We start from the raw sequence: 125,089 nt of genomic DNA on the forward strand, positions 1-125,089 counted from the left end.
AGCACTTAAGCATTAAATGACCAATTTCTGTCAAACTAACTTCCAAAGCCTCTTTTTCTTCCCCTGCTTCTCTTTCTTTCCTCTCTCTCTCTCTCTCTCTCTCTCTCTAGTTCACTCACATAGAAGGCTTTGCTCCCTGCACTAGGAGTTTTTCAACAACTGATGGCCCCTAGTTCATTTCTGTGGAATTAATTGGTCCCTGAATGAATACTGTTGACAGGGCAATTTATCATGTGTTTGGCTTGACAGTGCTGGATGTCTGAAGGGGGTGGGAGAAGGGAGATGGACAGAAAGGGAGGAGGCACTGTTTCGAGGATTAGCAAAGAACCAGGAGGTATATTAGGTGTTCAGAAAAGATTTGAAACCATTAGGAACTATGAGACAATTAATAAATCTAGTTATAATTCCCAAGTAAATTAACAGTCAAGGGTGATTGCAGAGATGTTATTGGGGAATAGAAAGATTTGGATTTCATATTAATCTGATAGACAAAAAAATAAACAAAAAAAGACTCTTCTCAAAACATGTGCACCTATGGAGCAACACTAAAAATGATTATGTCCATTGGACTATATCAGAGAGTATCTACAATAAAAAAAAGATTTGTTCTGGGAGAAGATAAAGTTAAATATTAATGCATAGCTCTCTTAAAATCTGAGTTTTTAACTGTATTCAAATATTCGTGTCTGATAGTTGAACGTTAAAAAAGATAGAAATAAAAATAAGAAAATAAAGAAGCTGATCTCCAACTGCAAGTTGTTAAATAAATCTGCCACTATATTTCAATGTACATAGACTTTCAAACCTGTCTGTTTGAGCAAGATGCAAGGGCAGATATAAGGGTATAAAACAGAATGCCCAAATATGAATTATTAAATGGAATCATAAGCTATTAAAAGGCACATGCCTAAATAAATAATATATTGTAAACTAATAAAAAAAATATAGGTTCCTTGGATACCTTTATAGGCTTGTGCAAGCAATGGTAAGTGTCCTGTTCTTCTATGAATCCATATTCAGGTAGTGAGGGGTTAACAAAAGGGGCACGGTGTACTCCAGTTTATGACCAAATCATGATTCTCTTTTCCTCCCCATCTACAGTAAGGGGCATGGGTTAGGACAAACTAATCTAGAAGAAGTCTCATGACCTTCTACTAAGTAGGATTTGGCTAGAGGGAATAAGAGACAGCTGCAGGACTCATTTCTATCAGTTAACCACTTCCCATAGCTAAGGAGATGAATGGGGAGCAGCTCATCTTATTAAAGGACCACTATAGGCACCCAGACCACTTCAGCTTGATGAAGTGGTCTGGGTGCCAGGTCCATATAGGATTAACCCTGCCGCTGTAAACATAGCAGTTTCAGAGCAGCTATGGTTATAAAAACAGGAATATTATTGTAGCTGCAAATGTATTTAAAAGGAAGCAGATGTCACAATAGTGAGAAGGGAGGTCCTGAGATATGACATGTAAGACATTAACTTTATGTGTCTTTCAGCCACACATTTCTGGGGTTGGTTGGCAAACAATGTAACAAAAAGCAAAAAACAAAAATCTATTTTTTTTAAAACCACCATTTTCAAACCAGAACTACCCTGGGTAATTGCATTCCAAATTCCATTGACAGTCCTTTCCTTCTCGGCTTTTCTTTTGAAAATCAATAATAGGGATGCGCACGTGCACATTTGTTTTCTCATTGTGCGGAACCAAGGTTAGGTTGTCATCAAGTAGGCTGTACTATTATTAAATGTCATAGGAGGTCGATAAGTCCAAAACACTGTATTGAGTGAATATTAAAGGAACACTATAGGGTCAGGAACACAAACGTAGCCCTGACCCTATAGTGTTAAAACCACCACTTAGGTGGCTTGCCCCTGCTTAACCCCCTTAAAAGGTAATAAAACGTACCTTATTTCCGGTGCCGTGTTGATCTGCAAGACTGGCCCTGCCCCAGATCCACATCCTTGACTGACATCATCAGCATTGATGATCACAGCCAATCCAGTGCTTTCCCATAGGAAAAGCATTGGATTGGCTGAAATCTTCAAGGAAGCGGGACAGTCGAACGGGGTTTGGTCAATCAACATCTTCTCATAGAGATGCATTGAATGTGGAAAGTTCAGCGTGTCCATGCAGAGGTGTTCCTGGGGAGCAATATTACCACTGCCTTTTCTCTGAAAATGCAGTGTTTACAGCAAAAAGACTGCAGGGACTAACTATACTCACCAGAACAACTACATTAAGCTGTAGTTGTTCTGGTGAGTATAGTGTCCCTTTAAGTAAGCATTTTAACTATTTAATATATATGTATATATATATATATATATATATATATATATATATATATATATATATATATATATATACTTGAAAGGATATGGTTATGCAAAAACGACCAGCACAAGGCAAAATGCATGAGATTGAGAAATAGTGTCCCGTTATGTGTCTATCCCATGCCTATGATGGATTTATCGTTTAACTTTTTACACAGAGTCATCTAGTATCCTAAGGTGCAGCCGTGAGCTTGCTTTGTATGCATTATCACAACGTGATTAGTTATGCAGGAAATGTGATTATTGCATGTACAGGATTTTACATGTAAACCAGACAACAGTAAAACTAAATGTGATGTGTAAACCCCTGGCGAGGATATATCAAAGGGAAAGAGACGTGTTCTACTTCGCAGAATGCTGGATTTCCACTGGTTTGGATAACTGTTTGATCAGAGATTTCACAGGGGGAATACAGAAGGGAGTTTAGAAGCTTTCTGATTAGCCGAGACAATTGAAAATGTTGCAACATGGATAAAAAAAATAATCTCAAAGGGCAACTCATAGAATATATTTGTAGTCATCAGCATTCAAGTGAATTCAGGCTTCGTCACAGTAAAAAAATTGTGTTTCTACTGGGAAACATGCAAAATAGGGTCGAAATTTGGCTGGGCCGAGCAAATCAGTAACACTGATCCTACAAATGCGAGTGGATTCCCAAGTGCCCAGTAAATTACATTTAGTTCATATATTTATTTTATTTCATGTGTGTGTTCTTTATTCAATGGTGTTTTCCCTCTAAGAGAGATGTTTACATAGTTAAAATTACTATAGGTATCGTGTGGATCCTCTCAATATACTCAAAAATGTACTGTACAACTCTGAACACAATAATACAAAACATTATTTTCTATTTTATTTAAGTTCTGATTTTCTTTTTACACGTGCTTTAAAATATCACGTGCATCTGTTTATTATTACGTGCACCTGCTTTTTAAAGCTTAAACCTTCAGTCACCAATATTTAAGGTAAGAATGAATTGCTGCCATTGTGATGAGAAGGGAGGATATAGATAAAGGGATTACTGACATTGCTGCCCAGGTCTGTGCTTCATGTTCAGGTAGCGCTACCCGCAGTTCCCTTGTAACGCTCTGGGAAGTGTACTGTTGTGGGTTCAAAAGATCTGAGGGAAAGCTGCACTCATAATCAACCATATCAACCAGGATTTCCCTGTCAGAGAACCATGAGATGGGGGTTTCTAAACAGTAAAGCATGCGCTGAATTAACCATCTCAATCCCACCAACACAAATACAATATCTCGTTGTGAAATGTAGTCTTCACACATGTTGTTAACCCTTTTAGGTTCACAATCTTCTTGGTTCCCATCAGTCATAACCCTTTAGGTGACAGTAAGCAAACAAAACTGTACTCCTAACGCTATAGTGTCCCTCTGCCTCTGTGACACCCCCTCCCCAACCAGTAATGAAAGGGTGAAAAAACTTTTTTTCACTTGTCTTTTCCAGTGTGAATCTAACACGTATGCACAGCAAGTTCTGCATGAACATTGAAGGCCACCATAAACATTGAAGGCCACTCAGCAATTAATTCCCTTACAGCACCAAAGCAATGTGGTATATAGATCCCATAACTGATAAGAAGGGGACAGCAGAAGCATGTTCCAGGTAAGTATTCATATAGGCATAGCCGATTTAATGATTTTGCTGCTTCAGAACAAGAACTTTTTCTTTTTTTTCTCTTCATGTATGTCTCCTTTATGCCCACTTGAATTTTTCATGCTTATACCATTATTATTTTTTTATGTACACTCTGTATGCCCAATTTCCAATTCTCCCCATTTTTCCTATCATTAAGCCTTTTTTTTTTACATCTTAACAGCATGAGTTTTTCTACACCAATACTTGTCCCCCACTCTCCAACTCTTTTCCCATGTTCGCCTCAGTGTCCTATCCCAAACCATATCTATGCTTTGTGAACCTCTCTTACAGAATTTTTTTACTTTTTATCCACTATATTTTACAGTTCGAATTAACAGTTTCTAATTTTCCCTCGTTCTGAAGTTTTCAGCTGTTCTCATTTTCCTAGTCAATTTCTCTTATCCCATCTGCTTTCTGTTCCATGGTTTCCTCATAGCCTCTCATTTTCCTCCTCCTGCCATGTTTACTCCATTCTCTGTATTCTAGCTTCTAGCACTCGCACCAACACCCCTGCCCCATTGGTTCTGGCCTCCTTCACAACTTTTGTGCCTCTTCTCTACCTTCTGGCTTTAGACTGTAAGCTCATTTGATCAGGGTGCTCTTGACCTACTGTTTCCATATGTCAAACATATTTTGTTACAATTCTTATAGTTTTGTTTTAACTGTTGTACCGTTCTGTGAAATATGTTGGCGGTGTATAATTGTAATTGCTAATGTCTCTCCTAGTTTATGCCTGTTCCCTAAACTCTACCTTTTTCTGTTTCCTAGTGTATACATCCACCCTCTACTCGTGACTGACAACAACCCATCGATTTATTATTATGTCCCAATATCTATGCTCTGGTTGTTGTCCACCTTCTTAATCTCTGTCCCATGTTCTTTTAATCATCTATCATCTGATCTCTCTTTACTCCACCATTGTTTCCAGATATTTCACCCTTTTTTTCTCTCCATATTTCTTCCCTCGTCTGCTGTCTAAATTGAACCTCCCATAAATGTCACCTGGCTTTCCACTCCTTTGTCTCTCACTTTTCAAGATACTAAAAATCCCTTGTCTCCCTCTAACTTTCCATAAACAAATGTAAGTGCTTAATAGATCAGCTCCTAGTAAAAGAAAGTCAAGCTTGTCCCAAATTAATTCAGTGATGAAGTAAAATCTAAAATTAAAAACAGTAGCAAATAATGAAATTATAGAGTCCTGAGGTCCTAGTGTATTTTGAGTCCTAAGGTATTCTGTTAGGAGGGTGGTTGGCAAAATTGTACAGTCCAAATCCAGTGTAGCAAAGTACCCCTTTTGTTCAGTAGGTGAATGTACTTCTATTTACCATAAAAGATACAAAAAGTTCCAACATAGTGTAACACTGTTATTTATGAAGCCGAAGTTTGCTGATCCCCTCCCAGAAGAACGCCAAGATCAGATGCCGCTACACAGTCCTTGAATACCTGGATCCCGAGCCGATAAAGCTTTAACGCGTTTCGCCCGGGGCTTTTTCAAGATAGTGCAACAGCCGTTCATAACATCCTTACATACAGTCTGCTTTACTTACAAATTTGGCACAAGATTTAGAGTTGATAGTAAAGTCCTCACATATTTTGCTTTGTGATGCGAGTTAGGTCTTATTTTCTTAAGCAGCACATTTTCCACACAATGTTAATGATTTGTCCATGAGAAATCTGTGGAGATATTCGTTAATGGCTTCTGTGTCAAAAATGTGTGGATTATTTTTACTGTGACCACGTTGCACAAGTTAATCAGTCAAGAGCTAGTCTACATAGTGTAGGAGGCAGAGAGAAAAAAAACTTGTGGCTATAAATTGTATGTAGTGATGTCCCGAACTGTTCGCTGGCGAATAGTTCCCGCAAACATCGCTTGTTCGCGTTCGCCACGGACGGCGAACACATGCGCTGTTCGGTCCGCCCCCTAGTCGTCATCATTGAGTAAACTTTGACCCTGGCCTGTACCTCACAGTCAGCAGACACATTCCAGCCATTCAGCAGCAGACCCTCCCTCCCAGACCCTCCCACCTCCTGGACAGCATCCATTTTACATTCATTGTGAAGCTGCATTCTTAGTGAGAGTAGGAACAGTGTAGCTGCTGCTGATTTGATAGGGAAATTGATAGCTAGGCTAGTGTATTCAGTGTCCACTACAGTCCTGAAGGACTCATCTGATCTCTGCTGTAAGGCCAGCACCCCAAAAAGCCCTTTTTAGGGCTAGAACATCAGTCTGCTTTTTTTTTTTGTGTAATGTAATTGCAGTTGCCTGCCTGCCAGTCAGCCTGTGTGTCAGGCTCACAGCGTATACTGTGCCTACTTGCCCAGTGCCACCACTCACTCACTGGTGTCCCAATAGCTTGCATTTAACAAAAACAAAACTTTTTTGACTGTAATATAATAGCAGTCAGTTTCCTTCACTAGTGTGCGTTTCAGGGCCTGCCCAGTGCCACCACTCACTCACTGGTGTCACAATAGCTTGCATTTAACAAAAACAAAACTTTTTGGACTGTAATATAATAGCAGTCAGTTTCCTTCACGGGTGTGCGTTTCAGGGCCTGACAGGGCACAGTGTCACACCAGTGCAACTCATATCTGGTGTAACAGTAGTGTACATTTTAAAAAAAAAATACTATTTTGACTGTAATAGATTGAATAGCAGTTAGTTGTCTGCCAGCGTGTGTGTCAGGCTCGCAGCGTATACTGTGCCCACTTGCCCAGCTCCACCACTCATATCTGGTGTCACAATAGCTTGCATTTAACAAAAAAAAAACTTTTTGGACTGTAATATAATAGAAGTCAGTTTCCTTCACGAGTGTGCATTTCAGGGCCTGCCCAGTGCCACCACTCACTCATATCTGGTGTCCCAATAGCTTGCATTTAAAAAAACTAAACTTTTTGGACTGTAATATAATAGCAGTCAGTTTCCTTCACGAGTGTACGTTTCAGGGCCTGCCAGGGCACAGTGTCACACCAGTGCAACTCATATCTGGTGTAACAGTAGTGTACATTTAAAAAAAAATAATGTTTTTTGACTGTAATAGATTGAATAGCAGTTGGAAGAAATGAGTGATGCGCAACCATTATTGCCAGAGGATGTAGATAACAGGGATATGTCTCAGTTAGGCAGCATTACACATGTACGGTGTGATGATGATGATGTTGTACCCACTGCTGCTTCCTTTGCTGAGTTGTCAGATACAAGTGAAGCGGTTGATGATGACGATGCGTCCGTGGATGTCACGTGGGTGCCCGCTAGAAGAGAAGAAGAACAGGGGGAAAGTTCAGATGGGGAGACAGGAGGAGGAGACGAGTTGGAAGCAAGGGGAGGTCGTCGCAAGGAGCTAGTGGCATAGTCAGACAGCATGCATCGGCACCCGGGGTCAGCCCGACAGCACGCCAATCAACGCATGCTGTTGCCACCACCAGAATGCCGTCATTGCAGAGCTCAGCAGTGTGGCATTTTTTTGTGTGTCTGCCTCTGACAACAGTGATGCCATTTGCAACCTGTGCCAAAAGAAACTGAGTCGTGAGAAGTCCAACACCCACCTAGGTACAACTGCTTTGCGAAGGCACATGATCACACATCACAAACGCCTATGGGATCAACACATGAGTACAAGCAGCACACAAACTCAAAGCCGCCATCCTCCTCCTGGTCCAGCATCTTCAGCCACGTTAACCACTGCTGTCCTCCTTGCCCCCTCTAAACCATCTGCCCCTCCGTCTCTCGCCTTGAGCAGTTCCTGCTCATCTGCCCACAGTCAGGTGTCTGTCAAGGACATGTTTGAGCGTGAGAAGCCAATGTCACAAAGTCACCCCCTTGCCCGGCGTCTGACAGCTGGCTTGACTGAACTCTTAGCCCGCCAGCTTTTACCATACAAGCTGGTGGAGTCTGAGGCGTTCAAAAAATTTGTAGCTATTGGGACACCGCAGTGGAAGGTACCCGGCCGAAATTTCTTTGCACAAAAGGCAATCCCCAACCTGTACTCGATTGTGCAAAAAGAAAGTAATGGCATGTCTGGCACACAGTGTTGGGGCAAGGGTCCATCTGACCACTGATACCTGGTCTGCAAAGCATGGTCAGGGCAGGTATATCACCTACACTGCGCATTTGGTTAAACCTGCTGACGGCTGCCAAGCATGGAATGCGTGGCTCTTCAGAGGAGTTGGTGACACCGCCACGACTTGCAGGCAGGCCTGCTGCCTCCTCCTCTACTCCTCCTACTCCATCCTCTTCCATAACCTCCTCGGCTGAGTCCTCTTCTGCTGCTGCGTCTTGCTCCACATCAACGGCACCCCCCAGCTCCCCAGGTACTGTTCCACATCCCGGATACGGCAGTGTCACACCATCTTGGGGTTGACTTGCCTGAAAGCAGAGAGTCACACTGGACCAGCACTCCTGTCCGCCCTGAACGAACAACTGGAGATCGGCAAAGTGGTTTGTGACAACGTAAGAAATTTGTTGGCGGCATTGCATTTGGGCAAGTTGACACATGTGCCGTGCATGGCACATGTGTGTAATCTGATCGTACAACGCTTTGTACATAAGTACCCAGGCTTACAGGACGTCCTTAAGCAGGCCAGGAAGGTGTGTGGCCATTTCAGGCGTTCCTACACAGCCATGGCGCACTTTTCCGATATCCAGCGGCGAAACAACATGCCAGTGAGGCGCTTGATTTGCGACAGCCCCACACGTTGGAATTCAACACTCCTAATGTTCGACCGCCTGCTACAACAAGAAAAAGCCGTTAACGAGTATTTGTATGACCGGGGGGCTAGGACAGCCTCTGCGGAGCTGGGAATTTTTTTGCCACGTTACTGGACGCTCATGCGCAATGCCTGTAGGCTCATGCGCCCTTTTGAGGAGGTGACAAACCTAGTCAGTCGCACCGAAGGCACCATCAGCGACATCATACCATTTGTTTTCTTCCTGGAGCGTGCCCTGCGAAGAGTGCTGGATCAGGCCGTAGATGAGCGTGAAGAGGAAGAGTTATGGTCACCATCACCACCAGAAACAGCCTTATCAGCATCGCTTGCTGGACCTGCGGCAACGCTGGAAAAGGATTTTGAGGAAGAGGAGTCAGAGGAGGAATGTGACTTTGAGGAGGAGGAGGAAGACCAACCACAACAGGCATCCCAGGGTGCTCGTTGTCACCTATCTGGTACCCGTGGTGTTGTACGTGGCTGGGGGGAAGAACATACCTTCATTGACATCACTGAGGAGGAGGAATGGGAAATGAGTAGCTCGGCATCCAACCTTGTGCAAATGGTGTCTTTCATGCTGTCGTGCTTGTTGAGGGACCCTCATATAAAAAGGCTGAAGGAGAACGACCTGTACTGGGTGTCCACGCTACTAGACCCCCGGTATAAGCAGAAAGTGCCTGAAATGTTACCAAATTACGGCAAGTCGGAAAGGATGCAGCAGTTCCAAATTCAATTAAAAAGTATGCTTTACACAGCGTATAAGGGTGATGTCACAGCACAACGGTAATCTAACAGGGAAAGACGTGAAAGTAATCCTCCTCCTCCCACGACCACGCCGGCAAGGACAGGACGCTTTACAGACGTGTTGTTGATGGAGGACATGCGGAGCTTTTTAAGTCCTATGCATCGCCACAGCCCTTCGGGGTCCACCCTCAGAGAACGACTTGACCGACAGGTAGCAGACTACCTCGCCTTAACTGCAGATATCGACACTCTGAGGAGCGATGAACCCCTTGACTACTGGGTGTGCAGGCTTGACCTGTGGCCTGAGCTATCCCAATTTGCGATAGAACTTCTGGCCTGCCCCGCTTCAAGTGTCCTGTCAGAAAGGACCTTCAGTGCAGCAGGAGGTATTGTCACTGAGAAGAGAAGTCGCCTAGGTCAAAAAAGTCTAGATTACCTCACCTTTATTAAGATGAATGAGGGATGGATCCCGAAGGCACTGACAGTGGGCGATGCATTCATCTAAAAAAGGCCTGATGAGGGGGACTACTTAACACACCACTCCTATCTGGTGGCACATTAGATTGCACGCGCAGTGCCCCAAATTTGAAGTAGGAGGACCGACCAAGCATCTTTTTCCATCTCCCGCTTCCTAAAATTGATGCCTTATATACACGTCCCCTGATAGGGGACGTAACAGGGATTAAACTGATAAGAATAGTACTACTTAACACACCACTCCTATCTGGTGGCACATTAGATTGCATGCGCAGTGCCCCAAATTTAAAGTAGGAGGACCAACCAAGCATCTTTTTCCATTTCCTGCTTCCTAAAATCGATGCCTTATATACACGTCCCCTGATAGGGGACGTAACAGGGATTAAACTGATAAGAATAGTACTACTTAACACACCACTCCTATCTGGTGGCACATTAGATTGCATGCGCAGTGCCCCAAATTTAAAGTAGGAGGACCAACCAAGCATCTTTTTCCATCTCCCGCTTCCTAAAATCGATGCCTTATATACACGTCCCCTGATAGGGGACGTAACAGGGATTAAACTGATAAGAATAGTACTACTTAACACACCACTCCTATCTGGTGGCACATTAGATTGCATGCGCAGTGCCCCAAATTTAAAGTAGGAGGACCAACCAAGCATCTTTTTCCATCTCCCGCTTCCTAAAATCGATGCCTTATATACACGTCCCCTGATAGGGGACGTAACAGGGATTAAACTGATAGGAATAGTACTACTTAACACACCTTATAATAACGCAGAGAGAGGCAACACAGAGAGAGGAGTCTGAAGAAGAGGAGTCAGAGGAGGAAGGTGGCTTTGAGGAGGTGGAAGACCAAACACAGCAGGTGTCCCAGGGGGCTTGTTGTCACCTTTCGGGGACCCTTGGTGTTGTACGTGGCTGGGTGGAGGAAGAGACCTTCAATGACATCAGTGAGGACAAGGAACGGGACATGGCTAGCTTGGTATCCAACCTTGTGCAAATGGGGAGTTTGCGGTTGTGCAAATGGACTGTTTGCGGTTGTTTGAGGTGCGTTAAACGGGGAGTTTGGTCTGTCACTGTGAAGCGGGCGTAACCCTTACACTACCTGATTGATACAACATCATACCTGATGTTTTAAAGCAGGTTATTCCAAACAATTTAGGAATGTTAGGTGATTTATGCCCTTTATGGATTAAAACCAGACTCTGCATCAACTATGTAATTTTCCATGGGAGTTTTGCCATGGATCCCCCTCCGGCATGCCACACTCCAGGTGTTAGTCCCCTTGAAACAACTTTTCCATCACTATTGTGGCCAGAAAGAGTCCCTATGGTTTTTAAAATTCGCCTTCCCATTGAAGTCTATGGCGGTTCGCCCGGTTCGCCCGTTTGCGAACATTTGCGGAAGTTCGCGTTTGCGAACCGAAAATTTTATGTTCGCGACATCACTAATTGTATGCTTTGGCACACTTGGTTAGTGCAGTGGATTAGCTGGCAAGCAAGTCATCAACAACAAAGCTTCATAGCTAATAAATATATTGCTATGATTTGTAAAATGTGGAACACTTACCGGGCACAATGGTATGAGATATCTAGAAAATGGTTCATGTGTTTTCATACAGCTCTGAGCTGTAGGAGGTTGTGGTAGGCTTTACTCTAATGCATGCTTTTTGCTAGGTATGTGCATGGGGAAAATTTTCGGTTCGGCATTCCGAAATTCAGGATTTTCGCAATTCGGGACTTCGACAATTCGGCACTTCAAGACTTCGGAACTTCGGCAACTTCGGAACTTCGGCACTTCAGCACTTCGGAACTTTGGCACTATGACACTTCGGAAATTCGGCAACTTCGGAACTTCGGCACTTCGGAACTTCGGGGAGGACATTAGGTCCCCCCCTTATTAGTATTTAGGGCCCCAACCCGCCGCTCGGGTGTGGGGGCCAGGGGGGAGGACAATAGGTCCCCCCATCATTTTACTTTAGGTCCCCCACCCAGCGCTCACGGGTGGGGGCCGGGGGGGGCAATTCGGACATTCGGAAGTACCCGAATGTCCGAATTGCCCGAAATTCGTCCAAATTCATATTCGGACCGAAATGAATTGCACATGCCTACTTTTTGCTACTGGGTTATTTTCATGAATGGCATCTGTGTTTTTTGTAAATAATCCACATGCTTTGAAATACATGGAAAAAGCAAGTTAAAAATTAATTTCTGAACACATAGGAACATATTCTGCTTTTGCATGCTCCATGCATGATCCTTAAGTTTTGCTACAAATTCTAAATTGGGCATTAAGAGATTTAATCCAGCTTTGTCACCCCCTCACCAAAACAGATATTTCATAAAGATAAAATATTTTCACTAAAATACCAACCCAGTCAAAAGATATTCTGAGACAAACTAAGGAATATTATGTTGTACTGATACTTCTAGACATGTCAAGCCCCCAACTGTCACTAGTGATGGCTGAAGGAAATAAGACTCTGTGTATGGAGAATTGCCGGAGCTCCATATACCTCAGTGTTGTAATAAAAAGGACGGCAGGATGAGGATGGCGGTGGCCACGAGGATCAGGACCAGGAAAGTATAACTCACCTGCACCCTGCAGAAACTGGAAACCCAGCAGCAAAGCTACTGTTGGGGGTCTTTGCAAATTGAGTGACAGAGCAACTTTAACACAGCTTAAGATGGCAAAAAGACTGATCTCACTACAGGAGAAATGCACGTAACCTCCCAAAAACCTAGTCCAAGACAATTCGGCACTTCAAGACTTCGGAACTTCGGCAACTTCGGAACTTCGGCACTTCAGCACTTCGGAACTTTGGCACTATGACACTTCGGAAATTCGGCAACTTCGGAACTTCGGCACTTCGGAACTTCGGCACTTTGACACTTTGACACTTCGGAATATCGGAACTTCGGCATTTCGGAATTTCGGGACTTCGGCACCTCAGGACTTCTCTTGCAGCTGCTTGGTAGATAACTCCCTAATTTCCACGGTATTAGGGAGTAATCTACCAAAAGGCTGAAAGACCTAAATTGGTCTTTCAGCCAAATTTACTAATACTAAGTAAAAGTATTAGTAAATTTTGCCCCTACTCGCTATACCGTGAGTAGGGGCATGTCTAGTAAACAGTGAGCAGCCTGTGACTGCTCACTGTTTTAAAAAAAAAATAGTGCCCCCCCCGGCCCCCACCCGTGAGCGCTGGGTGGGGGACCTAAAGTAAAATGATGGGGGGACCTATTGTCCTCCCCCCTGGCCCCCACACCCGAGCGGCGGGTTGGGGCCCTAAATACTAATAAGGGGGGGACCTAATGTCCTCCCCCATGGCCCCCACCCCTGAGCGGTGGATGGGGGCCCTAAACAAGATTAAGGGGGGGCCCAGTGTCCTCCCCCCTGACCCCCACCCCTGAGCAGCTGGTTGGGGCCCTAAATACTTATAAGGCGGGGGACCTAATGTCCTCCCCCTGGCCCCCACCCCTGAGCTGCGGTTGGTGGCCCTAAATTGGAATAAGGGGGGGGCCTAGTGTCCTCCCCCTGGCCCCCACCCCTCAGTGGTGGGTGGGGGCCCTAAATACTAATAAGGGGGGGGACCTAAGGTCCTCCCCCTTGGCCCCCACCCCTGAGCAGCGGGTGGGGACCCTAAAAAAATTGTCCCCCCAGGTGACTAGGGATTCCCAAACTCCTAGTCACCCTCTCCCCCCCCAATAAAATTATCCCCCTACGTACCCCCTTCACCCTAAAAACTAATGAGAGGGGGACCTTTAACTAATTACCTGTAAAAAAATGTTAAAAACTTACCATTCGATGTTTTCTTTCTTCTAAAATCTTATTTTTTTCAGCCCCAAAAAAGGGCAAATAAAAAACCATAATAACCGACGCAATTATAAAAAAAAAAAAAAAAAAAAATGAGCGCAAAAAAAAATTATCCATCTTCACCCATGGAGGGCTCCGTGCAGACTGAGCTCTGCAGGGCGGGGGAAGGCTTATAAAGCCTTGCCCCACCCTGCAATTAGGCTCAGAGCACTCTGATTTAGTCGATAGCTCCCTAATACCATGGGAATTAGGGAGTTATCTTCTTATTCATTCCTGTCATTACACTGACTGGCCAAGTAAATTACATTTTATATGAATGTATGTTACTTGATTGTTGTAAGTGTTGAAATGCTTACAGCTGAATCCTGGCTATGTTTGTATACTTTTTATTTAGAATTGTTTACAATGTAACATTCTTCTTCTTTCACTGGGTAAGTGTATTAGTACTTAGGCAATACTGTGCTTCGGAACTTCGGCACTTCGACACTTCGGCAATTCGGACATTCGGAAGTACCCGAATGTCCGAATTGCCCGAAATTCGTCCAAATTCATATTCGGACCGAAATGAATTGCACATGCCTACTTTTTGCTACTGGGTTATTTTCATGAATGGCATCTGTGTTTTTTGTAAATAATCCACATGCTTTGAAATACATGGAAAAAGCAAGTTAAAAATTAATTTCTGAACACATAGGAACATATTCTGCTTTTGCATGCTCCATGCATGATCCTTAAGTTTTGCTACAAATTCTAAATTGGGCATTAAGAGATTTAATCCAGCTTTGTCACCCCCTCACCAAAACAGATATTTCATAAAGATAAAATATTTTCACTAAAATACCAACCCAGTCAAAAGATATTCTGAGACAAACTAAGGAATATTATGTTGTACTGATACTTCTAGACATGTCAAGCCCCCAACTGTCACTAGTGATGGCTGAAGGAAATAAGACTCTGTGTATGGAGAATTGCCGGAGCTCCATATACCTCAGTGTTGTAATAAAAAGGACGGCAGGATGAGGATGGCGGTGGCCACGAGGATCAGGACCAGGAAAGTATAACTCACCTGCACCCTGCAGAAACTGGAAACCCAGCAGCAAAGCTACTGTTGGGGGTCTTTGCAAATTGAGTGACAGAGCAACTTTAACACAGCTTAAGATGGCAAAAAGACTGATCTCACTACAGGAGAAATGCACGTAACCTCCCAAAAACCTAGTCCACTGATGGTTTCCCTTGTCAGTCAGATAATGATCATAGCAACTACCATGATTATGTGGGCATGCATTTGACAGACACCATTATTACCCCACACTTTCATGGCCATTTGATCTATTGCACTAGTCTATCTATTGGACTACCGGTCAAAAGGAAATTTCAATGACAAAAGAGCAGTGAATAGACATTTTAAAAATAAAAACATAAATCTCCTTAAATGTGATTCTCTTTAACAGAACTAAGTTCCTTATCACATTCTGTGCTATCTTCTTTTAATCAATACTACTGGAAAAACAGAATTACTAAAAATGATGTCCATAAAACTGCAAAACAACCAGTGGCTGTTTTTTATGACACTTCTTATATGATCCTGGCTTTGGTCATAAAAATCCCTATGTACTTAATACTAACTATATATCATATCTTCCAAGAAATATAATATAAATTCCAAGTATAATATCTAAAAAAAAAAAGCAAAATAGAAATGCTTAGAAGGAAATTATGGAAACGCGAGTTACATTTTTGCTCTCTTGTATTCACACACTATGTAGATGTAGTTTAGAAATATTATACCGGAGATATGTTTACTACCTACTCTCTAATAAGTACAGAATACTACAAGCCACCGCCAGGTCCTAAAATGTATATAAATTGGTTTGTAAAAGCCGACTATGGGAAATCGCCACCCAGTTTAATGTAGGTATTTGCCATGGGTCATATGAATATGAAAGCTCTGTTCTAACGAAGAAGGATCATGCCCAAGAACGGATCCGTTACGAATGAGGTGACTTTGCCAAAAACTCTATGGAGCTGCACTAAAGGCCAGGAGAAAAAAACATGATTTTCTGAAATTCCACAACTATAGGGAAAGGATGTTCTAAAGTTTAGATATCAACAACAGGTTCACTTAAACACTATCCAAGTAACAATCATCATTTGCCTTGTGTTTGTTCCCCCACCCCTCCCCCCATGTCTCTAACTTAGTCTCTCTCCTTCTCCACTCTCAATGGATTTATCTCTTGCTAATAATTTTAATTTTTTTATGAGCTCCCTTCCTTTTTTCATACTAGGAAAATAGCCTAATTTGAGATTCTGCATCATGGAATGCTACAATCAGTATCTCATCATGGTCATTTAATTCCCTCAAGGCTCGCACTGTAGTACATTATATGTCCAGCACAAGCTGCTGGAAGCTGTATTGTTTAAAGACGAGGCACGGCTATCTGTAACTGTGTTCTGGTTTCTCTACACCTTTCATATTTCTCAGGATGCAGTTCTCCGCGGAAATAAAGTGAAATTCAGCCAAAAAATATGTGTACATGTCTGGTGTCTCTGAGGGGGTACTTACCCTGATGCTCTCCTCTGGATTTGTGCGATATATGTTAGGACCAGGGTATCCTTGATTATCATATTATTGAGATAGGAATACTCTAGTTCAATAATTAATGATCATCATTTTGCTGATCAGAGGATAAAGGAAGTTGCAAAATCCATTTGGCAGTATATTATTCTCCCAGGTGGAAGAGGAATAGGGGAAATAAGACAGGCCCCTAGATGTGTTGAGAGAGCTGATTGGGTCTCTTGGACTGGGATCTCACAAACTCACACATCATATTTATTTAACAAACTGCATTTTTTTATTTTGTCAATCCTATTTTTATTGAGGCATAAGCACAACAGAAAAATGTTAATTGACAGTGACATTTGCAGAAAAATAGTATGGTACAGCATGGATATGTTCGGTAGACAATTGCAATTGGTAAAACAGCTGCTACATCACTTAGTAGCTGTGTAATGCAAAGCAGCAATAGTCACAAGAAGGTTTGAAGCCTTGTTTTATGTTAAATAATAAGATAACATGCATAGAACATCTGCACAGTTTCATCAGCAATTAACCAATAGTATCATAATAGCCACAAAGTAGCCACCAATCCCATGGTAAGTGAGTTAGGAGTATACATATACTCAGTGTGGTGTTAAACAAGATAGGCATAGTGCCAGCATGATGGGCTGTGAATGAATGCCCCATCATTCATACTATTCCCTTTTCAAACGCTGTCATTCCCTTGATATGCTCACTGTTTCGGTAACTGAACGAGGATCACCTCCATAGCTTATTAGAACGTTAGAACCCTTCATTAACAAGTGAGAAACCACAAGGGAAACAACTAATGAATGCTCTTCTGGGTGGCCGCCATTTCGTACAGCTGAACGCACGTGGTCGACAGAATGGATGGCGGCTATCTTGTCTCCCGAACGCAGGCAGCGGTACCTGGTCATCAATTGCCTGGAACTGATTTCAGATAGGCACTCTCGCGAACACCGGTGAAGATGGAACTGCTGCCCGTTCAAGTTCCCGACCACCCATACGAATGGCGTTCGGGAGATACAAACTACCAAATGGAGGAGCATTTGACACTTGAAATCTATTGTGTGTGGTTTTCGTATGGAAGTTCGCTTACGGAGACCGGCTATTGCCACGATTCCTCTGGAACTATTTTGGGCTTCTACCTCGTGGACCACCGGGGAAATGTTTACCTCGATGACAATCCCAAACCAACAAACTGATCTGAGTGATTTTTGGATATGATAGTCACTCAGATCAGGTTTATCCGGGGATGTGACTCTTGAGGAGTTCCATGTATTTTGGGGTGTTTAAAAATTGTTATACTTTTCTGTACCTGGGAGATAGTTGAGTTTGTATAGTTCCTGACTCAATTATCTCTCAGCACAGGGTTAGGAGTTTACTGTGTGTATAAATTGAGAGTGCTTGCCTACATTAAACAGACCTACTCCCAGGATTCAGCCTCCACTAATGCTATACTGGCTATAATTATTTACACAACTGGTTGTAGCTATTTTACTCTGGGAAAGAGAATCCGTGGCGGCGATATACTGGCAGTCCGTCACATGGCCAATAACGGAGTACAAGTATGTCCCGTCTAGGCCCTTACGATCTGCTGAAGACTTACGTCTATCTTCTGTCCGTACTCCCACCTCTGATGCTCGCCTTCAAGATTTCTCGAGGGCTGCACTGTTCCTGTGGAATAACGGAGAAAGATTTACAGGTGAGGGGAACTGTGCAAGCAGATAGTAACAAGTGAACCACTGAGCCACAAGAAAATAAGCAAAAGGAACAAAATCTGAGTAAAACATAAATGCCAGGAGTCACCCAATATCATAGGCAGGCCAATGCAGCTCTCCAATTAAAATAAATGCAACAGAATAAGACAAGTGGTATAGCAGGTAACCTATGAAACTCAGCTGTTCAGGCTAATATATGGCTGCACTGATCAATAACACTAGTCCGTTCAGCATACTTCCACATTGGGGATGTCATTCCTATGGAGGGATCGGGTGATGTTGATGTGCTGGAACCAATGCGGAGCATCCCTCCTACCCCAGGCCAGGTCATAGGCCTGTATCTGTGTGCCACAAACTCGGGAGTAATAGTCCAAATCTATCTCTATTGGGGAGAGACTGAAGACCTGGATGGTGTGCCGCTGATGGCCATGTATGGTCTTCTGTCCCCGTGGACGATGCTTGGGGGCTATGCCCTTCATGGCCCTCGGCCCAGGTATGTAGGTGAGGATAGGGAGGATGATTACCCAGAGGAGGCCCACTCATCGGCCGGCCCTCACTCCCATGATTCTCCTCCTGACTCAGAGGTGTTGCAGCCGATATGCGTACCTCCAAGGCATCCAAAAAGTGGTCAAAAAGGTTGTTAAGTTATTTCAAATATTGGTTCGCTGGGTGCAGGTATGTCAGAGCAGGCTTAAGATGAGTTCTCAGCTGCCATTTTGTAGGGTTTTACGACAGAGCAGTGTAGCAGGTATTGGTACAAGCTGTGTGCCTGTGGGAGCCGGGATAACCCCCCTGTCCAGTGGGGTGGAAACAGGGCTGGAGGACAACTAAGGTAAAGCACAGCGATCTGCATGACGAGAGATCCTTCTGTGGTGATGTTAATGCTGGATCGGTCGGTTCAGGACACTCCTGTCGGCTCCTGAGTCTTGATATCTGTCTTTGTGACAGGTAAGTAATCAGTGTAACCGCTTCACAGTGAGTGTCGAGCTTGGAGCTCCTGCAAAACGTGACCGGCCGCCATGAGGCTCAAGTCCCGCGCCCCCACCAGACTGCATTTTTGCATTATATGCTTGAATAATTCTATTTAAAAAAGGAGAAAGGAGGGAACCCTAGGACAAAAAGTCCAGGATACCCAAGTAGGATATCTCAGTGTGAACTGATACTGTTAAAAAGCCATAATTTTATTTATACATACTAGACATCAACAAAGAAAGAAAGAGTATAACTCCAAACCATGGGGACAGGAAAGTAGGTATTATACTAGGAAGGGACCCCAAACACAAAAGGGAGACAACCAAGGTATGTTGCTCATAACCAGCAATGCTGCTAAAGGTAATACACCCTAGAGTAGAAATGTCCTATATAAAGTTATAGAACATAGAATCAAAACCCCCAGGGGTTAACTGCCTTTAGGAAATATATAAGCAACTTAGAGTCCCATAGGTCACCCAGTTCAAAGAGTAGCAGGATATAGGTATATAGGTATATGCCAGTAGATCAAAAGTCTCTCTGCTGCACTTCTCTATATAAGACAGCTATGCTTTTAGACTGCATACCCCAGAATCACCTCCTAGTAATCCTTACTCATACTAAGGTACCTAAGTACAGGTCAATGTCCTTCCTAGCTTATATCGAACAAAATACCATTAAAACTGAAAATTCCCCATAGATAAACACACCCCAATTAAAGTGTAGACAAATAAAGTGAAGTGAGTTAAAAACCCATCCTATGCCTAACGCGTTTCGGCGCTTAAACTAGCGCCTTTCTCAAAGGCTATCAATGAGGACGCTTACCTGAGCGTGTCTTTATACCTCATGTCCAGTTCTAAAACCAATCCGATCGTGGATAGGGGGCGTATCCGTTTGCACGTCCCCCATCGATGCGATTGGATGTTGTCTCTGTCCATCATACTACCGGAAGCCAATCAGAGAGTGCGCGGGGCTTAGTGACGAAATTTCAGAGAGAGCGTTTTTTTCCCTTCTCGGTTGCCCTTGGTACAGCCCCCATCGATGCGATTTGAGGTTGTCTCTGTCCATCATATTGTCAGAAGCCTATCAGAGAGTGGGCGGGGCTTAGTGCCGAGACCTCAGAGAGTGCATTTTTTCGTTGCCATTGGCAACTTTAAAGTTATGGGTTGCGTTTAGATCCCTATTAAGCTCTCCAGACTCTCAGAGGATTCAGAATTACAGAGTTTTATAACGAGTAGCAAATACATTTATGCTTGTACGAAGTTATTAGTATTGTGTATAGCTTCAAAGACATTCATATCTAGCATCTTTGCCCAATGTAGGTTCATTTCTTCCAGTGTCTTCACAATTAAGTATTAAAATTCATAGAAGAGCTATACATTGGGTGCTAGAATATAGAGTTAGATGTATACACCAATCATTTTTTCGTTGCCATTGGCAACTTTAAAGCTCTTAGGTTGCATACCTGTTAAGCCAATGCTCTCCAAACTCTCAGAGGATTCAGAATTAAAGAGCTTATAACGAGTAGCAAATACAATTCTGCTTATATGAAGTTATTAATATTGTGTATAGCTTCAAGGACACTCATATCTAGCATATTTGCCCAATGTAGGTCCATTTCTTCCAGTGTCTTCACAATTAAGTATTGAAATTCATAAAAGGACTGTACATTGCTAGAATAAAGAGTTAGATGTATACACCAATCTGGCTCCAGTAGTTCATAGGTGGACAGATACCAATAAATGAACTGGTTAGTGGGTATATATATAAAAGACTTGTCAGGTCTCATCATAGATGGCTGTCCTCATGCGTTCACGCCTAGGATGTAATATGTAAAGGTATATAATGGAAACAGCATATATCTCACAAATACATACTCATAAGGTTAGATTGTAATCTAGGATTTAATAAAGGGGGTGAAGGTAAAGCCTTCATTTAGGCCATTTGGAAAAAGAGTGTCCAGTTTATGAATCCATAGACATTCTCTTCTTTTTAAAATAAGATCCAAGTCACCTCCCTTTTTCCCAACTGTACTTTTTCAACAACGACAAACTTAAAGCATCTTGGTGTATCGCTATGATGTAACCTAGCGTGCCTCGCAACTGGAGTGTCTCTTTCAGAGGTGACCGAGTGGATGTGCTCCATTATGCGTCTTTTTAGGGGGCGTATTGTCTTACCGACATATTTTAGTCCGCATTTGCAGGTAAGGAGGTACACGACACCTGTAGAATTGCAGTTAAAAAACTGTTTAATAGGGAACTTCAGTGTACCAGAGGAGTCGGTTACAACTTTCGAATCTCTGTCTATGTAGCGACATGCTACGCAACGTCCGCATTGATAAGTCCCTTGCACATTAATCCAGCTCTTTTTGTTGCTACTCGGTTTGGAAAAGTGACTCGGCACCAGCAGGTCTTTTAGGTTTTTTCCTCTTTTAGCAGTTATAGAGACACGTGAGGGGACTACATCTCTTAGATGGCGATCTTGGGTAAGAAGTGGCCAGAATCTGGCCAACACCCTTTTTGCAGTATCCCATCCTGCATCATAGTTTGCCACACATCTGATTATTTTTTGGGGGCAAGATTTTGGTTTGTCCTCTAGGAGGATTTCACGTTCACTCAGAAGTGCTCTTTGGTACGCCAGTTTGAGGCACCTATTGGGGTAACCTCTGGCTTTAAACCTGGCTCTCAGTAGGGCAGCTTTCTGTATGAAGTCCTCAGGAGAGGAACAGTTTCTTTTCAATCTGAGATACTGTCCCACTGGAATGCCTCTCTTGAGTGAAGTGGGGTGGTAGCTTTTCCAACTCAGCATATTATTAGTGGATGTGGGCTTGCGGTATAGGGTAGTATGGATCTGTCGTCCCTCCGTAATGGTGAATGTGCGGTCCAAGAAATTTAATGAGGGTGTACCTATCTCCATAGTCAGACGTAAGTTCAGGTCATTTATATTCAAAATTTTCACAAACTCAATAAAGAGCTCTTTTGTGCCTGTCCATATTATAAGGATATCGTCAATAAAACGCTTCCATAAAAAGACATTCTCCATAAAGTGTACCAGGTGTTCAGCATGTACAATATGGTTCTCCCACCACCCAAGGTGCAGGTTAGCGTAGGATGGGGCACAAGGCGTACCCATCATTGTCCCCCGCACCTGGTGGTAGAACTGATTGTTAAAGAGGAAAAAGTTGTGGGTCAGTATAAATTGTAACAGGTCCAAAACAAATGTAGTGTGCCTTGAGTGTTGTGGACCTCTTGTTTCAAGAAAATGGCCCACATGTGCAATTCCATCCTGGTGGGGTATTGAAGAATATAACGCCTCGACGTCCAAACTACAGAGAATTGCTCCCTGTGGGACTTCTAAGGACCTTAGGCACTTAAGTGTGTCCTTAGTGTCTCTTAAATAGGATGGTAGCTTTTCTACACAAGGTCGTAGAATTTTATCTATATACCTGCTCCCTTTACATATAAAATTGTTTGAACCTGATACAATTGGTCTGGCTGTTAATGTCTCGTATTGTTTGTGGACTTTCGGAAGACAGTAAAACGTTGAGACCACTGGGTTTTTAACGAAAATACTGTTGTATTCGTCTTTTGTGAGAACCCCGTGATCAAACGCCCTGTCCAATAGATTTTTATATTCCGACATAAACTTAGGTGCAGGATTGGACGCAAGTACTACATATGTGTTTACATCATTCAGTATATTTTCAGCGATTTGGACATAATGGGGTCTGTTCAGAATGACAATGTTACCCCCCTTGTCTGCCGGTTTGATAATAATCTGCTCGTTTTCTCTCAATTCGCATAGTGCTTTCCATTCTTTTTTCGTAAGATTTTCCCTAGGTTTAACCATAAGGGTATCAACATTGAGGTTCTTAATCATGTTTGTGGTGGATTCAACAAACATGTCAATGTTTTTAAAGTCACGAAAGTTGGGAGTGAACTTACTCTTTGGGTGCAGATCTGTATATGGAAGGGGGGTAGCATTGTCATTAGATTCGAGAAGTGATACCAGATCCAGCAGGCACTGATATTCTTTTGTATCGAAGCCCAAATCTTTGGCCTTTTTCTCATCTCTCACTTTAAAAAACTTATGAAGGGCAAGTTTCCTCCCAAACAGATTTATATCTTTAACCCATTCAAATTTACAGAATGGGGGAGTTGGGACGAAGGACAAACCCTTCATAATTACTTGACTTTGTGTCATAGTGAGAGGAGTATCCGAGATATTGATTATGCGGGTATCTTTCTCTAGTATCGTCTGCGAGTCCTTCCCCTGTTGCGAGTTTGTCTGAACGGGCCCTGTGGTTCCCCCTCTCGGGGGAGCTGTCCTAAAAAAGTCACCCCTTTATTTTTTAGGATACTTTTATTTGTCTGTATAGTTTGAGGTACTGAGGTTTGTTCATTCTCAGTGTCAGAGGTGTCATATTCAGACGTAGTGCAGTAGTCGGAGTCTACCCTTGTGGTCTTTTTAAAATGTCTGTAGATTCTCCCTGATCTATAGTCGCCATTGTCCCTAACAAACTTTTTATGTTTGCGGACCTTGATGATACTCTGATACTTATTCAAGTTTTCTTGTAGTCGCTGTTCCTGAGTTTGGAATGAGGGATCTACTGTACATTTCTGAATGTCCTCTACCGCCACATTAACCTTCTCATCAGTTTGCTTTAGTCTTTCTGATTCAAACTTCACCAAAATCTCCATGTATTTTTTGGAGCATGCATTGGATGCCTCATCCCATTCTTTTAACAGGGTGGGATCTTCCATATGCGTATTTGGTGTGGTTTGAATCCTTAGGCCTCTCGGAATCATTGATTTGCTTAAATAATTTTTTAATGATGTAACCTCCCATCCAATCCTGATTTGTTGTTTACACAGGTTGGTCAGTGTCCTAAATTTGTAGTTAATATTGTCTTGTTCTGGTAATTGGATGTTATCTTTATCTGAAAAAACAGAATCTGCATCTGCACACCATGTATTTGATTCTTTTAGCTGCGATAGAAAGTTTGCCATAGTTGGAGCAGTACGTTTATTACAATGAGTATATATTGACACACTAATAGGTATTAAAACCTCTATAAAATAGATAACTAAAACAGAAAAAAGGAACCTGTAGAACAGGAACAGTGTAGTGTGTCCTGAGAATATCCTATAGTAGGGGTTAACCCTAAATATATGGACTGACAAAAAAGGAGAAAGGAGGGAACCCTAGGACAAAAAGTCCAGGATACCCAAGTAGGATATCTCAGTGTGAACTGATACTGTTAAAAAGCCATAATTTTATTTATGCATACTAGACATCAACAAAGAAAGAAAGAGTATAACTCCAAACCATGGGGACAGGAAAGTAGGTATTATACTAGGAAGGGACCCCAAACACAAAAGGGAGACAACCAAGGTATGTTGCTCATAACCAGCAATGCTGCTAAAGGTAATACACCCTAGAGTAGAAATGTCCTATATAAAGTTATAGAACATAGAATCAAAACCCCCAGGGGTTAACTGCCTTTAGGAAACATATAAGCAACTTAGAGTCCCATAGGTCACCCAGTTCAAAGAGTAGCAGGATATAGGTATATAGGTATATGCCAGTAGATCAAAAGTCTCTCTGCTGCACTTCTCTATATAAGACAGCTATGCTTTTAGACTGCATATCCCAGAATCACCTCCTAGTAATCCTTACTCATACTAAGGTACCTAAGTACAGGTCAATGTCCTTCCTAGCTTACATCGAACAAAATACCATTAAAACTGAAAATTCCCCATAGATAAACACACCCCAATTAAAGTGTAGACAAATAAAGTGAAGTGAGTTAAAAACCCATCCTATGCCTAACGCGTTTTATTTATTCTATTTATGCAAAAAAAAATCAAACATCCCAAAACATTAAAACCTTTTTTAAATGTATCTATAGAATCTTTAAAAAAACAACCTCTAATTAGTGATATTAAGCTTGGTCCTACTAGTCATGGACTTTACATGTTTTTTAATGTTTAGTAGAAGAGCAACACCATCTAACAATATCTCATGGTGTATCAGTTTTTATGGATTTCTATGGTGAGTTTTGAATCTGGTTAGAAAGTTTTTTATTAATGTAGCAGCATATTTTTGTCATCTAGTAAATAGCAATTTGTCCTGAATTTGCCCCAATATCAAGAAAAACCCAATATGATACTTGTAAATGAAACATTAATATTTACCTTAAAAGAAAAAAAAAGTAAATATTAATTTACTATTTTTATCCAAGCTAGGTAATGTAATAATACTATAAAATAATTTAATAAAGAATACTATATAATTTTGCTACTTTTCTATAGTATATTTTGTTTTGGTTGCTTTCATATATGACCTCTAGTGATAATGTTATTTTTACCAAAATTAATAATACTACTTTTTGATTTCAGCAGGATGAAACGTCTAGAAATTAACCTGCCACTCATACAGGTATGTACTATGGTGCTAAACTTCTACAGATAATGTACAGCACAACAATTCAACTAGGCAAAGCAGGATACTTTCATTGTAAAAAGAAATAATATTATCCCTTTGGGATACTTTGGGATACTTGGTACGTATGGTATGATAGAGATTGCTTATATTGCCGATATTGCCAAGGTGGGATGGGAGGTAAGGAGGTAGGGCTTTGATAGGGAGAGGAGTAGGGAATCTTTTTGTCCCTGAGATAAAGGCAGGGTTATGGTAGGGAGAGCTTTTAGGGTAAGGTGAGGGATAGACTCAGGGTGAGTTAGAGCCAGATAGAGATTGTTTCTATAAAAAAATTAGATCCCCTCTTGTACTTCCTGCCTACTATACGATCTCTATACATCATTTAAATTCAGTTATCTGCTCCCCCCCTTTTTATTTATTAATTAATTAATATATTTTAATTTATTTACCAATTTATATGTGTTATTTATTAAGTGATACAAAATTGAAAATAATTGTCTTCTACAAAATGTAAAAATGTGTAATATGTAAAGCTTTGTTAATGTAATTTCTACTCAGAAATAATTTAATAATGTTCTTTTAATAAAGAAAGTGTAAAAAAAAATGCTTTTATTGTCTTCCTGTAGTGACTAGTATAGGAAAACTCCACAAACTATAACTATGACTCCACAAACTATAACTACTACAGTGATCTGTAGTGGTTGTGGAACTGGGAGTGCCCTGGTTTTAGAATGGTTTGACTTCTTACCTGGGGATTAGCAGGTGCTGTTTCCTGACTTCTCTACAGCTACAGGATAGCCAGAAGGGTCTGTTGAAGTGCAGGGCTAGCTCATTGTTTGAGAGCATCAACTGATAACTCTCAGCCAAAGAGCTAAGCCCCGTGCCACCAAACTCAGATAGAAAGCTTCTCACTCTTCTATAGGTGTAGTGGAGGAAGGGAATGGATCTTGGCTGACCACACGTTCAAAGACAAACTATTCTAAAATGGTGTGACCATTTACAATTAGTGACACCAGGACACTCTTGGCACCACAACCACTAATGCATGCTGTAGTGGTTATGGTGCTTGGAATTTTTCTTTAACTATATGTGTAATATTAATACACCACTTTCATTGACCTAGATCTCTGCAACAAAGCAATGCCATGATTGTTAATGTGTAGGCAACCTTCGGCACTCCAGATGTTGTGGACTGCATCTCCTATAATGCTCTTACAGCCATAATTCTGGCAAAGCATCATGGGATGTGTAGTCTAAAACATCTGGAGTGCTGAAGGTTGCCTACCCCTGCTCTAAACCTACACAACAAAGACAGCATGCCACCCACTACCCAACTTTCACAGTGACAATAATGTAAATATATTAAATTAATGCAAATAACTTTCCTTTGCTGAAAACTCAATGCCCATAATGAGTCCCTGCAAGAGATAGAACATTACCAAGCATAGCAGGTGCAAACTGACATGCCTAGCTAGCAAGATCCAATCAGAAACATCTCCACTATTTTTTATCATCTGGCTTCGCTCACGAAAGATGAGTTTGATTGGCAGATGCATCAAGGTTCACAGTTTATTGGTTTTTGCAAAAAAAGCCAGATCTGCCAATTTAGACAGGGGAGTGACACAGAAGTTTCCATCTAAATGGACTAATTTTACTATGGGGAATTCTCCGGCAGAGAGCATGGATGCAGGCGAGATTCTGTTATAGTTTTTTTAACAAGGACTGAATGACAAACATAAACGACAATTCCGAGCTGACGGAACATCAGAATTTGACGCTTCACAGGGGAGCTGTGAAGTAAACAATAGCAGAGGAATTGAATTAGAATCAGTTTCAAAGCTAGGGCACTGGAGAGAGGAAAAACTGTAACTCTTTAACATGGCTATTTTATATGTACATTCTCAGGTATGCTCTGTTAACCTCTTTCTTGTGTTACGAATTGGGCCAATGCAGCTAACTGTAGGCCATTTTATACAGCTGTATGATTTAGGGGGGATGCACTTATTCCCCAAAACTAAGATAGAAAATAATGTATATGTAAAATAAATGAAACTTTTGTGCTTTAAATTTAGAATAGCTTGCAGAACTGTAGTTATATGAAAATTGGCGTTTTTTTTCTTACGAAAAAACAAAGTTGTCCTAAAAATAAACCATTTATCATGTGAGATACTTCCCTTTTTATATTTGTTGGGGCCAAGTAACTCTGAATTGAAGTCATTTGACACAAGGAGTATGTGTCCACTGGTTGACAGGCTTTGACGCGATCGCAACACAAAAAGTTTCCTAAATATTTCTGTATTGCTTTTTTATGTCTTTGTAAATATTAAGGAAATAACCAATTCACAGAGATGCTTAGCAATTTTTAAATGGTAACACATTTAGTTTATGGGATATTTTTCTTGGTGGAACTGAACAATTAGTAACTAATTGTAGATGACTTATTATAGACTCACAAAACTCCATGATTTTCAAGAGCAGTACTAATTTACCAGTCTCTGTAATATCCTGAATTTCTATACAATTTTACTGATCCCAGTACTACAAAAATCTTTTCACGGTTAATGAACAAATATTGCCCAAAATAAAACTGTTACTTACTTCTCTCATCATAAAAATTGTCTGGGTGACAGTTTATCTTTAGTGCAGTATACTCTGTATTGTATATGGTCCAAGTATTTTCTGACTCCAAATTTATACATAGGTCCAGGAGCTTTGACAACCTTAGATCTTATATATTATTGTATGTGACACCCTTAGTACTTCTATTGCACTATAACTCTGTAGATGAGGAGAGTCAACATATACTAGGGGTAGGCAACCTTTGAGTAGTACTGTGCCAGAAACAAGATTTTGAAGTCCCTCAGTGTGCCGATCCTATTTTTTTAAATTGATGTGTGTATGTTGCTGTATTCTATTTGTGCTATTTATGGGTGCTGTAGTTGCTTTGTAGATCTATATTTGTGTGTATGTTGCTGTATTCTGTTTGTGTTATTTATGGGTGCTGCATGTGAGAGGTTGCTTGTTAAGTTGTGTGCGTGTATGTGTATTTTGTGGTTGTGGAGAATGTGTGTGTTTGTTTTTAAGCAGTTTGTATGAGTGGAAGGCATCTTCAGCAGTTCTGTGTATCCCAAGCAGAGTGTGTGCTTTCCTGGGGGTCAGTGGAGACTGGGATGGCCAGGTCGGGGTCAAGAGCAGGAGCTGCGATAGCTGCTGCAGGCTTCTCTATGCCACTGCAGATTCCCATTAACAAGTGCTGGGCGGAAGAGATCTGAGATCGCTTCGTCCAAGTGCTGCAATGTGTAAATTGATAATTGTCCCTCACCACCTGTAATCACGGGTCGGTTTGCTCTAGCAAATATTTGAAGCTCCACTGGAACTCCTGATAGGCCAGAGCCTGTTTGTCTTTGGCAGCCTTGAGTGTCATGCAACGGCACCTCAGGTGCCATTGCCATAGGTTGCTGAACCATGGCATATACCCATCTCTGATTTGGATGGCACACACTAATAATAAAATAAGGGGTTATAAAATCCTTTGCTTCTATCACTCTGACCTAACTTTTATATCATACATACTATTTACTCTACTAAAGCTAGGGGTGTTCTGGCCTTTTGACATCGTAGTTGTATTTTAAAGGGAAATGTATGTAGTCTCATATAGGAGCATTGGGGACTGTAGGCACATACGCGGTGCATGAAATGACAATCCATGACAGCATTGTGTATGCGCACATTATGTCACAGTATGCCTGGGTATGAGAGATGGAAAGTAACACCTATCTAGCTCTTATGCCGGGTGCTTGGTGGCGTGGCTTGAATCCATGCTTTCAAGCCTCCTAAGAACTAAAATAAAATAACTGGGAGCACTAAGGATGGGGTGACTACTGCAGACACTATAACTTCAAGTAGAAGAAGTTGTTATAGTGAGTACAGTGTTCCTTTAAATACTGTCTGAGGTTTGGTCTTTTCCACTGACATCCACATTCTTTAATTAATTTCATGGCAACATGCAAGGACCAAAGTCTTCCCTTCCCCTTTTTCCCTTTTTCCCTTTTTGCTCTTCTGCTAATGTTTGACAAAACACTATGATTAACAATCAGAGGATATTTATTTTCATTTGGATTCTCTCCTACAATGAATGGTAGAGCCTTCTTGGGTTTTTTTTTTTTTTTGGTAATTTGCAAATGGACTAAAATAGTTCTCCTAAAAAAAGATTGTATTATGGATTACAGCATAGTCCAATTCAGCATCAAGAGCAGACCTGCATTGCTACTGCTACTGACCTTTCTAGTTAAAACTTTGTATCACGGGGGGCGTTGCCTAGGTTCTGAGGAAGATGACAGCTTAACTGGGGAGCTCCGTCCCACACAGCTTCTGTAAGCACGCCGAACCTTCAGCAAGGACCACAAATGGGTTGCACAAAACGCCCTGATGGCTCTCAGACCCCAAGGAGCAACTCCAGCAGCTCCAAGGCCGGGCCCATGGATGGGTTTCTGCACTCATCGGCAGGCATCTCTGGCGAGGTCGCTGGCCCAAATATGGCCGAACACCCGGTCTACTCACACGCCTCATAACCCGGCGGACTTAAACTGTCGGATATCAGCGCAGATATATGAGCACTGTCTAGTTCAATGGTCACTAAAAAAGACCTCCATGCACTCTCCGACACCATACACGATCCGCTCAAAGGGTTCCAACACTAAGGACCGAAATCACAGCACATGGTGGCTGACTCCAGGAATTGGAGATTGCCACGCACACTATGGCAGAACAGGCACAGACATTGCACCTCGCCGCCTCCAGGCAGGGAAACATGCTGCTTGCTCTAAGACGCCAGAAGGAAGATTTGGATAATAGAGGCCGCAGATCCAACATCCACCACTTACCTGAACCCACTGTGGAGGAAGATGTAGATGCCACACTGAAGGCCCTCTTCCGCGAAATTCTCGGGGCGGATGCACCGGAGTCCATGGAATTTGACAGAGCACACAGAGCGAACAGGCCGCACATAGCAGACAACACGCCACGTGACATAATCTGTTACTTGCACAACTACAAACTCAAAAAATAATAATTGCTAAAGCATGCTCGAGACCACTGTTTGTTCCCCGCACTGGCGATCTTAATTGTTGCAAGTTCCCAGAAGCCGGTGAGGAGAAAGAGCTCTATGGCCAAGTGACTGTCCGACTAGGCTAAGTTGTCTTAAACTTAGTCAGTTGGGATAGGGGGGGTGGGGGAGGGATGGCAGTTGGGGATGTTTGCATTGGATTTGCTTAATAGTGCGATGTTGGTGGTGGCGGGTGGAGATGGAGGGGTAGCTTAACGGGATGGTTCGAAGTACCGTATGGGAATGTGGTTACGCATGGATGGGCTGAGTTGAGGTGAGACCTGTAGCGCAGCAGCTACCTAGGGAGGGAGGAGGAGATCGAGAATAGTAGTGAAAAAGGTAAGGGGAACAGATAAGGGAAACAATAAAGGGATAAAGGGATCATACATGATGCAAAGCTAATTGATCACAGGTGATGACTGTCTACCTCATGTTTTTTTTCTTTTGGACACCTTGTTGCTTACCCCCACACTCTGGTAACTGTTACACATTACACAAATACCATGTGTGAACACTCCCTAGCAATACAGGTGACCTCTTGACGGGAAAGTACCTGTATCACGCAACCTAACTGAGACCCCTGTGACAAACCTGCAAAACTCACAACATGAAGCTTTTGGGACCTCATGGACCCGCTAACCCGTTTTGACATCCCACCCAGTTACACAGGTACCCCTCATATTGAGTGAATTCTTATTTGTTGTGTTTCTTGGTGGGGACTTGGACTGTCTGTGTGCTCTCGGCTCCATTTGGCTGCAGTCTTGCAGGTTCACTCCCACAGCTAGGTGACCCCACAGACTCCTCTGATTCTCCCCCTCCTTCTCTCTTTCCCACTCTTTCCTTTCTCGGCTCCACCGATGGTTGCTTGCGGAAGCTCTGCGGGCCACGGTTGGGTGACCCTGCACCTGACCCCTCTTTTCGCTCTCCCTTTGTCTCCTCCCCGGGGCACACGTGGGCCTCCTGATTGGACATTCACGCAACTCTGAACACGCTTTAACACCGCACTAACACCTGCACTCACATCATGGCATATGCTGCCATACCCTTTCATATCATAACACAAAATTGCAGGGGCCTAAACACACCAGAAAAGCGCTCGCAAATGTTAAACGCCACCGCATTTCCATAGTCCTGCTACAAGAAACACACCTCAGAGCAACAGAAAACCAAAGGTTGAAAGACAAATACTATCTGATCAACTACTACATTACCTACCCTACTGCTCACAAAGCTGGTGTGGCGATCCTCTTAGATGCCAATCTCCAGTTCTCTCTGCCCTTTAGACCCGCTCTCAGACTCATCAACCGGACATAGCAGTATACCACAAATGTCGATCAGGACTATCCGCAGAACCCTTCCGAGACCTGAGGCTAGTTGATACCTGGAGGGCACTCCACCCAGATAGACGAGATTACACATACTACTCAGCTCTACATCAATGATACTCGCGCATCGACTATCTTCTCATTCAACAGGAAGGTCTCACTCACCTGAGGAAGGCAGAGATACTCCGTACACCATGGTCCAATCTCTGCGAGGTTTCCATACTCCTGGATTCGCCCCTTTTCAGACCCACTCGGATGACGTGGAGGTTGAATGAGTCGCTCCTCTTAGATATTGCAGTCCAGACGCAGTTGACGGAACACTTGCTTTGAAGAGAACAACACAGAGGGAATGTCGAGAGTCACGATGTGAGAAGCCCACAAGAGTGTCCTTAGGGGACATTTTATCAGGTTAGCGTCACGCAAAAAGAAGGAGGCCTGACAATGAATAGATGAACTTAACGACCAGATAGCAAGACTGGAATCCCTCCATAAACGTACTGAACAAGAAGCTCACTACCGTAAATTACACGCGGCCCGCCGCCAGCTAACGGAGCTCATAGACTGTAAACACGACCGAGTGCTCCAGCGCTCTAAAGCCTTTTACTACCTTCACTCTAATAAAGGCGGAGACTTTAGCTCTTATCTAAGATTCTAGTGACCAGAATACAACTGTACATGCCCCAACTGGTCCATCCGGATTAGACAGGCTTTATACCGGGACGAGAAGCTAGGGACTGCACTCTGCAGGTGTTCTCTATTCAGTGCCTAGTGAAGAGGGAGAGAAATAACCTACTCCTGCTTTCCACAGAAGCAGACGTTCGACTGAGTGGAATGGCGCTTTATGATGGCGACGTTATCTAGAGTGGGATTAGGTAGAGGAATGCTCACGTGCATTGCAGCACTCTATAACAATCCAAGTGCTAGGGTCTGAATGAATGGGGCACTTATGCACCCAGGCACGGCTGCCCATTGTCACCTCTCCTCTTTGCCTTAACCCTGGAACTGTTTCTAGCCAGCATCCAGCAATCACCAACAGCTCAGGGGTTCATATATAAAGAACAGGAACACAAGGTGTCCGACAATATGCTCTTCTTCATGGACAGCCCCCTACACACCCTACCAGCATTACTGGCAGAGTTCAAGGCGTATGGACAACTCTCGGGGCTCAACTTAAACCTGACGAAGTGCGAGATTATGAACATCACAACCCTGATGTCCGAACGGGACCAAATCAAACATCGCTTTCCTTTCTTTGGTGCAATGACCAAATGCGATACTTTGGAATTTGGATCCCTCATGACCCGTAAGACCTCTACGTCAGGAACTACACCAATCTCATCAACAACATTCTAACTGACCTTAAGACATGGAACTATGACCACATATATTGGCAGGGCCACATAGCAGTAGTCAAACTGAATATCCTACCAAGAATTTTATATTTATTCAACACCATCCCCTTGCACATACCGCAAGACTTATTTACAAGACTAAGAACAGCAGTCATTAGATATGCCTGGAAAGGAGACCAAGCGCGACTTAGCCATGATAAGATATGCCTTCCCAAAGCATGGGGTGGACTGGCACTACCAGACTTACTGTCGCAGTCGCCGGCCTGCCGCGACCGGCACAGCCTCGCCAACAGCACGAGCTTACCTGCTCATCGGCGAGCCGACAACCGCTCCCCCAGGTCTTCCGGGCGTCGCGCCCAAATCCAAAATGGCGCTGACCGCGTGGTCGCATCCAGTCCTAGTTCCGCCCCCGAAGTTTATACTAACGTGTGCGTGACATCACAACGTCAAAGCGCACGCACGTTTTGGGGCCAGAGGTCGCCCTCTGACCAATCAGAGCACAGAGAGGGATATTTAAATCCCTGACTCACCCCAGTACCTTGCCCTGTCGTGGTTTCCTGTTCCTGGTTTCCTGAGAGTGCTTTATCTTTGTGAATCTGATTTCCTAGTATCCTGATCTTGGCTTTTCCCTGGTTATTCTGAATTCTGGTTTCCCTGACTTGGCTTGTGTAAACGGTATTGTGTATTTTCTGGCTTCCTTGACCTCGGCTTTCCCTTTGACCATTCTCTGTCTCTAGCGTATTAGTCCGGCCATTCTATGGTCTGGTTTACGCTCTGTCCTTTTATTTTCCTTTTATTTCCTATGTATATGTTTACATAGTTTCTGCGTGCTGGACCACACTAGTAGTTGTGACACTTCCACAAACATTTCCACGCGGCAGTACTCCAACGGATCCGGGAATGGCATACAGCCCTGATGCATAAATTATGGGTGTCACTAAACAAAGCAGGCTCAAATAAAGCCTTCCACACTTACGTGTGGCATAGACCATCAGAAGCTGCACAAGTCCTGGGTAGAGACTCTCTCATCACACAGACGTTGAAAACCTGGGTTACCTGTAGAAAGGACTCATACATATCTCTGCAACTGAGCCCCCTGATTCCACTGACACATAACACTGCCTTAGGTGGCGGACTACCACCAAATGTTTGGTCCTTTGCAGACAGAGGTGAGTATGTCTCCCAGAGTGTAGATTTAGGCAATTCCGGGCTGAAAAACCTGCGAGAGTGGACTACATAAGACACCCCCACACTGTTGCACAGGTTCCATTATGCGCAACTAAGACACTTCTATCATAATTTACCAAACAGGGCTGGGGTACACCGGGAAGCGACATGGTTTGAAAACTTATGTGCAACCGACACTGAAGCAGACAGCAGAGTATCCACTCTATACCAGCGACTGATTATAGGGGACCGCATTAAAAAAGATGCCTTTAAGAGACAATGGAAAGACTTGACAGACCGGACCTTCACCGATGCTCAATCATCCTGCAACATAACAGCTCGGTAAGCTCCAGGTATCAGGAAGTTAACTTTAAGTTGATCTCTCACTGGTACCCCACACATTTGCTATTACACAGAATATTCTCAGAGGTCCCTAACATACGTTGGAGATGCGAATCACAAGTAGGCACCCTACGACACATCTGGTGGGACTGCAAGATTTGATCATACTGGGATGGGATCAAATTGGAATTAGCGAACATCTTGGGCGAACCACCAGATCTCAGCATTGAAACCGTGCTCCTCCATTTTACAGATCGATCAATTGCTCAATACAAAAAGTCAATCATGAGACACCTTCTCAACGCAGCTAAGTCACTGATCCCCGCCATGTGGAAGCAAACTCAACCCCCCACCACAGCATAATGGTTACTGAGAATAGAAGAGATTCATAATGCAGAAGCAAAATATGCAGACTTGTTGGGATGGGGCACCAAACATGCTGAACAATGGAGACCATGGTATGTTTACCTGGTTCACAAAGGGGCAACATGAGGAGTGCGGTGATTTACTTGGAGGAGAGGGGGGCACACATGCTCTCCAGTTCCCTCTACGATGTACCCTTACTTTCCTTTTCATTTCCTTACATTTCTACTTGAAATACCCAGGCTATATACTCCAGGTATCTTTCTCAAAACTTTCAGCAGCTGGTGAATCCGGGAGAGGCAGAGGGACAGGCGCTTCCGTCAGGACATATTTAACATTAATCCCACCTGCCTGACACTTGATCAAATTGAGAGTGTTGGGCAGCAAAACTCGCTTGCAAGATAGCAATTTTGAAGTGGTTCTCACGTCTAGCACTACAACTACCCGTAAAAGGACCTAGTCTTGCAGACATGAGGATCATAAGATTAGGTGACTCACACATCTTGACAGACTTACCTGTTCCAGGTGCCAGCCAAGGAGGCATGAATCGCTTCGATTGGCATTCAGCTTCATTAACGGCATTTCCAGCGAGGCCCTGCAGATCCAGCAGGCGGATGAGGCAGCCCCTTTCTTGTCCTGTACAACCTAATTGCAAGAAACTTTAGGTGGCTTGATGTAATCTTTGACCATTTATTGGCCTCTCTAGCACAATGGCAAGCAACCTTACCACCTCAGGAAGGGGAATATGAGAGCAGGAGCCAGGCGGTGACTAAGCCCATGCTGGGCACTTACCTTGACCAAACACTGACGTCCACCACTACTAACCTGCCTGGGTCGAGGGCCACCTGGGGCAAGACCCCATTACATCAACCACATGGACGGAAGACCACCCACTGCTAGCAGAGATGCACCATCAAGGCCTTCTGTTCTCCCATCATGGGAAGGGACATGGTCTCCAGGAACAGGGGCGGACTGACCGGTCGGGCACTTCGGACATGGTCCGAGGGCCCGGCCGGGAGGGGGGCCCGCCATCAGGGGGCCCGGCCGCCCCTTTAAATGCTGCAGCCGCCTGAGCGCTCTCTTAAGAGCCTCAGGCGGCTGCAGCTTCTAACCTCCCCTCCCTGGAGCTCTGCGGTCCGCGGCGCCCGGCCGGAGTGATAGGAAAGTGCTCAGTGTGCACCTTCCTGTCAGTCCGTCCGGGTACAGGAAACAGAAACTCCTGTTCCGCGCGGAACAGGAGTTTCTGTTTCCTGTACCCGGCCGGACTGACAGGAAGGTGCACACACAGTGTGCACCTTCCTATCACTCCGGCCGGGCGCGTGGACCGCACAGCAGCTCAGCCACGCTACAGGTGGGGGGGGGGGGCAAAAAAGAGGAGGGGAGGGGTGGGCAGAAAGGGAGGGGAGGGGGCAAAAAGAGAAAGGGAGGGGAGGGGGGCAAAAAGAGAAAGGGAGGGGAGGGGGGCAAAAAGAGAAAAGGAGGGGAGGGGGAGCAAAAAGAGAAAGGGAGGGGAGGGGGGCAAAAAGGGAGGGGAGGGGTTGGGTGGGCAAAAAGAGAAAGGGAGGGGAGGGGGGGCAAAAAGAGAAAGGGAGGGGAGGGGGGGGGCAAAAAGAGAAGGGGAGGGGGGCAAAAAGAGAAAGGGGGGGCAAAAAGAGAAAGGGAGGGGGGGGCAAAAAGAGAAGGGGAGGGAGGCAAAAAGAGAAGGGGAGGGGACGGGGGCAAAAAGAGAAAGGGAGGGGGGCAAAAAGAGAAAGGGAGGGGAGGGGGGCAAAAAGAGAAAAGGAGGGGAGGGGGGGCAAAAAGAGAAAGGGAGGGGAGGGGGGCAAAAAGAGAAAAGGAGGGGAGGGGATGGGGGGGCAAAAAGAGAAAGGGAGGGGAGGGAGCAAGAAGGGGGGAAGAGTAAGAAGGGGGAGGGAAGAGTAAGAAGGGGGAGGGAAGAGTTAGAAGGGGGAGGGAAGAGTAAGAAGAGGGGAGGGGGGTAAGAAGAGGGGGGAGGGGGGTAAGAAGAGGGGAGGGGGTAAGAAGAGGGGGAGGGGGTAAGAAGAGGGGGGGCGGGAGTAAGAAGGGGGTTAGAAGAGGGAGGAGGGGGTAAGAAGAGGGGAGGGGGTAAGAAGAGGGCGGGGCGGGAGTAAGAAGGGGGTAAGAAGAGGGGTAGGGGAGTAAGAAGAGGGGGAGGGGGTAAGAAGAGGGGGGAGGGGGGTAAGAAGAGGGAGGAGTAAGAAGAGGGGTAGGGGGGAGTAAGAGGAGGGCAATTGCCCCCTCCCCTGTCCGCAGGCACCGTGCGGGCAGCCGGCAGGGGAGGGAGGAAGAGAGGACCCGGGAGCTCAGCCTGCAGCTCCTCTGTGTCCTTCTTGCGCGCGCACAGATCGTTGCCGCGGTTTCCACGGCAACGTTACGGCTCTGGCGAAAGTAAACTCTAGCCCTGGAGCTACGGGCTAGAGTTCACTCTCAACACTGTGACCACCAGGGATTCCTGGTGGTTGCAGTGGTGAGAGTGAACTCTAGCCCCATAAACACACTACCCCCACACACCATACACATTTACACACATTGCCTCACACACACACACATACACTGCCCACCCATACACATACAGCCCCCCATACTAACATTGCCACACACATACACAGCCCCCTCATACTGGTGGTTGCAGTGGTGAGAATGAACTCTAGCCCCATAAACACACTACCCCCACACACCATACACATTTACACACATTGCCTCACACACACACACATACACTGCCCACCCATACACATACAGCCCCCCATACTAACATTGCCACACACATACACAGCCCCCTCATACACACATTGCCCCACACACTACACCCCCTCACACACACTGAACCGTTCACACACACTGCACCCCTTACACATTGCACCACTGCTCCTATACCCTACAACAGCCTCATATCCCAGCAGACCCCAGGTAAGTTGTCAAACTGTTCTTAAACGGTTTGACTACTTACTCTGGGAGGGGGCCCCGGCCCTCCTTGCACCATAACGACTACACAGAGCAGTAGTGGTTATTGTGCATGGATTATTTCTTTAAATAATCTCCAAGTGCTCCTGTAGCCAGCAAGCCAGCCAGCCCACAGGCCAGCCAGCCCACAGGCTGGCCGCTGGCCAGTAGCCAGCCAGCCAGCCCACAGGCCACCAGTTAGGCTTACAGCCAGCAAGCCCACAGCCTGCCAACCGCAGCCAGCAAGCCACAGCCAGCAAGCCAACAGCCTGCTAGCCGCAGCCAGCAAGCCCACAGCCTGCCGGCAGTAGCCAGCAAGCCCACAGCCTGCCAGCAAGCCCACAGCCTGCCAGCCGCAGCCAGTAAGCCCACAGCCTTCCAGCAAGCCCACAGACTGCCAGCCAACAACAGTAATTAAGGTAAGAGGAGCCAACTTGGCCTAGGTATCAGCGAGCTATGTTGTGTTGCTATATTGTGAATAGGAACCAGAGTGTTGGAGAGACCCCCCTCCAGGCCCCATTAGACTCCATTGTAGTCTCTAATGGGACATGGAGGAAATTCTTTCTAACACACTCTCTAAAGGACACTGAGATAGCCTCTGCTAGAATACTCCCCCCCTCCATGGCCCATTAACCCTCAATTGTAGTCTCTACTGGGGCCTGGAGGCGACTGTTTCAAGCAGGGACACTGAGATGGCCTCTGTTAGAAAGACCCCCTTCCAAGCCTATTAGACTACATTGTAGTCTCTAATAGGGCCTGGAGGGGATTCTTTCTAACACACTCTCTAAAGGACACTGAGATAGCCTCTGCTAGAAAGACCCCCCTCCATGGCCCATTAGCCCTCAATTGTAGTCTCTACTGGGGCCTTGAAGGGATTATTGCACTTTTGTTCCTTGTGTCTAAAGATTGTGTAGGGTGTGGCTGGAGGCGGTGCATGGAGGCGGGACATGGGTGGCGCTTGCTGCGGAGTATGGGTGGGGCCTGTAAGGGGGCCCTTGATTTATTTTGCCCGGGGCCCTGAGGGTTCTCAGTCCGCCCCTGTCCAGGAACACTCAAGTCCGTGGCAAGAAGATGCCGGCCTACTCCCAGACACCCTGCATCTCACTCCTGGTATCGCTGTCTCGCAGACCCTTTACACATATCAGCTGCACTCTCTCTGACTGAGAATAGGCTGAGGATTAGTTCCTTACTTGGGTCAGCATAATCGCTATCGGACTTTCCTACGAGCAGCCACTGCTACTCGGACACCATATGCTCCACTTAGCACTTACCACCTTTAATCTATATGCATAACGCTTGCTTTTATAGGTAATCTTATTTTGGTATAAGCTTACTACAGTAAAAAGCAGTATTGTCTATCTTTTTTTTTTTTTTTTTTTGCCCAGTAGTATATATATATATATATATATTAATGCCTGCCAATCTCATGTCACTGCTTAACTTGTTGTATGCTCACATGACTCCTGTTTATAACCTGGATGTGTTCCCTGCACAGAGTATTCACTCCTAGAGCTAGTTTGATTTTCACATCTTGCATTTAAAAAAAAAAATGAGCCTGTTTCACGCTGGAGTTTTCAATGACAATGTATGTACATTGCGCATATGCTTTATGCCCCTTGCTTGACACTCCCTATTCTTTATTCTGTACCGTATACCTTACTGTCTCACTAAAACAGAGATTGACAACAACAAAAATAAGAAAGTATAATAAGTAAATTTGGCACTCTTTTAGATTAACCTTATTTTTTTCATTTCTCTAATTGTCTGTATACTTTCTCAATGCTGCATGCCAGGTACAAATGACAGAGCTTATCAAAATGATTGACAGGGAAGATGGAGGTGCCCAGTCACAGCTTAAAGAGTTGTGGATTTAAATATTTGATATTTTACACAACTTACAAATACATATTTGTTACACATAGGGATAAGGAAGCATAGTATTAAAAATCATTTAAAGTAATAGTTCCCCTAAAGTATGTCCGGCAATTTAACACCTTAAGGACCAAACTTCTGGAATAAAAGGGAATCATAACATGTCACACATGTCATGTGTCCTTAAGGGGTTAATAAACCATGCCAAATACCAAATACCATGCTAAATTAGAAAATTGTAGAAGAGGGGCAAGAATTAAAAAAAAAAAATTGAGTAAAACGAAGTCAAAAGAAGGAATTATAACATTTTAACTGATGAAACCTGAGACATCTAAATTAAGGTGTTTAATACATTTTTTTACTTTTGCTATTTTCTAGCAAGAGAGACATGGAGGAATTATTGACTCAGAATAAAATGCATAGAATTATTTTGAATTTAAATGATTTATTAGAGGTTTTATCCATGATATTTCCGAATTTACTCAAATCTAATGCCCCATCGAATCTAATGCACAGCTCGCAAGTGTATTGTATACTATACAACGTTGTGCATTATTTATATATACAGTTGCAAGAAAAAGTATGTGAACCCTTTGGAATGATATGGATTTCTGCACAAATTGGTCATAAAATGTAATCTGATCATCATCTAAGTCACAACAATAGACAATCACAGTCTGCTTAAACTAATAACACACAAAGAATAAAATGTTGTCGTGTTTTTATTGAACACACCATGTAAACATTCACAGTGCAGGTGGAAAAAGTATGTGAACCCCTAGACTAATGACATCTCCAAGAGCTAATTGGAGTGAGATGTCAGCCAACTGGAGTCCTATCAATGAGATGAGATTGGAGATGTTGGTTACAGATGCCCTGCCCTATAAAAAACACACCCCAGTTCTGGGTTTGCTTTTCACAAGAAGCATTGCCTGATGTGAATGATGCCTCGCACAAAAGAGCTCTCAGAAGACCTACGATTAAGAATTGTTGACTTGTATAAAGCTGGAAAGGGTTATAAAAGTATCTCCAAATGCCTTGCTGTTCATCAGTCCACGGTAAGACAAATTGTCTATAAATGGAGAAAGTTCAGCACTGCTGCTACTCTCCCTAGGAGTGGCCGTCCTGTAAGGATGACTGCAAGAGCACAGCGCAGACTGCTCAGTTAGGTGAAGAAGAATCCTAGAGTGTCAGCTAAGGACTTACAAAAGTCACTGGCAAATGCTAACATCCCTGTTAGCGAATCTACAATACGTAAAACACTAAACAAGAATGGATTTCATGGGAGGATACCACAGAGGAAGCCACTGCTGTCCAAACAAAACATTTCTGCACGTTTACAGTTTGCACAAGAGCACCTGGATGTTCCACAGCAGTACTGGCAAAGTATTCTGTGGACAGATGAAACCAAAGTTGAGTTGTTTGGAAGAAACACACAACACTATATGTGGTGAAAAAGAGGCACAGCACACCAACATCAAAACCTCATCCAAACTGTAAAGTATAGTGGGGGGGCATCATGGTTTGGGGCTGCGTCAGGGCCTGGACGGATTGCTATCATCAAAGGAAAAATAAATTCCCAAGTTTATCAAGACATTTTGCAGGAGAACTTAAGGCCATCTGTCTACCAGCTGAAGTTCAACAGAACATGGGTGTTGCAACAGGACATGACCCAAAGCATATAAGTAAATAAACAACAGAATGGCTTAAACAGAAGAAAATACGCCTTCTGAAGTGGCCCATTACGAGTCCTGACCTCAACCCAATTGAGATGCTGTGGCATGACCTCAAGAAAGCGATTCACACCAGACATCCCGAGAATATTGCTGAACTGAAACAGTTCTGTAAAGAGGAATGGTCAAGAATTACTCCTGACCGTTGTGCACGTCGGATCTGCAACTACAGGAAACGTTTGGTTGAAGTTATTGCTGCCAAAGGAGGTTCAACCAGTTATTAAATCCAAGGGTTCACATACTTTTTCCACCTGCACTGTGAATATTTACATGGTGTGTTCAATAAAAACATGGCAACATTTCATTCTTTGTGTGTTATTAGTTTAAGCAGACTGTGATTGTCTATTGTGACTTAGATGATGATCAGATCACATTTTATGACCAATTTGTGCAGAAATCCATATCATTCCAAAGGGTTCACATACTTTTTCTTGCAACTGTATATATATTTTATAATAGTTCCTTATAACTCAAATTACTCCTCACTTAAAGACCGAATTTCGTTCCTACGACGGTCATTAATCGAGGAACGTCCTTTTTCCTGGTCAAAATTTGCCCATGGGAAATTCTCCAGCAAAATCATAAATTCTTATTTGTGCCAATAAAGGTGTGCATTAGATTTGGGTAAATATGTTATTTTAAGCCACAGTCTTAATTGTATTTGTTTAAGGTCAGTTCAAAGAAAGTAGCATGGTTCAATATGGTTATTTGCAATATAGAAGATGTGATGTACCTGTGGCTTGAAAGACAGAATAGAGAAAGTTGCTGCTCATAAAATATTTTCCAGCTAGACAGAATGGAAACTGGTAACATTAAAAGCAATAATAGTCTTTTTTTTTTTCGAGAAATATGTCATCCAGGATTACTTATCAATAAGAGATAAGAAAGTGAACACCTGTTTGTAATCTTAGATAGCCATCGCAAAGGAAAGCAAGTTGTGGGAAATATAATATTACCTCTTTTTAAATCATTGGTATGACCTTATCGTGAATGTGCAGTAGAATTCTGGGCACCTGTTCATAAGAAAGGCATTATGAAACTGGAAAAGGTTCAAAGGACGAAAACCAAATTAAAGAAATGGAAGATTCAAGTTCCGAGGACAAGTTTTCCAAAAAAAATGTTTGTTTACACATGAGAAATACCTCCTTTATCACCTTACACATATATAAGTACCAAATACCAACCCCTTACTGTGACCTCTTTATACATAGAACTTTGTAGTTGAGTACTATATTTTATGGTTTAAATACACACAGAAAATATTTTCTATAGTCAGGATGGTTAAGATGTCAATTAAACTGCCAAATGAAAGGTATTGATAATTTACAATTTTTCTGAAGTGGTTGGATGCCGTTCAAGCAAATACAGAATTAGTAAAATATAGTATAGTAATTAAATTAAGTTTAGGTAATAATCCAGGGACCAAATTGAAAGTTGGTGGGGTTTTTTGGCTTCTACTTAATAAAGGTTTCTTGGAAAGATACCACTTGAAGACTATATTTTATATTCCTCATCCTAATTAATTCTGTAACTTGGTAGTGACGATCTACATTTAAAGTATTCGTTAAAAATAAAGTTAACATATTTATTGACATTTTTCTCCTGCAGATTTTTCGGGGCTCTATTCAGAAAATTATAGTTATGAGATCTACAACCTGGTCAAATCTGGCTTTTTGATTGTTTCCTGTTTATTCTCATAGAGGGATAGTTAATAAATTATGCTTGACAGGCTGAGTTTTGTTAAACATGTAACTATGTTGTTACCTTACTATGGCTACTCTCTTTGTCTAGCGCTAATTCGTATACCATGTCTAATATTATAAATGTGATTGCTAAACAGAAACACAACAAAGGATAACATACAAAAAATTTATTTGTCATGTGCACAAAAAAAGAATCAAACAACTGAAGCAATGAGTAAAGCCACTTTGGCTTCAGTTAAATACGTCTGATCACCTGTTACAGCAGAGGCATGTCCTGTTTACCACATTAAGCCAAAGGAGATCACATCTTCAGCTCTATAGCTGTATCACACTTCATTGTTTCTTTTGCAAATGTACCGTTCTGAGATACAATGTTGCTCCCTTAATAGAAGACAACCTGCAATGTCATTAAATATAGTCTTTTTTTATTTTATATTATTTACCAGGAAAGTGTTGTCACTCGCCGGCTTTCCAGCTGCAGTAACAAAGTCTTTCTAACCGTCTTAAATCCACTGTTGCATTCTTCAAAATAGAATCTGATTGTTTTTTAGACAGTTCAATTAAAAAAAGGAAATTCAAAGAGTAGAAAAAGACTTAAAGTTGGATTTATTTTTTTTCTTCTAAATGTCAACAACATCCTATTTTTTATTTATTTATTTTTTTACTTATGCCTTTCCAACGCCTTCCTGTTTCAACGTCCATTGGGTGAGCAAGGGTGATAAAGCATGCAGACGTTTCCACAATTAAACAGATTGGGGTTGGTTGCCACTAGGACATTAAAAGATTTCACAAAATCTTCTGCTTTAATGGAGATGCCAGCCTGGAATTTGTCTTCTACAATAATCACTAACTCCATACAGTTGGAGATGCTTCACAATGGATGAAAATTGAGAGAATCATCTATGTATTCTTTAGAACACTCCTCGAGTAAAGGGCAAACACAACAAAACACAGATGTGATGTGATCATTCTAGCTAGCACATTGTACGTAGCTTTTTTTTTTTCACTTCAAATTAATTGAAATAAAACTAGTGTTTCTGAGTGCTCCCTTCAAAAACAGGATAAAGGGTGCAAGAAAAAGAGAGACAGAAGCAGGACAGAAAAAGCATGCCAAAATGTGTGGTTAGGATTTGCATAGTAACATTAGCCTTTCAAAACTTCCATTGCTTTTAAAAAAAAACGAGGCAAAAATAAATAAATAAAAAATATTAGGGCTATTTTCAAGCCCCGTAGACTTTGGCGAATCACTAATGTTCATGCTGTGTTTTATTTGAAACATTATTTTTCTTTTTTTCTCCAATGAGCACAAAGGAGACTTGCAACATACAGACAACTGGTTGGATATCTACACAATGAAAAATTCATTTAATACCACGTCTTTTGAAATGCATATGATTTATATACAAGATAAATTTTCCTTCACTTTACACGATATCTTTCTACAAAGCAGCTATTATTTTGTATTGTTGCAAAGAAAAAAAAACTTAAATAATGATAACATTAAATAATTGCTCACATTTATTTATTTTTTTTCATCCATACTCTCCAGGGTAATGGAATTGACATGTCCAAAATATGTTCATTTTGCATAATTGTAAGATAAGATTCTAGAGCAGCAAACTCAATGCAGTCATAATACTGTATTTATACTGTTAATATATAACTTAATTAAATATGGGGAAATTAACTGAGACGGGCAATGGGGTTTTAGTACTTTTTTAGAGAAATGTCACTTTATGAGGTTCTTTTCTGTAAAAAAATCCATATTTAATGAAAAAATGCATCTATTGCTTGCATGTATGATCGATTTGAAAAACACAAGTTGTGTGAATACTTACTTTGACAAGGAGGGGTGACAAACCATTCTTACCTAAGTTAAACCTAGAAAAACAGTGTAAATTGATCAAAGTGACCTATGTCAATAAAAAAATTAAAAAAAAAAACCTAAACTGGTGGAATATTTGTTAATCACTAAATAGTGGACTGTGTTGACATAAAGCAAATTGAAAACCAAATCACTGCATCTCCCTTTAAGAAGGAACATTTTTTAGAAGCCGACGAGTCCATATATGGAGTTTTTGATAAGCCCTCCAATTAAATTTAAAGAGTCAGCGTAAAGCCTTTGTATTTTTTTTTATAGTGATTTTGTAGGCCATGATATTGGGGAAAAAACATTTGGAGAGCTGTTATAAATTGGATCTGGAGAGGAATAGATATGGTCAATGCCACAACTCTGTTATTTTGATAAGCTTAAAAGTATGTCATGATTTCTCTTTTTAATTCATTACTTCCATAGGTAGACATTTACAAGATCTAAACTGAAACCGTGTGTATTTAATATTAGCTTGATAGCTTGAATAAAGGATTTAGTATCAATAAATCTTTCATGATGTTTAAATGAAAAGAGCACATCAGAAAAAAAGTGGTTTGCTTATAAAGTAGAAGAAGTGTTGCCAAATCATTCTTAGAAGACCACATTTATAGTAAGTGGATGAATCGCTAACCAGACTCATAAAACGTGGCTCAGGTCTTGGCCCCAGATTTGGCACAGATCTCTAATAAAGGATCTTAGCGGTAGCACTGTATTGGTTTGTTTTTGTTTTTTTTCTATTACTTTTGGTGATTTTTTATTTATTTATTTTTTTTGCAACAATATTGAGTTTCTGTTGCTCAGCTCTCTGCCTGTTTTTAAATAGTAAGTGCAAATAAAAACCATTGATAGGACAAAATAATAATGATGTTGCATAATTCTCCTCTAACCCCCAGTTCAAGGGTGTCACCCTGTTTTTTAAGCACATACTTACAAATATTAGGATTTCCCAGAAACATCAAAACAGCCTTTTACAGCCTAGCAGAGCTGTTAATCTATAAAACGATAACTAAGAATGGAATTAACTGATTATCATATAGGAGTTTGCTAACACTCATGTTAAAATTACTTGAGTTTTGGAATTTTCATACTGACATATTTTCGGACAGAGGTCTGAATATGGAATAAGGGTTGGTTGATTCCAAAAGAGGCCAAGCAGAAATAAGGGATTTCTCTACTCTAATAATTTACACATAAATCATTGTAAAGTTAAATTGTAAACCAGAAGTTTTGGGCCTCATTAAGTGCCATTTTTGTAAGTTGAATAAAAATATTCACTTTAAAAGATATTGCCTGCTTTTTTTTTTTTTGCTTTTTTTTTTTGTTTACTTTAGAATGGGAGTTATTCACAATGATTTGATGCAGGGACAAAGTACTGCCCTCTGAAATCAGACCACAAGACACTAGTGCAAAACAAAACAGAGTGGGGACACAACATCTCTAGAACTGCCTTCATATGATCCGGTGGTGGGCTTCTATCTCTTTTTTTCCATTTTTCATCATTATCATATTTTTTTTGTGTTTGTTGTTTTTTTTAGAAAATTGTCTATTTTCTTACAGACCATCATGATAAAGCATAAAAACAGAGTATATTTATATATATATTTATATATTTATATATTCATATATTTTATTAATTTTTTTTGTTTGTTTTCTTTTTTTTTTTCTTTTTGTACAGTCATTTGACTTTAAAATGTCCTCCTGTCTTCTGTTCTCTGATCTGATTTGATTATTTTTTTCACTGGAATGGTGTCCTCTAGGAGTATTGTGACATGCCAGTACAATGAATGGAGCATGAGAGACAAGCATCCAAACCAAGGAATGGGGGCCTATTCAAAAAGCCCCAAGAGAAGTCCTAAATTAAACACTTTCTTATTCTCATTCCTTCCATCCTCCATTTGCTAATTGTTTCTTAATTATGCTGTCAGAACTCTTCTATCGGTTGACTTTTCTCAGCAGCTCTCTCAGATGAACATGTTTAAAAGAGAAAATGTCCCTTAACGATGTGCTCTCTACCTTTTGTCTTCCTTCTTTTAATGAATGAAATAGTCTTTTCCATGTGTAGCACATGTTTGTCTTTGGAGTGCCATAAAAATGTAGTAATTCCTTGCATTGCTCGTTTTAGGGGGAGAAAGAGAGAAGGTAATGTTTAACATTTTTTTCTACCACAAGGTCCCACTGTCCGCAATATAAATAATGTGTGGGCCTCTAATTTTCAACAATAGAATGAAATGTCACGTCAAATGCGTTGGCAGAGTTTTCATCAAATTATCAACAGCAAATAACTGCTGATGGAGAGGGTCAGCGTTTTTCAGCTGCGTAGTTTCGACAGAAGTAGCAGACTCGTTTCAGGAGGCACAGAAAGAAACACTCTTCTTTTCAATGGCATAGATGATTTAGTTCAGACAGGTACAATATGGAGGCCTAAGCTGTCACCTTGTAGTTTCATGTGATTTCCATGGTAACTAGTGGCGGTCATAGGCAGTGGCAGCAGTGGGAGGTGCGGAGCCCCTGGATGTGGCACTATAATAATAAGGGGAACCTGAAAGTTAACAGGAGAAAAATGGACTGGTTGAAAGGACAAAAACTGAACAAAAATACTGAAACAGAGCACAGCATATATAAATGAAGTGTAGACATAATATACAAAACTTGGAACTTGCTAGGATTAAAATGGAGTCTCTGGGTTTGACATCTGATTCACAAGTGAAGTATTGTTTGTGGTATACAACTCTTCCACTCCCTGTCTAGATCTGCACTAAAATGTGAAATGTCATGTATTTTAGAGGAGGGACAGTAGTCTTCATGTCAATCAGACACATTTGTAAAATGCTAAATTTTGCAGAGAACTCCCTTACTCATGTCTCCGTTAGATAGAGAAGATGAGATTAGGGAGCAGCGCCTTGGAGAAGTCCTAAAAATCAAAGTAACATGTACTATTTATTTTGATTACCTGACATACTACACTATTTTGGTGTCTCTATTCTGTCAATGTTACATATCCAAACCATACATCGTTGGAGCAAGATATCAGACCTATATGCCCAAGCACAATATATGGAGCTAACTTATAGCTCCTTACACTGTATGTGTACCTCTTTCTTCCTTGTATTTGAAGTTTTGACATATTGCACTATATTTGTTTTTGTTTTCTTTCTCCACCAAATGTTACCTTGATTTTAAGGATTTCCCCAAGGCGCTGCTCTCTAATCTTCTCTTCTCTACCTCATACCTGTGACCAGACAAGAGAGACTCTGGTTTGGGTGTTTTAACTGCTTCCCATATTTGGATACCAAGCGCTAGCTTTAATTATGTCTCCATTAGAGATGATCTACTTGAAAGGAATCACAAAGTTCCCACGTATGGTAATGCTTTGTTTATGGGAAATTAAAGGCTGAAAGCAGTGGAGTTCTTTGCTAGTTCTACTTTAACACTGATGGATTTTTGGATGATATTCCAACTTATTTAAAACTGCATAGACCCATTAGCCTATGTATTTACAGTCAGCTGCAAAGTTGGAAACTAATACATAAATATCCTAATAAATCACCAAATAAATCTATTGGCACAGCATGAATTCTTTTAAGAAATTCCCTTTTATTTCTGTGAATAAATGTACACCCAATTTTGTGTAGCTTTATAGCTATACTAGTTACATATAAAAAATGCAGACTGTCGAGTTACGATGAATTTCATGAATCAGCCATTTGAATTTTCTGTATAACCTACTCTAATATGGAGACCCTTTCACATTACCTATGAGGTGCTTTAGTCCATACTTACTTAGTAAGGCTGGGTTGCTAAACCTCCACGCCTCGTTGTATGTTGTGTACTGTGGGTGGCTGTAAGGATTTCCAGAAAATTCACTTCCTAGAAAACAAACAGATCAGAAAAAAAGGTGAGTGACATTTTATTCGAAATCTAAAATATGATACTAACAGCTGTAAATATAACATTTGTTTGACACATCAGAACTTTATATTTTACTGCCAAAGCAAAGCCAATGGCAAAATTGCCATTAAAATAAGCTAAATTATCAAAATGATAGGGATCCTAGAAAGGGGGACAACCTAAACACTTATAGGGAAGGAAGCCCTACCTTTATTGCTTCTAAGAACTAGAGTAAACAAGATAGAAAGTATTTCTCCTACTTTGTATTTTGTTTACTCTACTCCTTAAAAGCAATAAAGGTAGGGCTTCCTTCCCTATGAGTGTTTTGGCCGTCCCTATTTCTGGGACCCCTATCCTTTTCAGGGTCCTTCTTTTGTTATTTGTTGCTGGTTTGAGGGTTACCCCCTCGGTCTAGGAGGTCGACCGCAGGCGTCATTTTCTAGACAACTCACCAGTCCTTGATTCTTGCCTGGACCTCTGAGTTGTGCCCTTGTTGTTTGACATCTTCTCTCTTTTTTAGATAGCTCATAAGTATTTCTATTTATGAGGGACAGTCCCTATTTTTTGCCAAAATTCTCTGTCTTTCTTTTCTATCCCTTTTTTTTCTGGGAGCTTAATCTAAGTGTATAACAGAGATCCACAGCAATAATACTCACAGTAATTTGTATTGAACTACAATACACGTGTTTAGAAATCAGAGAAAAGTAAAAGCTGCGCCAAATAAAACCAATAAATAAAAAGAGTCAACAAGTAAAATTAGTCCAAATAAAAGATTTTCTTGTTGACTCTTTTTATTTATTGGCTTTATTTGGCGCAGCTTTTACTTTTCTCTTTTCTCATTGTGTTTTAAGGATTTTGAGGCATTCCCTTTTAAAGTTGCTGCCTTATTCTGTTATTAAGCGATAACCCTCCTTTTTTTTTCCTGTGTTTAGAAATCAGTTTGTGTTAATAAATTACATTGTTTTTAAAATTACATTTTAGTTGTTAAAATTGAAGTAATAACATTTCTCGCCCATAAAGTGCGTGACATGTTTGAAGGCATGCCATTTGCAACCAGTGTTTTAGAACTTCTGTCAGTTGCTACCTGTAGTGTATTGAACTCTACTACTCTGTTTTGTCTTCTTATACTGATATTAAATTGCTAATACTTGAAAGTATGCATAAAATTCCCCCTGCTGTGTATTGGAATAGGACCCTAAGGAGAGCACTTCAGCAGCACTCTCTGCAAGATCCTACAGGCTGGGAGCTGCCAGAGGTGACACGTGACCCTTCACTGCTTCAGCGAACAGGCCCACCTATTTTTCAGGCATGCCTGCCCATTATGGGTATACGTCACTGGTAACGACCCCTATCAGACCTTTCCACTACATACTGATCATGTACCTACCAATGTTGGGAGGTTTGCTCCACACACAGTGAGTGGGAGTGAACACTCTATGTTAACACTCCCCTTGTTTCTAAAATTTCTTCTGCAAGCCCCCCACTCATCATAATCAACCCTGACCCAATTATCCATGAAGCAAGGGAATATAGGGGGCCATTAGCAGCCCCCACCCCGACAGTTATTAGAGAGGCCAGAGTCCTAACCCCCAATGAATGATGTGTAGGACCAAAAGAAAGCTGCAATTTTACAACTTCCTTTTGGCTTATTATATGACACTGAACACCACTGTTGCCTTTTTTATTTTTTATTTTTTAAACATTATCTACAAGCAGAATTATTTTCTGTCAACCCCTCAAAGAAAAAAGTTCTCACAAGAATTAAGTAAAAAAGCTATACATGCAGGAGTTCTCATAAACATCAGACTTTACTATTCAATAAGCCCTATCTATGACATCCTTTGCTTTCATTGATCCTATACCATTCAGCAACATCCTTATCATATACTCTTCTCATATATTAAAAATCTCGTTGGCCATGGAATTTAATGCGATTCGGCTGAGGCACATTTTATGTATTAAATAGGAGAGAACGTGTACAGAAGAATGCAGTGATGCTACATGTGGTTTAGGTGTGTACAGGTGGGGGAGCAAAATAAAACAGCGGACAAATGAAAGTGTTTATTGACAAGAAGTGTAAGCATGCATAGAGGAGGATAATGAGGTTTTGAGCTCAACTGTGACCAAGAGGAACTGAGCTATCTTTCCCAGATCACTAATGAAACAAGTGTAATTTCCTCATCAGCATTGAATTTTATTTACGTACTCCCATAGCTGCTCACCCAGCTACATGCCCTTCCTGTGCATTTACTTTGTAGACCCAGGCTCTTTTTATTCTGTATATGTTGCCTTGCGACATACTTATACATATTTAAAAGGAAGTAATGTCAGAGCTAAAAAGCATGGATCAGATCTACATGATCATGCAAGGTCATCTAATGGGCCACTTAGTCTCACTTTTATTAAGATGTATTAACATATACATATTTAATATACATATTATATTAAATTTACATAGAATTCATTATTTTCAGATGTAGTCAAAACAATGTCATCCCTGGGGGATCTTTTCAAGAATTGGTGCTATATCATAGTCCTATCATCATTTAAGAGTAATGGTTGTGATTACTGACACCGCAGTCACTAGGCCTTAATAGAGTGGTATTCACAGCTTGATGCTGTAATCTTAGAATATTGGTTCGGAATGCTCACTGTACATAGAGTGTCAGAAGAAAAGGAACACAGAGTATATTGTATACATATGCACAATGCATTGCACTCACCACTTCCAGTCCTGCAGTGAAACAGACATGGTTTAGAGCTGGAAAGACATGAGCAGCACTCCACAGGTTGGACCGAATGGTGAACCGAAACGTTGGTGCCTGTCAATGGAGTGATAATAAGATGCCTCTTTCATGTAAGTGACCTGTGGAGTGCTGCTTACTATGTGTTTGAAGCTCATTGTGATAAAACTAAATATACAATGTATCTATTTCTCTCTCTACTTATCTGTTCATTCATAATTCTATGCATCCATCCATCCATCAATTATTCATTCATTTTGTCCTGTTATATATTATATAGTTGTGTTGCTCTCTGGCAAAAGAGATAGATAGATAGATAGACAGACAGACAGACAGATGAATAGATAGGCAGGCAGACAGACTGGCTAAATGACTCATACATATACACGTGCATATGTACATACATACAATGGTACATTTTTTTTTATTATGGAGTGTATCTCGGTTTTAATCTTCAAGCAAGGTAGATTAAGGGTATCACACATGATGCAATAAATTTCTTAACACAGTTTCTCTAGGGATCGGAAGTTTCTGCATAGCTTTATTGTATAGGTGGTACAAAAAAAAGCAGGTGTTAAACATGTGTGTAAATGTTCCGCGGATATACAACATCAGGAAAATGTTTCATGCACAGCAACGAGCAATAAACTTACCAGGTACCATGCCAGCGAGAGTTGAGGTGGGATAGCTGCCTTGTCCCGTAGGAGGGACATGAGGAGGGTATCCTGGAAGAGTTGTACTTGTCATATCTCGACCTATGAATAAAAAGCAGAATATACGTGAGAAAGATAAATTGTTATATTTTGCAAATATCTCCTTTTCTAAAAATGCACGTGTCAGGTTATATACATAAAAAAATATGTTAATGTCCAAAACCACATTCACTTTCTTTACCAATACTATGCACTAACACATTGTTGCATGGCATCAAAAGAGCTTAAATAGGGAAAGAAACTGGCTTCACTTTATTCCCATAAGAAAGTAGAAATGAAATAAATCAAAGTATTGTAACAAAAATAAACCTGCAGAATGTTATACTCTGCTGTGACAATACATGGAATGCATCTCCATAATTATATCTAGATAATGCTGTATCTTTGATTGTCTTAGTCAATGGTATGTGCCTAACTGGCCTTTACAATATATAATTTAATGATGAATAGTCTCTATTTATCTGCGTATGGACATTCATCAACAGACAAAACTCATTCCTATTGAAGAGATATCAAATGCATTTTTTCTTTTTCTTTCAAAATAAAATATGTAAAATGCTAGGTAATGCATGGTATCACATCAAGCCTGTAAGTAATTAATTTATTGCACATTGAATTAGATAGTTTGTTGTCTGTTACTGATCTCCACCACACATAAATGTGGTATATAATAATAAGCCATTTTATCTTCAGGAGTTCTTAAAGCACATATTGCATATTTTAAAATAGATTTAAGTAACTTTTTTAGAATCATTACTATTACAGCTAATTGTACCAGTTATGGTGTCTTTAGAAGACGTTCGTATGGATAATGCAGAAATTACATATCTGCATTATCTTGGTGGCAACAAATAGGCTTGTTTTGGTTCAGGGTGAACCCAATTTATTGTCAACGTCTTTGGAATAGTTTTATCTATAACAGAGGAACTGCAATCAGACTTGTGGTACCATTAATACTTCAGGGAGCTGCAGTGTTTGTGGTGGCTAGATTGTCCCTTTAATAAATCTGCTTATAACTTAATGTTTCTTATAATAACATTCCTCAGAAACACGAAAGGCTGAATAGAGATTAAGAGGAACAGAACATGTGACCCAAATGTACACAAACCAGAACCATTGGCAAATTAAGTTAAGATGATACTTATTCCTTAAATCACAAAAAAACTATTAAATTATTAAAAATAAAAATTAAAGGTAATGTGTAGAGAGAATGTCCTGTATTTCAGTCTATTTTAAAATTGCCAGACAAGTTCAATGCTATAATTCAATTATATCCATCACAATATACATTGAATTAATTAAATTTAAGTTTTATTATGACAGCATCACCATCCAATGTATGCCACTCATTGTGCACAACTATATTATCAAATGATCAAATATAGGTCAATAGTGGTGTATCATATTTGCAAACTCCTAACTATACAAGTCAATAGGCTAAAGGCATTGTTTATCATTAATCGGTTTTATATTTTTGTCTGGAACAGAAAGAAAAAAAACTGCCATATCTCACAGGCAATAAGTAAATAGATATACATATATAAAGTGGTTTTATTTAACATTAAAAATATAGGAGGTCTGCATAAAAAAACAATGGTTGAAAAGGATCTAATGTTTTCATGGTGATTGCTCAAGAATTAGAACTATGTTCCACAAAGTTTCACTAGCATACTCAGGAGCTAATGGTAAACTTTTTATAGTCTATACTCTGTGGCAAGTCCTGTTTGTATATCCCTTTGAGGTTCTAGAATAGTAGCAGACGGTGAAATCAGTCAGATACACTCTCATATTGGTTGCACAAATTCCTGCCGGACATCCCTCGCAGTACACTCTGCTGCTTTTACAGACTGTATAACTTTGTTGCATACAAATAAGTTGGTCACATGAAGATTATGCATACAGATGATGTATCATCTGATATTAATTTGTCAAATAACAGATAAATAGACTCATCAAGACTACATTTACCATTCTCTCTTGGAAAGAAAGCATGAGGATTTATCACTGGGACATACAAACTCTTGTATTTTGTGGGTGCAATGGTGTCTACAAGGAACTTGTGGCACAAGAATCCATTCATACTCTCTAAATCTAAAACACAGTCTTCTCTTAATTTAGCCAATATATTCTAGAGTTGCTCATCATCCTAGAACTCAAAAAGCCAGGTTCTCTGTGTTGTACTGTAATGTTGAACAGTACCAGATAAACTGACACTAATTGCCAAAACTAAATCTTATGTAATGTAGGTGACACTGGTAAAGAGATGTCACACAAATCCTGCAAGGTCACTTCATGACTACTTCTTTAGTTAATGTAATAATTTCATAATAGCACCATGCTTTGCAGATGAAAATTAGTTGCAAGTTACTTAATAATTTCATAATAGCACCATGCTTTGCAGATGAAAATTAGTTGCAAGTTACTTAAAGAAGCCCTAAATATATACCAACTATGCACAAGATCACCTACCAGACGTAAGTGTAAAACACGAGAAAACATGTTTCATGGAGTATGCATCTGCTATTGTGACTTGACCATAAACAATCAATATATTTTAAAATAAAAATTCAAGCCCAAGCAAACAACTGGTATTTTCCACTCAGATCAAACATTCTTTATGTAGTTTTCTAACATCAAAAGGCATAAAGCAGTTGACCGGGGCTTCTTTGCTAATAACTTTTAGAAGGGACCTGTTTCATTTAAGAGTATTTTGGTTTATTAGTACACTGTATCATCCATTTGACAGCCTAGATCAGGGGTAGGCAATCTTCGGCACTCCAGATGATGTGGACTATATACTCTCATAACGCTCTTACAGCCAAAATGCTGGCAAAGCATCAGGGTAGATGGAGTCCTCAGCATCTGGAGTGCCAAAGGTTGCCTACCCCTGGCCTCGATGATTGGTGGATGAAGGTAAGTAAGTACCTGCTATGACTGGCTGGCTGCCGAACTGCCCGTAGTGGGGGCCATGGTGGGTGAAGGAGCTGTACGAAGGTGTGGACGCATCAACCGTGAGGGCCACCTGGAAAGGCTGAAGGTCAGCCAGCCCCGAGCTGGCCAATGAAGAGGGAGTGAAGGGTGTAAGGGAAGCTTCATGAGGCTCTTGCTTTACATAGAGGTGAGAGGAGAAGCTTTCTGTGAGGGGGTGAGGGAATGGATTGACAGAGGACAGACACACATTGGGTGGAACAAAGGAAGAGAGAAAAAAAATAAAATGTATAAATGTAAATGGAATGATGGAAAAACATAAAGTAAAAAAATAGAGGAGCTACAAAAAAAATGAATTTTTGAACTGATTGACCATCTTCTCTACTTTTCTATGGAAAATGGAGACAGATCAACAACTGTTGCCCTACAGGGTACTTTTAATAGAAGACTAAATGATACCTGGTACCGCAGTATAACACATGCCATTGTAGTCACATGGCATTTGTGAGTACATGAACATTACCAGAATTATCTAACCAGATTCTTGCAGTACAATTATAGCCTTCTATCTAAACCTAAATTAAGAAAAACAATACATCTTTTCTCTTCTCTACATTCTAAGAGAAGCATTTCAGAGCACAATTTTGAACAAAGAACAACTAAAACATTTTAAATTCCAAAAAAAAGTAATCCAGTCTCAATAGACACAATCTACCCAGTTTTTCATAATGAAAAAATATAAATATATACATATATATATTTTAATATCAATTTTTACCTATGGCTCAGCTTTTCTTGGGACAAAGTTTGATGAATTAAGAATCCAGTCTAATACAAAGTTCTATTCCTGTTGGCGTTAATATAACCTATAATATATACATAAAGACACAATCCCTGTCCAAATATCTGCTTCTACAAGAACAATAGCCAGTAAAGATTCCTAAATGCCACTTAGTATAACATTATACAAATCTGATTCAGCACTAAAGGCAAACTGTTAAATATTCCAGGTACTGAAATATTGCAAATTACTCACAATAATATCAAAATGCCAACCGAGTTATTTTCAGTTTCATACTGTATGTAACATTATCATCACAGAGCATGGGTTATTTTATTATATGCAAATATATGCATCTTTATTAACATCACTTTGCCAAGAAACCCAGAGTTAATTTGCATTTTCTCAATTTATCTATCCCACATACGTATACGTATTTCTCAAGTTGCTACATATATTAAAAGGTATGAATGAACTAAATTATGTCCAACACCCCGATAAGGAGAGACCAACCCTCTGAACATTATCCCTGCATTTTCAGTTTTACTCTAAGTTTTACTTTACACTTTCAATTCAGTGGTTCAGTATGATTATCTATGTTGATGTTAGGAGTATGTGATATATTGATTATGGTTTTTCTTCATAATCAGAAAGAAGATCATTGTCATTTTATGATCTTAGTATGGCAGTGTCTGCATACAGGGAAACCTGATCATTCAGAACATTGTAAAGAGGCAGAAAAGGTGAAATCTCTAGTGTCAAACAATATTTTCTAAATCTTTTAATGAGATGGGCCATTTAATACTGCCTCTTCTAAATTATCCTATTACTGGAATGAATGTGTACCTTTTTGGGGACATTGAATAGTGTACAAAAAAAGACAACTCCAGTTGAGCAGTTATGGTCTAGAGATTGGTCACAGTGGAAAAAAGTCGACAGTGTTTTTGAAAAAGAAAAAATACCAAAGCAGCAGAACGGATATGTATGAAAACATAAACGACCCTATAACAAAGAGCAACATAAACATGGCTAGGTTCCTACAACAAAATGGGCTGTTTACAACCCAGTCCTATCAAGCCATACCATAACAGCATTCTTTGAATTTTGATGGAATTTCATGGAAATAATGAATGCTTACTGTGTGTGAAAGAAAATTACGATTTAGGTATATTTACATATCTGGGTCAAAATTCTATAGTAGCCAGTCTCAATCCTTACTAAAGAGGTAGCACATGCTAAAGGGATGTGGAATTCAAATGTGTGTTACCGGGGCATTATATTAATTGAGCTGCAGTATCATTAAAGGGACACTATAGTCACCGGGACAACTACAGCTTAATGCAGTTTTTCTGGTGAGAATAGTCTGACCCTGCAGGCTTTTTGCTGTAAACACTGTCTTCTCAGAGAAAGTGTTTACATTATAGCCTAGGGTCACCTCCTGTGGCCACTTTTCAGATGGCTACTAGAAGTGTTTCCTGGGGCAGTGCTGCACAGTGTGGCCGAGATCATCTGAATTGACAATCTCAGCCAATGCAATGCTTTCCTATGGGAAAGCATTGTGATTGGCAGAAATCATCACTTCTGATGATGTCAGTCAAGGAGGCAGGTCAGGGGCATAGCCAGCACCTGCAGACTGGAATAAGGTAAGTTTTTAGTATATTTAGAGGGCAACGGGGAAGGGGGAGGCTAGATAGTGTTGGTAACACTGTAGGGTCAGGAATACATGTTTGTGTTTCTGACCCTACAGTGTTCCTTATACTCGTTATACAATTGAACATTGTAAATAGAAAGCATACTTGAAATAAATAGGCATTAGTAACAACATATTTATTTATCACCCTCTGCAAGCCCTGCTGACTTTTTCCACCCTACCTTTTCTCTCTTCCTCTCTCCTAAATTCTGCCTCTTCTAAATAAGGAGGGAACCGCGCAGAAACCCCACACCCGCGACTGGATTTCCCATCTGGCATGACTGGCAATTGCATAAGCTGCCATAGAGTAAGGGGGCTACCATCAGCAATATCTAAATGTTCAAATAAAAAAAAAAATCCGTTAATCGATAAAACTGCATCTCATTCCATGTCGGAGCATTATATAGAGTTATAATAATAGAAAATAAAACAAAACAATATTTAGCATATACTTTTTAATGAGCCGTATTTTACAGCTCACTTACAACTAGTTTGCAAGCTTTTACTTGCCATACAAATTTGGTATAACAAAGGGAGATATTCAATAGTAAAGTTTAAAAAGGCTTATCTAATTAGTCCACACCGTTGATTTTATGACATACTGGCATCTCTTTAAGTCAGTAAAATTGTCAAGAAATATGGGATCCCGTGTACCAACAACAATTGTATTAGGGAATACAAGTTATCTGTCATTGTCTTATTGTTATGGAAATTACCCAGAACTCAATCAAAAAGCAAGCAGTCTTACAGACCCTAAAAATAAACAGAAAAACCTCTGACCTTCCCCTACTATTCTTGTGTGTCCAAAATATTCTGCTACTAAATGATGGATGTGTTTCTATTTACAAAGATGCTTGGTTTATCAATCATTAATTGGGGAGTCTATTAGATGCTATTGTTTTGGGGGTTTGTTGGTTGTTTTTTCTTAAGTGGAGGTAAATATTATTTATGGGGGGGGATTCAGCTATAAGTCATTCACGTTCTATTAGATATTCACTTTGTTGCTGTACAGAACAACTCCCATTACACTAAGCTTGTGATAACAGAATTCGTCTTATCACTGAGAGTTTTGTAACACATAGGAGCCTAGTTACTAAACAATGAGTGAGTTCTGGTTGTGAGGTTTGGTTGTTTTTTTTGTCAACCTCAAAAATTTGCTGTTTAGGGAAATTACCGGTGTAAAGAAGACAATGCAATTATATAGTTTTTAAAAAGAAAATGTTTGAGCCTTTATTATCCTTAAATTCAAGCCAATGTTTGAAAAAGACAATGGAGTTTTGTAGTGAAGTTGAAAACTAAATTGCAAAATGTAATCAATAATAGCTAAATAAAGGGGGAAAAAAATCACCAACTTAGCTTTGTTCTCAGTTCTATGTTCAATTCCCTCCAGTTTGTTGTTTACTTTGTTGTTTAAACCTCAAAAATTTGACTTAATTCAAATAATGCATTTAAAGCAGAAACATTGATAAACTGTGTAATATTAATATTTGTTATCTGTCCCTATCTGACCCATTCACTCACATGTTTATAATATTATTATTAGCATTTAAATTGCGCCAAAATATCCCGCAGCGCTTTACCATATTATAAAGGGGTAAATTTAACAATAAATGAGACAATTACATTTTCAATTATTTGTTTGTCTTAAGCAAAAAATACTATTGGGATTTGTAAGGAATCTGACATTAGTTTTGCATTCTCAAAATGCAACAAGAATGTAAATATAATGTCTGTATGTGCCCAAATTAGCCCCAGATAAAGAAAGTACAATTAACTGGCTAAATTCAGACAACGGTACTTAGGGCACTCTAGGCTTCTATTGTCTTTGGTAAATATTCCCTACACTGTGCATAGCACTCCCTCTTCCTCACTCTCAGACTGCAGCACTACACTTTTAAGCCATTAAAGCTTACGTACAGTGCATAGTGAGGAAAGGCATAATTAGACGTCCTTTGCTCAAGGTTCCAACTGAAGCCCAGGGATAGAAGCTTGTTCTTCATCTGGTGAAGACCAGCACTTGAGCAGAGAATAAAGTAATTGGAGATTTGTTAGAATACAAAATAGTATATGCATTCAAAGGATTTATAGAGAAGGGGGTTAAACTTTCAGGAAAGCTCACATTTACTCATCTCATTGGGACAAATTCCCTATTTAGTCAGTATTCTTGTTCATTCACACATGCTCAGTTGTTACCACCTGAGATTAATGCTTGTTTCTCATAATGCTAAAGCCACAGTCTTTATATTTGATCAGTTGAACAGTATAATTGATTCTCTTACAAAATATAAAAAAAATGGATTTTTGCAAGACAGAGAAGGCAACAAGAGCTCTTTAACATGAAGGTTTAATTTACCAAATTATATTATTATGTTATTTCCTGCTGGCAGTACTTATTGAATCTGCACATTTTAAATTATTTTGTCAAATAAAACGATTGAAGTTGGAAAAATGATTCTGTAGGGAAAAAAAAAAGTGCAGACACAATGAACTACTCCAACGAAACACTCTGCGTCTGTGTTTAAGAGAAATGCGAAGAAAATGCACATTCCTCTATGTAGAGAATATTTGTTTTTTAATCAGATTAACCATGTATAGCAAAAAAAACAAAAAAACTGCATCTCTCACCTTGAAATAAAACCTATCTTTAACGCCTATACTTTTCCCATAATAATCACTCCATGAATCATTCATCTTTAATAGATTATGCAAATAGCAGACATAAAATCAACAAAGATCAATAGCGGTAGGCATTTAATTGCTGCCAAAACCAAGAAAAAACAAAAAACCTTTTAGGATTAACTATGATCTGCAGCCTTTTTGGGTAATGGCTCTATTAATCCAAAAATTGGAGCACAGCCTAAGTAGAGAAAAATAATTCTGTTCTTCTTCTTCAGCTCTTTTTTAGCTTAATCTGTCCTTTAAAATGTTTACCTTCATTACTGTTAGTAAACAGCACTCAGCGTTAATGACTGCGTTCCTCTATTCTCTATCTGATTGAAATCCAGCATACAGATGAACATGTTAGTTTTAAGGTGCCACCTGGGAATGTCAAGCTGAGTCTGCAATGAACTTTTCTCGCACTTGGATCAAGATGGATCAAGCAAAGACGCCTCAATGACATTGAAGAGAAGCAAAAGAGAGGGTTGACATATGTAGACAGCATGCTATCCTGGCTGCATTTGACTGTCTATGCAGCACTGTCATTCTTAATGCTAAGTCTGCTGTCAATGTATGAAAAATACAGATTTTTTTAATATAAGATGTGCAAAGACTATTGCTAATACACTTGACTATTTTTGGATTGAAGCCCTAACCTCTGAAGTAACAACTTGCCATTGTTTCTGTAGATGTCTGCACACTAACTGTTAAGCATCGTCCTGGCTGTTGTACAGCACAAATGTCCCTGTTTACAAGGGACAGTACCTATTTTGGGCCAAAACCTCTTTTCTATCCCAATGTCTCTCTTTTTCTAGGAACTCTATATCGTTGGTGTATCTGAGTGTATAATAACTCCACAGCAATAATACCCCAGTAATGTGTCTTTAAACTACAATACATGTCGTTAGAAATCAGTCTGTGTAAATAAGATACATTGTTCTTCTTCTAACTGATAATTAAGATGGCTGCTTAACTTATAAAATGACCACCTATTTATACTATCCCACCCTTTTGCCCCTAACCCTCCTCCCACCATTCCAAAGACCTCCTTACCATTCTTTCTATACACTCCCCCTCACACTCACATGTTCCTGTTCTATCTAGGCCAGTGATGGCTAACCTTGACACCATAAATTGTTTCTGGACTACATTTCCCATGATGCTCAGTTAGCTTTTAGACTCTAGCTGAGCATCATGGGAAATGTAGTCCAGAAACATTTATGGTGTCAAGGTAAGCCATCACTGGTCTAGGCCTTGCCTGACTCCTCAGGGTCTACAAAAGCAACAAATGTGTTTTAAAGAACAGGGCAAAACTCTATCATTCACCTAAGAACAATGGGTTGCCCAGGAAACTATGCTATGCATACCATTCAGCTACTCCTGCTTTAAGTTTTAAATTCACTTTGAATTCTCACTTTAGTAAATAACCCTGTATGTATCATTTATTAACCAAGGCATTCCTGATGGCATAGTCTGACTTCTCTGTGAACTAATAAATGAATGCCTGTTTGCGTATTAGGACCTACTTTGCTGGAGTTTACTTCCTTGCTCTTGATTAACATCACTTCAAATTGGATGCTTAATCCAGGATCAGAGCTGTTACATTAGTGTCTGTGTCTCACTTTGTGTCCTCTTTATCTGGAACACAATAATTTCAAGACACATAGAACGTTTGCTTTACTCCAGCCTCTGCTTCTACAATTTTCAATCACTAAATCTTTTCAGTAAACATAACATTTGCTTTAGACTCGCCAGTATAATTACTTGAAGTTTATTAACATCTCACTCACTTCCTCACATAAACACACGTACAGTCTCTCGAAACCCAGCAGTCACTGTTTAAGGATCTTTGAAAAGCCTCTAATTCACAAATTACCAATTCAAAGCATGCACAGCAAACGTTAATTATCCTGCATTTTTATTAGAATTTTAAAAGTCACATTCTCTCAGTCGCTAACATGATAAAGTTTAAAAATTGTTCCACAATATACCTAAAAGTTTATGCAAGTTTACAATATCACCTCGATGTTTGTGCAAAAGAATTACATGCTGAGATAATTCGAGATTGCTATTAATTGGAGTGTCTACAAAAGAAAAGTTTAATTAGCCATATCCTACATTGATGTAGCCTTAATTTTCAAAAAGACAAATTTTTTAAAAGTCACAGTTGCTTCGCCCCTTCAATAAAAAAAATTGATTTTGTGTATATGTACTGCAAACCACTTGCAGTTAGATTCAAATTAATTTGATGTATGATTTGTAAAGAAACTGATAAAGTGATTGCTATTTTTAAATATTAAAAATTGACCAATACTTGTTTTAAATATACTTAAGAAATTAAATGTGTTCATGACAGTGATACATATGTTTTTTTTAAATATTCCAACCACACAGACATTTGTGTAATTACATATATGGGATTTAATCTAGAGTAACTGAGATATATAGTAAGTAAAATGTAATCTAAGCATCATATAATAGTTTGATTGACATGCACTGAGGATTCTAGTGCATTGCCTTTAACCCCTTAAGGACACATGACATGTGTGACATGTCATGATTCCCTTTTATTCCAGAAGTTTGGTCCTTAAGGGGTTAAAGAAGTAAAAGACAAGATATATGAAAATAGGATAGGGTAATTTGGGGTTAAATGTTCATTGGTGACTTTGCCTTTCATTCCAATATATAAAGAATATTATATTTTTACGGCAAAGCATGGTTGCCTACTCGCTTACATTTACATATTGGTGAGATTCAAGAAATATATGTTGCCAGTGTGAGCCAGAAACTCGGCATTTGTTGTTTTTCATGCCTTGTGCCTATTTAGGATTCTTTTTCTGTTATTTGTCATATACATATCTATCATATTGCTCTAGGCAACAAGAATATGTTAATGATAACTATTAGTACGGTTAAATGTGTAAATATTATCTTTCCTCCAAATTACTAAGCTTATTATATAAGACTTATATAAATAATATTACGCAAACTCCTGTCTCTGGTTATAGACCAAAGAACTAGTTATCATCAGTCTGTGCTATGTTATATATTATATGTTTCACTGTATAATGAGTAAGCCCCATGTGATGCTTTGTAAAGAGTTTATACATTAAACAGTAAGTTGTGGTGAGTTAGAAAATGTCTAAATTCTTCAAATAAAGTGTTTTTCTATCAACCAGAGTTATGAAACTAGGTTTTCTATTTGAAACATACATGTGTTTTATTGTACTGCCCATCAGTGCCAATAGTGGCCGCAAGTGAGGCATACTATAGAGATATGTTGTTACCAGATCTTAAGAAATGCTGTAAATATAACTAAAAATATAAGTTTCTTGCAAATAGTTTTGAACCAGTCTTTTAACACAATAAACAAAATGTCTTGTTCTCTGTCTTTAGTATGTCATCATAATACCCTAACACATCTCTGCAGTTCACACAGTAGATATAGGCCACAACTTATGATCACATTGAATAGCAAATTTTGTTTTATGCCATGTAATTTATATTTCTTTTACTAGAAGAATTCATAAATTCATCATAATCTACTGAGCACAACCAGAATTATTAGCATGTATGTCGAGAATTGATTGACTTCCTAGAGCAGGAGAATCCTCCAACACAAAGCTCTCCTGGTCTACAAGTTATGCTGTAGTTGCTGTGATTATTACCCTAGTGAATGCATCACTCTATCAACCACAATGAAGCCAGAAGGTTATTGTCATAGGTAAGGTGTGCCCTACTTTGAAGAGTGTTCTCAACCAAGGTCCATAGTTCCTGAAAAGTGCCAGAGGTAGGAGGGAACGAGAGGATAGTTGTTACCCTAGTGTAAAACCTACAACCCTGGGATCGTGGTTCTAGTAATAGAATTAGAAAGACAGTAAGTATTTATATAATATCTCCTGATGTTTAAAAACATGTAATTTGCTGTTATCGTAATAAAATATTCTTTGCTTTAGGAGATGTTAGCACTTTAAATGAAGTTATCATGTTAGACTCACTTTGATCAGTTCATCTGATCTCAAGAATAACTCTGTAGAGCTGCTACTTCAAGACACGCTTGAAACCCCTTATATTAATAGGACTGATATAGTTATTTTACATCAAGATTCATTTCAATTAAACATATTTTTGGATTCCTAGGATAGATCATTTGAAAGAAGCCTTAGAAATCCCACGTTAAAATACACGTTGGTTCACTAAATGATGTCAGAAATTAAAACCAACAGTTCTCAATCTATTACTACCTTCATCCCGTTAGTTCTTAATCTATCAAAATGTCAACATCTGAGGTTAAACAACTTGTACCACAATTCATCAAATGGAATGGTTATCAATAAAAATGCCTAATTCTATACCACATCAAGATCATCTATAAAACTGCGTACATGTGCGAATGTTTTCAGATGGTGTTTCAAAATGTTTTAAGTTCTTTCTTGTCTTCATAATCTGAAATATGTTCCTGAACGATATCTTTCAGGCATATTTGGTAGAATTTGGTTTTAGTGTAAAAAATGGTAACTTAGAATACTTTAGAACTCAGCTTACCAGTCACCACAGGGTAGGATTGAGGTCCTGATACGTTGCTTCCAAGGTCTGCATTACCAGAAGCTGATAGACTAGATTTGACTTCATCCAAACCAGGGGTTAGTGCAGGAAGGGAGTATTCATTGGCCTGATAAAGAAAGAAGTAAATAACCCCCATTGGCTATCACATTATATAGACCACAAGCATTAAAACGGGCAAAAGACTTGAAGGTATCACCATACCTCAAAGTGATTATTTATGACCTATTACATTCTTCAGGACTTGAATGTAGATTTAATATTATAGTTGTCTTAACAAATCTTTAACTATATTTTCAGAAATGGTAAACAGGTTTTATCCTTGTTTAACTGCCTTTGTGCGTAGAAACCTCACTTTGACATTTTAAACATGTAGAGTAAAAGTGAGAATAAACAGTCACTAGAAATTTAGCAATTTGTGTATCGAAAAAAAATATTAATATTATAGCTCTAAAGTACGCGTAGGGAGATTTTTATCTTAACATCCCCGAATCCTCCTGAATCACCAACTGTTAACATATATATTTTCCAGATTTGGAAGTAAAAAGGTGTTGGTTGTGAGAAATGTCTATATATTTAAGCTTAAAGAATTCGGTCACACAGATTTCTTACAACCAGCATGTCATGACAACGTTTCGGCCAAAAACAAATGCCTTTTTCAAGTCATGACTTTTTGCAATTTTGACGTGTTCCTAGCTACCTGCTATCCCCTGGGTAAGTAACACCAGTACGTAACTAGTACTACTATTTAAGATGTGTGCGGTCCCTAGTTGATGTTTCGATATATACATTTAAGCTGCACTGAAGTGATACAGCAGGACAATGGTTTTCTAAAGAACTTGTCTGCCACTGGTTACATGAATGCCACCACAAAGGTCCTAGTTAACTCCACACATCTCTACAATGTGGAAAGAAGAATGCATGGTCATTTACGACATAACGAACTAATATCAGGAGCTGGTTGTTTAGGCTCCTTAATAAATCTATACAACCTTAAACTACAATTTCTCACACTTAAGCTTCTTATTTCCTGACAGTAAAAAGTTGCTGAGATAACCTTTAAAATAATTACTAACAATGCATTGGAAAGCCCTTTTTTGAAATGGAAATTTAGTTTTAAGCTTTGCGGCAATGGATTGACTTTGTTTTTTTACACTGTATCAACTGTATAGGTAGAAAACATCTTTAACCCCTTAAGGACCAACCTTCTGGAATAAAAGGGAATCATGACATGTCACACATGTCATGTGTCCTTAAGGGGTTAATGAAAAGACAAAACCCACAAAGATAACATAGCACATAGGGTGCTGATGGAAAGATCACCTTTTTAAATCTCAAACCTTTGATTTTATTTTTTGGGGGATTATGTGCTTCATTACATACAAAAGAATGGACCCTCCCTTCCAACACCCAGTGTCTTTTTTTTTTCTCCCTTTCCTTGTGCAGTGGTGTATGAAATTGGGGAGTGGGCCAGACCACATGGTTAACAGAAGGGTGGGAGGGAAAGAGTCATTGAATCTGAATGGGTGTCTTGTCCAAAACAATCCCGTAATTGCCTTTTTATTATGGTTTTTCTCAGGAGCAGACCTTACTCTCTGCAGCTGTCTGTTCAGAAGGATAATACACAGGGCAACGGAAAAAAAAGGGGAAAAAGTCTCTCTGATTAATATTACATTAAATTAAAACTGATTTTCTGCTCTTTCAAGCCCCATTTTGTTTTTCATTCCACGCCCGCGCCCCCCCCACCTCTAAGCCTGGACGCCTTAGACTAGTCATTTCCAATTCCTTTTTGTATTGATCTTCCTGTTGAAATCAGTTTCGTAATTAGCTGCAAATTAGGCCTTCTGCTGGGGGTGAAGCTGCCCCCTGATTTATCACTGGAGTAATTCGCTGTGATCGGAGAGAAATTAAAATGAACTCAATTAGGCTTTAGATTTGCTTTATGGGCCCTGCTTTAAGTTTCAGGGGTAAAAAAAATGACTGTGCTGGCGTTTAATAGTCTAATGAAAGTAAATAAGGGTTATCCATTGTAATAAACTCTGGGACTGTGGGAGAAGAAAAATTCTCTTCTTTCAGGCAAACCTTCTCTTCATTTAATGTTTTATAGTTTGGGGCAGTTTCAAAAGAATTTCTTTTTAATTTCATTTTTATAAAGACAAACAACCTTTAAGATAAGACTAGAAAAAAAATAATGTTCCTTAGGAGGCAAAGCTCTATAACTATGCTGCATGTTTCAAGGTATTCTTTGTGTTCTCTTGTTTTTTTGTGTGTGTGTGTGCCTAACACTGCTACCAGAGGTTATTTTATAAAATAATTTTACCTATCGAGCGGTTTATTTATTACACAGTGCATTCTGTTGATTTGACAACTTACATAAAAAAAAAAAAAAAAAAGAATTTAGGCTAATACAGGGGGGGGGGGAAATCTCAAAATTGAATGAGAATGGAGATTTTTTTTCTAAAAACTTTTTCTAACTCGGCAATTTTGAAAAAAATTGTGCATTCAGTTCCTGTTTAGTGAATACGCATCTGTTAATAATGTAAGTGTGCTATACATGCACATACTGTATCCAAAGTATTTTCTAAACTTGTCCACACATTAACCAAACTGTTCATATTACTATTGGAATATAATTTGTAATTCATTAAATCCCTAAATCCTGAATTCTTGGGGGTGGGGGTGAAGTTTGGTTTTGGTTTTAAAAGACAGAAAATAAGGGTCCCAAATCGTGTTCAATTGGACCAATATACAACTGAAATGAATTAATAGTGAGTCAGTGGAGATTTAATTGCTTGCCACTTTAATGAAAAATTGTCTGGAATGAGTTATACCTTCATGTCCGTTCTTTGGAAAATGGGGGAATGGATTTTTTCATGTTTTCCACTCAGACTCCGGTTTATGATACACTGGAATAGGAATGGATGGGAAATAAATAAACAACCTATGGTAAGTTATGCAAAATCTGATTGAACCCACTTTCCCCTTTTTTATTTTATAATACATTTCGTCTATGTAGTTAGAATGACATGAACCGTGATTGGCCCCTACAAAATAATGCAACTGCATAAAGGTAACTTTTAAAAATAAAAATATATATATATATATTTATTTTCAGCTTATTAAGGGAGTCAGTTGAAACACTTTCACACACTACTTTTTCTGTGTTTAACAATGTTTCACCTGGTTGCTTTCTCTCACCTGTTCTGATTTGATATGTTCTGCTGCCTGGAAGACGTCGGGATAAGAGGGCCGCTCAAAGACTCGATCTAATGCTTCCAGCTGTTGCTGGGTGAAGTTGTCAGCACGTAGATGCTTCCGTAAACTTTCCACACTGCTCTGGGAGTCTCCATTAGGGCCAGAACCATCAGATCCATCTACATCACACACCAAAACCAGATTGCAACTATGAGATCAACATTCTTTCTCATTCCCATTCTGCTATTAAGAGCACTTAAACTATTAAGAACAATTAAATTAAAAATATATATATTAATGATGGAAGAGCATCAGTAGGGTCCAACACTAACCAAGTGATTTTCATGAACTATGACAATGATTAAGAGCCTACAGTGCCCTTTGGCGCAATCAAATTCCTAGGTAGCTATCTACCGTTATTTAAAAAAAAAAAACTTGAAGAAGAGAAAAGGGGTCTTCAGCAGTAGACACGTCAGATTGTTTGAACATTCCTAGCATTAAGCAAATATAGAATAAACACCTGCTTAGTGCTTAGCTTGTTTAGAGACTTATCAGGGGTAATAACAATGAGAACTGTCAAGAATTTAAAGTGAATTCAACATGAATTTCAATTTTAAAACCAAAGTAGTTGAACTGGAAGAATACCTGTCTTCGAGACTTTTTCCATGGTTATTTTGATCTTAAATTTGAAATTAGTTTAGAATTCACTTTGAATCCCTGACAATTTTTTAAGTCTCGCTAGGAGCATGATTTTGATTGCACCATTGACACTGAATTGAATCCACCTCTGTCATCATTCTATTTAATAAAATCAGTTGTTGAGTGTGGAATTGCTTGTTGCTTTTTCTATGAATTGATTAGCTACGTGTAATGCATTAAAAGCAAAAAATGCTAAATATGCTTTTAAAATGAGGTCGTCAAAACTTGGCAATATTAATCAGGTCACACAAATTTCAGTAGTTCCTATATCTTTTAAACTCAATATTTGTATTATTTACTGGCATTTATAGGCTGTCAGAGAGAAAACAATTTCACACAAGAAGAAATGGTTTATGAACAGTGTAGGAATCATTAATACACACCCTGCCTTAGAGTGTATCCAACATCTGGCTCACAAGTTGTGTATTTGGCTAGTTGAACATGACATTATATATATAGGAATTATAGCTCAAATGCTAAAATTTGGCAAAGTCTAAAATAAATACTAAACAATGCTCCACTGGTCCAGTCCCCCAGTAAATTCTCACTGTGGATTCTAAAGGACAAAACTGCTGTATCAGACTTGTTACATCACATCTGTTTGAGCGCTCTCTGCCCCTAGATGTTACATATTATTCTTATATCATTACATATAACGTTGGGTCCAAAATTTGTGATCAACTAATTAAATATCCCAATATCATTCATTACTGAAGCACACGAATCCAAATGAGATCTCAATATGATATTGCTAACTTCAGAAGGGCTTAGATTTCATCATCATTCAGATTTTCATACGTTGTATTAAAGAGATTTGAGTGTTTAAATCTCATCTAATACACAAGAATTCTTTGTGCCTTTTGTAGTGGGATTAATGTTTAGAGATTATATTAAGACCAGTAAATCTTGTTTTTTTTTCCTTTGCTGGTGATTGCGGGATATGATATAATCAATATTACATTATATAACATGGAATAGTATCCTTCATAAGCTAATGTGAAATATCAGCTATTGATCAGCGTAATTCCGAACATTGCTCTCGATCCTGTAACAAAGCTTGCTGTTCTCTACAGATAAATACAGGCTTTCTGTTTGTTATGTTCTATCAAGATACAGAAAATAAAGATTTTGTGAATGTAACCAAACAATTAGACCAATCTAGTATTCTACCCTCTCGAATGCATTGTCTTCCCAATAATATCTTAGTACTTTGCTAGGCAGAACAAGAGATTTTCACTGGTTTTCAAGTGCCTTGTCTGGCATAGATTAACCAACTCTATAGTACTTGTTTCATTAGCCTTATAAGAATGAACGGTTGCGCTGAACCTCGGACCCTGAGTATAGAACAAGGACACGAGTGCACTAACAACTTAGGCTAACAATTTTGATGGTATATTCATTCTATTTACGCTCACACCAGTTTTCCATATAACAGTAGTAGGCAACCTTTGGCATCTTATATGTTGTGGACTACATCTCCCATAATGCTCTCACAACCAAAATGCTGGCAAAGCATCAGGGGAGATGTAGTACACAATCTACTGCCCTATGCTTCCATCTCTGATGTACCCAGTCTATTTTGTGTTTCTAGTGTGACTGCAGCCTGTATAATATTTTATTAAACATATCATAAAGATTGCGTTAATGTTGGGTTTTGACTGCATTGATTGTGTGCAATTAACTGCAAACCTTTGCAACCCTATGGGTGCTGTTGGTCCCCTTCATTTTTCTGCCTGGACTCCTTCTTTTAGATTGTATTTACTCTGCAGCTGATGTGATTCATAAAAGCCTTGTTTGAACTGAGATCTGGCCACTTAAGCCACAGATTCCAGTAGCATCCTTTTCTGATTGCAATTTGTATTTGCAATGCAGATTATAGCTTTGACCTTTAGATCATTGCTGTATCTTTATCCCATATCCCTTCATATTATATTCACAAAAAGCTTTACGTACTATTAGTATGTTCCGCACATCTGTAGTATATCATGTATTAGCGTTATATAGTATGGTAAGAATTCTATCAAAGGACACAGCAAATTATTTCACTAGGAATTTCTTTGTAATGATCCCTTGATTGTCAGTAATGCAACCTAATGTATAACCTTCATATATCTACATTGTTACCCTTGTAAAAAAATATAATCACCTTCTTATCTACACCATATCTTCTATAAGGTTAAATGCTATCACTCTGCTCAAAGTCAGGATCATCCTTAACATGCACCAGTTTTACTACAATTTTAAAAAAAAGATCAACCTCTTTAATGCCATGATCCAATAAACAGAGATCTGAGCTTGTGTATACGTGTGCCTCGATTATTCCGTAAGAGACATCTCCCCCCTCCTTCATTTATGCAGGGGGCCTTTCAGATCTCGACAAATCTGTCAGTCTAAATTTGCGAGAGATTATAGCACTCCCTCTCTTGCACAGGGAGCGATGATATATGATATGTGCTAGCCCTATTGATTGCCTGATCCGGTGGCAGAGGGCCGGCGAAATGAACTTGAAATGAACATCATGCCTCAACTCATTGTGCGTATAATACACTACTTAATCCCACATTTTTCAGCCGCTATGGAATTCAATTGATCAATCATGTTTCACTGATAGTACTGTTTTAGGGGTTATTGCTTCTGTGTACGCCAATCTGTTATTTATTTATTTTTTGCAAAAGCAGGTCCTGGTGATTGGAACCCGGTTAAAAAAGGCGGCACATAAAATGCTATCCGTGAGAAAAGTAAGCGCAGCAGGAAAACAGAAAAACAAGGTAATTAACCTTGTGGAAGTAGGACATGCATTGCATTGCTTATATACAATTTTATTTTTGGTCTCTAGTTACAGAATCAGTAAGGCCAGATACATACATTTAAATATGTGTCCAAAATTCCACAGTTCTGTTCCTAAGTTCCAAGCCACATTCTCGGTGTTAGCACCCTTTCTGGGAAGACTTGATTAGTTTACAATGTTCTATGCTGAGAATTCTTTATATTTGGTATGGACCCTGTTAATGTATGGCTCTGTCTTAAGGATCAGCAATATTTAACAGAATCGGTAGTGTATGCACTTTTTGCAAACCAAGACAAAATACTATCACCTTATTGTAAAAACCAGTGAGGACCCTGCATTGCTACTATATACACCTATATGTTTTCCCACTTTTTTGTGAGCATTGTTACTGCATATTGCGTTTTATACAGTGTAATGTTCCCCATAATCACAACTTGTGAGCTGTCAGCACCGAAACCTACATAACCACATCCTGCAGTTTGTATATAAACAAGATCATTCAGGGTGAATTGTTACTTAAAATTGGTATAATGATTCCATTGTTAACGCTTGAATTCCTTGCTCACTCACAAAAAGTACTTAGAGGGAACACTATACACCTCATAAACAAAAAGAACAAAGCATGTGACGTATTTATGCCATATGACTGCAAAAATGTATACTCGGTGCTTATGTTTTCATTTTTTTACATAAAAAATATAAACTATATATTATGTGACTCTATACCTTTAACATGCGGCCTATAACTCCACGTTATAAGTCTACTAAAGGTTAGAAGCACTGTTTTTTACCAGACAAAAGTCTTATTTTTAATTAAAAATCTAAATTTAACATTGTACATTGTTCTATTACTAGGTGTAGTATTTGGCACTTCAATCCCCTCCTCGCGGCCGCTATCGCCACCACCTCGCACTTCCTAATTCCCATTGAAACCTGACGGTGTCAGGCATCTTTCCTGGACACCCCCTTGGGGGCCTTTCATAGCGTTGGCAGTTGTTGCAGTTTCAAACTCAATTGTTCTCGTCGGTACTGAGGCAAATGGAGTCATTAATTACCTTCTATCAGCTGGGCTGAGTTCAGAAGGCGATCAATAACCCAGCGTTTGTCATTCACAGCGGCAAGCGAGCGAGCAGGAGAACAGCTAAACCAATACACGCACAGAGCACAACAACATCATATAATCATAATACTAGTCATCAATACTGTAGCAGTGTTTTTCTTCACAGAGATAATTCATTCCTTCAAAAACAGAAAATGACTTTCCCTTTCTCAGGCTGCACAGAGGGGAAAGATGTAGGAAGCTTTGGGTTGTGAAATCTGACATTAACTATCATTCTTTGTGTCCCAGATACAAGTCAGTGCCTCAACGCTATACAGGGAGGGTGCCGTGTGGCAATAAATGTTTTCATTAATGCTTTACTGTCATTAAATTAATTTATCGTAAACCCTGTGGTGGGAAATTGCTTAAAATCAGAGTGGTGCTAAGAACGGGGAGCAAACTTGTTGTGGGATGTACAGTCACCCTACTTGTGGTGTTCTGAGAGCAGAGCCCTTTTATGTCCCAAACATGTACCGTTGGTGTCATCAATTAGCGAATATGCCAAAGCAAAAAGCATTTCTTCAAAAACAACATTTACTTCTCAAACTAAATTGGTTTTGAAGCAACAAAACAAGGGATAAGAAACCATAACCGTAATAAGGCTTTAACAATAATCATAAATGCTAGGCCTCATCTCCCCATGCTACAGACTGTCACGGTTTGATGTTGACACCATTCAAAAATAAGAGAAAGAGTATTTTACCGAAAGAAAATGAGAAAACTTTGCGACTATGACAGTGTTAGCCATACTTTTAGAAATGTACACACTGCTAGCCCATTGTATACGAATAACTTAAATACTTTATATTTACTAGTCAGATGTCAGGTCAAAACTTCTTCACTAGCTTAAAGACCTATATAGACACGTGGATCATTGACCACAGGAGGGTAATGCATTTGTACAAATCTTTAGAACATGACCACAAATGAACCCAACATATCCCAACCAAGATTCACATCTTGGGCCTCACTTAGCATGAAATGTTTAATCCACTCATATACCTTTCACATTGGAACCAAAATGTGGCTAAAACCAACACAGACATACTATATTATCCCACATATTGCTGCTTAAACATCTTCAGTTCTTCGTGATGTTGGGCAGTGCAGGAAAAATTCTGCCCTGCTGCACACATAATTCATATGCTGCAGAAGGGAACTCTGTTAATTACAGTGGGATACCAGAATTACAAATTTTATAGCAGTGGAACTTTGAAAATCCACAAAATGTGAACAGACAGTAAAAATATGCTTAAGTGACTATGTTTAAATCTGAATATCTCTGTAATAAGAGACCTTAAGTATTAAGTATCCATAAACTAATGACAGTCAATGTATGTTTAACAACCCTGGCAGTATGTTTAATGTGTATCAGTTTAGCTCGGAATATATAAGAGTAATATTTTTATTTATTTTTTAAATCTCTGTATAATGAAAAAACTAACCATGATAACATAGAAGCAGGCTTCACATTTTCACATATAATTAGACCAAGCCAAGAATTTTCAAAATAATAAAAGGGAACCAGGATGACTAATAAAACGGAACCAGGATGCCTATGTGATGACACACGCACAAACATTAAAATAACTCTATAGTGATCGGGCAATGAGGCAGACTAGAGAACACCAAGCCTTGCACTAAATGAGCAGCGAAACTTAATAAGTTATGCATGAAGACAAATTGTATGCAATCACCTAGGTAGCTGTGCAAACAAGGTGAAGCATCACCGGCTGCAAGGTAGAAACACAGAAACAGGAAAATTCCTTAAAAGTAATTTATTGACAGTGTTTAATTAAACTATCATACCGATAAAATTATATAAAATAAAATAAAATGTAAAAAAACATTCAAAAGTGATTTTTTTTTTTAAGGTCACAAAAAAATATTACAAATATTTTCCTAGAAGGAGTACCATATTGTCTCCTTCAAGAACAAGGTTCAGACTTGCTGAACCGTGACATCTATATGCATGAACACACGATGCTCCAGCATTTGAACTTTTGCTTTTCTCTGTATCTGGGTGGTTAGTTATAAACTCATTAAATTAGAGTCAATAACAGGGTCTACATGTTCCCAGCACATTACTTGACATGACTTGATCTTTATGTTTTTCACCATTATAAATGCCACATTAGCACATAGCTCTGACCATGTGTATACCAACGGATTAAATGACTTTAGTGGGAATAGTTGACCGTTAGATCCATTCTATTGCCAAGACTAAAAATCTGTGTTGTGTCCTACAGACTACGTGAGAACCAGGAAAAGTTGTTTAAAATCCACGCTCTCATCAGAAAATCCAAGCAGTAATTGACCCGTATATATATATATATATATATATATAACTTTTTTCATAGCATCCCAATTCGCAATAATTATACAAGGAGGACAGAATCATCAGAAAGACGTGGTTGCACGAGTACAACCAAGGTTATTTTTCCCATATGTATTTATTTGGGGCTCATAAAGCACCCCTTCAAGGTTCATATGGAACCTTCCAAAATCTGTGTGATTTTTTTTATTTTTAGCTTAGATTGAACCCAGAAGATTAATGGGAGTTGCAAGGAATTATGGGATCAGTAAAGGTATGGTAAATAGCCACGTTCAATGCTGTCAGTTAATAAAGTGCTTGGTAAAGCAAAGAAGAAAATAAAAAAAAAGCTAACACAGAGGTTTGTGACCCTCGAGGTTGAGTGACTATGCACCTTTAGGCCTGTACACCGTGAAACACAAGTAAACCTGAAAACAGCTCACAAGCCAATCTCAAATGCCAGCTTTGTTAGCTGGAAGGACAGAAGGAAGCAAAAAATGACATGGCAAACAGCTCTAACTATGCTTGTTTAGAGAAACTGCTTGCATTTATGAAGTCTTTGGTGCGGAAAGCAGGGTTGCAAATGACTGCATCAGGAGCGACAGTAGGGGCCATTAATTTCCTGTTATGTTTTCCTGTGTTGGGGGCTTTATTAATTTAATTTTACACTGTCGAACAACAGCGAGAGCTGACACTGCCACACTTCCATTTTTTTTTCCTTTTTCATCAGTTCATTTTGCTTGTTTGACACAAACAGCAATAGCGTTATGCCCAGTAGATACAAAAGTACTTTTTTTTATCTAATGAAGCCTCTGTTCACCACCATCGGAACCTTTACAGTAACTGACCAATTGAGAAGCCATTCTATTGTTTGCCTCTCAGTTTAGATCTAATACTTAGATCAGTGGTAGTGAAGAATATGACTTAAAGTAAAAAACTGTGCACAAGTCACGCAAAGAGTTGCACGCCAGAAAATGGAGCAAACTGCAGGGAACAAAGCATCAAATGTTCATCTGACCTCGGTGGCAACCAAAAAGCTCATGATTAAGTACTAACAAAGTTTTACAAGTCACTGAGTGACCATTCGAAGTGCATATCAAATTAGCAGTGTTAAGTAAGTTAAATTGAAAATTGTCAGAACTGTAAGATTCACATCCATAGCTATGGCTGGACCACCATGTTAAAGCTACCTGCAATACTGCATTTTTATTGCCTTCAAAGACACACAGTGAAAAGAGCATGCCAATCTGTGTACCCTGCGACACAGATCTCTATTTTCCTACTCACTCAAGGGACAGAGCAATCAGTCACTCGAGGCACTAGGGCAGCAGTAGGCAACCTCCAGCACTCCAGATGTTGTGGACTTCATCTCCCATAATGCTTTGCCTACTCCTGCACGAAGGTTGCCTACTCCTGCACTAAGGTGTGATTTCATAATTCAGACCCTTCAGTAATTCATAGTTGGGATGAGAAAGGGAGTATGGAAAGATAAATATGTGGCATTGTTTTTTTCTGTACTTTCAGGGTGAACAACAATGGTTTGAGGCCCTAAGAACAATTACACCATCCAGATGCTAAGAACACAGGTTGCTAATATAAAAATTACATAACCCTCCCATACCTCTCAAGAGTCCCAGATTTTTCTGGACTTTCATAATGTTGAGCTCCGATCTTGCCATTCCAGGTCTGTTACTTGGTGTCCCACAGTTCTCACTGTTCACATTGTGCTTTGGGCACAAGGACCAGGCGCAGAGAAATTCATCAGCACTCTGTGCATATTTTTCCTTGTGTGAGGCTGGCCTGGAAGGCTGTCAGTCAGCCAGGAATGCACTCATGTCAGGATGACCCATCCTTCTTTGGCTGCCCACTCCCTTTCCAGGTGGGACTACACATTTTAGCAATGCACATAGCCCTACTGGCATGCCCCATAGGATGGACCCAATTTCATGCCTTCCAATATTGGTATACACAAGGGGTGCCCAAAAAGGTAGATTGCCAGATGTTTTAGAACTGCAACTCCCATGATGCATTGCATGCTTTTAAAATGCCTTTAGAATGACAAACCATCATGCAATCTGTAGTTTTCAAACATCTGGGGATCTACCTTTTGGCCACCCCTGGTATACACTCTATATGCAATGCATGCCACTACACAGAAATCAGCGTGTGCATTGTGAATTCCCAGGGTTTCTCAACAAGTATGGCAGTGGGCTATCAATACGATTGGCAGATCAATAATTGCAGTTTATCTTTGATTAGTGCATCGCTCTTCTAAAAACATTTAAAGGCATTACATCAAATGAACATATATAAAATATAATGTTTGTAATATACCTCTTGATTGTAAGCTTGTTTGAGCAGGCTCCTCATCTACCTATCGTTCACGTATCATTTTTGTATTTTGTAATTGTCTCATTTATTGTTAAATTTCCCCCTCTTTCATAATACTGTGAAGCGCTGCGGAATAAGTTGGCGCTATATAAATAACAGTCATAATAATAATAATACCTACTTTAAAAAGTCATACATTCACTGTTAACAAATAACTAATAAACTAATCTGGTTGTGTAATTTTGTAGGAGACTAAAGTCACAGAGGAATCTACTTTCAAAAAACAAACAAGTATTTCAATCACTTGGCTATTCCTTCTGTCTGTTGGCTGTCATCTCTGAACACACACATAGATGAAAACTCAAAATTCATAATTGGTTACCTCTAAATTTCTTTTCTGTACTTGATGTCAGAATGGAATGTTGCAGCATTAACAGCCTCCCATATCATAACTTTACATTTCTCTGCAGTGCTGACAGAGGTCTGATAGAACAAATCTAATTGCCAATCTCCCGTCTCCCTATGGATACCTACCATAAAACATTAATTCACATACAGGCAACTCTGTGTTTTGTTTTTTAATGCACAAAAAGGCAATAGGAATTATGCCAGTATAATCTTGTGTATTACAATATATGCATAACTTTTTGCCGCATTTTTACACTCTGTAAGCATGCTTTATGTAATGCTAAGGAGATGAATAAATTCCATCATGAGCAAATAATTGAAGTAGGCCCAAAGTTGTTTTTTTTAAATCATGCCTATGGCTTAATCCAGGGGTAAGCAAACTTCGGCACTCCAGATGTTTTGGACTATATCTCCCATAATGCTTTTACAGCCGTAATACTGGCAATGCACCATGGGTGCCGAAGGTGTCAAACTGTTCCCGCGGCCTAATCTATACTTGCAATATTATTTACAAACCTTAATGCTATATTTATAAGCAGCATAACATCTACTACCAGTCTGACTTTGGGTATATATGTATATATTTTTATTTTATTTTATTTTATTATTTTTTTGCTAGGTAGTTCAGAGTGACCTATAGGCTAATTGGTAACTTGATTAAATCATGAGATACATTTTGACACATTGTGGGATTTTTTTTGTTTTTGTTTTTTCTCAATAATTTATCCCCCATTATTCCTGGATTCTTTACTCGCATGATAAGAGAATGTTATGTTTTCCTAGTTTTGATGTTGCCTCTCCTAAACCTTTAAGGAAATAACTCCTTATACACTGATACTGGCTGCAGGTTGAATACAAGAATGGAAAACTACAGACAGGTTCTGCCTCTCCTGTGATGTTCTCTTAAAGAGGGAACTCGAGCCACAGTCAGTCTACGTCTCTGAAAAGGTTGGGATTTCTGAGGCTGCCTTCCAGTGCTGTCAAGGTCACCAGGATCAGGTTCATCGAACGGTCAGAGCGGTTTGTGTTACTGGCACCGCCTGCTGATTCCTTTGGTGATTTTTATCCATCTTTTACAGTGTGTGGGATGGGAAGATAACTCACCTAAGTCAGAGGGATCTCAAAACTTTTGCAGCATATTCAGGAATGTGGGAGGGTCTCAGTGTCCCCCCCCCCCCCCCCCCTGAATTCTCCCTCCTTCTCTCAGCTAAATCACAGGTGACTTTTTATTACAAGTAATATTAAGACAATACAACCCTTTCTGTGTGCCCTTTTCGGTAAGCAACAACAAGGCCTCTAAGACGTTTGTAAGAATTCCAGTGATCTGAGCTTTTTCAACACAGTTACAGCAATGATTTAACTCACTATGTTTTTCTTCTTTTTTTTTCGCAGTTAACATGAACTGTTGGGTTCTTAGGAGCACAAAGAGTCCAAATAAGTAGTCCTTGCAGTGGAGGGATAATAATTTTGGGCTTTGATGAGTGATATGTCTGTGATGCCTGCAATCTTGGGAACTGGAGAGATTTCCTTTTGGTAAGTGAGACTCTTGTCTTAATGACTAGGACTTGACAAGGCCAAAGGAAACTTTCAGATCCCAAGGGTTCTGTTTACAAAGCTCCTGAAAAGTTGCATCTAGACCATTAAAGTTTTATCAAGTGTTAATCAAGTATCTGATGCACATCTCGAGCCACAAATCAAATAACAATGCTATTTTTAAAGCTTAGAAAATAGCGCTACTGTGAGCAGACTCTGATAAGCTCATAACAAAGGCATCGCTTTTGATACATGCTATACTCATTTGAAGGTCACTACCCAGAATCCTTGTTCGCTGTGTAAGCAAGTGCTGTTATCCACTCAAAACTGCAGTAAAAGTAATTCCAAATATACAAATATAACAAAAAACAAACATATACCTTTTCACTGTTTCACTGCTGAAAAAAGGCACAAACAAAGGCGCTTTAAAAAAACAACATAATTTTAGTGCAAAAGCTTTATGTAATATCACTGTTTCTTACTTAATTCAACAAAAATTTCAGAATACAGTAAGAGATCTTTAAACTCCTTATGGGTGCATGATGTGATCATATTTGAGTTAAAACCCAAACGTATTTAGTAAAATTAAAGTTGGCACATTATGGTAGTTACTCTTAGCAGGGACCTTTGTTAGGTAAGACCCTTCTGGGGGTGTGAGCCTCTGTGTAGGCACTTACTGCAAATGGAATAGCTGCACATTTTACAGGTTAAGCTCCTAATCAGATGGTACCCAAAACTGACCTGCTTGCTAAATAATGTATTGGATACTCTGGCTGGCATTCACATGGCAGCCATATCCTTGCCAGTTTTAGCTACCTAAGGTCAATATTAAGAAAAATCAAAGTTCAGTGAAAAAAAAACACATAAAACACCTCTACACCTTGTTTTTTTAAAGCCATTCCTTACTCCTAACTCATTTAAGTCTCTCACAAGCTGTAGAGAAGAGGCTTGGCCATTAGAATTTATGATTTCAAGATAAAGAGGTGTTCTAGCCATTTCATCTAGAAAAGTACATAGAGCGTATCCTGTTCAAATGATATAATATCCTATGCAAATACAATACACACAGATTGTATGTATTGTACGTATTGTGTAAAATGTCTAATAACACATAACACAACATCACTAGTGTTCAACGTTTTAACACCATGGTCTGGCAATGTTACTTCATTGTTAATGTTCATACTATGAAATCGTCCCCTTAAAGGGTATTGTCTAAGCATGATACTTTGTTCTTGAGAGGACTATAATGAAACTTTCAAGTGTCAACACAATTAACCTGTTGAGTATCTGTTTGTCAATGGAGACGCAGCAAAGTATGATAATACACTACACCTCCATACACAATGATGGAGCACTTTGAGTTCATATTAATTAGATACAGGGTGTTATTATTTGTAGATGGTCCCCAGCCTACAAAAGAGGCAATAGAAGACTGCCATGCACAGAGCTGTTCAGGTAATTGCTTTATATATCTGGAAGCAGTCGTAGCAATCTCTGCACAGACAGACTTGCAGTAAAGTCAGTTCCTTAAGGCTATTTCCTTTGTCTTTTCAATTGCTTGCACATCCATAAGAGATACAGGGAGAGAACGAGGGAGAGTAAGAGAGGGCGAGAGAGAGAGGGAAAAATGTTAATTTGTGAATTAATAGCTTTTCTCAGCGGAATTGTAAATTCAAATGTCACCTCACAGAACGACACTTTTGCTGGCCTGCTGAAGAAGCACTGACAAGATACCACACTCCCCCCCCTGCCCCCCCAAGAGCTGTATACAATGATGCACACAAAACATCCCATCCCCCATCTACACATAGATTAAAAGCAACAACTACTGAATGTGTGAAATGCTCAGCAATGGAATTTTGCAATTGACAGTACAGTACTTGCAATATAATGGTACGTGGAGGTGATCAAGAATAGATCATAGTTTCTCTATAAATGGCACCTGATATGTTCGGTGTGAGATTCCTCGGATGATGTGGGCAATACTTTATTAGCCTTATTTCAGTACTAATTCAGGTTTGTAGATAACAGCCATAATCTTAGGATTTGCTCAAAATAAAGTTAGGAGTACTTATTAAACTTTAATTACTAACGATAAATGGAAAAAAGTTTTTTTAAAAATAGATTTTGATTTCATTACAGTTTTGTACCCATAATACATAGTATATGATCCCGTGTAAATTAGCAGAACAAATGTAAAATTTTAAGAAAAATTCCACTGTATCCATACTTCTATATACTACATATTATGCATCCAGAGATCATTTTGATGGGTTTGATTTCAAACCAGTATTTTTAGCAGATCAATAAAAGATTTCATTGGAAATCTATCACTAGATCCAACTAATTTATAGAGATTAAGGGATCTGACCTGTCAGGGCCGTGCAATGATACACTTTAATAATTATTAGAAAGTATGACCCCGGCGATTAATTAATTTTGCTCAGATTTTTTTGATACGACTCCTTTCATGTGTCTGTGCATGTGTGCATATGTTAATATCTGTATAGGAGAAAACAAGGGTTTGGCTGCACTCACCTAAACATACTTAAATGGGGTGCTGCTGGGTAGCCAATAAGTACAGTAAAAATACAAATCCAGCGCACTCACTTATCTACTAAACAGTTATTTTAGTGCTGAACAATTTTGTTAGTTTTATTAAAAACACCTAATCTAGGCAAAAATAATGGGGGTTTAGTTACATTATATGATCATACATTGCATAAGCCTGCCACAACGCCAAAGTACCCCTTTGTTAATATCTGTACACATACCCCTCAAATGTGAACGCTCATTGTTTTCCATCATGGATAAGCAGGAATGAAAGAGGTTCCCGGATGGAAATTAAATATGCAATTTTCTCTCACCTTGTCAAGAGCTTCCCCTGGGCTGTGCCTGGCCTAAATATCTCCCATTTGTGCCCTCCCTGCCTTGTTCTGCCCTCCCACCTCTTTTTCATTCTTTCCAGAAAATTACCTTCAAAATTGATTTCCACTTTTACAAACAAATATAATAGGAACATGAAAAGAAGGACTAAGGTTGCAATGAATTAATGCTGTCACATGCCAGGCCTGTCTGGATTTTTATTAATACTTCACCTGCTAGGATTCTTTTTTGTTAACATTTTAATCCATCACCCACCTCTATGGCCTTCTACATCCATTAACAACTAAACCTATCCAGTACCATATTGTCTACAGGATAAAAACAGCCGCTATCCTACGTGCAGTCATGGTCCGTACAAACTATGTACTCTGTCTATTTATCCATTCATCCATCCAATTAACGATCTATCTGGAAATTTGGAAGTGAATTCATTAGGAACTACCTCACCAATCTCGCCAATATTTTTATTTCTTTAATATAATACTTATTTCAAGTCAAATATTGTCAAGTAAATCATTGTATATCAAATTTTTGCTGTTACTTTAAAATCGTATTATTATTATTATTATTAACCATAGATGAAGATGTACATGTGCAGGCTTCCCAACCATACCGATTTTGGCAGAACAGTCTCGATTTTAGGGTCCTGTTCGGCTGTCCTGGGATTGTTCCCTGCAGGCCAGCTTTTGGGAACACCAGGGAACAGTCTCCAAAAAGAGTAGCGCAAAAATATCAATAGACACACTCGCACTACGCACATAGACCTGTTAGAGAGAACTGATTCAGCACTGTCCACCCTCAGTGGGTTATCCTGGATGACATATCGGCATCTGGAAATGCATTCATGCCAGGCTTACATGCCAGTTCTTCAGGCGGACCCACCTTTGAGAGGCACCAGTGATGCAAATCATGTCACTGACCGTCCCCCTTTTAACCCACCCATCAGTGGCCCGATTCACAGGACACCAATGTTGGGTAGGTATGCTTGTGGGTTTGTCAAGAGAGAGGTCAACATGCCTATTTATGGAAAAATAGTGGGAAGATTGCTGAGAAATAAAAAATACTTTTGGTTTCTCAATGATAAACACGAGAACCATTGCAAGGGCAGAACATCCTCACCATCTTTGTGCATCTAATCATTTAACTGCTTGAAGCAATATTTAGATTCCAAAGAACACATAATAATTCAAAAGAACAGGGAATAGTAAAAGAGCTTTTTAAAATTTTTATGACCATCTCGTATTCCTTTTGCTGTAAAGGGTTAAAAGAAAATGTCCTGAATAAGTAGAAACACAGAAGACAAAAATGAAGGTTTTCAGTCAGAAAAATAAGGGTTGCGTCCGTGCCAGAGAGACAGAAGGACAGCAGGAATGCCAGAGGACAGACAGCTGCTGCAAATGCCACAGACATAAATACTGAGGGATAAACATTTAGACATATGAGGGTAAGTGTGTGCTAAATTGCGTGTAAATAATTGTCCTTTTTTTCCTTCACCACATGGGGCACAGACTTTGTATTACCATAAGAGTATTTCACAGGTTTAGGTGCAATTTGAGTCTTATCCTTACAAAATAAATTGATAGTTCTGTTAATTTAAGACAGGAAAACAGAAATTAAAAAAATATATATTAATTGCAACTGCTGCTAAGGGTTGTAGATTTTCAGTAATGGTGAAGCTAAATTACAAAACGGCTACTGCCATGGAAATACGGTGGAAGGTTCTCCCCAGTTTTTCAACTGTTACTCTTTAGGAATAACCTCAGCTTGTTGTATGGTATCCTGGCAGACTAGCCCTTGTCTCTCTTGCTTAGCTGATTACCATTTAGGCCAACTCACACTTAACAAGGTCATCAACTAAACAGACTTCCTAAACTGCAGAGGCTTAATCATCAGATGCTTGAATGGTTATTCTGGGAACCATATGGCTGGGACACTTTCTTTTACATATCATAATACCTTATTAAAATATTTCTGCTGTTGTGCTTTTTATGCATTCAGTAGGCTGCCAAAACACAGCCATATTTGCTAATGCCAATTAAATAGGAGGTTTTAGGTTCCTATTCTTGCATTTATACCCTTTTTATAGTGTACTAATATTCTAATATTGTATTTTTATTTGTATGTTATGGCAGTTCCTTCTACAGTGTTGTACACAGGAGAATTTTAAAGACAAACTGCACTCGTTTCAGTTTTAGGAGAATCTCTTTATTTCCCTTTTCCTCTGGAAATAACATAACAAAATAAAATATTAGTATGTCAGTTTCTTTAGATGGGGGGACTGATTATTCTTGCACGTTTTACTATAGAGAAATAGATAAAGGCGCATTTTTAAAGACATCTTTTAGCAGCATCATGAAACCTGCTGCTTATTGCAATTGAATATGGAATACCAGAACGGTATGAGGAAACTAAAAAAAAAAAGAAAGAAAGATAAATAATTTCTTGACACTATAAAAGCAAAACTATTCAGGAGCAAGACCTTTATCATGGTGGGAGAGCGCAAACCATTCTTCCAAGCAAAAACAAACATCAGAGTCCTGAGCTGATTGGCCAATGTCCAGAGAATAGATCCCCCAGATGTTGTAAAAACTACAACTCCCATGATGCTTTGCATGCCTTTAGAATGACAAAGAATCATGGAAGATGTAGTTTTAAAAAAATCTGGGGATCTACCTTTTGGGCACCCATGTCCTCTGGTCTACTACACTACATGACCGGCTAGCTGTATAAAATTGTAGTGGCATAATATACTCTCCATGATCAATTCAAAGCAAAAGTATAATAATATTAAACAATAATGCTGTATCAATGGCAGAGCGAAAATAACTTTTGCTTATTTTTGAATATCACCATTTGACTTTTCTACCACTCGTAGGATATGTAGTTTTTCCTATGCAGAAGAAACATCATTATGTGTGAGATGATGACTCTTTAATAGTGAAACCAAGTTTCACACATTGCAAAATATTTCTTGAGAGAAGACACAAGAGGCACACGAGACAAGTGCCAACAAGAAAGAAACAGAGGACGATGCCAGAACAACAAATGATTTGGGGGACAGAAGTGACAACAGAGAGCTGACTCTTTTAAGCTCCAGAGGGAGAAAGACTGTTTATGCCAGACATTGAAAAACAAGAGTGCCAGTATGAACTGCTAAGGTCTAGCCATGGAGGATGAGTTTGGCAAATCCAGACACAATATAAGACGAGCCAAAGTTTTTGGAGTGCTTTGTGCATTTTCAGGTATCTCATTCTGCTGTCTATTCAGCAACCAGCCTTAGGAGACCTAGGTGAATGTGTCTATAATCTGTCGCACAGTGTCACTTTCTGTCCTTAACACATGTACCTAATTAATGTGTCCTGTATGAGGTGAATTAAAATGTTGTCTGATTCGGATTGTGTCTAACTCTGTCCTGTCTATGAGGAGTTATCTCTCAATGCAATGACCCTTCCAAAAAAATTAACAAAACTTGATCCTCCAGGCCTGAATAAAGAGTGAGGTATTAGAAGTAGCCCACTATATATCTAGCTACATGTAACTGGAAATAACTATGAATTCTATGTCCAATCTGCATTGCAAAGGTTAAACTTATGCACACAGCACTGCGATTCAGTATCTCCAAGCTTTTGCAGTGTGTACCCAGTGCACACTGCAAAAAATTTTCATCTATGAAGTATAATGGATGAGTGGACGGATGGATGGATGAGTGGATACATGGGTGGACAGACGGATAGATGGACTAATGGATAGACTGATGTACTGACAGGTAACCGGACAGATGGATAAATGGACGGATAGACAGATAGATAGATCATTTAGAATGAGGATAGCGATGTTGCCTTAAATTATTACGCTTCTTAAGTCTGCTCTAATAATCACGAGTATAAACAAAGCTAACTGTAAACCTTGTGTATAATCAAAATAATTATACATTTGTTACCAGAACACCATTCTCATTTTAAACAGCATCTGCAAATGAAGCTATTTCTGCGTATGATGTGATTAAATGCTGTTTGTTTTAGATATTTCCCTGTGTATGTTTCTGTTTAAAAGTAGAATCCAGGAAAATGTACGATGGAGAATTATCTGGCTGATTTTCCTTAACTCTTTCAATAAACCAGCGGAATAGAACTGTTTAAACGTCTTCTATAAAGCCAGCGTTGTGAATCACTCTGCTGCCTTCATCCAACCAGAGAGTTTGGCTACATCATCCTGACACATAATTATCTCTACTCTTCTTAATCATCCATGCCGCTGCTACTGTCTAATGAAAGGAGCTACAAAGATGATAGAGGAGGATGTTTTAAGGTGGTTGGCAAAGGAAGAGACATTTCACCTTAGGTAGGATAACCAAAAGGCACATATTGTAGCAACGATGTGTTCTTTTAGAATATTTACACATTCTAAGAGGAGGGATGGCGTAATGTGTTCATACAAGCACGCTTAGTTTTAAATTTCATGTTATTAACTTTTTTGATTTGCTCTCATTTTGGGCTCCTGATAGTGTTGTTCCTGTAAGCGTACAATTTTTAAGCAATGTATTCCCATGGCGAATTACTAAGGAGTCCATTGCATGATGAGATCAGCTGTACTCAAAGCAGTCCTAGAGGTACCGCTAACAGACAGACAAAGATTTTAAGATGTTTCTGCTTTAGTGCTTTAGCAGAGAAGGAAGTCAACCAAGTCAGGCAGGGGATCTTTGATTTTCATTATTTCAACTATAATTCAAAGGGATATGAGGTGGTTTTGCAGATCTAAGCAAACAAAGGTTATTAGTAAACAAAGTCGCTAAATAGGATCACATTCAAATTAGGAAAGGGATAGCTGTTGACCACCGTGACCAAAAGCAATAATTAATTTGTGTATGATTTGTATTTAACATCTATGAACAGCAAAAACAATTGACATGTGGTTTTACATTATAAGAACACTACTACTGAAGCCAAATTGTCATTCAACTCTCCAAATAGCACACAATTGATAGATTGAGAAGACTAACACTAAATTGTTCCCTTTGATGTACTAGACAAGTATCATAGAATAGTCATATTGTAAAAATAAGTTTGTAAGGAAGTTTAAATGTTTCCAAGATTTATATGATGTTTGCTTTCTTATCTGGTTTTAACAAGATTTGGGGGTCTACTCAATATATATATAAATTAATATACTGCAGTAATTCTCTAACAATCATGAACCACTATTGAATTGTGGAAAGTTGACAAGGGAGCTGTCAAAGTAGCCTAAATTGAAAAAAATCTCCAATTCAGCTCTTTTTTACTTTGGCCTTTTTGACCCAAAATGTGCAGTCCCCTGGTCAATTTTCTGCAGTTTGCCGAATAAGATAAAGTTGAGGGGGAAAAAAATCTAAGAATCTTCAATGACAGAAAAATATCAATAAAATAATTGAAATATTTATTTTTTTATGAGTACTGTTCCACTTGTAACAATGCTTTTTGGTTGTAGAGCACACATAATTCAACCAAACAAACAAGATGCTAGTACCCCACAATCTGTACAGAATGCAGCCTCCCAGTTCCGAAATAGAAACGAAAACACTATATAAATAAACAAAGATCCAAGACTCAGTAAAAATCGCAAAGAACACTTTAAGGATTAAAGCACTGACCGTGACAGACATAGGGATAACACAAATGACATTTTTCTGCTTAGACCAGGCAATTAAAAAAAAAAAAGGAATTTTCTACAGGTGTATTGTGTAATGATACAATGCACAACCCATCAGTACTGTAAAGGATGCATATTTAAATGTTATTTCTACACTTTGAAACATTATTTTAAGGCAGATCTAGCAATGCTATTATCAGCTGAAACTTTATACAGGACAAACTCTAGTCTGTAAAGTGTTAATAAGCTGGCTATATAAATAGTATGGTTTGTTCACAGGTGGCACAAGCTAAATATATCGCTAAATAAACTATGAAGCTAAAGTGTTAGCAGGCCATTGATAACAGCAAACCAGGTAGACATAAAAGGCAAGGGAATAGGAGCCTTATGAGCAGAGGGACAGTGTGTGGATGCAATTCCTATAGCTACAACTGATCTGGTGAAAGAGCAGATGGTATGCACGGGCTTGAAATCAGACCCTGTTTGTAGGAGACAGAGAATAAAGAGGGGGAAGGAGAAGCTCTCTCTTTTACCCTACCTTCATCGCGTTTCCTCTTTTCGCCATTTGAACGAGGAATACCCAGAATCCCATTTATGGAATAAGAGCCTACAGGATCATTGGAGACGCTGGAGACAGGTGGAGATGCTGTACTGGGAACTGGACAAAATGAGAAAGGAGAGATAAGGCTGTGAGACGACAGCACTAGAGGACTGTCCCTTTAATTACTGGGCAACTAGCAAGAAAATGGTGTTGTTTTAAGTACATGGTCATTTTGGGATATCTAGTGTATTTAACAAAAATATTTAACAAACGATCTTGAACCTCTTTCTTATTATTTTTTTTAGGCCACAGCATATAAACAAAATAGGAAAGTTTTGCTTATGCTCACTGCTATTTCCTGCACATTTTTTTTTGTTTATTCACTAATTTTAAATAAGTGATTATTGATTATTATCAAATGTATGCTTATTTAAAAAAAAAAAAACAGCTCCCATGGTGGCAGTCGGTGCAGTCTTTAGTTAAAAAGAAAGAAAGAAAGAAAGAAAGAAATGTAAAAAAAAAAAACACACACTGTGACTGCTCGAAATAAAAAAAAATAAAAAATACTCAATATATAATTAAAATAATATAAGCAACCAGAGTTCAGATGGCAAAATTCAATAATTTTTGGATCCAGGGATGTGTCTTTTTATGGGCATGTTATTAATTAAAACTCATTAATGCAGAAAATGAGTGGAATTAGAAGGTTTTGGTAGTTTACAGGTGGTGTCCTATAAGCATTTCTTTCTATTCTGTATTTTTTTGTAAAATAAGAAGGCCATCCTGATTGTAAGGATAAAGTGATGTATATGTGTGACCTTTGCAAAGTGACACAACCTGACAAATATAGGTCTATTGATTATTAGGAACTCAGCAGAGGGAACTCGGAAGTAGGCCAAGCATACTAGTACGAAGATCCCTATCTGTTATTAAAGTATCATAGGGGCAGGGAAGTGGTCATATTATGGGTGCTGCTTGAGATATGGAAATAGACTTGAATTAAGGTTGTGAGGATGCTGGAGAAAATTTAAGTAAGGCTGTGATGGAGTAAAAAGTGGGGAAATTTACTCCCTCCGAACAACATATATTAGTATAGAGAACTATGGAACAACATTTAGACCATTTAGCACTTTGCTACAGTTTTGGTTTTTACCCTACAGAGAAACATATTTCTCTGCCACGGCTCCTTTTTGTCCCTCTACATCTCTGCATAGGGACACTAAATGTCAGCACCCCCTCCCTTCTCCAACACTCTTGTAGGTCAAACTTTATGTCTGCATTCTAGCAGCCAATGAGGTGGAGCCACAGTATGTGAAGGAAGGAGATATAATGAGGGAAGGAGAGAAGAATTGCTTTGCTTTGAACACTACATGAATTATTTACAGGCTGTAACAGCCTGCATAGTAGACTTTCTTACTGTAACGTTACTTACTGTATAAACATATTATGCTTTTGTACAGTTAGTATTTTTAAATTCTGGGGGATTTTTTAGGAAGTTGCATTCCACGAAATGCCACCAGGATCCTTACCATTATCCATAAGCAAGATACTGGGCCTTTTTCCTGTGTGTATTTGTATCACATGTTCTGTGATTAGAAATGTATCTCTACATCTATGCTAATATTTCAGAACCTGTTCCAAAATAATGCAATATATTATTGTACTATAAGAAATAATATTTATTTCTAAAAAAAAAATTATTACTCCCTTGCATTATTGAAAAGCACAAAAGGACTAATTAAATGGTGTACTTTGTAATAGTATGTCTTCTTTATGTATGCCTTTTTTATCCTGTGTTGCTATATAAGCTATGCATTCCATGTTTGGAATGAATGTTATATAATTATTTTTTCATGTTGGCAGTGAATAAGTTAAGTGTGGAGGGTGCTAGACTAAATGAGCAGTGCAGCTCTATTGTTGACGAGACCTCCACAATAGGTCACTAAGGGATAAAACCTGAAGACTCCACTAAGTATATTTTCTTTGCAGCTTAAGTGGAATAACACACTTTAGTATATTATCTTAAAGGACAACTAATGGCACCCAGACCACTTCATCTCAATGAAGTAGTCAGGGTGCAATGGTCCTGTAATTTTAACCCTCCAATGTATAATCAAGACTTTTGTTCTAAAAACTGTTTAAATTGCATGGTTAAATACACCTAACAGCTAATAGAGAGGCATCCACCTCAAGAACCAAGTAAACTCGGTACTGACATCAAACACTGCTGATAACAGCATTTGATTGGAGGAAAGCAGCGTTTCACTGTACACATGTTCTCAAATCCAATGCTTCTCTGTGACAAGCACTGGATTGGATGAGTGAGGTCAGCTTGTATGCTGACATCCATGGAGGTGGAACTGGAGTCTGCAGTAGAGGACTGGAAACGGGGATGGAAACAAGATGAGCTACTTTTATTTAGCTTTTTATAATTACTAAGAATGGGGGGAAGGAGGGTCAGGGCTCACTTTGCTATAAGAGGACCTATAGTCCTGGAATAATGATTGTTATTGTCGGTACTACAGGTTCCCTTTAAGAAATTAGCTAAAATGAATTGCTTTTTTTTCTAACTACAATGAACATTAGTTAATGTACTCAAGAGTTGGATTTTAATACCTGGGACATATTTTATCATTGGTTTTATCACACATATTTTTGTTACTGCCTATGGGGAAAGAGGAATTTAACTACTAGTGATAAATTTAACTGTGAAAATAGAATCCAATCCAAGCAATCATAAAACAAACTTCAGGAGAGTGTAAAAAAAAAACAGACATATACATTTAAAGTACAGCAGTCAAAACTGCAAATTTTAAATGTCAACATTGCTTATAATGACAAACTAATGTCACTGGATTGCATTAAAATGACGTTAACAATCCTACAATGGAAGTTAAAGTAAGGTTAAAGTAAGGGGTTAGAGTAAAGATTTGGTAGTCCATACCATTCAAGATTATTAGGGTATGGAGGATTATCATTAACAATTATTTTGGGTAAGTAGGCACCGAACTACAAGATCCTGTCGAATTTCATTATGAATGTAAGTTTCCCAACCCAAAGTCCTCCTTAGCCTTCTGTCTAAATCTAAAGACCAGTGAACAGCAATCCTAACAGCCCCCCTAAATCTACAACATTAACTCTAAAGACCAGGTAACAGTAATCCTAACACCCCCCCTAAACCTACACCAGATGGTACAGCAGTGCACCTGGTGCTATTATGATGTCTGTCATAATAAGTGGCACTTTAAGTTACCAACGTCTTTTAAATGCAGCAACATTATAGCATTGCTCTTAGTTACAGGAACTTGTTAAAGTCGACAAGTGAAAAACAGAATGTTACTGTGTCATTGGACACTTTCGCTCTTCTGATTAGCTGTATTTCTATTAACAATTATATATTCAGCACTAATAAAAAAAAATTAAATATTAAAGGCTTAGTAGTAAATAATTTTGCAGAGCTAATACTTGTGAGTGACAAGTGCTTTGACAATTGAATTGTGAAAACTATTTCAAAGAAGCTGAGCTGGAAAAACTTATTTATTTTTGTAACTTGGTCGTCCATTGAACACGGCTCATTGTTATTGAATAAAGCCAAAAATAAATAAAATGAAAAAATGTTGCTCTTGTTAAACACTGTGTGATCTGTATGTCAATAACAGCTGTGTGGCTACAGGCTGCCTCATCTAGACTATAAATATAGGGTCCCAAAAACATTCAGGGTCTCTCAAGCAACATGGTAGAATAAAGATTGCATGATAGTTTCACCTAGAATCTACCATTACTTAGAAACAAAACACTGTTTGTTTGAACAGAGAACTTGAGAAATATAACCTGATAATATAAATGAAGTGTGAAAAACTACCAGCAATTTACTCATACAAGTTTACAGTTAAATTGTATCATTTAACTTACTAGCCCTGTAAAAACTGCCATAAAGTCTGCATGCCAAAGAAACACTCTCAGTAATGGTGTATTGTTCGCTATGTTTACTAAATGACTCAGATTAAGGCAGGGGGTGGTTTGATCAAATGTGTTTTTGATCATTTTTTTTAAATTGGTGCTTTGATTTCGAGGAATTTTCCCCAAAAAAGGAAATTGGCAATATAGGTCATTGATGACTTTTTTTTAGGTTATCAATACACTGCATGAATGTTTCATTATTTTATATGCTACTGAGTGGTTATTCATTGGTAATACTGCTACAAATTTCAACCACAAACATTCTCCTATTTTCACCATTCACACGAATATGCTTATTAGACTCAAAAAGAGGTTTCTTTGAGATTGTCACACTATTTACAGATAAAATACACTGAAGACAAAAGTCCTTTTAAATGTCTCATTACAAATGACTCATTACTGATACCCCAAAGTCATATAATGGGTAGCAGAAGTACTAAATTGCTAGTCGGGCCAGTAGAACACGAGTTGTGATATGTCTTGAAGAAAAGAATTGCCAACTCAAATATATATCCTAAATACTTAATTTGGAGAGTTCAACTGGGTTGTTCAGCTAGGATCCAGTTGCTTGAATTCATAAGAGTTGGAAGTGGGGGACCTTTGGGGCTAAAGCCCCATGTGTGAGACCCTTTAGTCTGGGATCTCTACAGTGGAGGAGTGGTAGTGGTGGAGGCAGGAGCATATTAGTGGGAGGTTTTAAACTGTAATTTAACTCAAAGCCGGCTCTTAATAACAAAGAAAGAGCACTAGTATAGTACAAGCCTGCTAAGGAGAGATAGTGGTGCTCCAAGGTAACTTTCAAGAGTAGGTGGTGGTAAAACAGGGCTTTGCTGTACCCCTCTTTTAGTTAGGTAGTGTGGCAGGATCACATTGTATACCTGACTTGCAGCTTGATGTGCTTGTTTGTGGTTACACTTTTATTGAGACCATAGAGAGCATAAGGAGGACACTGATGATAGGTAGAGAGAAAGGGAGATAACATAGATATTCAGAAATATGTCATGATATATTCCCACCACTCTAGTGTAGGATTTCTCAAGCCCCAGGTGTTTATGCAACCTAGCAACACCACTGGTTCAATTCAACGTGCATTGGCAACTATTCCGAGAGTCTCAATGTGGGAGACCTTACTTCCTACCTTGAACAAAACTAGAGATAAAACCAACTAAGGTTAGTTTTTTCTCACTGAGTTCCCGAATTGAGTCACTGTTCAAGTTATAGTGGACCTAACTCAGATTTAGAGAATAGTTAAGTTCCCTCGCTATTTTATGCAAGAATGAGCTTCGTGCATGCAAGCTGCAACCAAGATCCCATCATCTTTGCTTTAGTACAAATAAGTTTATGAACCCGTATCAGACAATTGTATAATCGATGAGTCAATGCCATTATGTGATGATCCTGTATACATCAATGCTGTTGATTGGATTAGTGGCACAAATAGAACATTTATTTTAGTATGGAATTGACTGCGAAACATCAATCACTAAACTGATATTGAATTACAAATTCCAAATGCTGATCCTGCATTATGGAAGCTATAGTTCAACTTGTTTCTTAGTTCCGTCACAAAGTAACACAGAACATAAATTAAAAGACATCTTTGGGCTGTGCATAAGACTATCCTGAAGAATGAATGAACACAATCAACTTTAGACTTAAAATTGGCAAATTAGAAGATAGATCAATTGGTTCCTACTGCAACCATATCCTGTAATTTGGTTACATACTGGGAAACAGTTCAAATCCCAAGTCTCAATAATTAAATGTATTTAAAAAAAAACTTTAAAAAAATTTCTGTGTTAAAGTGAAGTAAAAGTATTTAAAGATGTTGAATGACAACCTTAGTTTTTCAAAGGTGCTGACATTGTAGATGATTGGGACACCCCTGCCTAAATACAGGTGGAATGGCCAATGTTTCAGTCCTCTGCATGACAATCTGTATGACTGCTAATATCTATTTTCTTATTATTACTAATTATACTTTGAGAACTCTAGTTGCCTATCCCTATAAATCTGTCATCATAGAAACAGGTCAGATATTCTGATTAAATTACCGATAGTGTGCCCTGGTGCGCTTACTGGCGTTACAGATCCATCTGGCGTCGGGTGGAATGGCTGTTGTACTTTTGTTCTGATAATTCTAAAATAGATACAAAAAAAGAACAGTCAGCAAACATTTCACTTTTTGTATACAGTTTTATTTACTATTTCATTGTGTTTAGTAGGGGCAACTGACTACATGGGAAAAAAAATTATACTCACTGCAAATGATGTTGGTTTTCACTATGAACAATGGAAAAAAAATACTGAAAGTATCTGTACACATTTGCTCAGTATTTATCATTATATGCTAAGGTGTGGATAATTTCAGTAAGTTACAATTGAAATAAGTATAATTAATATTCTTAAATCATCAATATTCTTAAATCAACTAAGCTCAACTGCAGTAAGTTTCCTCTGACTTTGTCAATCTGCCATGAGCCATTTGCGATGAAGACACTATAGAGACGCAGTTGTGTTAACACCATTCTAGCAATATAGCTCGCACTCTTCTTTATCGCAACTGAAATGTTTTGTAGGAAAAATTACAGAGACACATTTCTAAAGTACACATTATGCACTTGTGGAATACAAAGTGGTATTTACTCAATGTCAAGTGTCACAGTGCAACCTAGAAATAAACACTATTTACTAAGGACTCAAGAAACCTATATGTCTAGATTGGCTTGTGAAAACAAGCATTTTCTTGTACCAAAATTATGTGACAAAAACATTTGTGCTTAACTCTGGCTTCTCAACCAAGCCAGTATTGTTTTATTAAGATCTTTGATAAAATGTAGGTTGGCCAGTCAAAATGGCTGAACTTTGACTGACCCACCAGTTCTGAAAGAAAAATATAAATAAATTATAATATACTGTCAGTAGTTGTTAGCTATTCCAAACTATGTATCCCCAGGTATGCCAGGAACAATGGGCAGTTCATCACTGTCTACATGAGGTTTTTTGAGAATTCATGAGCTGTAATTGGAAAGTTAAAGTAATGTCTACAAACATGTTGCCTGCTTTGTGAATTACTAGCAAAAACACATCTACCATTTTAAGCCATTACTAATGACTAGAGGTGACAGCTCAAACAAATTAATGGCGGCTATTCCTTTTAATTTACATCGCTACTTCAAAGACACTCTAGAAATAAAGTTAGCGAAGAATATTAAAAAAAGAGATGGGACAATATAACTATGCATTAAAAAAAAAGTGAAATATTTGGGGTTTCAATTAAAAGACTGATATACATTTAATTAATTAAATGTTTTTCACTGTGAATTTTTGAGCTGCAAAGCCATTTGCTTTTCTGTGTATTTTTGTCATGTGTGAGAATCCGGACATTGATTTCTACCGTAAATAGGTGAGCAGGGGATTCTGGAAAAATGGCACATGGGTTTCTGGTCAGGGTTACTTCTACTTACAAGTGAAAAAGGGAGACAGATCTGTCAATATTGCAGATGTGGCAAGATCACAAAGTAAGATAAAGTCCAGACTGATTTAAGTATAAGCTGAAATGCAATGTTTTGTATCATCAAAGATGTTTTATATGTCTTTCTATCTCAAAGACATTTTCTAAGGTTTGCATTGGGATATGTATGTGAAGCACAAAATATACTTCAATGTTTATAATTAATTTCTGTACAAGAGTTGGGCAATTTTTAGTATGTATTTCAAGCCTAGCAAAACTTTACTGTGAATTTTAATATACATAGAACTTGTGAAGATGCCTGGATAGTTTAAAGGAGCCTTGTAGGGTCAGAAAAACAAACATATATTTCTGACCCAATAGTGTAAACCCCCCCCCCCCCACTCCCCCCCCCCCCCCCCCACCCTCTCTTGCCTCCCTAAATATAGTAAAATCTTACGTGTTTTCAAGCCTGGAGCTGCTGTCTCTGCCCCGGTCTGCCTCATACCTGCAAGCTGTCTGCTGACATCATCAGAAGATTTGTTCTGAGCCAATCACAATGCTTCCCCGTAAGATTGGCTGGGACTCTGAAGGAGGCAGATCACGGGCAGAGCCAACGCAAGTCAAACACAGCCCTGGACAATCAGTATCTCCTCATAGAGATGCATTGAATCAATTAATCTCTATGAGGAAAGTTCAGTGTCAGCATGCAGAGGGTGGAGACACTGATATGTTGTGATGCATGCTAGGCAAGGCTGCTTAAGGAAGCAGCTTTAGCAGCCATCTAATGAGTAGCCAGTGAAGTTATCACTAGGCTGTAATGTAAACACTGCATTTTCTCTGAAAAGGCAGTGTTTACAGCAAAAAACCTGAAGGTAATGATTCTACTCACCAGAACAAATGCAATGAGCTGTAGTTGTTCTGGTGACTATAGTGTCCCTCTAACAAAATTCTCCTAGTTCTGCCTGCTAGTAATTTTAATCTAGAACATTTACAATTCTTTTTCAATGCATACTCTGACATGTTTGTGGCACAATGAGCAAAACAGCACCTGATTAAAGAGTCGCTGCATTAATATTGGTCTTAGAGAACACCGTTTTATTCACAAAAGGTTGGTTTTCTGAGCAATAAAGTTTTCGAAAGCAAAAATCATAGGATGCTTTTAATTGTATGATTTATTACTATATTTGCTAATTGGTAATAAGAAAGTTTAAGAAGTAATATTTTAATATGACTTATCACCTATTTTCTAACAGGTGATAAAACAAGCAATAAAATGTGCGGTATTTACTCTACATCAACAATAAGTGAAGCTATGCCTCTTTTTCCTATTTTTCTCCTACCTTTTTTTTTGTTGCCCCCTTACCTCCCCCTCCTTTAAAGGGACACTATAGTCACCTGAACAACTTTAGCTTAATGAAGCAGTTTTGGTGTATAGAACATGCCCCTGCAGCCTCACTGCTCAATCCTCTGCCATTTAGGAGTTAAATCCCTTTGTTTATGAACCCTAGTCACACCTCCCTGCATGTGACTTGCACAGCCTTCCATAAACACTTCCTGTAAAGAGAGCCCTATTTAGGCTTTCTTTATTGCAAGTTATGTTTAATTAAGATTTTCGTATCCCCTGCTATGTTAATAGCTTGCTAGACCCTGCAAGAGCCTCCTGTATGTGATTAAAGTTCAATTTAGAGATTGAGATACAATTATTTAAGGTAAATTGCATCTGTTTAAAAGTGAAACCAGTTTTTTTTTTCATGCAGGCTCTGTCAATCATAGCCAGGGGAGGTGTGGCTAGGGCTGCATAAACAGAAACAAAGTGATTTAACTCCTAAATGACAGTGAATTGAGCAGTGAAATTGCAGGGGAATGATCTATACACTAAAACTGCTTTATTTAGCTAAAGTAATTTAGGTGACTATAGTGTTCCTTTAATCTATCTCTTTATCACTCCATCCTCTTTTAGCTAGTTTTTTTTCTTATTATACTTCTATAGTGAAACACACTTTTATTTTGCCATTCATAAGAAATGTTATTAAAAGTTAACAAGAATCCTCTGTTCATTGAGAAAGTATCATTGCAACAAGCACACAAAATGCATTTAGAGTGTAAATACTGATTCTAAGGAAGTCCTCTTAATACGGTAAAACATTTGTAAGCATCTCCTTATCAATTGACCTGGTTCCATCGTTTTGTAATACATTTTTAGGCAAGTTGTACTCTACGTATATACTCGTAGATTGAAGCGTTTCTTTTCTGTTTTTTTTCTTTTGTTTTTTTTTAGCATTTGGCACCAAACTACAGTAAAACCAACTCAGATCAAAAGTAGGCACAATTCTGCTCTCCGGTTGTTGATTACACAGATCAGTAATGGTTTTAAGGTTGAGAAATTCATCTTATCCACCTGTATTTTTTATAAATATATTTACATGCTTGTATTTTTTTTTCTGTTGTTTTTTTTTTATTATTTCTCTTTAGCAATCTTTCTAAAAATAACCTGAAGTAGATGTTTGACTGTATTGATTTTACCAGAGCAGTGAAACCAAAGGTTGAAAATGGGGTGCAGGCAAAGAGATGTAAATAGAAAACTATAAATTATGTCTGACAGGAAAGCAATAGTGTCAGAATGCTGAGCACAAGTCTTGTGTCACTATTAGAATCCTCTTAGCCCTGATGACACAGGAGAAAAGGTTAAATGTCTGATGGAACCATATACCTAAAGGGGCAAAGCTTCTCAACAGCAAAACAAGTGATACGGGCAGCTGTATCAATGCTTTTAGCTACTAATATTTATCTTATTATTGATTGTCTTTCTTAGCTCAAACATCTTCAAACGGCCAGGCAGGGAGGCAGTCAAATCTTGTGACACTCACTTATATTGTGTCATTAACATGGAAAAAAAATCGTAGTATTTCTAAAAAAAAACACACAAAAAACGCAACGCAGGTTCTTAGGAATAGAAAGTATCATATTACTTAACTCTTTCATGACTGATGATATGGCAAGACTGCAAGACCCCCAAATGCATGGGGGTTTCGCTACCCAGTTTCCATAAGGGGTTAATAAATGCAAAGTTAACAACATACTGGACAACAACTTGTGTTTATTCCTTAATGCCTGCATTTTTCTCACCCAGCAAAATCATGTTAGTTAATGTCAATAACGTACTATTTTAATCTAATGCAGTTTCACAGGTAGAAGCAGGCAATAGAAAATAATTATCATGATGTGGTTATAATTAACAAAGCAAAACTAATAATCATTTAACAGTTAAATATGATATTTTCTTAGTTTTTTTTTTTTTTTATACATATTGTGTTTTTTTTGCTATGGAAGATACAAACAAAATTTTCCTGTGGAAATACCCTATTATATTTCCATGTAAACAAGAAATTCACTGAGTCAAGCACCTGAACTAATGAAGTCTGTTTTCTTATGGATTTCTACGCTATGCTTGATTGACTTGTAAACTAATATATACAGAGATTTCCTCATACCTCTAACTGTATTCTCGCTAGAAAGGAATTTGGAGAGCATGCCCCTGATTTGGTTGTCATTTTCGCTTGGTGATGTCAAGACGATTCTGAGTACATTGCATACCATGTCAAAATAGGAAGGTGCCTAGGGGTTCCTGGTTGTTGGGCCCTTGACATTGGTCCAAAAACATGAATAGGGAGATGTATCAAGGCAAAAACAGGTGCTAATGAGGGGCAAAGTGCTAAATATGGAGCTATCACCTTGGAAACAAATAGAATGTCTCTGAATGGCACTATGCACCCAAAAGACACCTGTTTCGCTTTAAAAAATATCCCCTTATATCTCTAATATGATGGAACATTCCAATACAACATCACTTCCTGTTGACCACATTTTGTGTTTTAAATTTGTTGGATTTAAAGCAGTGTTGGCCAAAAGAAAGATTCTCTTAAAACTACAACAACTACAATCATGCTGTTCAAATCTAATAATCATTACAATGATAATTATTTTTTTTTTAATAATTTAGATTTGCAAGAGGTCAATATGCTCTCAATATATTTGTATTAATCGCGGGTAGTTAAAATACAAGGTAGTATGTGTTTATATGTTCTTTAATAATAGGATTCTCCTCAGCATACACTGTTATTGTATTGTTTATATCCCTTCATTTTCATTTTAAAGTGAAGTAAAATGTATTCATCACATACATGTTTGATACTTCACACACAATCTGTTGTATTACGCCAACACTTGAAGTGCCCCACTGTATTACACCAGAGCTTTCTAGTATACTATGGGCTTTCTCACTAAAAAATTGTTATTATCTGACTACCAAGTTGCAAAATGTAGGCCATATTACCCAGAACCGAAATCTATGTAAATTTGACATATTCCTAGCTTATCTACAATGTCTTCATTTTTTTAAAGTTGTTTGACTACATACCTGACTATTTAGTGAATATGCCCCTTTCTAGAATTGTAGGCACCTCAGTAAAACTTGATATTGACATTATTCAGTATGGCTCTGGAACTGGATATAAACACGTGGAGAAGCATATTTCTCTATAATAGGGGTATATTAAAGTGCATTGTGAGAAATTCAAAGTGAAATTTAAATATCAGACCAAAACAACCAAATTAGAAAAAAAAAATCTTCAAGTCACCTAGATTTCCAATGAGGATATGTTGGTGTAAAATGTTATATTTACATTGACGTCCTAACAATTCACACATTAGTGACTGACCCTATATGCAGCCTCCGTAAATAGAGTTTGGCCACTGTTTAAGCCTTCAATGGTTCTAGCAGGCCTTTAGTGCTGACACTAACTCTTGCATTTGCTGGTTTAGGTCTGCACAACCAACATAACAGATGTCAACAATGCGGACAAAGCCTATTATGTGAGCACTAACTAAGAACAAGCAGATCACAGCTTTTAAAAGCGAAACATTAGCCTCACTGTTGTTCAGCTGGGAGCGGGAGCAGTGGCTGACGGAAAAGGAATCACATCTTTGATCCTATCAATGCAGTAAAACCCACATGGTTTACAATCTTCAATTTATTTGCAGCCAAATTTTATTTTATTTTTTAACCCTAAATGTGATTAAATAGAAAATAAAATAACTTCTTTTTTTTTTTTTTTATCTCCTGCCGGCCCCCACATTCTGAAGGAGAAAAAAAAAAAAAAAAAAAAGCGTATCAATATTTTATTTTTCTTTTTAACTTAGCTCTATAAGAATTGATTGACCGCCTCACTCGTGCCATTCACATAAATTCAGGGACTTTATTCAGGAGTCATGTTCATTCTATTGAATAAGCAATTTGAGAGGGTGAATTAACTGCCTTTGCTAGAAAGTCCCTGAAGAAATATTAAAATTGCTGGCAGACCAAATCAATACTCACTGAACACCCACTATGAGTGGCCTTGGATCTTCTTAAATGGATATGCACAGAACGCTTTGCTAGATAAAGGGGTGATTCCTCTGGGCACACAACTGTGTTTCTCTGACTGTCAATTTCAATAACAACTGATCTACTATATAAAAAAAGGAAAAAGATAGGAGATCATGTCTATCCAACTGGCTTTTCTCTCTGCGTCGTTCTGTTACAAAACATATAGGACAGTTCAGATTAAACCCAACATTAGCTGTTTATAGTATATCTGCTGATGCCCTATCGCATTACAGCTGAGTTCGGCACTTAAATTATAGAGAGGATTCCAGATTCCGTGTTTGCAGTATAAAGGGGATTCCAGATACTAGAAGATTGATTGGAATGTTAATTTTGAAGTTGGCGTGATTGTAAATCTAACTTGTATTCCTGAATTTTTAACACACAAATATTCATTCCCCGTTTAATGTTTGTCCCCATGAACACTGTCAGCGATAATTACTAAGGTGACCATTTAAAAATTAATTTAAAATTAAAGGTCAGCGCATTGGAACTGAAGGCATAGTTGACTATAGTGAGAATTTAAAAGTGAGAATTTAAAATTTAAGGACAGAGTAGCCAAAATGGAAGCATGGTTGACTTAGAGATTTATTTTCCAGTCCTTATTGACCTTAGATTTGAAATTCACATTGAATTCTTAGTTTAGTGAATAACTCTCTGACAATATTGTGAACAGGAAGTAGATTCGAAAATGACTCAAGAATATTTTACTCCATGCGACTTTTTTTTTCACATAAACAATTCTCTGCAGATCATCGTAATTTGTGCAAGGGACTTGAACTAGATTTACTGCTATAAGTCTTCGTTTACTTACAGCTATGTATGCTAAAATGGCATTTAAGGGCCTTTTACAGGGGTCTGTCTGTTCTGTGTGTGTTATTTAGGAAGTGAGATTGAAGGGTCGGTTCACGCTCACACACACCTGGGATGTTTTCAGGAGAAAGAGGTAATGCACACAGAGAGGAGCATGCTTTTTAAGGTTTTGCCCATTTTCTCTGACAAAAGGCTAGATTCATATCTCATGTTACACTAGGTAGAGATTTTGCGGTACCCGTCTATTTTTATTGCATCCTTAAGCAGAAACTAGTGATGAAAAGTTACAAGGCTGTAATTAAATAAATAACATCGCCCATTGCTATCTGGGTTAATCTAAACAGAATATTTCAAATGTTGCTGTTAAATTTAGATTTACGAGGACCTTCACACTCTTTTCCAACCAACGGAAAACATTAGGAGGCATATACAGAGGGGGGGAGACTTAAATTTGAAACAGGCACTTAAAAATTTTTTAATGTGATGAATCCCAAATAGTTAGAAGCTACAACACGTGTGTGGATTGTCTTGTAGTACATCACACTCACAAACATGCATTAACAAACAATACACTTGTGGTGAATACACTGCAAACCAGTTAAAAAAAAGCAGTGAGACTAAATCTAAAATATTAGCTCATCCTTATATAGACGGAGTGTCAGAAATGTTTTTAAAACCCAAAAGAGAAAGAAAAACAGATACAGATGATAGTAATGCTTTAGATATGGTAATAATCAAATGCGTGGTAAACCATCCAACTCACATTTTAAAGAGCCCTCAATATTGGCTCTATTATATTAGTTTCTGTACCCTTAAGGAAAAAAAAAGAAGGAAACCAAATTGTGCAGTATATTTCTTTAAAATGTTCTATTTATAATGTAGAAACTTGTTCACCTTGAAAGGAGCCCAAATTAACCTGCCTTATAGGTGTTATTTATGGATAACACTAAACCCCCTTTTTACAGGCACTCCAAATAGCAGTGTAAAATGATTGTGCAGAAAATCTTGACAATTCCAGCTAGAAACATTAAAATCACAACAAAAGTCCTCTACAGCTAAAACACATTTCGCATACAGCTTCTTCAGTTAGATGATATCGCCATTACACCAGTTCTATCCTTTAAATATCCCTGCAGTAGGTTTGGGTCCTCAAATACCCAATCACCTACTTGAAAAGTCAATGTCCTGGCAAGCTATAGAGCCGTCTTTTCAGCAAAAACCAAATGTGAGGAAGGTTGAACTTGATGGACACATGTCTCTTTTCAGCCTATGTAACTATATAACTAGCCTCTCCCCAAGTTTAATGGGTAATTCATATGTGGACCCCGTGCTTATTGTGCCTAGAGGGGTATCAGCTAAACATCGCTGATAAGGCTGAAAAATATGGTTTTGGGTAGGTTAATAGGATGAGTAACTAAATTAATTAAATGCTAAATAAAATAATCAATGGTAAATATCACAAAGCAGCAAGTTAGAGGTAACTGAAATTGTCAGTACGATCAACATTGCCAATAGTTAAAGCATAGGCTAAAGCTAAAACTCTCATGGGTCGAAATGGAAATACAAAAACAGTCTCCTTAACCCTCAAGTGTGCACATAAAGTATTCTTTCCTGTATTGCTAATAAAGAAAGGGCAGGGTCCAAAATCCCTTGGCTTCCACTACACAGATTTAGACCTCTGGAAAGAATGCATTGTTGCAGCAAGGGTGGCTGAAAGGCAGGTGCCCAGATGTAAAACAAACACAGTTTCCCATGATGCTTTGCATAGCTTTATGTTCAAGCCATAGGTGTTGCTAGGGGGTGTTTAATGGGCTTACGTCCTGGATCTGATACTCTTTGGCCCAGGATCTCTACAGTGGATAGGACAGTAGAGTAGTTGTGCTTGGTTTTATTTTTATTTTTTTACATCACGCAGCTGTTTCAGAAACAGTTTTTCTTATGTTTCTCCCAGGTGGCTGTCAATTGGGGGTGCTGGGGAGCAGAACTCTGCTACACCCCTTTCTATTAGTTAGGTCGCATGTCACTCTTAGTGAGTGGCCATCATGGTTTTTGGGTTTTTTTGTGGCTGAAGTCCCAGTTGTTTCTGGAACCCAGCAAAGCTCCTGGCTAAAATAACAATAATGTCATATAGCAGAACATTTCATTTTAGAACAGGTTTCCTCTCCTAAAAGTCTTTTTTTTTTCAATCCCATTGTTTTCCATTTTCTCTTGACCCCAGCAATTTTTCTCTCTCCCTACACCAGTTCCGTCTTGCTTGGACAGAACTAATATTAGCAGAACTGGAAAAATATCACCAACTCAGCATATTTTTCCAAATTGCCTATTTGAACCTAAAATTCTAGATTCCCATTGTGTATTCCCTTGTACAATACTCAGTCAAATGAGTGTACCCAATAGTTTAGGGTAGCAAATATAGTCATATCTAGATAGATGCCTGTTATCGTGTCTCATATCTAGCGTGTTGAAGTTCTTTAAATTCAGCTTTAAAAGAACAAGAAAAATAGAACTGTGATCAATGTATTTCTGCATATATCAGCAGAGGTATTTTATTGAACATCTTAACTGTCTCCCTTCCTTCTAGAATAGGTTGATGTTACACGACCACCAACTTGGTAAATGGCAGAGAGTGCGTATAAGAACAAACGTGTAACTAATAATTGTTGCGTATACTACATGACCACTAATAGAATTAAGTTAAAAAAAATCCCCACTGATTAAAAATCACATTTTGCCACAAATAGCACTGTTTGTTATGATCACCTGCAAACATTATTTTTTACATTCTGATGGCATTTTGAGAAAGCTAAATTCCTATAAATGCCACCAGATTCTCTGCAAACAACCACAAGCTGGGTATTTTAATATTGTTATTGAACTACTCTTTCTGCACTTTCTGAATGGGAATAAAAATGTATTGCTGATTGTAGGCCAGTTATTTGTAAACATTTGAATTATTGCAAGATAAGGGATAGCATTTAGTCTCAAATGTGTGAATGTATTTAATCTTTTTCATGTATCCCTGAATATCAATCTATAACCAAAATTAATGTATTCGGACTGTGCTTATATGCAAGCTACAAATAAATAACAATTAGATGTTTTTATTTATTATAGCAAAAGCTTTGCTAATGAAGGTGTTTAAAATGATCCTTTAATACCAGCAGAAGATTTTACGTGGGGTTTTTTTTTTGTCATTAATTCTACATACAAGTCCACAAACTTTCCTTCTGTATTTTCAATCTTATTTTCTCAGCAATTTTGGGTGCTTGTTGCTTTTGCCGTAAACGTTTTGTGAACTTGGTTACTCTTTAATTCATTCATGGGTGTAATTTGTCCATTTCTCATTATGCTGTGACATTTACAATTTTATAAGTTTGACATAAATAATGGCACAGGTTTAAGTAAACCTGTATGTACTTAAAATCTATAAACACCAGAGAACACACTCAGAATTTAAGTAGGTATTCTTTCTTGCGTATTTGAGTTTTACATATGTAATATAAGTGTCTCTACTATTTTTGTAGAAGAAGCATTGGGCATTACAATCTTTGTCTTCATGACATAATGCATTATCCTATTTTAAGTCACCTAATTCCTATAAAAGGGCAAGTTGTAGAAAATATCACTTTTTTCAATAAAAAATATTATCTAAAAGGGGAAGTACTAAGCACAAAAAAAATATAGCTACTTATGGAGTTGTAAAAAGTAAGACTAAAATAGCGAAGTTCAAGTTATGGACTAAATTTTGACTGTATCATTTTTTTTACTTTTTGCCTATAACTGTGAATCCCTTTACATTTGCAATTACAGTGTTATCAAAAATATCTCAACATTCTAATTTTTACACCTGACACTGCTATCTGATTACTATGAAATTATTGATGATTTAAGGTGGGTGATTATAAAATTGTCTTTTATCATAATGATATTGGTACAAGCTTTCTGTTTAAAAATCGGGGGGAAGACTGGCACACGGAAGAATGGCTACATTTCTACATGCCAATGGCTAGTGGTGTGTGGTTATTTTGAGCACTACATATTATTAATGACATTTAGCACCACCAAATTCCCCAGATATTATTGATGGGCAGCGCATGAAAAGTGATGCCTTGTGCTATGTAGAATTTCAAATGATACAGAAGGGACATCAAGCCATTTAACAATGAAAAATCCTGCATCAAATAAATTCTAATAGCATTTTCAACTGAAATGTTGAATTCACATTCTGAAAAACATCAATGACCTTTGGGAGATCGTGATTTGTACTTAGGTTTGGAAGTAGCCCCACCGTCTGCCCTCACCTCTAGCCCATTAATTGGAAAATACTAATTAATACAAGAGTACCCTCTTCGGCTATTTGAAATGTTGGCCAAGTATGGAAATGATAAAGACATTTTAAAAAAATGTGCTATAAATGTACAATGTTCTTATATATTCAACAGGAATAAGCACAACAACTGTTAGCAAATACCAAGCAAGCAGTAAGAAAGTTACGACCCATTTCTAAACCAGAATATTGGCGCTAGTAATAGTGTGTATCAGAACTCTTGGTAAGCTCTTTTCACAGAGCAAAATGATTGAGTAAAGAAAAAAAAAAGGGTTTTGGAGACTGGTTGGTTTCCAGTATAACTCCTCTGCTTGCTGCCAATGCTATATTGTTATGATCCTTCAAATTATTATTGTATTCATTTGTTTAGACATAACCCAGTTGCACGGGTGTATCCACATACATTAGCAGGCATTTAAGCCAGCATTGTGTTCATAATGAAACTTGATACCGTTTTCTGGCCATTTGGTGGTTGATCAGACATTCAGAAACAGAACAGAGTTTTAAAATATTTGGGCCTCTGTTGTATCTAGCTATGTAACCGGAATAGCTAAAGACGATTGTACATTTTTTAGCATCAACTTCAGTTAATTTTTTTTTTTTCTAATTCTACATTTTGAGTCTACATTTATATTTAATATTTTTTTAATAATAAACCTAGACAGGCCTATGGCATATTTTGATTTGGACAAGTCATTAAAAAATAACTTGTTTTGTGTTATCGAAGAACTGATCCGGTGCTTTTTTTTTTTTTTTTTTTTTAACAGTTTCTTTTTTAAAAGCCAAGAAAACTGTAAGCAACTGTATGCAAATATTGCTAGCCCTTTCTTTATTAACGTGGCTCCCAATTTTAGTAGTGCAATGCATGGGTGGGTAGTTGAGAATTATAAAACCAAAGAGCCTGTCTGACTATATCACACTGTTCTGCATATAGACCAGTATCTATTCGGCAATATACATACACCTCTGTGTCTGCTTACGGTTCATTGCTCTATGTCAATTTAATATCATATTGGCAAGAAAATCCTTTTTGAGGTCATTATGCGGACAGTGGCAGTCTCTTGAATCTGTTTAAGACAAATAGAGGATATGTTCATTCAGCAGTGCTAGTTTTCAGTTTAAACCTAGCCCCATAAAAAATTGTAAGTATCGTCATTATTATAATTATCCAATTTCATATTGTTATTATTATCACCGATACACAATGTTAGCAGGCAAATAAGTTTTTTAATTTGCCATAATGCTTATTTCATCTAGGTTTTTTTGTCCTACGGTCTGTTTGAAACCTAACCTTACGCACTTAGCAGCAATCAGACTTGCAATAGTCATAGAATATTGCTCTTCAATACAGCCTGCGCATTTTAGTGTGTTTTGCGAGGATTTGGGAATACGGTGGGCATTTGACCTTGAAGAAAAGAACAATTCCCTAATATAGGATGCCAAGAAGAATGAAAAAAAAAAAGCTTCCTGGTTTTAAATAATTGCACGCTGTTAAACAGAAAATCCTGCATATCGCACCCATAATGGAAATAAATCCATTGTATTTGCATTTTAATTTTCCACATAAACAATAGGCCTATATTGTGCAGGGTTTGAAAAAAAAAATCTCCATCCTGGATTTAATTAGAAATGAAAAGTTTATAGGTACCTCTTTAATGCGATTAATGCACAGTTAACATTTATCACATACATATGCTGGGACCCGCTAAGATTACCCTTTCTTAAGCAGCCACAGTGCATGAAATTATTTTTTTCTACACTTTTTGTATGTATGTGTGAGTGTGTGTGTGCGTGCAGGGGAGGTGGAGGGGTGAGTATGCTTGTGTCTTGTGAGGCAGGCTTTGCTCTCCAAACATCTCATTAAAATGTAATGCTGATTCCAGCGTAACGGAAGAGTGACCCCTAGTTACAGTGCAAAGTTCATTAATGCAAAACCTACTCTGTCCTGCACAGATGGGAGGGATTTGCACCTGATTTTGTTTTCACTCCCTCCCTACGTGCCAGCCTTGCCAGGGGAGATATGGATTCTGTGTAATATCCCCTTGTATAGTGAAGCTTTTTGGGGGTAGTATATCTTCAAATATAAATTGCATTTCCTAAAGATACCAATAAATAGAATATGATCCCCTCTTTTTTTAAAACAAAGTGTAGAAAGGTATGTAAGTAGGCCAATATGTTTGTATATGTTTGTCTGAGAGTGTGCGTGCAAATATTGTTGAGTTTATTATTATTATTATTATTATTTTTATATATTGAGTATCAAGAAATTCAACAGCCCCGCATGTGTAAGCAAAGATTGAACAACTTGTGGAAACAAATGTAGCTAAATGATACGTGATTTATGGAAAGCTCTGCTCAAATGAGCTTACAATATAGGGTTAGCAAGGTAAATATTCTTAGTGCATGTTCTTAAACAATTGACAGACAGGCAGAAAGAAGACAGACAGACAGACAGAGAGAGAGAGAAAAAGACAGACATTCAGAAAGATCCTTGCCTCTGGAAATTATAATAATAAAATATATATATATTTACATATGTACTACCAAGCACTACTATTTTTACATTAAATCTCTCAACTGTTTTTATCTTATGCAGCAATATATTTACCATAGTCCTCAAAATTGTCATAACCAGCATATGTTTTTTGGGGGGATGGGGGGGCTTTTATTCATTTATTTAATTTGCAATGTTAATACTAGTTTTACATACACCATCTTTAGATCACTTAAATATAAAAGTAAATAAAAGAACAAGGGAAACAATAGCTAAACGCATGTTCGAGGCAAAAAAAAAATAAGAACCAATAGTGTTAGATTAATTCTGAGTAAAAGCTGGTCTGACCTCTGAATTTGACAGATGATGTTTTGTCTCTTGTCTCTGTAATTCTATGCTAATATGTGAATATTTCGGATAGATTTAAGATGTTGACTAGATTAGATGGTGGATGACTTATTGATGGGGACACAGTCTCCTGGGGGTTGACACTCTTCCACATTGTATCAAATCTCTATTAGTATCAGTATCGAGAGTCTATTAAAATTGACCTGATGATGGTGCTCTCTTAGACGTCTCTGAACACAAAATAGGGCACGTCCAGAGAGGGGCCCTATTATTGTCTGTGTCATAGTATATGGATGCCTCGCTTTCCATATTATGCCACCTCCACGTACAATTCCATAGTATGACTTCGGTATTGAACTATTTTGCTGTCCATTTCCCAGGGACAGTGGATCTGGTTTCCAAGTTATTGATTGGTTTTCATAGAGACAGATGGGGCTGAACTGATCTCTGATCTAAATCTGCCTCTCTATGGGCTGATTGTTGCAGCTGTGGGGATAGTGTTGCACTCCAGACCACCCTGAACGAGCTACACTGCTCTGAGTGGACATTAATGAATAAACCCAGCTTGAACAACGAAAACAACTGTGAGGTTACCTGTGCAGTATTTGAACGTATGGTCCTTCATATCTGACATGATTATGTCATCCACTATTCAATCTATATTCAGCAGGTTGTTTTTCCCAAGTTAATAAAAATCTGAAATCAAGAATGGTGTGCTAGCTCTGCATAGCATTTGGGCCAAAATCCTGTATTATGTTGCAAAACAATCTGCTAAGTGACTGTTACGTAAGATGCAAACAAAATATATTTAAACTTTTATATATGTATTCTTAGCCTATGCGTATTCATATTTATTACATGGTTACTTCTGCACATATCTATATACCTATCTACCAGTATCTACAGATAGATTTAAACATGCATACATACACAAACGGTAAACATATTTTAAAATATAAACAAAATGAAAGGGGGGCAAACTTTAAAACTTATGTGTCATAAAATTTAACTTTTGTGACTTTGCAAGACTTCAACTGGCTCAAAAAAAGTTTTGTCCAACTAGTACGTACTAATACAAAGAAATTAAAACATTTAGACATTGAATATTCAAAGTGGAAATAATACAAGTATAGTCATTTCTTTTACGCCAATCTTAATACAAAGTACATTTTTATACACAATAATATTTCCATATATATGTAAAAAAAATACAACACAGCACGTAATAGTTAACATATTTTTTATAAATGTATTTATTTGTTTATCAACAGTTCTTATATAGCGCTCTTATCTAGAACTATAATATTTAATGTGAGTTTGACTCCAAATTAATTTATAATTGTAAAGGAATGCCATTTATCTTAAGAAGAATAAAAGCTAATGTTTTCACCCTTAATTTTTAATCTGCAATAACTTTTTATTAAAGAATGATCATTAGTCATATGATAACCACGATACATAAATATTTCTCATTATTTCACTTTTCCTATTCTTTTTTTCAAATATTTAAAAAATTATTTTGAAAAATTGAATCCGAAAATGAAGGTGGTAAATATTTTTTACTTTCTACTGTTAAATTAACCAAAAGTGTATCTGACCACGTTACGTAAAGAAATGGTAAATTATGTTTGTGTTCTTTTTTAGATATTAGAGACTACCTGAAATAGTTCGACCTATAATATATGGTAATCAATCACTTATCTATAACTTTAATGAGATCTACTCTATATGTTTTTTATTTCTATTTGTATATTGTCCTTATTGAACTAGGAAATTCTCAATGTTAATGCACAAATTAAAAAATGCTAAGCACTTTACTTAAACAAATACATGCTAATGAAAAATGAAGTCTCACTTGCCTATACTGCTAAGTTTACAATCTATTTTACAAAAAAATCTAAATCAAATCTACTTGAAAAACCAAACTAGTGTATGTTTTTTATGCAATAACTTTTTTTTTGTTTGTTTGAAAGAGTGAATATATTTGTGTGATGCATCAAGCAATTATTGCATAACAAGGGGGCTAACTTTTACTCGCAAGGAATCTCAAATCAAAGACTTTCTCACGAAAAAAGAAGCGCTAGCAACTGTGTATGATTGTATTTCATTTTTAAAAAAAGTTTACGGTGGTTTACAGTTTATTAACATCTAAGTAGATAGATAGATGGATGGATGGATGGATGGATGGATGGATAGATAGATATTGAAGGTTGATGAAATAAACACTGTTTCTTTCTTGTTTACCGTGTCGATGTAGGGAAATGAGTGCAAGAGCAAACAGAATGGTCTTCAAAGAAAAAAGGCAAAACTCACAAAATAGAACTGAGAGTTTGTATTAGAGTTAGATGGCTAAAACTGGGTTCAACCAAATATTACAATTAATACCCCATAATGTACCGGGGGAATTTATTTTTGTTTAGGATAAATTGTTTAAACTTTTTTACATTTTTAAACATTGCAATTACAAATTACCATTGGACGCATATTCCGTTCTAAAACAACGCTACAAAGAAAAATTATTTTTTCAAAATGACTTGTTAAATGAAAACATATATGGGATTCTTAAATACTCGTAATGTATATTTCAGTGTCAGTATATGGTTTACGCATCAACATCAACATGCTGCAGCGTAAACGTACTCGGAGCCAAAAAGGTAGAAGGTGGAATTTGTGAGTTGGTTTTACTTTTTGTATAGTATCAAATCTCTTTCGCCCATTGGTTTCTCCCATCTTTAGAAGAATTCTCTCCCCCTCCCACTGAGAGTCACCTGCTTAAGCCCACTTGGCGCACATAAAGGTTAGATGATGTCATACAGTGAAGTTAGTAATACCTATCTGGCTTAACCATTAGTTCAAGAGAGAGAACAATGAAGCATGTTACAGATCAGAGGGAGAAAATGCCTTTATCAAACAAGACGCTTAATTAGAAAAAATTAAATATTTTTCAACGGGAGGGCTGTAGGCTTGGCCTAAAGCATTCAAAAGTTAAAGCAGGCTGTGCGGGATCTTACGTGAAGCAATAATGTCTTGGCGGTCATAAGGATTTGAAATTTACTCCAGCAGGATATGTTACAGGCCTCTCTGTCTACATCATACTAAGAAGACTAAAATTCTACACACTAAAAGAGGATTTTACATCCATTACAAATACAAAATTTAAGATTTAGAACCCATTATAAATGGTGTAACTTTCTCCATGTTTAATCATTGCAAGATTTAAGTTTACATTCATTGCAATTTAAATACTATCATTATATGTACTTTTGCTATGGAGCGTTTCATACATTTTGACATTAAAAAAAATTGCTTGTAGAGCATGAAGAATAAAGGCATTTAATGCAGAATTTGCCTTAAAAGAAAATTTATTTTACTTATTTCTGTTTTGCTTTAAGATCTGGTGAATAATCGCTTTCCAGTGATATGAACTGAAACGGGGCCTTTTTAACATCTTTAAGTCACAAAAAAGAGTATTAATATGACAAAAAAGTTTGTAAATCTAAAAGTTCTAAAAAGGATCCTGCCAATCGTATTTGTTTTTATTGCGAAAAAAAAATAATGTTTTTTTTGTACATTTTTAACTGATCCTGTCTCGCCCTGCCCTGTGGAATTTTGATATCAAATATTTTACACAATGTGAGTAAGGATGAATTAATTATACTGTGGGCTTTGTCCCAACAATAAAAACTTGCCATGCTATAACACAATGTCACTTCAATTCTGTGGCAATCAATGTGACATTTGTGTGTGTCCCTCAGTTTCTGCATTGTGGAGTGTATGAATACTAAACTGCCATTATTTGTATACCCAACTGAAACAAGATTAAAAAAAAATGGATAGGGGAGGTTTATAGGAAAATGTATAATTGGTCCATCAGTAATATGTTACCCTGTTCATATCTTAATAACCATTTTAATACAGATGGCACACACAGGGGTAATTTCCTGGAGTAGCCCAGCAGTATATTATAGTGCATGTGTGTCTAAGGGAAATCTCCCAGCCAAGGTACATTCCAGCAGTTAATTTTACCTGCTGCTTGCAAGATGACTTGGGATAATTCCATGTCATTTGTGAAATATTAAAAGCATTTACGTAGGATGCCAGAGCAATTGAAACAGATAATATCTAAATTGTATTTTCTTCTTTGTTTTTAATTGAATTTATAATTATAGTCATACCGAATTCTTATCATAGAACAGAATAACTATAGAACACAATATATATAATCTCATATCCGCCAGTAAACAAGAAGAAACACAACAAAAGAGTGTTTTATAAGCTGTATGATATAGATAGATAGATAGATAGATAGATAGATAGATAGATAGATAGATAGATAGATAGATAGTGGATCGGTAGATCGATAGATAAATAGATCGATCGAAAGATAGATAGGTAGATCAATAGATAGATAGATAATAGATCAATAGATAGATAGATAATAGATCAATAGATAAATAGATAGATAGATAGATAGATCATTTAGAATGAGTATGTCAAATTGTCTACTTTTAGTTTAATTATGCCAATACTGATAAGACTTTTCTTTGGGTTAACCAGGTATTGGTTACAAAGTGAATTCTCTCTAATCTCCCAATAATCCCGACCCTTTTTAAACATATAAGAGGAGATGTTTGCTATTGCAGCTTAAAGTCTGTTTGCTTAAGATAAATAAACATTGGTATTTTAATGGTTCAGCGGCTAGGCTCTGTGATTGTCTGTAAATTTGGTAGCTGTTAAATTCTTAATTAATGAGAACACAAAATGACTGAAAACATTACATGTAATACACATAAACAAAAGTAAAGAAGCAAAACCAATAGGGGTTCCTCCCCCTCTCAAACAGAAAGATGTATAGCAAGACATTCCCTTCCAAGTAAAACACATTAGACAATAATGCAGTTAGTATCTAAGCTAATCAATATTGCAGAATATCATCCAAACACGTTATGATAGATTGATAGACAGACAGACAGACAGACAGACAGACAGACAGACAGACAGATAGATAGATAGATACATAGATCGTAGTAAAAGTACAATTCTCCATTATTAAAATGCCTTTTTGGATTATTGCAGCAATTCTCTCATTTCGAATGCTTTAATTCGTGGTCACAGAGCAAGGCAGGCGTTAGTGATAACATTGCAGATTATGGAGAGACCCTAATCTAGCCTAGAGATGACAAAGCAGTCCATTCTGGCAGCCCCAGACCTATCTGTAGCAAGTATTATAAGGATGTCTTACCTGTTTATGGAGGACACACTGGGCACGGTATCATTATCGCAGATTCCCTCCGCCAGCAACCTGTCCCGGATTTCCCAGGCGAACATGGTGGGGTTCTGCCTTTTGTATTCGGCAATCTTGTCGACCACTTTCGGTGTGGCCACTTTGGGCTTTGAACCACCTATGACTCCTGGTTTGATGCTTCCTGTCTCGTAATACCTGCAAAGGGGGAGCCAAAAACACCAAAAATGAGACATTGTGTTTAGTGCAGATACTTCAGTGTAGAATACGCCAAGTAAAGGCATTGGTCTTAAAGTAAACAAATAATGTTTGCTTCTATTCGGCAGAGAGATTGGAGATATACATGCTTCTGTTCGGGAGAATCAGCGGAGATACCTGTGCATTCTATTCGTGAGATACAGTTCTGACCTGTACCTTCTATTCGGCAGATGTATTGCTGACCTGTACGTTCTATTCGGAAGATACGGTGCTGACCTGTACGTTCTATTCGGGAGACACAGAGCAACTGAGTGTGTGCATGATGTCATAGGCTAGTTATAAAGGGGGCACGCATACAATGTACAAATTTACATTTTGCGTGTTTAAATACACCATATACTCAAACGTATACATTTCACTGGGTGTATTAGTTATTTTAATGTATTTAGGGCTATCAACTTTTATTTTATTATTAATTGATCTCCTTAATATAAAATGAAGGTTTAAGTATTTTACTAAGAAGATATTTATTATATCTCCCCCCCCCCCCCAAGCATCCCAGTCGTTTGCCTCTGTGCACTGAAATCAAACCAAATAAATTGCATTATTGCAATCTGCTGATAAATGGTAAAATACTAATGATTTTTTGTTTTTTTTAAATGCATTCCAGTGACATATCTGCAGAGTTAACATTTTGCATTCTGTTCTAAAATTATAACACAGCATAGCTAATAAGCATTCAGGAATGCAAGCAACTAAATCATTTTCCTTTCTAATACAATAACAGATATAAAAAAATCCACTTCAAAAAGACTCCCTCATAACATTCAGAAGGTAATAAAAATAAATTACTTTATAGTGATCAGAAGTGTTTTTATATAATGGCTTGCAAACAACTATTTAAATGCCATTATAAGCTGACAATGTAATTATATCAAAAATGCATATCTGTCGATCAGTATTCTTATCTTAATATACTTTTCAGAAGTGACCCTCTAAATATATATATAAATATTAAACATTAAAATATTAATAAATGAATTAGTAACGAGTATCATTCTTTTTAATAACACCAGTCTCCTAATGTTTACAGACCATACATGCTGCGGATGAAAAATAATTTTAAAAAAATTTAGTTGTTAATAAAATTTAGCATTTCTTCATGGTGTCATTTTTCAAAATCACGTTAAATATATATATTTTTTAAATCTTTAAGTTATTCAATAAATGAGTTTAAAAACATTTTAGGCTAAATCGGGCACAGGGATTTACAGCTAATTATTAAAAATAGGAGTACATAATTAACATTACTATATAGCAGGGAAAAATACATCTCATCATAACTACATGATAGCAATTTCATTTTTAATTTTTTTTATACCATGTGTTCTCTTATTGCTGTCCTGTTGCAATGGTTTTAACACATCATCATATTTAAGAAGATAGTACATAATAGCTGTCGATTTATATTTCCTATTGGTCATTACAGAGCCCCTGACTCATATACATATACAGCCCCTGACTCACATACATATACAGCCCCTGACTCATATACATATACATCCTCTGACTCACATACATATACAGCCCCTGACTCATATACATATAAAGTTCCTGACTCATATACATATACAGCCCCTGACTCACATACATATACAGCCCCTGACTCATATACATTTACATCCTCTGACTCACATACATATACAGCCCCTGACTCATATACATATAAAGCTCCTGACTCATATACATATACAGCCCCTGACTCACATACATATACAGCCTTTGACTCATATACATATACAGCCCCTGACTCCTATACATATACAGCCCCTGACTCACATACATATACAGCTCCTGACTCTTATACATATACAGCCTCTGACTCACATACATATACAGCCCCTGACTCTTATACATATACAGCCCCTGACTCACATACATATACAGGCCGACACAGATATACATGAAGTTTAAGGTTCTTACCTTCCCAAAATCTTGCTCACACAGCCGTGGCTGACCCTCAACTGCCTGGAGATGTCACAAGGTCTGACACCCTGGTGGGCTAGCTCCACTATCCTCTGTCTGACTACATCAGGTAGGGGTCTTCCATTGACAAATACCCCCCCGAGCTGGTTCACACCCCCATGCCCTGCTGGGAAAGAGGGAATGAAAAAAAAAAAAAAAAGACAAAGAGAAAAAAACCCAATAACACATTATTAGACACATATAGTGGGATTGCAAGGTGATCATCTAGTGTCTATTATAAAATAACTGCTATATTAAACAAGGGCATACACAGACACACACACACACAAACACACACACTGCATATATATATATATATATATATATATATATATATATATATATATATATATATATATATACACATATACATATATATATATATATATTGTTTTATATATTAAAAGTATTTATATTATTTTATATATTGTAAGTGTTTATATTATTTTTACTATGGTATATATATATATATTTATATATATATTTATATTTTCAATGTATTTACATTATTTTACTATATTTATATATATATACACACACATATATAAACACACACACTATATACATATATATATTAGTTTATATATTTAATGTATTTATATTATTTACTATATATATATATATATATTTCTTAAAGCTTATGATTGTATCCATTTTATTTTATCACTGCAGGTGTGTTCTGTGCCTGCCATTTCTATTGCATATGCTGTCAGATACATCACTTTATAGATTAGCTGCGGTCAAATTGGGATATCATGTGATATAACCACTTAGCATGTTTTGATTTACAATTTCTGTATTCCCTTCAACTTCCCTTTTACCTTTTCTTTATTTTAGAACCCCATGTATATATCTCTGATTTATTTTTATTTTAAAAAAGGAGACTAGGGATCAGACAGGAAATCTGCTATTATTATTATTATTATTATTATTATTATTATTATTATTTTAATTTGGCTTTCAGATGAAGGAATTCTCCAGACTCTTCCAAAAGGGACAAAGCGTCTCATTAAAGGCTGAAGACGTTTAAATTCCATTAATGAATATTTTTCCAAAGCCAATCCCACTAAGAAATACAGAGATCAAATAAATGCACGTGACTAACACTGTTACAGACAGAATTAATCGTGTTAGGCATGCGCTGTGCTAATTTAATTTAATCATACAATTGCTTTTTAAGCAATGTTTAAAAAAAAAAAAAAAGGTGCTGAGTTATTCACATAATGGTATATATCTTTCAAGAACAAACCTTAAATGATCTCTTATTAAGAGCTAGGTGAAAGGGTTTTTTTTTTTGTTCTGATTTAACATTGTAGGTTCAAATAATTGGGAAATATTCACATCACATATACATTTCTAATTGTATGTGTATCTGGATCATATTTACAATATCTGTAAAAACATTAGAAAAGCATGCACGTATATTTAAGGAAAAATCTGATATACCAATTGGAACCCTAAGACACGTGTAAATATATTGGCAATGCAATATGCATGTAAATAATAATATGCATATGATATATATATATATATGTGTGTATGTAGGTTTTTTTTGTTTCTAAAACATAAACCATGCCTGTCAGCCTGGGATATAGTTTTTTTTTTTCCTGAAAAAAAAAACAGAAAATGATCTATTTATATTGGTGAGGTTATCTCCAGCCTTGCTGACAGTGACTTATTGACTCTCTGAACTTCAGGAAAACCCTCATTGCCCTTAGATCGATCCAAATGTGTGCACAAATATAGTTTTTTTTTCCCCTCCTAAAAAGCTGCTGCTATGTCCTGGTCACAGTGTAAGCTGCCCTGTCCATTCTTGGATGAGCTCACAAGCCCTGGGCTGAGCAGGCGTTATACTAGGAGAGTGTGTCTGTGTGTGTAGGGACCAGATAGCCTCCTTCTATCACTGTATACAGCTCATTCTGCACACACGTTGGCTATACAGTTACACGCCAGCAATTTTCTCAGCACCTCTAGGATAAATAATTCAGCATACCTTTGATAACTCATATTACATATTATTAAAAGGCAACAGATGCAAAATGATTAAATATTTATAATTTAATATGGTTGATTTTAGTCAATAATTTACTATATATACATACATAAATGTGTGTGTTATATATGCCTATACATATCTTCTATGTATTCTGTAACCTTATATATATTAATTATATTATATTATATATATATATATATATATATATATATATATATATATATATATATATATATATATATATATATGTATAGCTATAGCACACACATTTATTATATAAAGTACACATATTATATATAATAATATTATTTATACTATGAATATATATATGTGTGTGTGTGTGTGTGTGTAATAATATGTATACAGAAAATAATGTACTTTTCTTTAAGTGAAGGTATGTAGGTCTGTTTTATATATTGTTATTGGCTATGTGCATTAAATAATGGATTAATACTACATTAACTTCGGTATATTTTTATCATGAATATTTTTTTGTACATATATATATATTTAAAGACAGACATACATTTGTATATATATTTATTTTCATACATTTCGCTATAAATTACAAGAAATGTGTCTGTCTGTGGGGTTGAATAAAAGCGGGCTACATAGAGTCGCTTTTAATAAACATTTAACAGTGTACACCTTACAAATTCAATTAAAGGGTAATCCTCTATGTGCGTTACACAGTGGCTGACACATTGATTCTTCAACGTTCTTTTAGAACGTAGTATTTTTCGTTAAACCGATAAGGTGATGTTAGTCTTTATGGATAAGATACTTTTTTTTTTTTGTATTTAATAATATTTTCGGTAAATATAGTCAGTTATCCATTAAAGGGGATCACCAGCAAACTCTTCTCCTTAAAAAGGAGAAGCTACCAGAATCGCATAGATGTGTATGAGAAATGGAGATGGTTTGTGCTGGGATATTTAATTAGCCAAAAAAAAAAAAAAAATAGAGACTTAACAAGAATTGACCTGAAGTATAAAGTGGGCCCTGTTGAGTTATGTGTAAAGTGAAATTCTGGGGCAAAGTTCGAAAATGTATCAATCACTAAGGAAACCAATAGAATTTTCCTGCCGATTGTTCCACATTTCGAACTTTTTCACCAAAACTACTTTGTTTTTAATCCCCCAACCCCTTTAATTCAATTGTTAAAAAAAAACCAAAAAAAAACAAAAAAACGAAATAGTCTTTCTGAATAACCTCTTCCTACTGAACACACACACACACTCGTGTATATATACATACAATACACACACACACACAAATATATATGTATATACATATATATTACATTTCCCACACAACTCGATTTTTTTAACTATTTGTACAAGGATAAAAGAGGTTATGTTTTTTTGTTTTTTTATTACCATTATTATTATTCTAAGGAAATTCTAATATAGTAGTGTTTCTTCTCAAATCCGCATTATCAATGCCTGGCATAAATTAACATACGATAATATAAACATTTTTGGGATGGGGTAGATTTTGGGTTGAGAAGATTGATTTTTGGAAGCTTGGAGGGCTGATAGCCTATAGACTTTCCTAATGAACCCATTATTTTGTAGTGTAGGTGGTAGTGAAGTGCAGTGGGAGCCTGTCAAGGCCCTGGAAGAGGTTAAAGTAAAATAATAATCCTACTATTCATAATAACAATACTAATAATATAAAAGACGGTATACAGAAAGGAGCCGGGCTCCAGTACTCACGGTGCATAGCCGAGAAAGGATCTGCTTTGCAATGCATATCCATGGGAAAGCAAATGAAAGGGAGGTATTCGGCTGTAGTCGCCGTTTCGCCTCTGGACTGGACTTCAAGACTTAAAGAAAATAAACCGGACCTGTTTGCAAGCTCTGAGTACGGTCCCCACTCCCCCTCAGCTGAGAGCCGAGAGCAGGAACCAAACAGGGTGGCAAGTCTTATGGATGGTGGCAACCAGATTCTTGGAGTGAATGGAGCTCTGAGAGGAACAAGCAGGAGCTGTCTTGGCCGGTGGAGAGAGGTCTTCTTCTAGTAGCCTTCCTGGGGAGAAGAAGAGCATATCTCAGGGAAGCAGGTGACTCTTCTCATGGCTGCAGCATGCCTTCTGGAGCCTGGGCTATCTCGGTACCAGTGTAGCAGTGAGAGGGGATATCAGAGGCTGGAGAGAGATGCAGTGGAGATGCAGCTGGATGCAGTGCAGAGTTAGCTGTCCCTCCAAGCCTTTAGGTAGACTTCTCTGGAGTTCAATGCAAAGTTAAGCAGGAGAAGAAATATCCAGGGTTGTGAAACTGAATAAACTGCGTTTCTTTCCTTTTCCTTTTTCCTTTTCCCCCTTCTTTTCACTTTTTTTGTTTTTGTTTTGGATATGGTGAGTTGATATAGGTATCCCTAAAAATGGAGAGACTGTCAGGAGTTGTCACTTTAAGGTGGGATGTGTGTGCTAGGAGGTTTGGCTGAAGAATGGAGCCTCCTCTCTCTGTGTGTGTCTCTCTAAAAGCTGCAAAGCCCCCCTCCAGAATCAGTCCCCCCCCCCCCCTCCCTCTCCTCTTTACCCTACACACACACTCTCTCATACACACACTGCCCTCCCCCTATAAGCAGGGAGATGGATGACTTGTCAGACAAAGGCAATAGATTCCACCACTCTGTGATTCGCCAAGGCGAAGAGCTCCAGTTCTAGTGAGGAGGGTCCCTGGTTTTACCCTGTCACTCTAAGCAAAGGAGAGGCAGGGGGAGAGGAGGGGAAGAGGGGAGGCTGGCTGGCAGGCAGGCATAGAATGCTGGGAGAGAGTTTGGGATTAAAACTACAGAGAACATACAAAGTAGCAGATAAGATAAAGCTTAGATAAGAATAAAGCGAGGATGTGACAAATGGATCTTCCTGTCCCATCTGAGCTGCTTGTTTAACACAGATAATATAGTTTCTATTGCTTAACACTTTCACTTGCTGCCTGGTAATGTCTCACGATACTGAGCTCTTATTCCTGCTGTCATCTTATGCTTTGTCTGTTTTTGTTTACAAATTATGTATTCATTGATGTGGAATGCAATATCCAAGGATCAATAGAAATCTTGGAATGTTATATAAAGTGGGCAGCACACCAGTCAGTGTAAATATAGCCTCTGGCTGTGAGAGTGTAGTGGGGATCTGGCTGTCAAACTCCCAGCAAGTTTAAAGTGTGGGGGCTCTGTGCAAAACTAAAAGACTGGGGGTGAGGGGGACATTAAAATATATCAATAAATCTCAATCATAACAGGGATTTCATTATTTTCATATATTTGGATATTCTTGTCTCAAGCAACATATACAAACAAATGACACTATCTATCTATCTATCTATCTATCTATCTATCTACCTACCTTTAATCTATCTATCTGTCTATCTATTCTATGGATTAGCCTCCATAAAGTCCCTTTTTCGAAAGATCTGGAAATTTGATAAATAAATAAAAATGCAGGAGATATGTTAAATTCAATTGAAAACTAGATGATATTAAATATATATATATGTATAAACACACACAGAGAGATCACACACACACACACACACACACACACACACACACAAACACACATATCTTAATATACATGTATAATAAATCTTCACATACCAGTACATATCAATAATAACGTTGTAATAGCTTTTGGATGCAGTCCTGACAATTCCTGCTACTTTGCTCTATCTATTGTGGATGTTTTGTGTCATATTGCACTGATATAAAAAAATAAAAAAAAACAATGAAAAAATATGAAATAATGTCCTCTAAGAAACCTAATGAAATAAGCAAAAAAATAAAATAAAATAAAAGCAATAAAGACACATTGAGTGTTATACATTTACCATATAAAGACATATTAATATAATTTTGATGATTTTAGACTAAATCAGACACCTGACGCTCATTGTTATTTATTTATGGGACACAGAGCTTTACTAATAGGGCACTTTTCTGTCATATTTTCTTATTGACAAGAACCCTTATTTGTCATTTAAAGGTTCACTAAGCTCATTGGTGCATGGTGCTTGTCCACAATAACTTTCCAATGCTCAGCCTTGCTGAACAGCCTGTGCTCAGAACACTCAGAAAGATACACATGTATCTCATATGGGGTATGATGTTTACAATGTATGTGTAACCCCCCCTTATTGATATAGTCCATATCATTCCTGGCCTTGTTCACTCTGCAGCAAATAGATTTAAGTGGTTGACAAGTGGTTTAAATGCCAGCTTGAGTTAAGAATAGTGTGGGAAAACCTGCACAGTCTTATCTGGTGTTTTATCAAGATTATCTGTAGATGGCGCTATGTGGTTTAGTTTTAAGGTTGAGAAAGTTTTGAATGCACCTTTTAACCCAATCCTTCTCTTGTAAAGCAAAGAATCACATTCATTATAGATAGGCTGACTCTCTCAAATGATGCATAAAATGTGTGTGCTGGCATATATGCATATATGTATCTAGGCATGTATACGTGTGTGTGTTTGTCTGTGTTGCTTTCTGTCTCTATGTGAAGAAAATAATAATAACATAAAAATGGTATATATATATATATATATATATATATATATATATATATATATATATTGTATGTATTTATCAACATGAGTTCATTTATTAGTGCTAAGGATAGTATGATCTCAATTGGGGGGGGGGGGGGTTAAGTTTTAATAATTTAATGGATGACAAGTACACACTCTCCTTGTTTGGATAAAAGTGCCAGCTTTTACACCTCTACAGACATTAGTCTGTTAGATCTTTTTAAACTATTCTCAATCACCCCTTTAAACCTTTCATGACTTACAACATTGATAGTAAGTTTACTAAGTTTAAAAACCTCCAGCTGAGGAACCAAAGTTGTTTATGCCCATTTGATATATTTGTTTATCTGATCTGTTCAAAGTTAAGCTGAGTTCTCACGAAACAGTTCAGAACATATTCACTAAATGGCGAGGTTGTAAAACAAATTGTAAAATCAGAGCAAAGTAGGAAAGTTACAAAAATGTGAGCCTTAATATTGCTGATCGGTTGTCAATCAACCACTATTTGCAGTCCATTGAATATAAGCTATAATAAAAACTGGTTAGTATTTTTGTTGTAGATTAGTATATTATAGAACTGCCACAATCTATCTCGTTTTGGAAAAAGAAATGGAATGCACATTCCCATAAATGATTAATCCCATTCTTTAAAAAATACTATTGTGTTTTTATTTTTTTTATTTTTTTATTTTTTTTTTCCCTTGGTCAAGGTTGATTGGTTTTTCTTAGTTCCCTGACTCAGATTTTAAATTAACCTTTTTTTTTTTTTTGCTGAAGACTTTCTTGTCCCCCTCCTGTAAACATTTACACTTCAAAAAGATCTCCCTCTCCTCTCTGCGGAAATTTAAGAGAAAAAATAAACTTTTTCTGTGACTTTTTCCCATATTATACAAGATACTGATCTCAAGATGTGCTTCATTAGCTGTCCCTCTTCCAACACCAGTTCAATACATTATATCTATTGACTCCAATAAAATTCTTGGCTAGATAGATATCGCATTTTACTTGAGGCTGAAACAAAAACAAACAAACAAACAAAAAAAAAACCACCACAAGTTCTCTGGACAAAAACCATAACAAAACATTGTTGTTTATTTTTTATTTTATTTTTTGTTTTTTTTGTCACTTGCTTTAAAATGGGATGCGGAGGGAGAAATGATCAGTTTAGATTTTTTTTTCTTTTTTTTTTTAACAAAATGAGATCTTATCTAAATAGTTATCGATTTGAAGCTTCCTATAGCGACAAAGTGAATATAACTTTTTTTTTTGGCCTTAATCATTCTGATGCTCACATTAGCTTCGTGAGATACACAGAGAAAAAGAAACATATGTCTATATAATAAAATGTTACATCTCTGCAAGAATTCTGCTTTGATGCTGTACATTGTCTACCCCCTTTAATTTATTACATAAATCATTCTATTGTGTTTCCTTTAGAACCACACACTCTCTCCAATTCTCATTTAAATAAGTAAACAGACATCAGGCATAATTATTCTGAAAATACAAGTATCCATATGGAATATTCCCCTACCCACCTGCACCTCTAATATAAAATGTAGCCTAGACTTCGTGTGCACATATCTTAACTATTCAAATAAACCTAAATGGGACTGTTTTGCCCTTAAATCACATAGCAATAAATAAATAAATA

At 38.1% G+C, this 125,089-nt stretch overlaps 1 protein-coding gene across 11 annotated transcripts; it reads right to left on the reverse strand.

Annotated features, from left to right (window-relative positions):
• Positions 1-46,893: 46,893 nt before the first annotated feature.
• On the reverse strand, positions 46,894-120,922 carry PAX2 (paired box 2). 11 transcript variants are annotated; one of them, XM_063433951.1, is made up of 14 exons: positions 120,624-120,739; positions 116,868-117,036; positions 114,687-114,884; positions 94,641-94,726; positions 88,624-88,743; positions 68,403-68,578; positions 68,036-68,110; positions 65,187-65,313; positions 58,166-58,315; positions 55,510-55,719; positions 52,525-52,626; positions 51,851-51,949; positions 49,020-49,106; positions 46,894-47,778 (listed from the first exon to the last, which is right to left on the reverse strand). In XM_063433951.1, the coding sequence occupies exons 1-14, from the start codon at positions 120,664-120,666 to the stop codon at positions 47,702-47,704; spliced, it is 1,719 nt and encodes a 572-aa protein (XP_063290021.1). In that variant the 5' UTR covers positions 120,667-120,739; the 3' UTR covers positions 46,894-47,701. The 11 variants fall into 11 exon arrangements, with proteins under 11 accessions (XP_063290021.1, XP_063290024.1, XP_063290022.1 ...); XM_063433954.1 differs by lacking the exons at positions 58,166-58,315; positions 68,036-68,110 and having other exon boundaries at positions 116,868-117,033; XM_063433952.1 differs by lacking the exons at positions 58,166-58,315; positions 68,036-68,110 and having other exon boundaries at positions 46,894-47,759.
• Positions 120,923-125,089: the final 4,167 nt, after the last annotated feature.

The sequence above is a fragment of the Pelobates fuscus genome, chromosome 10 (genome assembly GCF_036172605.1).
Source record: "Pelobates fuscus isolate aPelFus1 chromosome 10, aPelFus1.pri, whole genome shotgun sequence".
Lineage (NCBI taxonomy): Eukaryota > Metazoa > Chordata > Amphibia > Anura > Pelobatidae > Pelobates > Pelobates fuscus.

What these genes read in the sequence shown, in the direction of transcription:
- PAX2 (XM_063433951.1), bottom strand. Translation starts at nt 120,666, where the DNA reads ATGGATATGCATTGCAAAGCAGATCCTTTCTCGGCTATGCACC. An exon ending in TCCTTTCTCGGCTATGCACC is followed by an intron (nt 117,037 to 120,623) that starts GTGAGTACTGGA and finishes CCTCTTTCCCAG; the next exon opens with CAGGGCATGGGGGTGTGAAC. An exon ending in CGCACCAGGGCACACTATCG is followed by an intron (nt 88,744 to 94,640) that starts GTAATTTAATCA and finishes CATTTTGTCCAG; the next exon opens with TTCCCAGTACAGCATCTCCA.